At 37.9% G+C, this 144,179-nt stretch overlaps 1 protein-coding gene across 1 annotated transcript; it reads left to right on the top strand.

Moving 5' to 3' along the window:
- Positions 1-39,759: 39,759 nt before the first annotated feature.
- On the top strand, positions 39,760-141,613 carry DEUP1 (deuterosome assembly protein 1; the record flags this gene model as incomplete). The annotated part of the gene is given in 14 exon segments (XM_082661245.1): positions 39,760-39,788; positions 67,436-67,607; positions 69,008-69,103; positions 76,101-76,235; positions 81,136-81,249; positions 83,254-83,496; positions 89,428-89,573; positions 92,974-93,079; positions 97,973-98,170; positions 99,874-99,960; positions 117,362-117,385; positions 120,570-120,764; positions 126,196-126,309; positions 141,437-141,613. Coding segments are annotated over 14 exon segments (1,836 nt in total).
- Between the last annotated feature and the right edge of the window lie 2,566 nt (positions 141,614-144,179).

Below are 144,179 nucleotides of genomic sequence, written 5' to 3'. Positions count from 1 at the left end.
GGTGATGATTGCACAACATTGTGAAAATACTTAATACCACTAAACTGTACGTACACTTAAAAATGGTTAAGATGGTAAATTTTATGTTATATATATTTTACTACATTGAAAAACATTCTAGGAGGAGGATTGGCCCAAAGAAACTTGCTGATTATTACTAGAAATGGAAGTTGGGCGCTAACATTTATACTTAATATCTACTCTGTGCCAAGGATGATATCATGTGTTTTACATTATTACTTCACATAGTTAGTAATAATTTAAGTAAGAGCTACTTGTCTATTTGTCTTTGGTTTTGTTTTTGCGGTACGCAGGCCTCTTACTCTTGTGGCCTCTCTCGTTGCGGAGCACAGGCTCCGGACGCGCAGGCTCAGCGGCCATGGCTCACAGGCCCAGCCGCTCTGCGGCATGTGGGATCTTCCCGGACTGGGGCACGAACCCGTGTCCCCTGCATCGGCAGGCGGACTCCCAACCACTGCGCCACCAGGGAAGCCCTACTTGTCTATTTGGCAAGCAGTCACTGAGCACTTATTTTGTAGGCGTTGAGCTAGGTTTTAGAGATTCAACAGCAAACAGCACTAGTGCAGCCCATGGCTGGAAGGGCTAAGAGTCTCAGGTTCTAGTGCAGGATGCAGACCCCTTACAGCACAAGATGGGAAGAACAGAAGAGGAGCATCTACCCCTGGCTCCTATGTTCCAGGTCCTGCTATACATCTACATACATTATCTCATCGAATCCCCCAGCAAGTCTAAGAGTTAGGAAGTATTATCCCCATTTTAAAAAGGATGACCTTGAATTTCAGATCTAACATACCTAAGATTATACAACTGCTTAAGTAAGTGGTAGAGCTGAAATGCCAAGACCAAGTTTGTTATCCAAGGCCTGTGTCCTCTATACACAAGGGTTTCCAAAATTGTTCTGTCAATCAAGCTGCCTCAAGGCAGAGTTTCCCCATGAATAAAGAAAAGAAAACAGTAAGGACAATACAGTGAGTTTTCTATTTAAAAGAACACTTTATTCCATTAATAGGCTATTCTATATACTGTAATTTGTCCCCTTTTACAGTTTAGAACTAAATGTTTTTTTTTCTCATATGAACTGATGGGGATAATAAATGGTAGTTGTTACTCTTTTTTAGGATCCTGATGTCCAAACTCTATTCCTATATTTGGAAAATTCTGCACTTTATAAATCTCATTGGGAAGCCCTGCCTACCTCCAGCCCTGGAAGCTCAGTTTCCTATCTTCCTTGCAGTGAGGACACAAGCCCCTGAGCTATGCTCCACTAATGGTAAGTTCATACCAGTCTTTGAACCGAAAACGGCACTGTGAAGCAAAGACTGCCCAGCAACCATTCTGGGGAGGGACGGTGGCAGCAGCAGTGGCTATATCTACTTCCAAGGGCCACGTGTCAGTTCTCAGAGCCATCCAGTGGCAGCATTGGTGATCTTAGTGATTAACCTATGGTGTCGACTGCTTAATGGCACTGGCAGTGGCTGTGCGATCTTCATCACATCAAAGATTTGGACAGTGTTCTTGATAGCTTGGCCCTAAGTCTCCAGCCCTCCTGGTGATTCTGTGAGCCACAAAAAACTCTCATCATAAATTCTTTCCTACTTAAATCTGACAGAATTTAGTTTCTATCGCTTGCAGCTAAGAACCCTCGCTCTGAGAGTAGTTACTTGATTGTTTGTTCTAATACCCATTCTTGACAAACTAAAGGGGGTCACATTAAGCAGTTCCCTTAGTTTTTGAAAAGAAAATTGGTTTACGGAATAAAAAATATTTAGGAACCACGGTTATATACTATAAAATCCTAAGTTGTGCATTCAAAGCTCTATTTAATGAGCAATGAAAATGACCTAAACAGAACTGGTATTATCTTGAACTAGTACAGTGACTAAACATAACTCTGGATAACCACATGGTCTATATTATTCAGTTGTTAATATAGCCAAATTAACCAGACTGACTTAACAAACAAACCAGATTGACTATATGTCTACGTAATTGCTTTCTCAGCTGCTGTGAGATGTTTGATCCAGTTAACAATATAGATCAGCTCCTCTTTTTAAAAGGTTAAAGCAGCATGTAATTAACTAATTACTGTATTGATTTATTATATTTACTTACTGAGTAGAGCTATAGGTTTTCACCAAGCCAGATGCCTGGCATGCACAAAAGACATGAAGCTTATGATCTCAATTATCAACCATTCTTTCCATCTCCCCTGCCACCACCATTAGTGGCCAACCACTATGACTTTTCGTCTGGGCTTTTGTAATTGCTCCCTAGCTAATTTCCTTTTTTTCTACTCGTGCTCTTCAGCAATCCATTTTCCATTGAGGAACTAGGGTATCTTCTAAAACATTAATTGGGTCATATTACTGCTCTGCTATAAATCCTTCAAAAATGTTTCCAGTATCCTTAGCTTTAAGTCCAAAGTGCCTAACACAACCAGGAAGGACCCACATAATCAGGTTATATTTCTAAACTTTTCTCACTGCTGCCACCTGCCCCTTGCCACAATGTCCCAAATGTACTGTCCTCTCCATTCCTAAAATGCTTTCATCTCTTCCTGACTCAAGGCCTTTAATGATTCCTTCTTCCTGGCATGTTTTTGCTCCCCCTGTTCATCTGGCTAGCCCCTACTTAGACCTCCTGTTTTAGATTTCACTTCCTAAGGGACACCTTCTTTGACCACTCGAGACAGACCACTGATTGACTCTCTCAACACATCTGAAAGTTTTCTTTCATAGCTCTGATTGCAATCTGTAATTCTACATTTACATGCTGTTTACTTGTTTAATGTCTGTTTCCTCTATAATAGTCTGTAAGCTTTAAGAAGACAGGGACCAGGCCTTTACCACCTGACGTTCAACAAAGCACCTTGTATGGGCTCCTTAAACATTTGTTGAATGAATGAATTAGCAGACGAATCCAAGGCTTATATAATCCCATGTCAAAATGTTGTTCTGGACAGGAAGTGTTCTGGACAGGAAGAAAAAGAGGGAACTCAGAGGAGCCTGGAAAGCCAAGGAAAGGCTCCTGGGGCCGGGGGCCCTTCAGGGAGACCCCAAAGGGTGGGTAAGATGTGAACAGGCTCTGAAGAGACCTGTGGGGAGAAGCTTCATTGCTAAGGAAAGGGAGGAGCCAGGAGAAAGGTGGCCAGTTGGCAGGAGAGAGTGAGAGAGGTCACACCTGGATGTCACCTGGATCTGGAGCTTGCTCTTGGGTGCCGGTGAGTAGATGGCTTCCAAGTGTACAGTAAGGCCATGAAGCAATTTCTTATTAATCCTGTCTCTTGAGTAGACACATTCATGCAGTGAAACTACTCAGGATGTAGACCACCAGGTGTGTGGTGTGGGCATTACGGCAGACACTGCAGGCTGGCTCCCTCCATCCCATGCCAGCCCCTGACAGGGGTGTGCTTGCTTCGTGCTGGAGCCTGCAAAGTTAAGATTACATGCCCAGACTCCCTTCAGCTTGATCTAGAGTCTGTCAGGCAGATAGACCCGTGCCACATTTGGGAGGAAGTGACATCATGCATAAGAGGCCACGCTTCTGCTGCTTTTTGCAAGCACAGTTGTCAAAGCACTTGCTTTTTTGCGGCAGCTGTAGCAGAGGTCTGAGAGTCAGTCACTAGCTTCCTGGATATTGAAGGCAAGGCACAGAGTATCCCTTTTGCTCATGCAGATCATGGCCACGGGAAAGTGATTCCAGGGTGAAAACTCTTGGAGAGCATATGATTTATGGATCTCTCTTAACTAATACAAGATTCAAAAGTCACTTTAGAATACAAAGACAGTGTCAATTCAATAATTTAAAATGCTCTCTGAACTTGATTTAAATTTAAAATCAACAAAACCAGGTCCTGCTATAGACTGGCCACCTGCAGGGCATTCTAGGGTGTGGTCCTTCTTTCTTTCCTCGTTCTTTATCCAGCTTGTTTTCCAGCATATGATCCCTTGGGGAGTGGATATCAGAGAGGTTGGAAGGGAAAGGAGAGTTTCTCATTTGACTGGTACTTTGTAATATGGCTTCACACTTTCTGGGTCTGGCAGATGTTTAAAGTTACTCACTTTTAGAGGTTCTCTAGAGACCTTGATACCATAGTGGTCTTTCACCTGCAGTTTCTCTGATCTGGGCGAACACATGCTATGCCTGCAATTCCTTCCTCTACAAGCTCTAGGGAATGGGTGATCCAGCTCAGTATCATTTCTGTTGAGGTCTCTTTGTTTCTACGATGATCCTAATGGAAAGGATTAAAGATGGTTCTCCCACTGGCTCTCAAGTTCACACATATAGCCCACATCCCGGCCACAGGAAACATTCCCACATTCCTTGTCCCCAAAACTCTGTGAGTGCAGGTCCATCATAGCATAGCAGCAACCCTCCGTCACTCTGCCACCAAAACAGCTTGCCAACCCATCTCCAGCCTGTAGATTTTGAGGAGAGGAGTCAAGCCACATCCATGCTGATTCTGTAACTGCAGGGGAAACAGCAAGCTACCCAAATGATTCCCTTTCGGCCCCTCTTACTCAGTTTGTGTTAGGTGTTGACTGAAAAAAACCCCACACAACGTAAAAGTTGCAAGTTATGTTTTATCCTGAGACCTTACTGAAGATTATAGCCCAGGAGATAAGCTCTCAGATAGCTCCAAGGAACTGTTCCAAGGAGGTAAGGGAGAAGCCATGAAATATAAGAGTTTTTGCTCAGAAACAAAAACAAACATTTAGTTGACCATCAAAAGATTACTGCTAATCCCAAGAAACAGACATATCAAGTTAATGATTTTAGTGCTTTTCTAAGTGTGAGAAGATCCAAGAGTCTGGGCTCATTGGAATTATACTTTTGATATGCATCTTAACTATCTATGGCCAAAATATGTTTTTCTCCATTGGAATTCCCCCCAGGGCACACCATGGGCGGGGTGGAGGGGGGCATGGCTGCAATGGCTGATGGCTTGATGGCGGGCGACATTCTTTGTTAACTGAAGTGCAGGTGACATTCTTTGCCCCCATAGGAGTAGACACTCTTCCCCCTTAGGATGGGGGCTTGAGACTCATAGCACACCAGCATCTCTTTCTTTAAAAAATTTTCACACCTAATCCTCTCTCTCTACCCTCTACTATTTTAAGTCCTTGATAGGATTAACTCATCTAATCAGTTCCCTGCCATCTCTTACACCTACTTTGACATTTCTGCAGAGTAATCTATTTTGCAACTCACTGATCATATTGTTGCTACATGTATACATGTATTCTTAACATTTTTTTACATCATCTCTCCCCACCTCTAATTTCTGCCTTTCTAAGAGAACATTGCTTTGGGGGGATATTCATCCCATCTCTAGCCCCTAGCACGGATCCTGACTAGTATAATCCAATCATAGTACTTTTACCCCTCTTACCAATGATTGAATCAGGAATTAAGGTTTAAGCTAATCAGGAAAGTATTCTCCTGGTCTGTTATTATCTCAGGTTGAGCTTATGTCCTAAATTAGCCCAGTTATATCAAAAGGCAAGAGGTTCCTTCTCTATTTCACCTGCTTGGTATAAGAAAGGAAGTGTGTTGTGGTAGTTGCTACTGGCAGCCTTCTTGTGATCATGAGGAAAACTATCCTGAGGACAATACCAAACTATGGAGGAGACAAAGCTGAGACCTGGAAAGCTTTTTTTTTTTTTAAAGGTCAGCAGATTTTTTTTTTAATAAACTTATTTTATTTATTTTTGGCTGCGTTGGGTCTTCATTGCTGCACACGGGCTTTCTCTAGTTGTGGCGAGCAGGGGCTACTCTTCGTTGCAGTGCGCTGGCTTCTCATTGTGGTGGCGTCTCTTGTTGTGGAGCAAGGGCTCTTTGCGGGCTCAGTAGTTGTGGCTCACAGGCTCAGTAGTTGTGACACGCAGGCTCTAGAGCGCAGGCTCAGTAGTTGTGGCACACGGGCTTAGTTGCTCTGCGTCATGTGGGATCTTCCCGGACCAGGGCTTGACCCGTGTCCCCTGCATTGGCAGGCAGATTCTTAACCACTGCGCCACCAGGAAAGCCCCTGGAAAGCTTATTATGGTATGGCTGGGATTGTTCTACTTTTAGACTTCTTGTTGTAAGAGGAAATAAAAGTCTTTATTATTTTAGCCAATCTGAGTCAGAGTTTTTGTTATTAACAAGGAAAAGCCAGTGATCTTCCATAGATTCCCTGTCAGATCATGAGTCCTGAACCATTCCCCGTGGAAATGGAAACATTCAGTGATGGAAAACAATTAGTATAGCATAGGTCACTTGTTTCTTCCAAGTGACTTTCAAGAACCAAAGGACTGCCCCACAATTTGGGGAAGAGGAAGAGGTAAAAGAAATGCCAGAGAGGCAAACAGCCCACTGAGACTAATAGGCAAAAGCTTTTTAAAGTAACTTCTGAAATAATTCTCTATTATGGCTGCAGTTTTAATGTCCCAGTTGCCTGGGCCCTGTTAGCAGCACCTGGGCAATTAATGTTATTTGAGATAATTACTTCACATGCATTGTAGAAGCCCACTATGCTTATTTCCTTCCAAGTGAAATCTTTAACCTAAATTTTATTAGTTTTTGAGGCTAGTAGGTATTTTGAAAAATGCAAATGTATTTTATAGAAAGATACCCCACCAACACATGAACTTATGAACTTCATTTTCAATGAAATAAATGTCTTTATGGGAAATTGCTGTTTCCAGCCAACAAGGCTCTTCAGTTAACCATTTTGTTTTTATTCTATTAGAGTATTTAATTCTATCAGTTTGGTAAATTACCTATGTACTCTGTCTATTTCTGGGAAGCTCAAGATCTCTTTGTGAGTATGTTGATGTGTTTGATGTGAAGAAATATAATCATGCTACAAGCAATGCCAGTTTGTCTGGCTACCTATAGCATCAATGATAAAAATAGACAGAATGAGAGACTTAGGATGGCATCATCTGTATTACGGTTGGAGGAATGATCAATAATCTCTGAATGTTATTTGTATCTTCCCCCTCCACCACTTTAGTTCAGACTCTCATTATCTTGCTAGATAACTACAAAGCCACTGAAGTGGTATCTTTTTAATCTCCTGTCTTCCCCCTCTCTGGTCCAGTCTTCACACAGTTTCCAGATACATGTTACAGGCACACAGCTCCCATCACATCACTGTCTCACTCAAGAGCCTTTAGGGACCCTCTACTGCCAGCCAAAATCAATGGCATTCAGGGCCCTGGTATTTAAGGGCTTTCTAATGTGACCCAAACACACTTTTCAAACGTGTCTCCCAATCATTCCCTGCATGCACTGTATGATTTAAACCACTAGACTGTTTGCTGTTCCCCAAATATCTTTCCTGCTCACACTTCTCTGAGCCTTGCCTGTAATCTTTCTCCTATGATGATTGTTGTCTTATTCTGTTTGGGCTGCTGTAACAAAAAAATCATAGACTGAGTGCCTTAAACAACAAACATTTATTTCTCACAGTTCTGAAGTCTGAGAAGTCTGAGATCAAGGCACTGGCAGATTTGGTGTCTGGTGAGGGTCCGCTTCCTGTTATAGACAGCTGTCTCCTCGCTGTGTCCTCACATGGGTAGCACTTGGATGAAGTGTGTGAGAAGGGAAGTCCATCACTGCTGGAGAAAGTCCAGAAGTTACAATGTGGGGGCAACCATCTAGGAGGAAAAGAGCAAGAGACCTCACAGGAGAGGAGGATAGGAGAGGGTGATAAGTCTCTGGGTCAGAGAGCTCGGAAGGACCATAGCAGCTTGGGATCTCATAACCACAGGGCTCTACCTTATCAGGACATGACAGGTATCATGACAACCTTGGGAAAGGTTTCACAGGGTATACAAAGCAGTTGGGCTCTAAATGGCTAAAAATCTGCTTATTGGGGCTATTTTTAAAAGAATTGGATGTGTACAATTTTGAGCATGATGCCAGTAGACTTTTGAACGAATAGATCTCAACATGCGGTGAAGTGATAAACAACCCACGGGTCAATAGACCAAGATCATCTTTTATAACATGTTTGTATAACTCATTTATATAATGTATTGGGCGATAACTAGCAGTCAGTGCCACAGCAACCATTTAAAAATTAAATTAAGTATTAAATATGCACATTTTAGGAAGTATCCAGCAAGGGACAATACATATTTTTTACTTATTTATTTATTTATTTTTTATTTATTTATTTATTATTATTTTTTTTTTGCTGTACGCGGGCCTCTCACTGTTGTGGCCTCTCCCGTTGTGGAGCACAGGCTCTGGACGCGCAGGCTCAGCGGCCATGGCTCACGGGCCCAGCCGCTCCGCGGCATGTGGGATCTTCCCAGACTGGGGCACGAACCTGTGTCCCCTGCATCGGCAGACGGACTCTCAACCACTGTGCCACCAGGGAAGCCCTGTTTATTTATTTTTTAAATTTATATTTATTTATTTATTTCTGGCTGCATTGTGTCTTCGTTGCTGTGCGCGGGCTTTCTCTAGTTGCAGTGAGCGGAGGCTACTCTTTTGTTGCAGTATGCTTCTCTTGTTGCACTTCTTTTGTTGTGGAGCACGGGCTCTAGGCATACGGGCTTCAGTAGTTGTGGCACGCAGGCTCAGTAGTTGTGGCTCGTGGGCTCTAGAGCGCAGGCTCAGTAGTTGTGGCGCATGGGCTTAGTTGCTCCGCGGCATGTGGGATCTTCCTGGACCAGGGCTCGAACCCGTGTCCCCTGCATTGGCAGGTGGATTCTTAACCACTGTGCCACCAGGGAAGCCCAATACATAGTTTTTAGAATGATAAACTAGGAAAGAATGAAACCGATTTGATTAGTGATGGCAGTACTTGGGAATGGAGAATGGGGAGAATAAAGTGAGCCTGAGATGTCCTACTGTATTTTTACTTAGAGGGAACTCATCACTCACTCTCCCTCTTTTCTCCCAAATAAACCCATGGGAACTCTAATCAGAGTTCAACCCAAGATACCCACGTTAAGGTGTTGTTCAGTATGATGGGGAACAGAGGTTCCCCAATGCTACGATCACACTAATGATGCCCCCTGATGGCTGCTGTGTAAGATGTTTTCATGAAAGGACTTCCCTTCCCAATGAAACAGGTGAAAATGTTGGTTAGAATGTATTATTCTTCCATGGGGTGATGTCCTATTAGAATTGTCTATGTAATCACAATTTAAAATGTCCCACAATTTATATTATTCCCCTAAAGAGTAAATCTTTTTTGGGAGGGTTGTTTTAATACAGAAAGCTCCTACAGTTTGGACTCGTTTTCTACAGTTACGAGTAGATAAATACCTCAATTATTTGTTAGCATATAAGTCCAGAAGCACACACAACGATTCTTTACAAAATGAGAGGTTAGCATATTAGAAATTCACAAGTCCCTTAAGAAGTTTCTGGGACATGAGTCAAAATATAAGATTTTAATTATTGCTTAAAACTCCCTGGGATGTTTCCTAAGTTAGTTTGAAGAGGTAGTTTTAATCGTGTGACCCTTGAATCTATTTTTTGTTCACAAATATTTATTGAGTACTTGCTATGTGCCGAGCACTGGGCCAGAAAATGGGGACATGGCAATGAACAAGTTCAATGTGATTGCTGCTCTAATAGTATGGGGAATGATGCGGTGGTCATAAAGGTGCCCAAAACATTTGCCCCTGAAATTGAAGATTCTGACAAGGTAAGACAAAAATCAGTATTTTTACTGTTTTATTTTCTTCTGATCTGGGCTCCCCTGAGGCTGGAACTGATTGATTCCAGTCGTAAATCCTGTTGGAGACAAAGTGGGTGTTATTACCAAACATAAAATAGATAGCTAGTGGGAAGCAGCCGCATAGCTCAGGGAGATCAGCTCAGTGCTTTGTGACCACCTAGAGGAGTGAGATAGGGAGGGTGGGAGGGAGGGAGACGCAAGAGGGAAGAGGTATGGGGACATATGTATATGTATAACTGATTCACTTTGTTATAAAGCAGAAACTAACACACCACTGTAAAGGAATTATACTCCAATAAAGATGTTAAAAAATAATAATAATACAAACAAATGAATATGTCAAAACAGACACAGACTCACAGATATAGAAAACAAACTAATGGTTACCAAAGGGGAGAGGGAAGGGGGGGAGGGACAAATTAGGGGCATGGGATTAAGAGATACAAACCACAATGTATAAAATAGATAAGCAACAAGGATATATTGTATAGCACAGGGAATTATAGCCATTATCTTGTAATAAGCTATAATGGATTATAATCTGTAAAAATACTGAATCACTGTACTGTACACCTGAAACTAATATAGTATTTTAAATCAACTATACTTCAATAAAAAAGTACATAAAGTAAAAAAAAAAAAAGGTGGGGGGGAATTGATAGCTGTGTAAGCGTATTAGTGGTTTGGGGACTTGAGGTGAAGCTCCAATTTGCTTCATTCAAGGTCCCTGATCTACCTCAAGGAGCCCACGTCACAGAATCCCACACTCTGACTTATCAAAATATTCATTTGACCTTGAAAACATTCTTGTGGATGTCATGCAGCTAGCAAACAATAAAGTATTTGAACAAAATGTTTGCATCAGTGACTCCAAATTGACACAAACTGTAGATTGCCTAGGATGAGAAACCTCTCAAAGGCTCATTTTATTTAGTGCCTGCAGGGTTTTGTTATTCTCTGTGCTAAAGATGACAAGCAGCATGTTAATTAAAGAACTGACATCCTTCAGTTTACTCTTTTCTCACTAGTTGCAATATTCCTCTTTCTCCCCCAGCTCCCATCCACACTCCTGCCATTCCCAAAAAAAGTGCAAATGAAAGGTTTCACAGTCCTCATGTGAATAATCTGGGGGCAGATACAGTTCTCCTCATCAACCACTTTACAGCAAAGTCAAATCGTGTGCCCTGTTATGTTAAATTTTGATCTTTTTAACACAGGAAAAAATCATTTTGATAAAGGTCAATGCCTCCTTGATATTTATACACTTGAACCATATTGAAAATGCATTTTGAAATTCTGAAATCTTGAATTAATATGACAACGTGCAAAGACTGTGTGACACCATTTGTAATTCATTAGCACATACTTTACAATATATTAGCATCAAATGTGGAAGGCTCTGTCATGGTCCTGGGAAGCCTGGGAGTTTCATCCTGCTTTAGTCTCTAGCACCTTAAGGTTTTGACATGGATGACCAGAGACAATTCCAAATGATTCTTGCAGATCAGGAATAAATTAATTTATCCAGAAACCTGCTAGGTATAATATATGAGCCTGAGAAACATGCAGCCATCCAGCATATGTTTGTCTAGTTTCAAGCAGATTTTGAATACCAGACTGCCATAATGGGAATGAATTGTGACATGAACCTGGTAAATTGGGGACTGCATCTGCTGTCCTGCACCTGGCATGTGGCGTCCTCACATAGTGACTCTGCAAATGATTAAAGATCCCTACAGTTCACATCATTTTGAAATAGTGCCTGGGTAACCTCACATGTATCGTCAACAGCTCCTGGAACAGATGGAAATCTAACAGTGTCATAGATTTCGTAAGTTGTTCTTTGCTGATGCTAAAACCCACTGGACTATTTATTTTAAGGACTTATTGTCTTGGGAATTGGAAAACCAGTCTCTGATTTACAGATACTCACAGTGTCTAAAACAGTGATTTAATGACTATACTTAGTTTGACTATTACCTAAAATATTTAAATTTTAGCTCTTAAAAATTCCCAAATCCCCCCAAATCCTTTGACATCATAAAATATTCAGAATTCCCCTGAACTTGAAAACTTTTGTAAGGAATACAGCCTAGGAGTTTATGTTTAAAAATATTTATAAGGCTGTTTCTGGTTTTGCCATTATTAAAAAGAAAGCTGAATCCTCTGGATTTTGGAATTGACAGGGCTGCTTCATGTTTATTATTAATCTCTGTGACCAACCTACTTGGAATTGTAGTGCAACATTTTTGATCTGTTGTATAGTGTGTGCGTGTACGTGTATGTGCATGTGCATATATGCACACACATGTATAAGTGTTCAGATCTTTATGGAGCAAAACAAATGCACTAGTGCATGCATGAATGTGGGCTTATCCTTGTGATCATTGTTGCCTGAACAAGCCAGCTTGTTCTTTTTTGTTTGTTTGTGTTTTTGTTTTGTTTTTTTGATAAGCCAATTTTTATTGTTTTTATTTTTTAACATCTTTATTAGAGTATAATTGCTTTACAATGGTGTGTCAGTTTCTGCTTTATAACAAAGTGAATCAGCAATACATATACATATGTCCCCATATCTCTTCCCTCTTGCATCTCCCTTCGTCCCACCCTCCCTATCCCACCCCTCTAGGTGGTCACAAAGCACTGAGCTGATCTCCCTGTGCTATGCGGCTGCTTCCCACTAGCTATCTATTTTATGTTTGGGAGTGTATATATGTCCATGCCACTCTCTCACTTTGTCACAGCTTACCCTTCCCCCTCCCCATATCCTCAAATCCATTCTCTACTAGGTCTGCATCTTTATTCCCATCTTGCCCCTAGGTTCTTCTGACCATTTTCTTTTTTTTTTAGATTCCCTATATATGTGTTAGCATACGGTATTTGTTTTTCTCTTTCTAACTTACTTCACTCTGTATGACAGTCTCTGGGTCCATCCACCTCACTACAAATAACTCAGTTTCATTCCTTTTTATGGCTGAGTAATATTCCACTGTATATATATGCCACATCTTCTTTATCCATTCATCTGTTGATGGACATTTAGGTTGTTTACAGTTCTTGGCTATTGTACATAGTGCTGCTATGCACATTGGGGTGCACGTATCTTTTTGAATTAGAGTTTTTGTATTTTCTGGATATATGCCCAGTAGTGGGATTGCTGGGTCATATGGTAATTCTATTTTTAGTTTTTTAAGAAGCCTCCATACTGTTCTCCATAGTGGCTGTATCAATTTACATTCCCACCAACAGTGCAAGAGGGTTCCCTTTTCTCCACACCCTCTCCAGCATTTATTGTTTGTAGATTTTTTGATGATGGCCATTCTGACTGGTGTGAGAGGATATCTCATTATAGTTTTCATTTGCATTTCTCTAATTATTAATGATGTTGAGCATTCTTTCATGTGTTTGTTGACAATCTGTATATCTTCTTCGGAGAAATGTCTATTTAGGTCTTCTGCCCATTTTTGAATTGGGTTGTTTGTTTTCTTGATATTGAGCTGCATGAGATGCCTGAATGTTTTGGAGATTAATCCTTTGTCAGTTGCTTCATTTGCAAATATTTTCTCCCATTCTGAGGGTTCTCTTTTGGTCTTGTTTATGGTTTCCTTTGCTGTGCAAAAGCTTTTAAGTTTCATTAGGTCCCATTTGTTTATTTTTGTTTTTATTTCCATTTCTCTAGGAGGTGGGTCAAAAAGGATTTTGCTGTGATTTATGTCATAGAGTGTTCTGCCTATGTTTTCCTCTAAGACTTTGATGGTGTCTGGCCTTACATTTAAGTCTTTAATCCACTTTGAGTTTATTTTTGTGTATGGTGTTAGGGAGTGTTCTAATTGCATTCTTTTACATGTAGCTGTCCAGTTTTCCCAGCACCACTTATTGAAGAGACTGTCTTTCTCCACTGTATATTCTTCTTCCTTTATCAAAGATAAGGTGACCATATGTGTGTGGGTTTATCTCTGGGCTTTCTATCCTGTTCCATTGATCTATATTTCTGTTTTGGTGCCAGTACCATACTGTCTTGATTACTGTAGCTTTGTAGTATAGTCTGAAGTCAGGGAGCCTGATTTCTCCAGCTCCATTTTTCTTTCTCAAGATTGCTTTGGCTATTTGGGGTCTTTTGTGTTTCCATGCAAATTGTGAAATGTTTTATTCTAGTTCTGTGAAAAATGCCAGTGGTAGTTTGATAGGGATTGCATTGAATTCGTAGGTTGCTTTGGGTAGCAGAGTCATTTTCACAATGTTGATTCTTCCAATCCAAGAACATGGTATATCTCTCCATCTATTTGTATCATCTTTAATTTCTTTCATCAGTGTCATACAATTTTCTGCATACAGGTCTTTTGTCTCCTTAGGTAGGTTTATTCCTAGATATTTTATTCTTTTTGTTGCAGTGGTAAATGGGAGTGTTTTCTTAATTTCACTTTCAGATTTTTCATCATTAATGTATAGGAATGCAAGAGATTTCTGTGCATTAATTTTGTATGCTGCTGCTTTACCAAAATCATTGGTTAGCTCTAGTAGTTTTCTGGTAGCATCTTTAGGATTCTCTATGTATAGTATCATGTCATCTGCAAACAGTGACAGCTTTACTTCTTCTTTTCCGATTTGGATTCCTTTTATTTCTTTTTCTTCTTGGATTGCTGTGGCTAAAAATTCCAAAACTATGTTGAATAATAGTGGTGAGAGTGAGCAGCCTTGTCTTGTTCCTGCTCTTAGTGGAAATGGTTTCAGTTTTTCACCATTGAGGATGATGTTGGCTGTGGGTTTGTCATATATAGCCTTTATTATATTGAGGAAAGATCCCTCTATGCCTACTTTCTGGAGGGTTTTTATCATAAATGGTTGTTGAATTTTGTCAGAAGCTTTCTCTGCATCTATTGAGATGATCATATGGATTTTCTCCTTCAATTTGTTAGTATGGAGTATCACGTTGATTGATTTGCTTATAGTGATTCTTATCCTTGCATTCCTGGGATAAACCCCACTTGATCATAGTGTATGATCCTTTTAATGTGCTTTTGGATTCTGTTTGCTAGTATTTTGTTGAGGATTTTTGCATCTATGTTCATCAGTGATATTGGCCTGTAGTTTTCTTTCTTTGTGACGTCTTTATCTGGTTTTGGTATCAGAGTGATTGTAGCCTTGTAGAATGAGTTTGGGAGTGTTCCTCCCTCTGCTATATTTTGGAAGAGTTTGAGAAGGATAGGTGTTAGCTCTTCTCTAAATGTTCGGTAGAATTCGCCTGTGAAGCCATCTGGTCCTTGGCTTTTGTTTGTTGGAAGTTTTTTAATCACAGTTTCAATTTCAGTGCTTGTGACTGGTCTGTTCATATTTTCTATTTCTTCCTGGTTCAGTCTGGGAAGGTTGTGCATTTCTAAGAATTTGTCCATTTCTTCCAGGTTGTCCCTTTTACTGGCATATAGTTGCTTGTAGTAATCTCTTATGATCCTTTGTATTTCTGCAGTATCAGTTGTTACTTCTTTTTCATTTCTAATTCTATTGATTTGAGTCTTCTCCCTTTTTTCTTCATAAGTCTGGCTAATGGTTTATCAATTTTGTTTATCTTCTCAAAGAACCAGCTTTTAGTTTTATTGATCTTTGCTATCGTTTCCTTCATTTCTTTTTCATTTATTTCTGATCTGATCTTTATGATTTCTTTCCTCCTGCTAACTTTGGGGTTTTTTTGTTCTTCTTTCTTTAATTGCTTTAGGTGTAAGGTTAGGTTGTTTATTTGAGATGTTTCTTGTTTCTTAAGATAGGCTTGTATAGCTATAAACTTCCATCTTAGAACTGCTTTTGCTGCATCCCATAGGTTTTGGGTCATTGTGTTTTCATTGTCATTTGTTTCTAGATATTTTTTGATTTCCTCTTTGATTTCTTCAGTGATCTCTTGGTTATTAAGTAGTGTGTTGTTTAGCTTCCATGTGTTTGTATTTCTTACAGATTTTTTCCTGTAATTGATATCTAGTCTCATAGCATTGTGGTCAGAAAAGATACTTGATATGATTTCAATTTTCTTAAATTGACCAAGGCTTGATTTGTGACCCAAGATATGATCTGTCCTGGAGAATGTTCCATGAGCACTTGAGAAGAATGTGTATTCTGTTGTTTTTGGATGGAATGTTGTATAAATATCCATTAAGTCCATCTTGTTTAATGTGTCACTTAAAGCTTGTGTTTCCTTATTTATTTTCATTTTGGATTATCTGTCCATTGGTGAAAGTGGGGTGTTAAAGTTCCCTACTATGATTTTGTTACTGTCGTTTCCCCTTTTATGGCTGCTAGTATTTGCCTTATGTATTGAGGTGCTCATATGTTGGGTGCATAAATATTTACAATTGTTACATCTTCTTGTTGGATTGACCCCTTGATCATTATGTAGTGTCCTTCTTTATCTCTTGTAATAGTCTTTGTTTTAAAGTCTATTTTGTCTGATATGAGAATTGCTACTCCAGCTTCCTTCTGATTTCCATTTGCATGGAATATCTTTTTCCGTCCCCTCACTTACAGTCTGTATGTGTCCCTAGGTCTGAAGTGGGTCTCTTGTAGACAGCATATGTACCGGTCTTGTTTTTGTATTCATTCAGCCAGTCTATGTCTTTTGGTGGGAGCATTTAATCAATTTACATTTAAGGTATGTATGTTCCTGTTACCATTTTCTTAATTGTTTTGGGTTTATTATTGTAGGTCTTTTCTTTCTGTTGTGTTTCCTGCCTAGAGAAGTTCCTTTAGCATTTGTTGTAAAGCTGCTTTGGTGGTGCTGAATTCTCTTAGCTTTTGCTTGTCTGTAAAGCTTTTAATTTCTCCATCAAATCTGAATGAGATCCTTGCTGGGTAGAGTAATCTTCGTTGTAGGTTTTTCTCTTTCATCACTTTAAATCTGTGCTGCCACTCCCTTCTGGATTGCAGAGTTTCTGCTGAAAGATCAGCTGTTAAACTTTTTGGGATTCCCTTATGTGTTACTTGTTGTTTTTCCCTTCTGCTTTTAATATTTGTTCCTTGTATTTAATTTTTGATAGTTTGACTAATATGTGTCTTGGCATGTTTCTGCTTGGATTTATCCTGTATGGGACTCTCTGTGCTTCCTGGACTTGATTAACTATTTCCTTTCCCATATTAGGGAAGTTTTCAACTACAATCTCTTCAAATATTTTCTCAGTCCCTTTCTTTTTCTCTTCTTCTTCTGGGACCCCTATAATTCAAATGTTGGTGCATTTACTGTTGTCCCAGAGGTCTCTGAGACTGTCCTCAATATTTTTCATTCTTTTTTCTTTTTTCTGCTCTATTCTGCAGTAGTTATTTCCACTATTTTATCTTCCAGGTCACTTATCCGTTCTTCTGCCTCAGTTATTCTGCTATTAATCCCTTCTAGAATATATTTAATTTCATTTATTGTGTTGTTTATCATTGTTTTTTTGCTCTTTCATTCTTCTAGGTCCTGGTTAAACTTTTGTTGTATTTTCTCCATTCTATTTCCAAGATTTTGGATCATCTTTACTATCATTATTCTGAATTCTTTTTCAGGTAGACTGCCTATTTCCTCTTCATTTGTTAGGTCTGATAGGTTTTTGCCTTGCTCCTTCATCTGCTGTGTGTTTCTCTGTCTTCTCATTTTGCTTAACTTACTGTGTTTGGGGTTCCTTTTTGCAGGCTGCAGGTTCATAGTTTCTGCTGTTTTTGGTGTCTGTCCCCAGGGGCTAAGGTTGTTTCAGTGGGCTGTGTAGGCTTCCTGGTGGAGGGGACTAGTGCCTGTGTTCTGGTGGATGACGCTGGATCTTGTCTTTCTGGTGGGCAGGTCCACATCTGGTGTTGTGTTTTGGGGTGTCTGTGGCCTTATGATTTTAGGCAGCCTCTCTTTTATTTTTTTAAAAAAACATATCAACATTTTATACTATACTGTTTTAAATTTTTATATTTTACCTTCTTTGTCTTGAACCTTCTTAGGGTAAAAAATGGCATAAAAGTATAAATAAGTACATGTTAGCTTTAATTACTTATCATAATGGCCACCACCTGTTTAGCATCTTACTGTGGCAACTTGTCCCTGCCAAGCCCTGTGGTATGTGCTTTCCATGCTTTGTTCTATTTAATTTTTGCCATAACTCCATGAGATAAGTATTATGTTCAGATTCTTTTAGTTGTAAATGATAGGAACACAAGTGAAACTAGTTTAAGCAAAACGAATTTACTGGCTCAATTAGCCAAAGGATCTGGGGTAGTGGTTCAGCTGCATCCAGGGCTCAAACAGTGCTATTAAGGTACTATCTGTATCCCTACCTCTAACCCTACCCTCATCCCCGTCCCTACCTCTAGCTCCACCCTCGTCCCTATCCCTACTTCCAACTCTATCTCTATGCCTATCTCTAACTGTATTCCTATTCCTATCCCTAACTCTACTCCTCTCCTCAGCTCTATCTCTATCCTCTCCTCTGTCTCGAGCTCCATCTATATCCCTTTCCTTATCCCCATCTCTATCTCGCCAAAATCTCTCTTCCTATAGCAATCATGGTGGGCGTCAATAGACTCAAACTTATATTCTACCCCCTTAGTAACCCAAACAAAAGGGAAGCATCTTCTCTACAGTCTGGGAGTAAAATCCCAGGGAATTGTCTGATTGGCTCCCTTGGGCGTTCTGCCTCTCCCTGAAGTTGAGATTGATTAGGGAGGTGGGCAATGTGGTTGACCAGGCCCAGGTCATATCCAACCATGCGAATAGAACAGAGCTCAACCCCTACTGAGCTAAGCACGTGGAGTGAGTGTCCCTATGGGAAGATAGAAAAATGCCTGGCAGGCAAAAATGGAAGATTTCTGTTCTCTCCTCGCAGATGAGAAAACTGAGCTCAAAGAGATTACTTCATTTTCCCAAGGACACATGAGAGGTAAGTCATGGGGCTGGGATTCAACTCCAGTTCTGTCTGACTCTACAGTCTTTGTCCCCTAACACTCTGCTGAATTACCTTCCTTTATACAGTACTAAAAAGTAAACAGTAAACCTTCAAAGTTTAAAAGATGATGAACCAGAAATAAAGAAAAATAATTACTTTGCCCAAATTTGTGAGATAGGGCTAAGGCTGTGATCTGAATTGCCCCCACCCCCCATATCCTACCCAACCAAGTTAAGTATCCTTACCAAAAAAGTATACTATTCCTTTTTATACATTGTTCAAAAACAAACAACTAAAAACATATGTGAGTCACTTTATGCCTTTAGGGAGTTTACGTTTCATTTTTCTTGAAGCTTTGTTCTTTACATAGATAGTTCCTATAAAGATATTTTATACTCAGCTTCTTAATACCTTTTTCTAACTAGACATAATCATAGCAACCTTAAACTACTCAAATGGATTCCTACGTGAACTCTACTTGTCTTGGCACTGCTTTAACACTGGTCATGTTTTTTGGTTAAAAAAACCTCTACCCTAAGAGAATACAGGCTACCCTTCCTACATACTTTCTATGTTTAACACTCATCCATAGGAATTCTAAAAGGTTAAGACATGCCACATCAATATTAAGGGACTGGGTGCAGGGAAGGATCTTAGAGATGATTAAACCCAATCATCTCATTTCACAGATGAGAGAAATGAGATTCAGAGGTTAAGTGGCTTACCCAAAGTCGCTCCACTGCTTTGGCAGAATTTGGGAACCTAGTTTTTCTGATGCTTTGTCTAACACTGTGTCATTACCCACATTGCCCCATATCTCATTTACCATGCCCTGCTGGGTCTTCCTCTCCAGGACCTGAGACGCAACCTCCTCTGAGACTTTGTGGGCCAGAAAATTCAAGCTATAAACATGTGCCCTTGCACATTAGCCATGTGATTAAAATAAAGACGAGACAGACACAATCAAATTCCAAGGAATAGGAAAGTGTGACTGAAAAATGCCAGGGTAAAGGTGTGGAGGTGGTTCAAGATGGCAGAGTAGGAAGATCCTGAGCTCACCTCCTCCCATGGACACACCAAATTTACAACTACATATGGGGAAACTATCTCTGAGAACAGCCTGAAGACTAGCAAAAAAGAGGGCTACAACTAAAGATAAAGGGTAGGGACTTCTCTGGCGGTCCAGTGGTTAAGACTCCACACTTCCACTGCAGGGGGCACAGGTTCCATCCCCAGTAGGGGAACTAAGATACCTCATGCCACGTGGTGGCCAAAAAATAAATAAGTAAAAAGGTAAAGGGTAAAAGCCACATTGAGATGAATAGGAGGGGTGGAGACATGGTCTGGCTGGGATCCACATCCCACAGGCAGAAGGGAAATCACAGCCTCAGAGGTTCCCCCTGAGGAGCAAGGGCTCCAAATCCCACATTGGGGTCCCCAGCCCGGGGCACCCACACAGGGAAGATGAGCCCTCATGACATCCGGCTTTGAAAACAAGTGGGACTTATATCCAAGTGGGCCAGAGGGCTGTAGGAAACTGAGAATCCACACTTAAGGGGCACGCACAAAAACTCCAAGGCCCAGCACAGAAGCAGCAGTATGAAAGGCACCTAGAGATTCATTGACCAAGTTTAGGGTATGTGCCTGAGGGCAGGGATCTGATGGAACTTTTTCTTATAAAGGAGCTGGTGGATGCCAGTTTTGTTGTTTGGTTGGTTGGGTTTTTTTCTTTCTAGCTCACCCTCTACCTAGCTGGCCCAGTGCTGGCAGGTGCCATTACTGAGTCTCCCCATGCAACCAATTAACCCTGGATTCACCCATGAACCCAACAGCACGGTGCTCTTCCAAAGCAGCCCCCACACTTCACCAGGCCTGGCAGGTGCCCTTGGCTGGCATTGGAGCCAGGCAACCGAAACAAAAGGAAAAATAAACAAATGGGACTATATCAAACTAAAAAAGCTTTTACACCGAGAAGAAAAATATCAACTAAATATAAAGGCAGCCTACCAAATGGGAAAAATATTTGCAAAAATGTCTGATAAGAGGTTAATATCCAAAATATATGAATAACTCATACAACTCAATATTTTTCTTTAAAAAACCCAGCAATCCACTTAAAAAATGGGTGGATGTTCTGAATAGACATTTTTCCAAAGAAGACATACAGATGGCCAACAGGTACATGAAAAGATGCTCAACATCACGAATCATCAGGGAAATGCAAATCAAAACCACAGTGAGATACCACCTCACACCTGTTAAGATGGTAGTTATCAAGTACACAATAAATAACAAGTGTTGGCAAGTAGGCAGAGAAAGGGAACCCTTGTGCACTGCTGGTGAGAATGTGAATTGGTGCAGCCACTATGGAAAACACTGTGGAGGTTCTGCAAAACATTAAAAACAGAACTACCATATGATCCAGCAATCCCACTTCTGGGTATTTACCTTAAGAAAACAAATTTTCACTAATTTGAAAGGATATATGCACCCTTATATTCACTGCAGCATTATTTACAAAAGCCAAGATATGGAAGCAACCTGAATGCTCATGGATAGATGAGTGGACAAAGAAGATGTAACACACACACACACACACACACACACACACACACACACACACACACACTGGAATATTACTCAGCCATAAAAAAGAATAAAATTTTGCCATTTGTGACAGCATGGATGCACCTAGAGGTATTATGCTAAGTGAAATGAGTCGGATAAGGACAAATATTGTATAATTTCACTTATATGTGGAATCTAAACAAAACAAATGAGCAAACAAAACAGAAATGGATTCATTGATACAAAGAACAAACAGGCGATTGCCGGGGAGGAGGAGGCAGAGTTTGGCAAAATAGGTGAACGGGATTAAGAGGTACAAACTTCCAGTTATAAAATAAATGAGTCACAAGATGTAATAGACAACATAAGGAATATAGTCAATAATACTGTAATAATTTTGTATGTAACGAATGATTACTAGAATTATTGTGTTGATCATTTTGTCATGTATTTGATTGTCAAATCACTATGTTGAACACTTGAATCTAATATAATACTTTACATCAACTGTACTTCAATTTGAGAAAAAAAAGTGAGAGAGCAGGAAGAATCAAAGACAGTGCAGATGTGTCCTGCTTGAGGAATAGCACAGATGCCATGGCTGTGTCAGGAAACTCTGAGGGAACCCACTAGCTCCTGTTCTACACATGTCACATAAGGCTTTCATCTCGTAGCTAACGTCTTTCTGTACCTTTACAATGAAGACAGTAGACTCAGAGAAAAATGTATTCCTTCTATTCAATTTCATGTCTACCCTAAAGCTGTTTAGAAAGTGATTTTTTGATATACCTCTCTCTACATAAAGCAATGGTCCAACCTGTAGAAATAGTAGAGAGGGTTATTAGATCTCTAATTAGTTCTCAATTGTTCTGCATTTCATAAAAAGGTTGGAAATAAATCCAGTTAAACATTTTCTTTAATGCCAGGAGATTTTAACAGATGCTGTATTTGATGAATTTAAGTATGCTTCTTGAATCTTGTGCAGAAACTCGTTTTCATTATAGAACAAATAATTCTACCACTGTGTCACAGAAATGAAAAAAGAAAGAAAGAACACCAAGATAAAAGAGTGCCAATAAGTCCTTGCAAATGACTGCTAAAAATTGTCCAGATAATTCTGGTATTCTATTTTTCTATCCCAAAGCATTTCTGTTCTCTTCCTTTTAATAATTCCTTTTCCAAAGGTGTTCAAACCACAATAAATTGTCATGTTGTCATAGTAGCCTCATCTCCATATGTGAATTAATTATATGTTGACTTGAAGGAACATGATTTTCTTATAAAATGCTAGGCCGATACTGCTAGTGAAGAGATTAAGCTACTTTGAAAACTCTGAGGTAATAAAATTCTATTAATCATAGTGCTGTAAAGCTTCAAAGTATATCTTCATGTTAATGTTCAGAAACCTAAATGACTTCTTTCAACTGTAGCAGTTTCACTGGAATAACAGAGTTCTATAGTACTGACGTACATCCTTTAATAAAGGTATTTCTCAGAATTAGGATATATGTTCTAATTCTGAATACCGTGAAACATATTCTGGGCTTTCTTTCACTTAAGTTCAGAAATGCAAGGCCAGGCCTACACAAGACTGAGCATTTCCTCTTAGGCCAAGAATGGCAAAGAGTTTTCAACTGAAGACTGAACTCCAATATACCTAAAAATAAGTGTTGGGAACGACTGTGAGTGAGATTCCAGCCTCTGTAGGGAATGAGAGCTTTATCGGTTGGTGATGTCTCCCACAGACAAAAAAAGGAGATGCAGCACTCTGTGGTGCATTTATACTCTCCAAAAGATAGTTCTTATTGTCTCTTTGTTTTCTTTTGTTTCAGTTTTAATTTTTATCAAACTTATATATGTACATAGCTAGAAAGTCAAATAGTCATGGTTAGAAAGCCCAAGAGAAAGACAAAAATCAGTAGTTTCCTGATCAACCTCTTCCCACCCTTGATTTTCACTCCCAGAGGTAACCATTTCAAGTTCTTTAGCTATTCTTTTCGTATTTGCCTCTGTAGTTCTGAGAGTTGTTAGGTACTTGGAAACAACAGACTGACTCTAGACATGGGGTAGCTCATGGGGATGCTAAGCTTCCAAGAACAGTGATTAAACCATACAGCAGACTCCCCTGAAAAAAGACACATTCTACCACCACGTGCCCCATGGATGTCAATTCTGCTCTGGAACTCAACCTTGTGGCCGCCCTCCAAAGCTGAATTGCTCTGCTATAGCCCTCACCAGCCAAATGCTTTCCATATGGGATCACCTTCCTCAAGTTGCTCACTTCTAGATCAGAATCTCACGGGAGTGAGTCTGCTGGCAGAGCCCAGGTCACATGGGTCTGTGCTAGCTGAAAAGGACACTGGAACAGAATTTGGGAGTTTATTTTGGGGATACAGGATTCATATGGCAGTAAATTCCCCAAATATAACAGTATGTTGTTCAAAAGGAGTTAGACAGCCTGAAAAGAAATGACAAATACCTACCACAGCTTTCTAATGAGCAAGTTTATTCTACTATTTATTAATTTTGTATTTTAGAGATTTTCTAGGCTCTCCCCACTGTTGGAGATACATCATGACACCCCTGGACACCACACAGACTCCTCCTTCATCTACCCACACATTTATCTATATCATATTTTTAAATAGATCACTATTTGAGTTTGCATTATTTTGTCTATGTGAACATTATTTTTATCTTAGCTAAGTACTGTATTATATTCTTTTCTTTTATAATGTTATGTTTTCCCTAGAATTAATAGTTAACTTTTTTCATTTGATAACTTTCTATATACCTATCATTAATGCATCCTAAACTTTATTCCAGAATTGTAATTTCTTGTATCATATTTTAAAATTTCTAAGGTCTATTTGGTTTTCTAAATGTTCTTTTTATAACTTTTGTGTGCATGTGTCATGGATGTAATGGAGGGATGTAATCATCCGTGAAGATGATTATAGTTTTTTGTTTTTGTTTTTTCTGCTTCCTATGTTGTTTCATCTGTGCTAACTTTTTCTATTTGTTTTGGTCTGTCTGCTGTTAAAAGTTTCCCCAAATCTCTTGTTATTCTTATTTTGCTCATATTTAAGAAAGAGGACTTAAAATTGTGAGAAGAGAGAATAGGGCCTATTAAAGACTTGGCTTCACTGAAGGATAATGAGTAGAACACAGCTATTTCATCAGGGGTCTCCCAAGTGCAAGTAGTTTATTTTGTTTTTCTCATTTTCCTCTTTGGCTGATCACTTTCCTCAGAGAGGAATCCTCTAATCTCCTGCCTTTAAATATGACTGCCAGCATTCTAAGAGCTGAGCCATGGAAGAGGTTGTTTAGAATAGAGGCTTTCATTCAGTTCCCCTGTTTTTGGTATGGTACTCCGTCCTCCTCTCTGCTGAATGCCCTAAGTCTGGAGACCTCTGGTTTGACATCTCCAGAGAGTAAACCTCTAGTTTTCTGCCAGATTCAAGAAGAGGCAGTTATCCAGCTGGGGAATGGTATAGAGGGAAGGATCTGGGTACACCCTATGTAGATGTTCAATCAACACTCTGTTTTCTTCCCTACCTGTTCCCCAATATTTTGAAGTACTTGGTGGATTCAATTCCTGAGCTTTCTTTTCTGGAAATCCCTGGCATGAGTTGACGTACTTCAGCTCTTGTAGGCTTAGATTTCAGCTTCCCCTGGTCTAAGGAGTCAGTCACCACTAATCCATCAGCTTTCCAGCTGCCAAAATTACACCACTGTCTTCCTTCCTGTTCTTTCTCTTCCTGTTCCCTTCCCTTTCTCTCTCCTCCTTCTCTCTCTCATTCTCTCTCTCTCTCTCCCTCTCTCTTTCTCTATCAGTATCTACCTCCCTCTCCCCTCTTCTTCTATTTCTGTGTGTGTGTGTGTGTGTGTGTGTGTGTGTGTGTGTGTGTGTGTGTCTATCTCATCTTCTATTGACATTGTAGTGGAATTTCAGGAGAGGAGAGTAGGGAAGGTATGTTTCAATCTTCTGTATTAATCAGAAATCCTTTGTTATATATTCTTTCTTAAAATCTTGTCAACACCCTGTCGTCCAACAGATAGAATTGAAATTATGTTTTTCACAATTTACAGGGCTGATTTTATCCACTTTCAACAAATCAGGTCTTCAGTACTAACAAACTGGTGTTCCTGTTGGGCTTTTGATCATTATGTTGAGATCTGGGTAAGGTCTCATCTCCATTCTCTTCCAATCTCAATCCAATGTTTATAGCTAAAAGTTAAATCTCTCCCTGTTATGCACACTTGCTACCTTCTAATTATATAAGCAATACATGTTTATTTTAGCAAGTTTGGAATCACAGAAAGACACAAAGAAGGAGTAAAAAATTACTTGTAATTATTCCTCTTTTTCAATGTAATGTGTAAAACTCCTCTGCAGTCCACTAGGTTCATTTCCAACCACCTACCATACCTCTGTAAATACTATCAACATTTTCATCTGTAAGCTTCTAGAAACTTTTATGCTTACACCTACATATGTAAGATTTGGTTGCAAAATAAAAAAATCACGCTATATATAAAATAAAATAAAATAAAAAAATCACGCTATATATATAAATATATAAAAAATAAAATAAAATAAAAAATCACGCTATATATATCATTGCTTGCTCTGTTCTTTTTAATTAATGATATATCAACAATGCTTTTCTAAGTTAGTATTTTTTAACATACCTCATTATTTTTAATGGGTATCGATATGGTTTTAAAATACATTCACAAAGTAAAAGAAGTCCATTAATTCTTGATACTCCTTTCCAAAAGGTGGAGCCTAATTCCCCTCCCCTGAGTGTGGACTGAACTTAGTGACTCGCTTCTAATGAATAGAATGTGGTGGAAGTGACATTATGTGACTTCTGAGACTAGATCATAAAAGGCATAGCAGCTTCCCCTTTTCTCTTTCTCTCTCAGATCACTCATTCTGAGAGAAGCCAGTTTTTTGTCATGAGGACACTCAAGAAGCCCTGAAGAAAGACCTATATGGCCAGGAACTAAGGTCCCATGCCAACAGCCAGTGAGGAACAGTGGCCCTCTGACAGTACACATTCAAGTGAACCATCTTGGCAGTGGATTCTCCAGCCCCACTGAAGCCTTTAAAAGAATGCCACGGGAAGAGTTTGGGATTAACATATATACACTATTGTATATAAAATAGATAAACAGCAAGGACCTACTGTATAGCACAGGGAACTGTACTCAATATCTTGTAATACCTATAATGGAACTATAATGGAAAATAATCTGAGAAAGATTATATATATATATATATATATATATAACTGAGTCACTTCGCTGTACACTTGAAACTAACACAACTTTGTAAATTAACTATACTTCAATTTACAAAAGTGAAAACAGCCCCACTGACATCTTGACTATAATCTCATGAGAGACCCTGAGCCAAAGCCACCCAGTTAAGTTGCTTCCTGATTCTTGACCCACAGCAATTGTGATATAATAAATGGTTGTTATAAGCTGCTATGTTTTGGAGTAATTTGTTACACAGCAGTAGATAATGATACTGATTTTGATACCTGGAAGTTGGGTGCTATCCTAATAAGTACCTAAAAATGTGGAAGTGGCTTTGGAACTGGGTAGTGGGCAAAGGCTGTAAAGGCTTTGAGGAGAGTGTCAGAAAGTGTTAATAGAGGCCTGGTTGCCATAGGGAGACTCTGGTGAGAGCTTACAGGAAAGTGAGGAACAGCTTTAGGGAAACTGGAGAAAAGGGGATCCTTGTTACATAGTGGCAGAAAGTTTAGTAAGACTGTCCCCTGTGGTAATGTGGAAAGTAGAAAATGTACATGATGTGCCAGGTGATCTAGTTAAGGACATTTCCAGGTAAAATGCTGAAGGTGCCACCTGGTTTCTTCTTGCTGATTGTAATGAAATATGAGAGGAAAGAGAGAAACCAAAGGAAGGATTGTCAAACACAAAGAAGCCAGAACTGGATGGTTTTTAAAAATTCTGTCTTTGCAGATGGCAAACAAAACTAAAATGAAGAAATGGGTTTGCAGCAAAGATCAATTCCAGGCCACTGCCAAGAAAGCCTAGTTTAGAGATGAGGCTAAGAGTATAGCTTTAAAATACTTTGCTTATGACCTCAGGAAGATCTAAGATGGTGCCTCAGAGAACTGTTCAAACAACAGAGCTTTGAAGAAGCTAAAGGATACTGTCCTTCCATAGTTCAGCAGAAGTTCAAGGTAGAGAAGAATTTACCTTGAAGAGATTTGTGGGTGTGGCTTTTGTCTAATGAAGTAAACCCTGATAAGATTCATGGCAGGCCCACAGAGTTTCTAAAAATAATTATAATTACAGAAATAACACCAGCTTAGACTGAAGGAGATAGTACACAATGAAAACAGGCATTTGGAACTCCAAAATTTTACTGAGAAAACTACACAGCTCCAAAATAGGCTAACTTTCAAGGAATGAATCAGGAAAGTAGAAAATGTACCTGATGTACCAGGTGACCTTCAGAGGTTCTTGAAGCCAAGAGCCATGAACAATCATTCCTGGTCAGGAGTAGGAATGAGTTTGAATCAAGAACTTCTAACATGTAGCTGAGTGGATTTCAGAATTGCTATGGAACAGTGACTGCTTTGGACATCTCATTTTTTCTCTTTTTGAACAAGAATGTCCAGAGTGGTTATCCTGTGCCTGTCCCGTATATATATAGGATGAGTTATCCCCTCATGTATGTATTTATGTATGTGTATATGGATGTATATATATATGGATAACTTGTCTCTTTAGTTCACAGGGCTTGAGATCTAAGGAACCATACTCAAGGAGTTTCACTTAAGGAATGACACCTGACAAGCCGAAGCCTCACCTGGATCTGATTAAGTTGACATGTTTCTGGACTTTAAACCGATGCAATAAATTGTTGAAACAGGGTTGGTTGGGGGGTGTTGGAAGGGGATGAGTATATTTTCTATGTGAGAATAATTTTAATCTGTGGCCAGAGGACAAGTTAAAGAGTTTTAAAATACATCCATAAATCATTCAACACCCTTTCCTCCCAAAATGGAGCCTAATTCACTTTCCCTTGAGCTTAGACTGGATTTGGTGACTTGGTGCTAATGAATAGAATATTATAGAAATGATAATGTGTGATCTCCAAGACTAGTTCATAAAAGGCATTGCAGCTTCCTTCTCGCTGTCTTTTAGATCATTTTTCCTGAGAGAAGCCAGCTGCCATGTCATGAGGATGCTCAAGAAGCTCCATGGAAAGGTTCACACGGTCCATGTAGAGAGGGACTGAGGTCCTCTGCCAACAGACAGGAGTGGGCCATCTTGGAAGCAGATCCTTCAGTCCCAGTCAAGTCTTCAAAGCCTCCAGTCCTGTTCAACATTCTGACTGTAATCTCATGAGAGACTCTGAGCCGGAAGCACCCAGCTAAGCCAAAACCAAATTCATGACCCTTAAAGAAATAAGGTAATAGATATTTGTTGTTTTCAACTGATAATTTTTGGGGTAATTTGTTACACAGCAATACATAGCTAATACAGGTGTACACTATTCTGTTGCTCTCCTCCTTCCTTTTTTGCTATTATAAACAATGCTGCAACAAAACCTCTTTGTATGTTTATCTTTATGTCCTCAAGAAATTATTTCTATAGGATAAATTCTTAAAATTGGAATTTTAGGCTTGCACATTTTAAATTTAGGTAGATATTGTTAAATTGCCTCCCCCGAATAATTGTAACAATTTATACTCTCCCAAACAGTAGATGAGAATGTCTCTCTCTCTTTGCCAATTTTAAATGTTATTAGTCTTTCTAATTTTTCTCAATCCTATTTGATACTTTTATTAATTTGTATTCTTTATTGGTGAGGATGAGCATTTTTTTATATATTTATGATTTGAAAAAAGCACCTTGCTTATCATATGAATTTCTCTTTGCATGCTCCTACCCCTTGATCTTTCCTCTCCCACAATGCCTAGCATATAGTTCACATTACATAAATGTGCTATTTTTGAATGGATGAATAATGGAATAGTAAATGAAATTTCAACACACAGAAAGTCTTTATTTAACCCCATGGGATTAACTTTTAATTGGGAAAAATACCTTAGCAACCAATTAATTTAATTACCTTTCCCTTTCCCTTTATCAATATTTAATTATCATTCAGGTGTTCTCTGAATAAGCTCTTTATTTTAACTTGTCCAGGCTAATTTGCTTCTAAAAGTTTTTCTCTCTGAATATATAAAACACAGCAGAATAGTTATATAACAAATAATAACACTACAATAGAAACAACCATGTAGTGATGCTAATTCCAACTATTCTTAGGTACCTACTGAGTGACAAGCACAGCACATTAAATACATCATTGACCTAATTTAATATTTACTACAGCCCTGTAACTACTGTTATTTCCCACTATGGAACGAGGAAACTAATATTCAGTGAAATTCAATAAATTAGCCAGTCATATGGCTGTTAAATAACAGAGTTGGGATTCAAACTCTTATCTGTCTGAATTCAAAGCCCATCTTCTTTCTGTATTGCTCAGCTGAATTTCTCAGAAATAAATCACTTGTATAGTTGTATTTTAATATTGTATATTCAAAGGAAAAGAAGGGTTCAAGATAAGAATTCCACAATGTTAAATGATGAACATTGAAATTATATATTTTTTCCTGCTTGGAGGGCACTGTCTACTGCTATTGATTCTTTTTTCAGAAGAATGAGTTTCCTTTCCTTCATTGTTAACAAACCTAATTCAGCCATCGACAGGTAAGTGACTTAGCCCCAGTTAAAGTGAGAAATGCAATTGAAACATTTAACAATGAAAAGAGAAAAAAAAAAAGAAAATGTGGTTTCTTCTCACAATGATCATCAGTCTCTACCATCTAAGGATCTATGTCAAGCTGAGAAAATTCTCCCAGTCAGTTCAGATATAGGACTGCATAATGAATTTCAGCACAACCCCATGATAATGAGACTGATGCCTTCTTTACAAAGCAATTTACAAACTTTCAGAGATAATTTTGGTTTCTGGATGTTGAGGTTACCATAAACTGAAGGCAAGTATACTTTTCAGGTGACACTCCACAATGTTCCATCAGAATGATGTAAATTTATTTTTTAGAGATGATCAATCCCTAAATTGTCAAAAGTTGTTTTCTAACAAGTTTTCTGTAGAATCAAGCACTGTAGAATGCAAGCAGGTGGGGAGTAAGTGGCACTATATGTAAGGGCACTGGGAACTAGATTTCATGGTACATATTTCTCTGCTTCCTTTTCTGAGACATATCTAAGAGATTTCATCATTTTTGTCCAGGAAAAGGAAAAGAGAAAAATGTTCTGGTTTTCTTTTTTCCTATTGAATGTGGCAAACTCATGTTCCCTCAACACTGAACTCAGATGCCTCCTGGAATAACGTTTTATTATAGGCATAACAACTCATATTAGGTAGCAACAGGGACAGTGCTAACATGCTTTATACCAGGAACAAAAAGAGGCATAATGGTGGCAACATGATGAGTAGTCTTGCAACACAAACCTAAGAAACAAAGGTACTAGGAGTCACTTTCCTTCAACCTTCATGTTGTTTCATATGCTCATTGAAGGGTGACACTAAAATGGATAAAACACTGATATCTCTCTAAAACAGGAGCTGCAGTCTCTCGTGGTGATAGAATGTTTATCCATTGAAATTTGTTTCTTCATGTATCTCTAATTCAGTTTTACTCAGCCACCTGCACATTAACCACTGCTTATAGGATAACTAGGAAACATGACACTCAGAGATACACAGAAAGTAATTCTCAATTCATAGAAGTCATTTCAATAAAATTAAATAACAATAAAATAATGATAGTTAGATTTCCTAATATAAAATCTGTGTTCTAAATATATTTTAAAGCCATATTCTCTTACTCTACACATTGCTATAGTCTGTTCTCTAATCTCTCACTAACAACACCATCTATAGCAGATGGGGGCTGATCTTGAAGCATTATTTATTTAACTCATTCATAATTTTTACTGTTGCTGTTTCTAAAAATAAAGAGCTGAGGAAACTTAAAGAACATTTATATATAATATGATACGAAAAAATTTTAAATAATGTAGAAAAGACTTCCATTTCTGGCAGCATGTTTGATTAGGTATACTGAACAACCCTCCTTATCAAAACAAATAAAATATAAAATATAAATATATTGCTGAGTTGGAAAGAAAGAACGGAACCGATAGATTTATAAACCCAAGTAAAAGCAAGACCTCTAACAAGGGAGTGAATGCTAACAGCAGCTTTGCCCTGAGTGTTTCTTCTTACACTGTGATGACTATGGGCAGAAGGGCAATGGATATAAAGCCCAGGACCAGCCCAGGTGAGGATTCCAATAGAAGACCCCTGCAAAAAACTGGGATCCCCGAAGTCTACTCTCACTATAAAAGTAAATGACAGACAAAGAGTAAACTTTAATGCATACAAATTTATAAAAAGTGATTTAGGGGGTTGAAGGATCCCAGGATGGAATGCAAAATGTGACATTCTAACTGTATTATAAATGTATGAAAGAGGTAAGGGGAAAAGGTACTGATCTAAGTAACTTTGGGTATGAATAGAATCTGTAAAAAAAGGCAAAATTAACTGTACATAAGTACTGTACTCTAATTGATAAAGTTGTTTTTCAGAGGATACAGGTTAACGCTTCCAATACTGCGATACCTGTATACTTATGCAGTTGAGTAATTAAGTAAATAGATGGTGGATGGTGGGAGCCAGTTTTTTCCTGTTGGAGTAGGAGTTTACACATAAGCAAGGAGAGGAGGTTAGAATGATCCACATAATAGGTTAGTTGGAGATTACAATGGGAACTCATGTTTAGCCTAATAAAGAAACAAATGGTTACATACAGAAGCATTCATAGATACTTGTAGATATAGACATTTATAGATATAGATGAGCCTGGAACATCTTATAATGCCAGAAAGTCATGAAGTGCTTCAAAAAAACCCAAAACTAAACTAAACTAAAACCCACAATGATGAGAGTATGTCAAAGGGACATAGAAGTTAACTGAAAGAATTCCCAATGGCCAAAGCTGGAACAATTTGAGAAACAAACTAAATAAAAAGGCTTTGAATTATAATTCAAAGTATACAATAAATATCCATGAGTCCATACAGATATAAATAAATGATAGAGATGAGACAAAACTTCCATGCAGAGGAATTTCAAATAATTTATATAGAGACCCTACCCTTAAGGAGGTGATGGAGCAAAACTCCTTACTCCTTAAGTGTGGGCTCTACCTAATAACTTCCATCCAAAGAGCACAGAGTGGAAAGGGAGGGGAGAGTAACTTTACAGTGGGGAGACCTGACAAACACTATCTCAATCAGGTGACCAAGATCAACACCCACAGTCATAAACCATGTTGACAGTAGGTACCCTTGATACAACGTGATGAAAATGGCAGTTTACTTCTGTGATCTTCTTCCCCCAAACCCATAATCCCAGTCTAATCATGAGAAAAACACAAGACAAATTCCAATTGAAGGACATTCTACAAAATACCTGACCAGCACTTCTCAAAACTGTCAAGATCATCAAAAACAAGGAAATTCTTAGAAGCTGTCACAGCCAAGAGATGCCTAAGCAGACATGATAACTAAAGGTAATGTGTTATCCTGGGTGGGATCTTGCAACAGAAAAAAGGATGTTAGGTAAAAACTAAGGAAATCTGAGTAAAGTACAAACTGTAGTTAATAATAATACATCAGCATTTGTTTATTAATTGTAACAAATGGACCATACTAATAAAAGATGTCAATAATAAGGGCTATTGGATGTGGGGTATATGGGAACTCTCTGTATTATCTTCATAATTTTTCTGTAAATCTAAAACTATTCTAAAATAAAAGACACTTATTTTTGGTCACAAAAATGGAACAGCAGAACACATACCTATCTTAACTTTGACCCTAAGTGAAGGAAAATTCTTTCTCTGGAAATTTATTTCATAAGTTGTCCCTACACTTATTTTTCATTCATTCATATTACCTGTGTTGTCTTAAAAATCTCCTGTCAGGGGCTTCTCTGGTGGCGCAGTGGTTGAGAGTCTGCCTGCCGATGCAGGGGACACGGGTTCGTGCCCCAGTCTGGGAAGATCCCACATGCCGTGGAGCGGCTAGGCCTGTGAGCCATGGCCACTGAGCCTGCGCATCCAGAGCCTGTGCTCCGCAATGGGAGAGGCCACAACAGTGAGAGGCCCGTGTACCACAAAAAAAAAAAAAAAAAATCTCCCGTCAAAAATTTAATATAAAATAATTTGGGGTTGGTTATGCCGTAAGGCAACTCTCAAAAGCAAATGCAAATCCTCTGGAAGAATTTAACCTCAATTCTAGCCTCAAAGATGTCCCAGAAATAAATCCCCCCCCAAATTATCTTATAGTCAAAACTCATAAAACATACAAGAAAATAAGATAACATGATAAGAAATAGCAGTAATAGATCCCAACATTTCAGAGATTGGAATTATAAGACACAGAATAGAAAATGACTATGATTAATACGTTTAAAAATTAAAAGAGAAACCTGAATACTTTGACAAAGAAATGGAACTTATAAAAAGTGACAAAGATGATTTGTGAAATAACCAAATTTCAAATTCAACAAATACTTCTTGAGTACCCACTAAATGCAAGGGCATGTACTAGATACTTTCATATATAGTATCTATTTTTATTTTCATAACAACAAATAATTCTATTAATAAGTACTAAAGTTGTAAACCTTCATCTTAAAATATTTTCCAATATTTTGTCTTTTCCCTACAATCTGGAAAATTTCTTCTGATCTATTTTCCAGTTCACAAATTCTCTCTGTACCTGTATCAAATCTACTATTACACGCATCTGCTGTGTTCTTAATTTTTTTAGCTTTAGAATTTCTATTTGGTTCCTTTTCAAATACACCAAGTTGCTTTTTATATTTAGCACTCCTTACAGATTTTTCAATCTTATTTTTATTTCTTTAATCATATTATCCATATTTTTATAATCTTTGTCTGATTCCAATTATAAATCTTCTGTGGTTCTGTTTCTGTGGTCTGTACTTTCTACCAGTTTTCCCTGATGGTATCTTGTTTCCTGGTCCTAGATTATATTTGCGTCTGTTCTGCTATTTGAGAAATTATTCTTAGGAAGAATTTGAGGCCTAGAATGATTTTAATCTTCACCAGAGAATATTTTTGCTAACTTTCTCCAGGTGTTTTAATCTACCAGTCCAACACTGCCTTATCCATGCTCAGAGATTGAGATTGTCCTGAATTACTTAGGTGATCCAAAGCTGGGCTGCAGGTTAGTGAGAGGACTGATTTATTTCCACTTCCCATTTTCCTGAGGGCAAAGCTCTTTGGGATTCCAGCTTAAAGGCAGAGGGTATTTATTGACTCCTTATCTGGGGTGAGCCCAGGCTTTGTCTTTTGGCCGCTTTGCTTCCCAAGACTACCAGAACTGCTGCTCAGTTTTGTGGTTATTCCTTCCAGAACATCGAATGCCTTCCAGGCAAAAGCAGCATTGAGCTCTGGGCTCACTTCTCTAGGTTCTTGCCTTTCTTCGATTTTGACCCAATAATTTCTCACTGTCATATTAGCTCGAGACCTGAAAGGTTTTAACAGAGATGAGCTTTTGGAAAGAGTTGACCCCTGGCTCCAAATTTGTCTTCCCCGTTGGGAACCTTTCACTTCAGTATTAACCCTGCCATACCTGATTCCAGGAAATAAGCTATTCCACCCATGAAACTTTAGCTCAAGACTGTAAAAAATCTTTGGTTCCCTTTAATATCCAAGAGAGGGTTACATTTTCAAAACCACAAAGCAAAACACTAAGGACCTCTAAGAAGGAAAACTATAGGAAAAAATCATGGTAGCCATTTTCCAAAAAATTTAGTTTTGTTTTCTGAACCTAAAATGAGATCCGGTGTTCCTAATTCCCATCAGGAGGACGTGCTTCTGTGGCACCTGGGCCCCTGGCCAGCCCACACAAAGAGGCCCTCCCATCAAACCTGAATTGTCTGAATTCTCTTTGGAGAAGCAGCCCTGTTGAGGAGAATTGACAGGACTGTGAGTCATGATGCAGTGAAAGGCCTCACCCTGCTTTGCTCCAATCCCTCTCCCAATGCAGAGAAGGTTAATGAGGATTTTGAGGGAGGAGACTTTCATAGTCCCTCTCAAATCACACCCAAATTACTTAGAATCTCTCTCATTGTATGACCCTTCACACTTAACAAAGGGCTTTAGTACATTGACCAGGCACCCGTATTCCAGGGATATGCTGTCCAATGTGGTAGCCACCAGTCATGTGTGGCTATTGAGCACTTGAATATGGCTCTAGGAACTGATCGTGCTGGAAGTAAAAACTACACACCAGATTTTGAAGACTAAGTATAGAAAAAAAGAATGTAAAATATCTCAATTTTTTATACTGACTCTATGTTGAAAACATATTTTGGATATGTTGGGTTAAATAAATATGCTTTTCAAATTAACTTCACCTGTTTCTTTTTACTTTTTAAGTTTGACTACTAGAATATTTTAAATTACATGGGTGGATAGGTGGTATGCATTATATTTCTATGGGCCAGCGCTGTCTCTAGGGTGGCCTTGGTTCTAAAGACCGAATCTCCTTTTCCTGAATGGCTATTTTCTCAACTGGAATATGCATTGAAGCATCTCCAGAAAACTCCCTCAACCTGCTTCCACTTATAGAAGTGGCAAGATACCATAAGGAAAAAACCTGGACTCTAATCTCTATTTTTGTCATTAACTAGAAATAAAACTAGTCAAATCATTTTAATTCTTTGGGTCTGAGTTTCTTTATATAAAATGAAGGGTTGGACTAGGTGCCCTTAATGAATTCTTCCAATTCTATGGTTATTTCATAATTATTATTATTAAAATTTTTTTCTAAAATATTTTCCATGCATAAGGTAGTCATAACTTTTCATTGTAATATATATATATATAATTTTTTAGCCTTCTTTTGAAAATGATATAAAAATAAATATTCCCATGTTGATAAAAAGACAGACATAAAGATAATTTATATAACCTTCCATATATTAAAGTTGTATGTTTGTTTTCTGTACTACTATTATAAATTTTGGCATGAAAACTGTTTTGTTAATGAAGGTTTTTCAATGTTTAAGGTTCAGTCTATAATGATTATTAGGTATTCTACATAATTCATCCCTTAGTTTTTCTTCCAAACACCATCCTCGATCCTCTCCTCATCCCTTTCCAAACAATTTCACCTGAAAAGATCTAATAATAGGTACATTTCTGGGTAAATTCAAGGCTTTGCAGTTCTTACTTGATGGCGGGGAGTCATGGAGCAGTGAGGAGGGGGGGAGGGTAGGTCTTTGCATTTTAAGTTTTAAGTCTCACCCTGAAATGAAACCTTTATTCCTATTAAATTGAATGGGGTATTTCTATTCTGTATTGAAATTTTCTTTAAATCTGTCATAGTATGTGAACTCTCACATACCTATGCTTTGCAAGCCCTGCTCACATTCATTCTTTCTTGTGAAAATATGGCTTTAAATACATCTACAGTTACCTGTGCAAGATTCTGACTGCTAAAGAAACCTGCTCAACCTTAATTTTAGGACAGAGTTTGAAGAGCACTGGATTTGAAGTAAGATGATCTTGGTTCATATCTTAGCTGCACTTGAACTAGATGAATCCTCTTGGACAAAATTTTTTTATTCTCCCTAAACCTTAGGTTCCTAACATGCTAAAAAGAGCTACAATAACACCTGTCACACTTGTGTTGCATGGTACATTTTGAGCATATAAGGAACTAATGAACATAAAAGTACTTACCAATGGTAAAGAGCTACACAGCAAGAGTGATGTTGGGCATCCTGAAACTTCATTAAATTTCATTCCTAGTTCCATTTTCCCTTCCTGGGGTCAGAATAAATACATTGATCCATTCAGTTTAGACAAGAATAAAGAATATGACTAAGGTTTACAGAATAATGGAAGGTCTCAAGTTAAGATAAAATGATCACTTTCTTCATTCAAACATAATGAGAACTATGAAACACTTATTAGCACTAATGACCTGAGTTACTTGACACAATTCATCTATGAAACTCAATTTGTCGAGAAACAGCAAATGTTATTTTGGAATTTGGATGGAGGAATTGAGGTCAGTATTAAATTGATAGCCATATTAAAGTAGCAAATTAATGTTAATATTATGAAAGTGGAGTGCAAATAAAAGATTTTAAGAATTAGGAATTAATCGACTGAATGTATTGCAAGGAATTCTGTCCCTAAAATAGATGCTAGAATATTTTCCAAACACAAAATCTAAGTGCTTAAAATATCACTCGTGGTATCAGTAGAAAAAAAATGGGTATATATATATGTGTGTGTGTGTGTGTGTGTGTGTGTGTGTGTGTGTGTACGTACAAGTATTTATGCATATATTCTTTCCTATCATTTCTTTGAAATCAGAACCATGAAACAGAGCTTCTGTCATCAGTTATACTTGGAATTTGGTGAAAAAAAGAAAGAATTTGGAATCAATCACTCTGAGTTCCGTCCGTGTTCCCCCACTTAGGAGGTATTTCTTTCTCCCTAAAAGGGAAGCAACACTATCTGCTCCGTCTAACTCGCAGAGTTGCTCTAAGGACCCAATGCGCTGGATGGGAAAGACAGGTACAGTTGCTGCTGAAAGTAAAGCTCTTCCTAGCTGGGGCCACTTTGGTGACTCGAAAGGCAGCTCTCTTTGCCGTAAGTCTATTTCTTTTTCGTATCATTTCAAATGTGGGTAAGAGGAGGGGGAAGCCAGGGGGATTTAAGGAACCTGGATGCAGAACCCTCCCTCCCCCCAGCTGTTTACACTTTGTTCCCTCGTTATTTCGTTCATTCATTCGACAAATATTTCTCGGATCCCCGTCGAGTGCCGGACACTCTGCTAAGCGGTGGGAGCCACAAAGTGGACAGCACCCAGAATGTGGTCTCGGGGAGCCCTCCGTCTGCTGAGCAGACCCCACACGCAGAACTGCAGGGCGGCGAGGTCCCGGGTAGCCCGGCAAGGCGCGGCAGCCGCGGCCTCCCGCGGGTCAGCCCGCCGCGCCGCCGAGCCCATCCCCCGCCTCACCCCCCGCAGCAGCGAGTTCGGCCGCGTCCCCATGGCAGCCAGCGGCGGCTCTGTGGAGGCGGCGGGCCGGGAGCGAGAGGCCATAACGGCCTCGGAGGCCGCGCGGCGGGCTGGCGGGCCCGGGCGGCGGGCGGCGGGGCCCCTCGGGGCGGGCCGGGCTGGCGGTGGCCCCGGCGTTCCTACTCTCGGGGCTTCAGACCTCTCGGGAGAGCGCGGCGCGGCGCAGGTAACCCTCCTCGGACCCTCGACCTTTAGCCCAGCTTGCCCAAGAGGGGCGGGGGACCCCCAACAGACAGGCTGTTCCGCGGAGGCTGGCCTTGAACCCTCCCGGGGGGCGCGGGCTGTGGGACGGGTGGAGAGAGGCTCGGACTGACCCTGTAGAATTCAGAACAGAGATTCTCCCTAAACTGGAAGGTCTGTGTTCTAGTTGTGTGGCTTTGGGCAAGTCACTTGGCTCGTCTGTGCCTCAGTTTCCCTGATGTTAAAGTGAAGGATTTGAGAACCTACAAAATGAAATTATTCATCTGAACGTACTGGTCAAGTTTTCATTGCCCATTCCTGCTCCTCGCCCTTCTGCTCCACTCGCAATTCCAGGGTCTCTCTTTAATCCCTTTGATTTGAGAGGGACTTGAGCCTGCCTGTCTTCCTCCTCTTTCTACCATCTTGAATGCTGTTTAACTTTTATTCAGAGGAGTCAAAGTCCTTTTCAATATTTGTCCATTTATCCTCATAGATTTTTTTCTTTTTAATTAAAACTACGTTGCTGGGAAAACCTTTTTTTTTTTTACTTTAGGAAGTACTAACATCCCTATATTGTCAAAAGGGTGAGCAGGTGCCCACAGAGCCACTGAGGAATTGTTAAGATTTCTATTTTTCTATTTTTATTTTCTTTTTCTATTTTTATTTTCTATTTCTATTTTTCTATTTTTAGGCAAGTTTACGTTTTTTGTCCTAAATCTCGTGGTATATTCATTCTAACTAAATCCAGACAGGACCAAAGAAAGAATCTACTCAAATAAAGGCAGACCTTTAGGGGAACCACCAGGAAGGAAAGTTTGAGTCCCTTCAGCTGGGACCCATCTGGAGTAGGAATTCTGTTTTACTCATCTCATGTGTTGGCACTTTGCAAAGTACCTGGCACCAAGCTGTTGTTCATTAGATAGTGAATGAATGTTCACTTCAGTCAGTAGCATCTATTTCAACTCATCACTAAGCCAGTAAATGCATGGGGCACACACACACATGCAAGTTTCTACGTTTTGTGGAACCAAGAGTACTACACTCAGAAAAACTCATATAACAGCATGGTTTGCCAGTAGCAAAATTTTCTTGTTTTATAGGTTAATAAAGGTAAGCATTTTAGGAATCTAGATCATTTTTTTCCTCCTCACAGATTAAAAATCAAGAAATACAAACCAGATGCAGCAGTTTCTTGACATGGAGAACCAAGCCCATAATACAGTGGAGTAAGTGCTGAGACATTGCTTTTTAATGACGTTGGTACTTAATTATGCCAAAATCTCCCTGATGATATGTGAATTTTGAAATTTAGTATTAATAGAGGATGTACCAATTATTTTTGGTGAAGAGGTTGGGAGAAACTCAAGTGACTTTAATTAAGAATCTATAGTTTGAGTCTTTCCAGTTTTGACTATGAATCTGTAGTCAAAAATCACCATTTTCCAACTTTTAGTGAAATTTTCCAGTTTTCTAGGGTGATGGATGCCCACATAGGCCTCATGTGCTCTTGGGTTTCCACAGTGCAGCAGCTCCTGGCCAGCTTGCTCCTTTCCTGCTGCATTGAGTGTCCAAGCATCCCTCCAGGCTTACCCTTAAGGCTGAACTCAAAACGTAAACATAGCCTCAAAACAGACTTAGCTCCTCAAAACTGCAGCAAGAACTGGATATTTTACCAAACATTTCAGGAAGAGATAAGGAATAGAGTTTGTATGGCATTTGCCATTGTAAAAAATTAAATTCTTTTTGACAAATGTCTGTCCTGCCCTGCCACCAGCACCATAAAGGTTTCTCTTCCTACTGTTTCATTAGCCAACTGGCCACTGGCTGACCCTAGAACTTAGGGAGTTGAGAGGGAGTGGAGAAAAGTGGGAGAGGGATTGGGGATAGGGGTGATACTATAGTGCCTGATCTTGACTGTGACTCACTTTGGCACTAGTCAAACACTCCAGATATCTTACTTTCAGTTATTCTGCTCAGACTGTGACTTTGACAGCAGGCTAAAAGCTGCACAATTCTTAAACTTCTACTGCATACTCCTCCTTAGAACAGCCCTGCTAGGTATCATTCTCATTTTACAACTAACAAAATGGAGCATATTAGTTAGAGTATAGTCTAAGCTCTTGTGACAAAGAGACCCCCAAATACAGAGGTTTAAAAAAGATTGAAGTGTATTTCTGTTTCGTCCACAAGACCAGAGATGAGCAGACCAGGGCTGGTAGGGCAGCTCCGCCATTCTCACTACATGATTTCCAGCTCTGGGCCTGAAGTGATTACTTTAGCTCCCACCGTCATGACTGTGCTCCTGCCAGAGGGAAGGGGGAAGGGCAAGAGGAGAGAGTAAGACCGGTTCCTCTTAGGAGTACGACCTGGAAGTGACAAGCCTTGCTTCTGTTCACTCCGCATTGGCCCGAACTTAGCCCCAGGGCAAGAGAAGGCTGCAAGGAAGGCTGAGAAATGCAGTCTCTAACTGGGCAGCCATATGGCCAGTTAAAGCTTAAAGGTACTATAATAAAAGGAAAAAGAATGGATATTGGTGAACAACTAGCAGCCTCTGTCACACTGAGTTCAGAAAGGTAGAAAGAAAGAGAAATAAAGCAGGAACTTGGCCCAGAATACACAGCTGGTTTCTGGAGAAGGTAGGCTTTGAATTCAGCAGATATGTCTGGCTCCAATCCCAGCATTTTGCTACATTAGAAATGGATGGCAAAAAGATGTGGGGAGCATCCTGCCTGGAACCCATAGCAGAGCCAGGGTAGGGTTCTGAATTGAGCAGGTGGTAAGTCCCTGGTGTGAAGATGGCACTAAGGGCTATGATGCAGATTGAAGGTCTTGAAGCTAAGGTTGGGTACCAGATATCACTTCACTCCTGCAAATCTGAGGCATGGAGACTGCTGTTTCTCTTCATTCTTTTGGAAAAAAGTATGGAGGACTGACTGTATGCCAGGCACAACACTAAGCTCTCTGACTCATACAAAGACCGTTAAGGAACAAACCTTAAAGAACTTAGTATTTAGTAGGGAGCCATAGAGCTCATTTGGGTACAATGTAATTACAAACCAGAAGTGAATGAGAATTACTGGAGGTTTCCATGAGAAAGCCACCACTTACAACAGCAGACATGGGACCAGACCTTGTCAACCTTGGTCTCCAAAGAATGGAGAGCCGGGTTGGCTTTGCCTCTGTCCCATGCACTATTGAGAAATACGTAAAAATTTAGATCATGAAGATGATAAAACCTCACTCATCACGGATTTGTTATATGCTTATCAAACTATGTCACCTATATACACAGTAATGATTTGTGGAGCAACCTTCATTTGACAAAGATTTCATTTATCTAAAGTCTACAATGAGCCATTCATTGGTCTAAGCGCCAGGAAGACAGCAGTGAACACACCAGGAAGACAGCAGTGAACACACTAGAGCCCGCTCCTCCAAGGGATTTTTACATTAGTGGGAGAGACAGTGGGAGATATCAACATGTTTCATATGTGATATGAAGAAGAATAAAGCAGACTGAGGATGAAAATGGGGTGGTCAAGCAAAGATTCCTGGTAAGGCAGCATTTGAGCAGAGCTTATGTCTGGGAGAAGACGGTTCCAGACACGAAGAACAGAAAACACAAAGGCCTGAGGTGGGACCTTTTACACAGAACATTTATGATGTGGGTGAGTCATGATTCTCTGACATCTAGGTTATAACAGGGTTTGATTTTTATTTATCCAAGATTTCTCCCAATTATAGGTGTTTGTGCCATGATTATCAACCTAAACTTCTAAATGAAACATTTATTTATTTTTGTCATGGGGTTTTTTGTTGTTGTTTTTTATACATCTTTATTGGAGTATAACTGCTTCACAATGCTGTGCTAGTTTCTGTTGTACAACAAAGTGAATCAGACAAGTTTGTCCTTTTTCTTTTCAGAGTGTATGCCCAGAACATAAATAACTATAGAATGAATAAATAATCTACTTTTATTGGACTTTTTAAGAGAACCATGTCTACATTTTACTTTGTTTTTGTTTTATTCATGAATTACTGCTCTTTGTCCTTTTATGTCTTATTTTACTTATCCTGTTCTGATTTTTGAGTTGAAAAATATGATTCAGTTATTTTCGTGATTTCTGGATTTCATGATTTCTTTAAATAATACAAGCATTTAAAGCTAAAGTTCCTCTTGAGCTCAACTTTGCTGCAGGCCATAGAATTAGTGTTCCCACTCTCATTTTCTAAATTGTCTATTATTTCAGCTTTGATTTCCTCTTTGACTCAAGAGATATTTGGGAGATGTAACTTCTGGGGGCGGGGTTTAATTATCTTTTTATTATTACTTTCTAATCCACCTACATCCATGGTCATAGAATATGACCTATATGATAGTTCAGTTTCATTAAGATTATTCTTATGCTTTGTTACATGATCAACTTTTATTAATGTCCTTTAGGCATTGAAAACAAATGTATATTCTCTTTTGCTTAAGAAAAAAGGTTAAAAAGTTATACATATATAGCCAAACTGTTTAATTGTTATTATTATTATGTTTAAATTATGCTTTTCAAATCCATTATTACCTTTTTGTCTATTTGATCTGTCACATTTTAAGACAGATCTTTACTATAATTGTAATTTTTATCCAATTCTTCTTTTATTTCAGGCAGTTTTAATTTTCTATGTCCAGTGTTCTGTTGCTCAATATATTGAGGTTCATGGATGTTATATCTTCATGGTATATTATATGGTTTAGCTTCATAGAATGTCTCACAAGTATAAGTGAGTGATTTTTATTTGAATTCTACTTTGCCTGATATTGATATTGCCATCTCTGCTTTCTTCTTAATTTGCATTAGTCTGTAATAGCCTTCTTCATCCCTTTTATAAAGGAAAAAATTCAGTCTTCTCATTCCTTTGTAGGGAAAAACCCATTTCTTCCCTACTGTGTCTTTCTTCCCTGTGTGTCTCCTTTACCTTCACAGAGAACACTTCACTTCTGGTCACCAAATGTGTGGAGGTTTTTTCCCCCACCAAGCAATTCTCCGGGACACCAGCTGGGTGTCCTGCAATTCAACTCAGTTCTGACACTGTCTACCTAGAGACAGCACCAGATCCCACGGGTTGAGGGCTTAGTCCCACAAGACTGCTCGCCACCCTCTTCAGCTCCAGTTGCAAGCCCAGGTTGTCACCCGTGCTTCTGACCAACCAGTTACAGATCAGAGGTTCCAATAACCCCTCCTTGGATTTGATTAATTTGCTAGAGTAGCTCACAGACTAGGGAAAACACTTACCTTTAAACTCTTACTTTCATCCAGCTTGTTAAAGGATACAGGTGAGCGTCCAGATGGAAAGGATGCATAGTGCAAGGTATATGGGAAGCGGCATGCCACTCTCCCAGCACCTCCACCTGGTCACCAGCCCAGAAGCTCTCCAAACCCCATACTTTGGGGATTTTTATGGAGGCTTCATCACGTAGGCATGATTGATCACTAACTCCATTTTCAGACCATCTCCCTACACAAGGGAATGGAGGGGGGAGAGGCGGGGCTGAAAATTCCAAGTTTCTAATCATGACTTGGTCTTTCTGGTGACCAGCCCTCATCCAGGAGTCATCTAGGAACCTGCCCAAAGTTGCCTCATTAGAACAAAAGACACTCCTATCGCCCAGGAAATTACTAAGGTTTCAGGAACCAAGGTCTAAGACCAATATTAGAGCAAGAGATGCCCCTAGAGTTCTTATCACTTAGGAAATTACAAGGTTTTAGGAACTTTGTGCCAAGAACGGGGGGCAGAGACCAATACATATTTTCTATTCTCTCATACCCTTGTTTGCAATATTTTTTTAGTATCATATTGTGTCTCTTATAAGTAGCATATGGTTAGATTAATGTATATATATACCTCAATTGGAATGTCTTTGCCACTAAAAAGAGGATTTTATGATCATTAATATATTAACATTTGACCCTTTTTGCTTTGCCAGCATTTGCTAGTCTTATCTAGTTTTCTTTTTTTCTTAGAAGTTCTACATCCTATTTTATAAGTTTTTAATTTACATTTTTTACAATTTTTTTTTTTTTTTGCGGTACGCGGGCCTCTCACTGTTGTGGCCTCACCCACTGCGGAGCACAGGCTCCGGATGCGCAGGCCCAGCGGCCATGGCTCACAGGACCAGCCGCTCCACGGCATGTGGGATCTTCCCGGACCAGGGCACGAACCCGCGTCCCCTGCATCGGCAGGCGGACCCTCAACCACTGCGCCACCAGGGAAGCCCAACAAATATTTAAAATTTGGATTTCTAGTCTGGCTTCCCGAATTTTTAGTGTAACTTTGACCTCCCTCAATCCTATGTAAGACTTCACCTTTAGTACTGTTTTTGCTTCCGCATTCCCTTACTTCACCTCCAAGAAATAATTTGGATTTCTAGTCCTGATTTCTATTAATTTATATATAAATGATTATATATAGGATAATGTTATCTATTTTATTCCTCTTTTAAGAATCCTCTTTAACAGCTGTAAATTTTATTGCATCGCTTATTACTATTATATAAAATTTTCCCTGTTCTTAATTTAATTTATTTAAAATTCATTTTTAATTTGACTGAAGTACTGCCTTAGGTAATCTTTTCATAAAAATGAACATAGGTAGTGTACTTCTTAACTTTTTTCATGTCCAAATGTCTTATTTTTACCCTTACACAGGAACTCTGTAACAGTCATTACTCCCATGGTCTTGAAGTGTAGTGTTGAAGATGGAAAGTCCAATGCCAGTCTCATTCTCTCCTCCAGGTTTTGTTATCCCTTTCTTTTTTTTTTTTTCATATCTGGAGGCTTATGGGATTTCTTTTTATCCTTGAAATTTACAAATTTACCAAGATAACTTTCTAGGTATAGATCCTTTCTCAATAATCCTTCACAGCATTTGGTGAACACTTTTATTACTGAAGATTCAAATCTCTTCAGCTCAGTGAAATTTTCTTCTATTCCTTTGATTAGTAATTTTCCACCATCTTGTTTCAATCTACTAGAATGCCTACATCTTTTTCTTTTTTTCTCGTAATTTCCATCATTGTCTTTTTTGTTCTGTGTTCTGGAGGAATTCCTTGCATTTTGTCATTTTTATTTCAGCAATGATTACATTCTGGTTTTTTATTGCTTCTCTTGAGATCTTTAGTATTGACAACCATGTTTTTATTTCCAATACTTCTTTTTTGTATGTTTATTTCATTGTTCCTTTTACATAGTAAATTGCTTTTCTTTATCAATGCAATACACCCTTTGACTCATTAAAAATATGAATAAGAAATGTTTGAAATTATCTCTTGCTTCTTATATTAACTCCTTTACAGTCAGTCATTCTGTGGGTGTGGCTCTGGCATATTTCTCCACATCCTTCAATTTGTGCCTCTTTCCAAACCCCAACAATTACTCCACGGCGCTGCCTTTCTCCCAGCCTCTGCTACTCTAGAAGAGAAATCAATTACGTTTCCAGAGAAATCATTCCACCAACTACAGTGCAGCTACAGCTCCCTAAGGGCTCAGTATAACCACCATCCAATGTGCTGTGCAGTCTCATATATTTAAGATTATTAAAGCTTATGTTTAATAAACTTATCTCTGAAGGTCATTTCTAAATAGGAATTCCACAAATGCACTGAGCAATGCTAAGGTCAATAAAACACAGAGAGTCCCAAAATTTCTGAATTCTGGAGTGATGTTTTGAAAAATGTCATTTTCCTTGTACAATATAAGTGGATGCACATATGATGGATTTTTTTCTTTAAAATATCTTTTCTAACTGAAAAACAATATTTATCCAGATTTTCCTTTACTTAGTTACTCATGTATGTAATTTAAAAAGTCATTTGGTTCTTTGTCCCTGTTACCAAAAAACAGCAATCTCCTATTCCTGCTCCAGTTTTCCACTCCCGAAAGGCAACCACTTTCATTTCTTTTGGCTAATCCTTTGATATTTATCTCCATATCTCTAAAGAACATGCTTACATTGCTACTTCTTGATTTTTCAGTTTTGGTCACCTCGTCATCCCTGCTACACACACACACACACACACACACACACACACACACACACACACACACACACACACACACACACACACACACACACACACACACCATTCCTCCGTTCTCTCAATACACTATAATTTTGGTTGGATCAATATTCTGTTTGCCTTGTTATGACTTTATAAATACCTCTACCTTTATAAATACTCTTCACCTCTGAGCCATATAGTATACTGTGATTACTCTTCTTTTCCTGCATGTTTTGTTTTTCCTGGCGCTAATACCTCTAGTATCTTAATCATAAATTTTTTGACGTTTTCTTCTTTCTGCATAATTTTCTTCAAACAATGTCTTTCTGTGTGTATTTGACCTCGCTGTGTGAACTGCTTCCCTCAGATGTCTGTGATCTCTGACTGCTTGCTCCTATTTAAGAGTAATGGCATTGGAAGCTGATGGGAGGATCCAGTGTACAGGGGTAGGGCTTGTTAATAGTGGTCTTCACTGTCTGATTATCAGGGTAGTCTCTTTCCTTTGTCTCAGGCTGATCAGTTTCCAGAGAACGTGATTCGAAATCCTCCTGCTTACAGGGTATAAGTTGGGCAGCCAGCGTTCACCTCCTACTTCCAGAAATATCTAGTGGGTTGCTTCTTGGCTTTTTCCAATACCAGCTCCCATTTTTTTTGTCCTGTAGGTTTAACCTTGTAGGTTAAAAATATTCCTTTGCTTTATTTTAGTAGGATTTGGGAAGGGAGCAAAATTTGTATGTTCATCCACCTTCAACCAAAAGTCTCATTTTCTCTACTGAATCATTTACTCTTTATTCTGTGACTTATATCTGAGTCATTGATCTCATTCATAGAATCTTGTAAAATCCTTCCTAAAATCAAGGTACTGCTACATGATCTACCAAAATGTTTTTATCTGCTGTGAAAGTCATATTTTCAAAGACCAAGACAGATGAATATTAAAGCACATTCTCACATCTGAATTCAGAAAACTCCTTTAAAGGAGTACCCTTCTATGTATACAACTTTCTTTTTTTTTAAACATTTTTATTGGTGTATAATTACTTTACAATGGTGTGTTAGTTTCTGCTTTATAACGAAGTGAATCAGTTATATATATATACATATATTCCCATATCTCTTCCCTCTTGCATCTCCCTCCCTCCAACCTCCCTATCCCACCCTTCTAGCTGGTCACAAAGCACCAAGCTGATCTCCTTGTGCTATGCGACTATTTTACATTTGATAGTGTGTATATGTCTATATATACACTACCACTCTCTCACTTTGTCCCAGCTTACCCTTCCCCCTCCCTGTGTCCTCAAGTCCGTTCTCTAGTAGGTCTGCGTCTTTATTCCCATCTTGCCCCTAGGTTCTTCATGACCATTTATTTATTTAGATTCCATATATATATGTTAGCATACGGTATTTGTTTTTCTCTTCCTGACTTATTTCACTCTGTATGACAGACTCTAGGTCCATCCACCTCACTACAAATAACTCAATTTCGTTCCTTTTTATGGTTGAGTAGTATTCCATTGTATATATGTTCCACATCTTCTTTTTCCATTCATCTGTCGATGGACACTTGGGTTGCTTCCATGTCCTGGCTATTGAAAATAGAGCTGCAATGAACATTGGGGTACATGACTCTTTTTGAATTATGGTTTTCTCAGGGTATATACCAAGTAGTGGAATTGCTGGGTCGTATGGTAGTTCTATTTTTAGTTTTTTAAGGAACCTCCATGCTGTTCTCCATAGTGGCTGTATCAGTTTACATTCCTACCAACAGTGCAAGAGGGTTCCCTTTTCTCCACACCCTCTCCAGCATTTATTGTTTGTAGATTTTTTTTTTTTTTTTTTTTTTTTTTTGCGGTAAGCAGGCCCCTCACTGTTGTGGCCTCTCCTGTTGCAGAGCACAGGCTCTGGATGCGCAGGCTCAGCGGCCATGGCTCACGGGCTTAGCTGCTCCGTGGCATGTGGCATCTTCCCAGACCGGGGCACGAACCCGTGTCCCCTGCATCTGCAGGCGAACTCTTAACCACTGCGCCACCAGGGAAGCCCTGTTTGTAGATTTTTGATGATGGCCATTCTGACCGGTGTGAGATGATATCGCATTGTAGTTTTGACTTGCATTTCTCTAATTATTAATGATGTTGAGCATTCTTTCATGTGTTTGTTGGCAATCTATATATCTTCTCTAGTGAAATGTCTATTTAGGTCTTCTGCCCATTTTTGGATTGGGTTGTTTGTTTTTTTGATATTGAGCTGTGTGAGCTGCTTGTAAATTTTGGAGATTAATCCTTTGTCAGTTGCTTCATTTGCAAATATTTTCTCCCATTCTGAGGGTTGTCTTTTCATCTTGTTTATGGTTTCCTTTGCTGTGCAATTTTTTTTTAAGTTTCATTAGGTCCCTTTTGTTTATTTTTGCTTTTACTTTCATTTCCCTAGGAGGTGAGTCAAAAAGGATCTTGCTGTGATTTATGTCATAGAGTGTTCTGCCTATGTTTTCCTCTAAGAGTTTTATAGTGTCTGGCCTTACATTTAGGTCTTTAATCCACTTTGAGTTTATGTTTGTGTATGGTGTTAGGGAGTGTTCTAATTTCATTCTTTTACATGTACCTGTCCAGTTTTCCCAGCACCACTTACTGAAGAGGCTGTCTTTTCTCCATTGTATATTCTTGCCTCCTTTATCAAAGATAAGGTGACCATATGTGCATGGGTTTATCTCTGGGCTTTCTATCCTGTTCCATTGATCTATATTTCTGTTTTTGTGCCAGTACTGTATTGTCTTGATTACTGTAGCTTTGTAGTATAGTCTGAAGTCTAGGACCCTGATTCCTCCAGAATCCAACAGCACATTAAAAGGATCGTACACCATGATCAAGTGGGGTTTATCCCAGGAATGCAAGTATTCTTCAATATACGCAAATCAATCAGTGTGATACACCATATTAACAAATTGAAGGAGAAAAACCATATGGTCATCTCAATAGATGCAGAGAAAGATTTCAACAAAATTCAACACCCATTTATGATAAAAACCCTCCAGAAAGTAGGCATAGAGGGAACTTTCCTCAACATAATAGAGGCCATATATGACAAACCCACAGCCAACATAGTCCTCAATGGTGAAAAACTGAAACCATTTCCACTAAGATCAGGAACAAGACAAGGCTGCCCACTCTCACCACTCTTATTCAACATAGTTTCGGAAGTTTTAGCCACAGCAATCAGAGAAGAAAAAGAAATAAAAGGAATCCAAATCGGAAAAGAAGAAGTAAAGCTGTCACTGTTTGCAGATGACATGATACTATACATAGAGAATCCTAAAGATGCCACCAGAAAACTACTAATCAATGAATTAGTTGAAGTTGCAGGATACAAAATTAATGCACAGAAATCTCTTGCATTCTTATACACTAATGATGAAAAATCTGAAAGTGAAATCAAGAAAACACTCCCATTTACCACTGCAACAAAAAGAATAAAATACCTAGGAATAAACCTACCTAAGGAGACAAAAGACCTGTATTCAGAAAATTATAAGACACTAATGAAAGAAATTAAAGATGATACAAATAGATGGAGAGATATACCATGTTCTTGGATTGGAAGAATCTACATTGTGAAAATGACTGTACTAACCAAAGCAATCTACAGATTCAGTGCAATCCTATCAAATTACCACTGGCATTTTTCACAGAACTAGAACAAAAATTTCACAATTTGGGCTTTCCTGGTGGCGCAGTGGTTGAGAGTCCGCCTGCTGATGCAGGGGACACGGGTTCATGCCCTGGTCCGGGAAGATCCCACATGCCGTGGAGCAGCTAGGCCCGTGAGCCATGAGCGCTCAGCCTGCGCGTCCGGAATGGGAGAGGCCACAACAGTGAGAGTTCGCGTACCACAAAAAAAAAAAAAAAAAAAATTCACTGTTTTTATGGAAAGACAAAAGACCCCGAGTATACAACTTTCTTAACCTTTAGAGTGTCCTTTTCCTCTGAGGCCTATTCATAATCACAACTTTATTTACCTGTTTCTTATGAGTTAAATACAGTTTTAATTATAATTTGTAAATAATTCTAATATAAGTCAATATATATTTGTAGTTTAATAAATTGTCATGTATTATTTTTGCACATTGAAAATTATTTTTAATTTGATTGATTCTCGTATCTGAGTGGCCCAGACTATACCCCATTATTCTCCCTCCCTCATAATTTATCCCCCACAAAATACACTTTTTCCTCTCCAGAGTAATCAAATTTAACAAGTTCTAGTTTCTTGTTTCTCTGAAGAAGCAAAGTGAAGTGGACCTAGGGTAGAATTCTGATCTCTCAGACTTTGAAGTTAGACCCTGAAGTGTTAGCACAATGCTAAGTGGTTGTAGGCATTCACTGAGTGACTTTGAAAGGAGGGAAAGACACATAGGAAGAAAGGGGAGGGAGTGAGATAGAGGGGAGGAGGGAGTGAGGGAAGAAAGAAGGGAAGAGAAAGATTCCTTTGAAAGACTCGTTAAGCTGCTATTAAGTTAAGGCAAAGATTAAAGATTACCTCTGTGTAGGATAAATTTGCACGTAATTTTTACAGGACAATGTTTACAAAAGGTTGGTTGTATTAGTTACAAGTTACATTTTTTAAAAAATGAAAAAGAAATAAGCCATGATATGTGTAAACCTAGGCATGTACATCAGGATCCAGGCACACTCACCCTGACCTGACATTGCAGATGCTCCATGGTCTGGCACCTTGGAAGCACTTGGAGCAGTTGCAAGCCTCTTGTCAGAGCACTGGTGAAACAGAGAGGTGTTGAAACATGAAAATGATAGAAACAGGAGGAGCTCGTTAGTTCTCTCCCCTGCGGCAGAAAAAGCAGTTTCACTGGACCGTAGCTCATGTAAAAGCTATGTACAAAAAGAGCATAACAGAGCCAGGTGCACTATAGAATCATGCAGTGAAATGGCTTCCAAATTTTCTCTAAAAAAGAGAAAAGCAGAAATGCAAATATCTTGTGATAATCTTATTTTCAAATTATGAAAATACTTTTAAAAAGTTCAAGAATAGGAAAAAATGGGTGGATCAGCAAAACAGCTGACTCATGAAGGACAGCTGGTCAGAGTACAGATGAAGTCAGTACCATTCATATAAGAAACTGAAGTGGGATATGAGGCACATTTGGTGCTGTGGCCCAGGGACCCTGGAATACCCAAATCTTGCCTCAGATCACAGACAGTCTCAGGGAGATACATACATACTTACGATGGCAAAGAAAAACAGACACTTTGAGCAGTGAATGATAACGAGGCCACCCACTTCCCACAGTGTCCATGGGGGCCATGAGGACACCCCTGCCCCTCTCAGCCATGGTGCTATTGGCAAAGGACTAGTGGGGAGCCTGAACCCCTCCCCTGGCCACCCAGCAGTAATGAGGAGTCCCTTCTCCCAAGTAGCAACAGATGCTTAGTCAAGAACGTGGATTCCACCATGGCCTGGCAGGAGTGAGACAGCGCCCCATCTCTCTGATGGTGCATTCTCAGAAAAGGCCTGTTGAGCACAAATTTTATAAAGGATTCAGAGTCTCATAACACAGTACCCAAACAGATTAGGGTTTTTATTTTTCTGCAGGTTGGCAGTTCAGAGCTGACACTGGCTCTACCATACCATCAGGGATTCATGGAGCTTACAGTGCCGTGGGGCAAAAGATTTTAACAGATAAATGAGGGTATATTCTGTCAGAGGGATGGTAGTGACTGCTTTGAAGGAAAATTAATCAGGTTATGGTAGTAGAGAGTTACAAAGTACATCTGATAAGGTGACATCTGAAGAAAGACCTACAGAAAGTGAGGATTCTCTTCATATGTATTCATATATATGAATATATATATGAAATATATATATGAATATATATGAAAATATATAATTCATATATATATATATTCAATATGGCCTGGGGAATGGCATTCCAGGCAGAGGAGACAGCAAAAGCAAAGGTTCTGGGGCAGGAACATGCTTAGTATTTTCAAGGAACAAAAAAAAGGCCAGTGTGTTTAGAGAGGAGGAAGTTGGGAGGAAGGTGGTAGGTGGTGACCTCAGAGAGACAAATAGAACCAAGTCCTGTAGGGCCTTCCAGACCCTGGTAAAGACTTTAGGTTTCACTCTGTACAATGGGAAGTCACTGGAAGGCTTTGAGCAAAGCAGTGACATTTTCTGACCTAAAGTTTTGAAAGACTCATTTTGGTTGCTTTGTGAAGACTAGACCATAGCAAAGCAAGGGTAGAAAAGACAGACAAGCTGAACTCTAATTCAGTGGGAGATGGCAGTGGTTTGGATCAGGTTGGTAGAAATAGTGACAAATGGGGATGTTGTGACAGAAAAGCTGATAATATTTAGAAATCATAGATTGAATGTGGAGTGTGCAGGAAGGAGATGCGATGGTGGGCTTTTGTCCCACCAATTGGAAAGATAAGATTGTCATTTATTAAAATAAAGAAGACTGGAGAAAATGCAAGCTTGGTTTGAGATGCTGTTAGCCATCCAAGTAAAGATCAAATAATTAGATGTATATCCAAGTCTAGATGTATCTTTCTGCTTTATCACCCTCAGTGTGTGGCTTTATTGTTTGGCCCCAACTAATGATTGCAAGATGGCAGAACCATCTCCAGCATCGCATCTGCCTTCCAGGAAGGGAGCAGAGGAAGGGCAATGGGTAAAAACAAAAGAGAGCATGCCAGCATTTTATTTTGGGTTCCTAAAGAAGCCAAAGCCCTGAAACAAGGATTTGGATACAAGTAGTTTATTTGGGAGATGAAAGTATGGTCTATTAGTTTCCTATGACTGCTGTATAACAAACTCAGTGGCTTAAAACAACTAAAATGCATTTACTCACAGTTCTGTGGTCCGGAAGTCCAAAATCAGTGTCACTGGCCAAAATCAAGGTGTCAGCAGGGCTGCATTCCCTCCAGATGCTCTAGGGGAGAATCCGTTCCTTGCTTCTTCAGGCTTCTGGTGACTGCCAGCATTCCTTGGCTTGTGGCTACATCACTCTGATCCTTAAGGCCAGCATCTTCACATCTGTGTCTGATTCATCTTCATATCCCCTTTTCTTGTGTGTGTCAAATTTCCCTCTGCCTCTTTCTTAGGACCCACCCAGATAATGTAGGATAATCTCCCCATCTCAAGACACTTAATTTATACAAAGAACTTTCTTCCAAATAAAATAACATGAACAGGTTCTGGGGACTCAGACCTTACATCTTTGGCGGCCATTTTTCAGCCTATCACCTGTAGGGTTGGGGAAGTAAAACAAGGAAAGGCAGGTTATCAAACCAAGTACCATTGAGGGTGACTGGAGCAAAATCCTGATGGGGAAACTCTGGAACCCAGTATAAATCACACTCCTCAGAGTTCTTCCATCCAAGAAGCAAATGAATGTTTATACACCAGTAACCGACAGTTATTGGTTGAAGGTTGCTCCTGGGACGGCTTCAATTCCCTGTCACTGCTGGCCTATCACACAGGAGGCAAAGAGGACTCCAGTAGCAAGAGAAGACACTTAGGCAAAGAAATGCAGGTTCTGTCCACTGGAAGTCAGGCTGAGTGCCCTGAAGTGGTAAGTGTGAGAGATGTGAGGGACACCAACAGCAACTGCTGTGGCCTTCTTTTCAACAGCTTCACGGCAACTTCCGCTTACATTTCATAGGCCAGATTTTGTTACATGGCCATGCCTAGCTCCAGGGGAGACTGGGAAATGTAGTTGTTTTTTTCACTGGACACATTTCCACACTGAATAACATCAGAGCTGTGTTGGTATGGAAGAAAGGAAAGCTGGATGTTGAGTAGGCAACTAGCCACATAGGAGATAAGGATGGAAGCAGACAAGAGATAAGGATGACTCAGACTAGGGTTTTATCCCTGGATATGGTGAGAAGTAGTCAGAATTTAGTATACTGGAGGCAGTGCCAATAGGACTATGGTTCTGGGGTTTGAGGAAAACCCAAATCTAGAATCATGAAGAGTTTTTTATCTTGAGTAACTGTAACTATGGTGCCAATTAAAGAAAAGGAGTGGACTGGAGTGGGAGCAGGTTTGTGGCACAGGGAGTCTAGCATTCTGCTTTGAACTTGTGAAGATTGAGATGCCTATAGACGCCTATGGGAATGTCAGTGTTGAATAGGTAGTTGGTTAGAGAAGTCTGGAGCTCAGCAGCTCAGGCTGCAGATACAGATTTGGAAGTTATCAGAACAAGCTGGCATTAGAAGTTTCATTAGAAATTTCTGACATTTAGGGAAAAGTATATTTCTTAGTCTTCTAGCATTGGAAAAACAGATTTTATCAGTGTTTGCCTAATTCTTCACTGTTAGGATCCAGTGAAATAGACGGCTGTAGTTTTAAATAGAAAAAGGGTAAAGTGACTGTCCTCACATGTACTAACACTGCAGTCGCTCATCAGATAGACCTTTTGGCAGGAGGGAATTTTAATTGTCTTAAGAGATTGGCTTATAGAATCCATACTTATGGTTATTAGTTGAAGTCAATCATTAAATATTTAAATGCTTAAATAGTCAAAAAAATTACAAAGAGTAATTATAGATGTTGAAAATGGGATAGCAATATACATCAGATACAAATTTGCTTTTGGGTTCATACTTTTTCAGTGGCTTTATAATATGTCCAGATTTGCTTTAGTTTCAAACTCTCCCATAGGCTTAAGAAAAGAAATATAAAAAAACAAACAAAAAAATCTAAGCTAATGCGTGTGTAAATATTTATTTACTATTAATTGTATCCTATGTTTGTATGTATTAATATGGAATCATTTTTCAGATAATTATTTATGCTTCTAGATGATTGTAGAAATCACCCTGAAGAAAGAGGGTTAGTGCTTGCTAACATTTCACTGTCTCCTTACCTCATTCGATCTGTGAACCAAGATGTTACTCAGAATGTGAATAATTATCATAGAAAAGTTTCAAGAAAAAGTTTATCTGTAATGTAGATCTTTAAACAGAATTTCCATTCCCTTTAGAACATAAAAAAAATGAGATTTTAAATTTGGATGTACCTAGAATTCTTATAAAACATTGATAGAGACTTGAAAGCTATGACATTGCATTTTCTTTCTATAAACATCTTTTTTTGATGATTATAATGAAGGCTTTAGAATAAGGCCTTTATAAGTACAGTTAAGCATGCTTTATTGGAATAGTGGGATTTACACCTCCTCCACTTCCTAACATTCAGCTTATCACAAATGAGAGCAAAGAATGGACTGAATATGAGCCACCATCTCAAATATGCAATAAGAATAGGCATTGCGGGCTTCCCTGGTGGCGCAGTGGTTGAGAGTCCACCTGCCGATGCAGGGGACACGGGTTCGTGCCCTGGTCCAGGAAGATCCCACATGCCGCAGAGCGGCTAGGCCCATAAGCCATGGCCGCTGAGCCAGCATGTCCGGAGCCTGTGCTCCGCAACGAGAGAGGCCACGACAGTGAGAGGCCCACATAACGCAAAAAAAAAAAAAAAAAAAAAAAAAAAAAGAATAGGCATTGCAATGCTAGTATGTCAGCAAACACTCATGGTGACAGTAAATAACATTTTTTGGACAACAAAAAAAAGTGCTTGAGAAAAAGCTACTTTTAACTATAATTCAATAATTAATTTTGAACAAGGACAACCATGAAACTATGACCTAAAAATCATAAAGTGATAAATCTTTCATTTACTGTTTTAGGAGAGACAGTTGACTAAAGAGCAGGCTGACACCACAGACATGTCTACAAAAGTGAGTTCTAGGAGTTCTGCTGGAGTCTCTCTCATTTGGTTCTAATTATGTTTCAGGTGTAGTACAGAATGTGACGTGCAAATAGGATTTGTGAGCCACCACAGAAATGTTCAATTCTATTTATTTATTATTATTTTTGAAACTGAAAAAACAGTTTATCCATTTCTCCTACCTCCACCTCTTGCCTCTGGCCACCACCAATCTGTTACTTGTATCTATGAGTTTGGTTTATATATACATATATCTTATATATATATATATCTTAGACTCCACATATAAGAGAGTACATATGGTATTTGTCTTTCAGTGTCTGACTTATTTCACTTAGCATAATACCCTCAGGGTTCATCCATGTTGTTGCAAATGGCAAGATATCACTCTTTTATGTGGCTGAATAATATTCCATTGTGTGTGTGTGTGTCTATACACAAACACACACATATACATACATGTACCACATCTTCATCCATTTATCCATCAATGGACGTTTACTTTGTTTCCATAACTTGGCTATTGTTAAATAATGCTGTAATGAACATGGGGATGCATATATCTTTTCAAGTTAGTGTTTTCATTTTCTTCAGATAAATGCCCAGAGGTGTAATTGCTAGATCGTATGGTAGTTCTAGTTTTAATTTTTTGAGGAACCTTCATACTGTTTTCCATAAAAACTGTACCAATTTACATTCCCACCAACAGTGTACAAGTGTTCTCTCTTCTCCACATCCTTGCCAACACTATATATTTCTAGTCATTTTGATAATAGCCATTCTGACTGGTGTGAGGTGATATCTCATTGTGGGGTTTTTTTGCATTATGTTTAATGATTAGTGATGTAGATTAATGATAAAGAGCATTTTTCATGTGTCTTTTGGACATCTGTATGTCTTTTTTGGAAAAATGTTTATTCAGATCTGCTTTTTTTTTTTTTTTTTTTTTTTGCGGTATGGGGGCCTCTCACTGTTGTGGCCTCTCCCGTTGTGGAGCACAGGCTCCAGACGCACAGGCTCAGTGGCCATGGCTCACGGGCCCAGCCGCTCCGTGGCATGTGGGATCTTCCCGGACCAGGGCACGAAACCATGTCCCCTGCATCGGCAGGCGGACTCTCAACCACTGCACCACCAGGGAAGCCCCAGATCTGCTCATTTATTAATCATATTTTTTTGTATTGAGTTGTATTAGTTGTTTATATATTTTGGATATTTGCAAATGTTTTCTCCATTTTCATTTTGTCAATGATTTCCTTTGCTATGCAGAAACTTTTTAGTTTGATGTAGTCCCACTTGTTTATTTTTGCTTTTGTTCCTTGTACTTTTGGTGTGAGAATCAAAAAATCATCGTCAAGGCATAATGTCAAAGAGCTTTACCACCTGTTTTCTTCTAGGAATTTTATAATTTCGGGTCTTACACGCCAGTCTTTAATCCACTCTGAGTTAATATTTGTGTATAGTGTAAAAGTATTAGTCCAGTTTCAATCTTCTGCATGTGGCTGTCCAATTTTCCCAAAACCATTTATAGAAAAGACTGTCCTTTCCCCATTGTGTATTCTTGGCTTCTTTGTCATCAGTTATCTAGCCATATATGCTTGGGTTTATTTCTGGGCTCTTTATTTTGTTCCTTTGATCTGTGTGTCTGCTTTTCTCTGAATATCATACTGTTTAAATTACTATAGCTTGTAATGTAGTTTGAAATTAGAGAGTGTGATACCTTCAGCTTTGTTCTTTCTCAAGATTGCTTTGGCTATTTGGGGTCTTTTATGGTTTCATACAAATTTTAGGATTATTTGTTCTATTTCTGTGAAAAATTCCATTGGGATAGGGATTTTGATAGGGATTGCATTGAATCTGTAGATTGATTTGGGTGGTATGGACATTTTAACAATATTAATTCTTCCAATCCATGAGCATGGAATATCTGTCCATTTACTTGTATTGTTTTCAATTTCTTTAAGGTCTTGTAGTTTTCAATATACAGGTCTTCCAACTCCTTGGTTAAATTTATTGCTAGGTATTTTATTCTTTTTTGATGCAATTGTAAATGGGATTGTTTGCTTAATTTCTCTTTCTGATAATTCATTATTAGTTTATTTAAATACAACAGATTTTTGTATATTGATGTTGTATCCTACAATTTTACTGAATTTGTTTATTAGTTTTTTGATGGAGTCTTTATACTATATATATATATATATATATATATATATATACACACACATATATATATATATATATATATAGTGTCATCTTAATAGAGTGACAGTTTTACTTCTTCCTTTCCAATTTGGATGCCTTTTATTTCTTTTTCTTGCCCAATTATTCTGGCTAGGACTTCCAATGCTAAATTTAATAAAAGTGGTAAGAGTAGGTATCCTTTTCTTGTTCCTGATCTTAGAGGAAAAACTCAGCTTTTCACCATTGAGTATGATGTAGGCGTGTCACATATGGCCTTTATTATGTTGAAGTTCTTTTGTATGTCCCCTCTGTACCCACTTTATTGAGGGGTTTTGTCATAATGGATGTTGAATTTTGTCAAATGCTTTTTCTGCATCTATTGATATGATCATATGATTTTTATCCTTTATTTTGTCTATGTGACATATCACAGTGACTGATTTGTGGTTGTTGAATCATCCTTGCATCCCTAGAATAAATCCCACTTGATCGTAGTGTATGCCTGTTGAATTTGGTTTGCTAATATTTTGTTGAGGATTTTGCATTTGTGTTCACCAGGTAATTTTCTTTTCTTGTGACATTCTCGTCCGGTTTCAGTATCAAGGTAATGCTGGCCTCATAAAATGAGTTTGGAAGAGTTCCCTCCTCCTTTTTTTTGGAAGAGTTTGAAAAGGATTGGCATTAATTCTTTGAATGTTTGGTAAAATTCACCAGTGAAGCCATCTGGTTCTGGACTTTCGTTTGTTGAGAGGTTTTTGATTATTGATTCAATCTCTTTACTAGCAGTCAGTCTGTTTAGATTTTTTATTTCATTATGATTCAGTCTTGGTAGATTGTATATTTCTAGGAATTTATCCATTTCTTCCAGATTGTCCAATTTGTTAGTGTATAATTTTTCATAGTAGTCTCTTATGATCTGTTTATTTCTGTGGTATCAGTTATAATATCTCCTTTTTCATTTCTGATTTTGAGTCCTCTCTTTTTTTCTTGGTGAGTCTAGCTAGAGGTTTGTCAATTTTATTTATCTTTTTCACAGAACCAGCTTAGTTTCACTGATCTTTTTTTATTGTCTTTTTAATCTCTATTTCACTTACTTCTGCTCTAATCTTTTTATTTCCTTCCTTCTGCTAACTTTGGGTTTTGTTTGTTCTTTTTCTAGTTCCTTGAGGTGTAAAGTTAGATTGTTTATTTGAGACTTTTTTTTTCTTGAGGTAGGTATTTATAGCTAAAACTTCCCTCTTAGGACTACTTTTGCTGCATTCCATAAATTTTGTATGTTACATATCCATTTTCATTTGTCTCAAGGTATTTTTTACTATCTCTTTTTATTTCTTCTTTGAACCTTTGGTTATTCAGTAGCATGTTGTTTAATATCCACACATTTGTGAATTTTCCAGTTTCCTTGTATAATAAATTTATAGTTTCATAACACTGTGGTCAGAAAAGTTGCTTGATATGACTTCAGTCCTTTTAAATTTAGTAAGACTTGTTTTGTGACCTAACATATGATCCATGTACACTTGAGAAGACTGTGTTTTTGTTGCTTTTGGATAGAGTATTTTATAAATATCTATTAAGTCCATCTGGTCTAATGTGTTGTTTAAAGGCTGATGTTTTTTAATTGATTATCTGTCTGGATGATCTATCCATTAATGTAAGTGGAGTATTATAGTGTCCTGTTAGTGTATTGCTGTCTATTTCTCCCTTTAGGTCTGTTAATATTTGCTTTATATATTTAGGTGCTCCTACGTTGGGTGTGTAAATATTTACAAATGTTATATCTTCTTGTTGGATTGACTTCTTTATCATTATACAATGCCCTTTTTTGTCTCTGTTACAGTCTTTGTTTTAAAGTCTATTTTGTCTGATAAAAGTATAGCTACTCCAACTTTTTTTTCAGTTTCCATTTGTATGAGATATCTTTTTCCATCCCTTCACTTTCAGTCTATGTGTGTTCTTACATCCTAAATGAGTCTCTTGTAGGCAGCATATAGATGGGCCTTATTTTCTTATCTGTTCAGCCACTCTGTGTCTTTTGATTGGAGAATTTAGTCCATTTACATTTAAAGTAATTATTTTTTTTAATTTTAAAAATTATTTTTATTTATTATTTATTCATTTTGCCTGTGCTGGGTCTCAGTTGTGGCATGTGGACTTCTTAGCTGTGACATTCAGACTCTTAGTTATGGCATGAGGGCTTCTTAGTTGTGGCATGTGGACTTCTTAGTTGTGGTGTGCGGACTCTTAGTTGCAGCATGTGAACTCTTAGTTGTGGCATGCATGTGGGATCTAGTTCCCTGACCAGGGATGGAATCCAGGCCCCTGTGTTCGGAGTGTGGAGTCTTACCCACTGGACCACCAGGAAAGTCCCTAAAGTAATTATTAATAGCTGTGCACTTACTGCCATTTTGTTAATTGTTTTCTAGCTGTTTTTACAGTTCCTCTCTGTTCCTTTCTTCTTCTCTTGCTCTCTTCCTTTGTGATTTGATGACTTTTTTTAGTGGTATGCTTATATTCCTTTATCTTTTGGGTATTTACTATAGGTTGTTGCTTTGTGGTTACCATGAGGTTTACATGTAACAATTGCTATCTATAACAGTTGATATAAAGTTGATAATAACTTAAGTTTGATACCATTGTAAAGCTTAACATTCTTACTCTTTCCCTTGCTGCATTTAATGTTTTTGATGTCACATTTTACATCTTTTCATCTTGTATATCCCTTAATTGTTGTAATCATAGTTATTTTTACTACCTGTTTTTGAATCTTCTTACTAGCTTTATAAGTGATTAACTTACTACCTTTACTATATATTTATCTTTCCAGTGAGATTTATTCTTTCATATGTGTTCTTGTTATTAATCAGTGCCCTTTCTTTTCAGCTTCAAGAAGTTCCTTTAACATTTCCTGTCAGGCCAATTTAGTGGTGATGAACTCCTTTAGCTTTTGCTTTTCTGGAAAATTCTTTGTATCTTTTCTGAATGATAACTTTGCTGGTTAGAATAGTCTTGGTTGAAAATTTTTTTCTTTCACCACTTTGAATATATTGTGGCACTATACATTTAGTAGAACTAAATAATAGTAATATAACTAAGACAGATAGTATGTTAATACATTTTTAAAATGAGTTTTATTAGAATATTTTGAAAAAGGTAAGACCTGATAAGATTGCTCATCAGCCTTTTGGAAACTCATTTTCTTAGGCTTGTCCATGTTGCATGAAATAGTGTCCTCTTTATTTTTTCTCCCTGCTTCCCTTCCTCTCTCCCTCCCCTTTCTCCGTGATGACTTCTATATTTGTTTTTTAAGGCAGAGCCCCTCTTCTCTCTCCCAAGGTGAAGATCCATTTCTGTCAGACATCTCTCATGTCCTAAACTGAACTCACTCTTTTTTTTTTTTTAAATGGACCTGTTATCCGCTTCTGTTTTCCAGACTGGTGATGTATAGACTGACTCTACATTTCAGTTTGCCGAGAACAGCCACTGTTTATACCTGTTGTCCTGGAATAATTAATATTAGTGCCCCTTTCACTTTTAAAATTGTCCTGGGTTGGATAACAAATCATGTGGTCACCATAGTTATCTGTCTGATGAAGGTCTGCCTTTTAAGAATCAGCACCTGAGCTTCCCTGGTGATGCAGTGGTTGAGAGTCCGCCTGCCGATGCAGGGGACACGGGTTCGTGCCCCGGTCTGGGAAGATCCCACATGCCGCGGAGTGGCTGGGCCCGTGAGCCATGGCTACTGAGCCTGCGCGTCCGGAGCCTGTGCTCTGCAATGGGAGAGGCCACAACAGTGAGAGGCCTGTCTATCGCCAAAAAAAAAAAAAAAAAAAAAGAATCAGCACCTAAGCCCATTGTTAAAGGACTTTGGGGTGACATATATTACATGTACCTTACTCTAGCCCCTTTTACTCTGAATGGCTCTCTCCACATTCCATTCCCCTGCCCTTTCCCAACACACTTGCCACTACTGCCGCCATTTACATCACCAGCTTTCTAGTTTGCTCTCTCTTCATCTCCAAATAATGATGTCCTGATATTTTAACCCTAGGATCCCCAGACTGATATGTTACCCTGCAAGTCTCCATGTGCCCCCTCCTTTCTGGCTTAATGCATTCAGACTGCTGTCCTGACCTCAGGATCTTTCTCTTGTGAATTGCTCCCAAGGATAAACCCCATAGTTAGGGCGGGGGTTTACATGTCTTAAGTAGTGTTATCCAGCACAATCCAACCAGTCTCCAATGCTGAAAGATTCAGAGAATTTTTTTTTTCTTTTTTAGCTCCTCAGTCAACTTTTCTAAACTTGGAATAATAAGGTCTACTTTATGGGATGTTATGAGGATTCATGACAGGAAGTACAGGAAAGTAATTAGCATAGTGTTAGTCAGCATTTGACTAAAGGAAGAAATAAAAATATAAATGATGTACTGTCCAGTTATGGAGGAGGCTAAACTAAGCCTTTTGTATTTTATTTTAAAGTTCACTAGATTTTGGAACAGATATTGATACTGAGACAGCTGAACTGCTATTAATTATCCCTGAGAAACTGAAGACGGGAAAATATACTACAAGATTAGACAATTGACTTTCAAAAGGGAGTATTAACTATGACCCAAAGCTGAATTTGATGTAAAAGTGTGTTTGACTAAATCTTAGGTAAGACTCTGGAAAAGATTATCAGTGGTTTGTGAGCATCCAGAAGAGGAAGCAGTGGCCACCAGGATGCAGCGTGGATGCGCCTGGACCACTGCGTGCTAGACCAGCCTTGCTTCAAAGAGCAAATATGCTGGTACATCAGAGAACATATAGACAGAGATGTACTTGGGCTTTGGCATATTTTATAGGGCTTTTCACCACATATTTTGTGGGAAAAAAAGTAAGGTTAATTAAGTGGATTAACATCTGATTATAATAAAAGAAATAATCAACAGATCACTGTGACCCTGAAGGGCTTGATAATGGAAGGCCAGAGGGCTCTGTCCTGTCTCCTGTCCTTTATGACATTTAACAATCACTTGTATGAAAAAAAACTGTATATGTAAAACAAGTAATGCTGACACAAAATTGGGAGGTATAGTGAATATATTCTCTGACAGTACCAGGATCACAAAATATATGTTCAGGTGTTACCTCTTTTCAGGAAGGCTTCTGTGATAGTCCACGCTGTCCAATACCCAAGGGGTATTCGGGCCCCTCCCTTCTGTTCCCAAAAGAACTGTATGTATTCATCAATCTGTTACTGTACCTGCCTGCCTTGCAAGTCTTCCTATACACAGGCAGTTGGTCTTGTGTCTCTATCTTCCTAGTTCCTCTCACAGTGGGGAGAAGTCACCTGTGAATGTTTGCTTCCTTAAAGAATCAGTGATGACAACCTACATCGAGGCTGAAGCCGTAACACTGAAATGTAATGAAAATAAATACAAATCCCTGCCCTTGGAGCATCCCCAAAAATGAAACAATCACAAGATAGTGAGTAGGTGGCTCTACTCATAGCATTCATGAAAAGGAAAAAGCGTGTTTAGCAAGAAAAAACTCGCCTTAAAAGTCATATGATATCACTGCTTTACCCTTCCCCCTCCCAAATTCAAAGCTAAGGTGATCTTCATCTGCTTGAATGAAAGTATGTATCACCTAAAACAAAGGATGTGAGAGTCCCTCTCTGAGCTAATTAGACCATACCTTGGGTACCATGTTAAAGTTCTGAACAATACATTTCAAGGAGGAAATCGACAAACAGGAAGGAACTTGTTCAGAGGAGAGCTGCCAGGATTATGAAGGTTCTGAAAATCTTAAAATAGTCATTCATTTCTTCAACTAATACACAGTTCAACAACTGTATATTAAGCATGTAGTATTTCCTAGACAGTATACTAGGCAGTGAATGGTAGAGAAAAAAAATCTCTACAAGCAATTGAAGGAAATAAAGATAACTTGTGAAAATAAACAAAGACCACCCAATAAGAACAAATGAAGGCTATTTATTCAAAGATTTCTATAAAAAGGGAGTCAGCTATCACTTGCATTTGGCAGACTCAAAGACAGGCAGGAGAGTAGGAAGGCTTAACAGTGAAAAACCAGAAGGCTTCAGGTATGCCTCAGCCCTAGGCTGTCGACATGGGGAAGCTAGAGGCAGGATCGTTAGAAGCAGGGCCTCCTATGTGATTGGTTTGGGGAACATATTTGCCTTTCTCTGGTTGGTCCTGAGTTGGAAGTGGAGGCAAAATTGGGGAAGCTGTCAGTCATTGACCAAGTCTTGACCATTCTAGGACTGTTGCTGCAAAGGTTTTGGGTCAGAATCCATTACCGTATATTCTGCATTGTCTGTTAGTATGTTCAGTCTCAAATATTGAACATTGAGAAGACTCAGGGAGAATCTGGAGGTACACTGATAACTGTATTCAGCATATTGATAACTGTATTCAAGTATTTTATAGTCTACAGTGTTGAAAAGGCATTTGTTCTCAATGGTTACAATGGATCAAATTAGGACCAGTGGATGAAAATGTTCTTCGGTATAAGAAAGAACTTTTAAAAACCCACTTCTGTCTAGATGCAATCTCAGACAGTGGTTACCTGCTAAAGGAAAAGTTCAGACCTAGACTGGGTGACCTCTTGGCAGTGATATTACAAAACAGATCACAAACTTTGGCATGCACCAAGTGGCATGTACTTGATACCTTTGTTACTAATGCAGAATCTGGGCTCTGTCCTAGATTTGCTGAATCTGATCAGTGGGGTATGATAGATGATTCTCTCCAGAAACATTTGTGGAAGGTATGCAAACACTGAATGGGTAGTTGGACTAGATGACTTGTAAAAGCCCTTCCACCTTGAAGTCTAATATTCTGACTTTTGCATATCATAGTCATAACCAGGAAATAAACACTTTGTTCACTTATTTAACAATACCAATTGAGTAGCTCATATTATGCTACACTCTACTTTAGGCCTATATTTTAATTCTATTAGTATGGTACATTCCTATATGCCAAGGAGATAGTAATGGAAAAAACTCGTTTGTTGACTCTTCAGAGATTTATTGAGCATCTGCTATGTGCTGGAGCACTGTGCTAAGCCTTGGGGAGATGGTGATGAACAAGACTGATGTAGTCCTTTTTCTTTCAGAGCTTACACCAGCAGAAAAAAATAGACAAAATGTATTTACAGTAAAGGGTGATACATGTTGTTATGAAATAAAAATGGTGTGAAAACCATTCTTTTCGTTCTGTTTTTTTTTCCGCACATCAGAACTCCAACCAAAATCCAATCAAGTTTTTTATAGAGGAACTAGTATTTCCTTTCCTCAGACTTGTTTTAGGTTTTAAGTAAAAACTGAGAGCCTTTGGGCCTTAGCCCAGGAATGTTAGAAGACTTAAGAATGGCATTTTGTACTTAAAACCTCTGTGGTGTCAAAACTGGTGAATCTGCTGTTGAATAAGCCAATCAAAGGGACATCTCTTGTTCAGGATGATTCTGGGTACTTGAGAAAGGGATTCTGGAAATTCTGAGTTCTTTGAGTTCAAATACCTATTTCTAAACCTATTGCAACAGAACTAATTTGTACTACATTTTTCAAGCAAGTTCTTATGCAAAACACCATGTCTTTTGCTGTGTGGTATACAGGAAGGAGCTTAATTAAGATGGGAAGCAGCCGTCTAAGATCTAGTTCTGGCTCTTCCATTAATTAATGTGTGACCTTGATGTCGCTGGGCTTCAGTTTTTTAAAAATGCTAAATGATCCTTAATTAGCCCTAAAATTCTGATTTGGTGAAACTAAATGGAGGAAATGATGTCTTTTACACCTGCCTCTCCTGCCTTCCTCCCAGCTACGCAAATATATTGGAAGCCCTATCAGCACCATTGAATGGATACTGAAGTAACTTGCTTTTCTCATCTGGACATTTGTGTGTTCTTTAAGCTGAAGTCTGAGGCCTCAACATCTACCTGCTTATCCAGGCTGAATGACTGGATTTATACCAGGTCCTTGCGGAATGCTTCAGCTTCTATGAAGGAGAACCCTGCCCTGGGAGCACTTAGCAATCTCTCCAACTCTCGGTCTCTATAATTCTAGTTATCATCAAGCGTCTTGTTTCAAACACAGTAGACCTTCCTAGACTCAAAATATTACCACTTTTCTGACTAATAGTATCCCCATTGTCTAAAATCTTACATTACTCTGCCCACACCTGCCCACTTAGATTCCTTCCAAAGAGATACCACCAGCCAGATCACACCAAGTTTCTCTCCCGAAGGAGCAGCAGTGTAGCCCAGATAGCACATTTGAATCTGGTCCTACCTAGCCTGGGCTTGTTCCTCTCTCCCTGGCAGGCACAATTGAAGCCCCAGCTGACCTGCCGTCAAACCTCCTCAACTTATGATAAGCACATAGGTATATGTATATTTACATGTAAGAGCATGGAATCATTTTTCATAATTAGAATTTTCCTTCGAATTAGCCCACTCTAAAATTAATTAATTAATTTATTAATTTTAAACTAACTTTCTTTATTGTGACCTTATTTCTGATGTAATCCACACAATATTTTTTCATTTTAGGACTCCCTTGTCTAAGTCAAAACTTTTGGGTCAGGGAGATCCATGCATTACCACCAGTACATAAGAGAAATGCAGGCAGTGACTTTATCAATATATTGCATTATATTATGGCAGCAACTGTACTTTTTAAAATGCCTTTGAAAAGTATGTACACTGTTAGCTCTGAAATTAGCTTTTAGTTTTAATTTAAAACGGTAACCTCTGGTTTTCGGAATTCTTCCTATTTAAATAATTGAACAATTTGAGGAAATAATGATCAAGCTATTCAAAGCAAGACCATAATTTTTCTTGTTCTCACATTCCACTCTTTTTAAATGTATTTTACTTTTCTACAATTGCCAGAGTTTCTCCTTGTGAGGCTGAGCTTCAGGAATTAATGGAACAAATTGACATCATGGTAAACAACAAAAAACTGGATTGGGAAAGGAAGATGCGGGCTCTGGAGACACGATTAGATCTTCGGGATCAAGAGTTGGCAAGTGCACAAAGTTGTTTAGAACAGAAAGGTCAAGAGGTACTGCATAGATGTGTTAATAAATTGTTAATTCCTCAGACTGTTATAAATAGTATTTGTCCTGTCCAAATATATTTTTCATTACACATACTTTTTATCAGGCATCAGCAATAGCATTTATAGCTTGAAATTCTGTCACAGTGTGCTAAATGTATTCTATCAAATAAGCGGCAAGCAGAGCTTAAACCGGTAGTAATTTGCCAATGCAGACAGAAATAGAGTCTAGTCAATGTCATCTAGGAAAGTGAACAAACATTCAATATGTATGTGAAATAAATGCTGTTTGCAAGCAAAGATGTCCGTGCCTTTGCTGCTGTAGAAACAAAGTAGTCAACAAAGCTGTGCCTTTGGATGAGGCAGAGTTCAGGAGCATTTGCCTTTTCTCATCTGCTAGAAAAATCTTTCCTAAAAGAAGTAAAAGGTAAAGCCTTGATTGCAGAACAAGAGAGAAAACAGTTTGGTGAAGGGAGTGTGTGTGTACCTGGGCGCCCACTTGGGAGGAATGCCCTGGGCCCCGGTGAAGGTGCTTGTGGCCAAGCTGGTGATGGTAGAAGGAGGTCTGAGTGCTCTCGGGCCTGCAGAGGAGTTCAGGAAAGGCATACGCTTCACCTAATGTGGACTTTCATGTCTGTGAATTTTTCTTTGGGGTGAGGCCTAAGAAACATGTTTACTGATCACATGCTAATAACTAAAACATCAAGTCAACTTGTTCAGTGGCCGTTTTTCTACCTCTAATGGCCTCTCAATGGAACTTAGTTTTTTGTCATGGTTAACTAAGTTAATGTTTGGCCTAGTTAGTTATCAATAGAGGCAGGTCATAAGACCTGGCATACGGAAGGGACTATTTTCTCATTTTTGTACCTGTCACAATACAGATGTGCGAGCAGGGGCCTCGCCTACTTTTTAAGCGGAAAATTCTGTAAGCCAAATCCCTAAGGACTCCTCTTAGACATTTTTCTTTTTCTTTTTAATTTGTTAGTCCTTATAAAAATGTAACAATTATTCCACAACACCACTAAAACAGAGCTCCCATTGAAGGTAGTAGCACCTAAAATAAAGGCTGAAGTGTGTCTGCAGGGGTTCTGCCCCAGGAACGATGACATAAGCCTCCCAAAAAGATAATGCGAAGTAAATTTTAAATCTTGCTTTAGGATGTGCCAGTGAGAAGGATCTTTTGTCAAACATCCATACCATACTGTCTTAATGTGTACCCAGTGGAATAGTGCTAGCTACATTTGGTTTCTGTGAATTTAATTATTAATAACTATTCTAAGAACCACAGTACAAATATTTATTCTTGGTTTGGTACAGCAGTTTTATGTGAACTGTACTCCTCTTTTGTACATTTTCTGATTTTGTCAGGCAAAATTTAGAAAAATTAAATTTTATTCTTAATTCAGGTGGGGTTACTTAGACAGAAGTTGGACAGTTTGGAAAAATGTAACTTAGCAATGACTCAGAATTACGAAGGACAACTACAAACCCTAAAAGCTCAAGTAAGGAAACTTATTACAATTTAATATTATATGTTTTGGTATATGTTTTGACCTATAAAATTGTGTTAATTTTGTTAAAATGAATTATTTTTAGTACAAGCAAAAGTTCTAGTATTTCAACTACAGGTTATATGTTTGGCCCTGTGTTTCATTGTTTTGTGTGTATTGATTTTGTCTCTTTTATTAGATTGTCAGCTCTGTATCCCTTTAACTCTTAGCACAGTGCTAAACTAATGGCTTTCTATTTATCAAGTGATTAGTAGGTTAATTATATCATGATAATTAGCTTTGTGAACAACAACAACAAAGTATTATCTTTTGTAGTCACTACTTCCTAATAGGGGTGTCCTTTCTTCTATGGCAATTTAAAATATGGAGGTTTGCTATTATGAAATAGATGTTTGAAAGAACAAAACTGGTCTTTATTGCTTTATTACTGGTAGGGCTGTTTCATAAATGAGAGGGCTTCTGCATATATGATGAGAGGGATACTGATTTCTTTCTGATTTATCCCTATATTATACTCCCCACTGTGCTAGGAAGCAAAAAGTCTTCTCTTTCTTCCCACAGGTGACACATAGGGCAATAGCATCTGAGCATCTCAGGTCTCATAGGTACTGTATCCTCGCTTCACTTAGTAAATTAATCAATGGGAAATATGGTTTGATTATGAATTTTACTTTACAACCAGCTTTCTCTGGAGTGCAGAGATTTCACAGATGATAATATAGTTAAAAGAGCCCAAAGAAGTTAAAGTTCCTCCTTATGTACCTTTTTAGGGAGGTGATCAGCCATTACAATAGGAATATGAAGCATTTGATTCCACTTAATGGGTATGATCTTACAAGACTAGCTCTTAAGTCTACCTAGATATTTTGCCTGCAATTTAAATAGCTGCTGCTAGATGGTAGCTTGAATTATGAAACTTTATATGGGTTTTCCTAGTTAAGACTCTAAGCATTTAACACTTAAGTCAATCAACCTTACTTTTTCTATAAAGATGAAGCTCTAACATAGCAACATAAATATTGAATCACTATAATTTTTCAGTATAAACAAAGAGATCACAACCTGGAATAAGTTTGAAAAAATACAGAAATCTAGATACAAGTTAAGTACCATCTCTAAATTATATTTAACGAGTTCAGCCGTAGCTTACTAGATCTTTAATTTCTGGATTTTTTTTTCATGTCTGTTGTTAAAAAGTTTTGGGCTTGTTTACAGGCACTGAGCAGTCATTTAATATATGAATCCTTGCCATTTGATGCTTTGCAGCTCTATTTTATTACTCAGCTGCCAGCTAGCCAACAAATGTCTTTACGGCAATTTTCACAAAAATTTGTTCTGTGTACTAACACTGAGAGCTTAGGAAATGCTATTTACTCTTCCTCTTCTCCTGGACATTCACAGTGCATAGTAGCGTATTACAGGCTGTGAGAAGTCTTGCTTTAAAAACATCCATTTAGCCTTTTTAATCCATCATTTTTCAAACATATTTGACCATGGAACCCTTTTGTTTTTTAAACTAAAACCAACTAACACCATAGCACAGCTACAATGTAAACACCATAAACAGGTATTTCATAGAATACACTTTGGAAACACTACATTGTTGTTGAGAGAACAGCCATATGCTTCCGCTGCAGTTTTCTGCCTCTCTTTTCTTCTCTGGTTAAAAGAAAGGAAAGGAGAGAGTTGGGGGGGGAAGGCAGAAGAGAAGGAAGAGGAAAGGAGGGAAAAAGACAGAGAGAAAAAGAAAAGTACTATGTATTTGACTTGGTTTGCATAATAACTAGTAATATGTCATTTTTCTAACCAGAAAATGATATCTTGTGGCAAACATGCTTTTGTTGCTGCTGGCTCACTCTACTGCTTCTTTCTTTGAAATTCCTCATTTCTTTACAATCTTATTTTCCTAAAATTTCTTAAGGGTACATTTTACCACACTCTGCCTTAAAAAACTCAACTCTGTCAAAACTTTCGTGTAGAAATTGCTTCCTTTTATAAAATGGGATGTTTTCTTTTCCTTCTAACCATTATAAAACTATAATTATATATATATTTGAGATTTCTACTTCTGGAAAGATGGAGTCAATGTACTTTCCCCTATTCTTCCTGCTAAATGGAACTAGAAATCCTGGGCATTATTTATAAAACAATAAGAAGACTCTGAGAAGTGGAGAGGACAGACAGACCAACTAGGACCTTGGGACCCAAGGAACAACATGGTGGTGAGTTCCTGGAATTTCTTTTTACCTCTTATATCCCAGACTGGATAACAGAGAAGCCAGCAACCCAGACACTCCAGTGGGCACAATCAAACAAAAAGAGCCCCAAGGAAAGCCTGCTGCCTACAACTGAAAAACCAGAAGAACAGACAACCTACCAAGATTAAACACTTTTAGATAATAACTGCTTGACACTAGCCAAAGGCCACAGAATAAGACTATGGCTGCAAACCCACTTCACCAGCAGAGACTGAGTGGATAGCCTCGGTTCCACCCTTACTATCTATAATGAGGTAGCTCAGGCCCCAACCTGGATGGAGTCAGAGAAGACTGAGTGGAAATCCAGGAGTTTCATCGCCACGGGGTGTCAACAAGGCCCTCCCCAGCCCATGGAGTCAGTGGAGACCATGTGGAGAGCCTGGACTTCTCTGCCCACCTGGTGGTGATGAGGCAGCCCTCCTCCTCTTCTCTGGAATGGTATCCAAGGAAGCCTAATGAGGAGTCAGGACATTCACCACCTCTCCATAGTAACAGGGCTATGCCCCTCACTACAGCATCATTGAAGGCCGTATGAGAAGCAGTAACAAGGCACCTATGCCCCTCCAGTCAAAGTGTTGTCAGTGGAAAATGTGGGGAGGCTGAACTCTCACTCCCACTCAGCAGTAATGAGGAATACCTCCTCCCAGTTACCAGCTGAGGCCAAGTTAAGACCTGAACTTTCCCTGCCAGCTGACAGCAACGAGGCAGCATTCTATTTTTCCCTACTGGGATGTTGTCAGAAAAGGACTGCTAAAACACAATATTTAAATAAAATCTAGAGTCATGTAACACAATACCCAAAAATGGCCTCAGTTAAAAAATCGCTCATCACACCGAAGACAAGGAAAATCTCAACTTGAATGAGAATAGGCAATCAAGAGACACCAACACTGAGTTGATATAGGTGTTAGAATTATCTGACAAGGAGTTTAAAGCAGCTATTATAAAAATGCTTCAGTGAGCAATTACAAACATCCCTGAAACAAATTAAATTAGAACATTTTAGCAAAGAAATAAAACTAAAGAGCAAGCAGTTAGAAATTTTATAACTGAAAAATACAATAACCAAACTAAAAAAATTCAATGGATAGGCTCAAAAGCAGAATGGAGAGGACAGAGGACATAATCAGTGAACTTGAACATAGCAAAATAGAAATTACCCAATCTGAATAACAGAGAGAAAACAGACTAAAAGAAAATGAACCTCAAGGACCTGTAGTATTATTATAAAAGGTTGAAAAATTGTATCATCAGAGTCCCAGAAAAGAGGAGAAAAAAGGGTAGGACTGAAAAAGTATTCAAAGAAGTAATGACTGAAAAATTTCAAAACCTGGCAAAAGATGTAAATCTACAGATTCAAGAGACTGTGTGACACTCAAATATGATAAATCCAAACAAATCTACACCAAGACACATCATGGTCAAAGTTCTGAAAACTAAGACAAAGTCTTGGAAACAGGAAGAGAGAAATAACACTTTGCCTATATAGAAAAGCCAATTCAGGTAATGGATTTCTTATCAGAGACCACGGAGGCCAGAAGGAAGTGGAATGTTTTTCAATTACTGAAAGAGAAAAAGTGTCAACCCAGAATTCCATGTTCAGAGAAAATATCCTTAAGAATCAAGAGGAAATTGAGAAATTCTCAAATGAAGGAAAACTAAGAGATTTTGTCAGTAATAGGTCTGCCCTAAAAGGATAGCCAAAGGAAGTTCTCTTGGTAGAAAGGAAATGATAAAGACTTTTGAGACATCAGGAAGGAAGAAAAAAAATGGAAAAAGTGAGAACATGGGTAAATGCAACAGACTTTACTTCTCTTGAGTTTTCTATTGATAAATTGTTTGACAGCTGAAGCAAAAATTATAACAGTGTCTAAAGTGATTCTTAATGTATATTGAGAAATTTCTTAAAGACAATAATGTTAGAAATGGGTCATGGCAAAGGGACATAAAGAGAACTAAGATGCTGCACTTCACTTGAACTGGTAAAATGTTGACACCAGTAGATTGTAATAAGCTATGTATCTATAATATTACACCTAGAGCAATAACTAAAAATGCTATACAAAGAAATACATTCAAAAATACTATAGATAAATCAAAATGGAATTCTAAAAAATGTTCAAAGAACCCAGAGGAAGTCAGGAAAGCTAAAACAGAGAAAACAAAACCTGGGTAACAAACAGAAAACAAATAAATGTTAGGCTTAAACCCTAACATAATAATAATTACATTAAATGAAAATGGTCTAAATACACGTGTTAAAAGATAGAGATTTACAGAGTAAATTTTAAAAATGACCAAACTATATGCTGTGTTCCAGAAACTCACTTCAAATATAACTACATATGTAAATAGAAAGTAAAAAATAGAAACAACAAAAAAAGATAGAAAAATATATACCCTACAAATATTAATCAAAAGAGAGCAGAAGTGGTGCCAAAATAATTCAATGGAGAAAAACTAGTCTTTTCAACAGTGACAGGACAACTGGATATCCACATGAAAAAGAATTAAGTTCAACCCTTACCATAGACAAAAATTAACTCAAAATGGATCAAAGACCTAAATATAAAAACTAAATCTGTAAAACTCTTAGAAGAAAACATAGGAGTAAATCCTCATGATTTTGGATTAGGCAATAGTTTCTTAGATTTGGCACCAAAAGCACCAAAAGAAAAATTAGGTAAACTTGATTTCATGAAAATTTTAAAAACCTTTGTGCTTCAGAGCACACCAAAAGAAAGTGAAAAGACAACCGACAAAATGGGAGAAAACATTTGCAAATCATATATTTGATAAGGGACTAGTGTCCATAATTTAAAAAAAAAAAACTCTTACTAGTCAACAGTAAAAAGAAGACCAAATTTTAAAATGGGCATAGGTATAAATAGGCATTTCTCCAAAGGAGATATATAAATGACCAATAAGCACATGAAAAATTGCTGAACATCATTAGTCATTAGGGAAATGCAAATCAAAACCATAATGAGATACCCCTTCACACCTGCTAATAGCTATAACCAAATGATAGATAACAGCAAATGTTCGTGAGGATATGGAGAAATTGGAACCCTATACATTACCACTGGAAATGAAAAATGGTGCAGCCACTTTGGAAAACTGTTTGGCAGTTCCTTAAAAAGTTAAACTTAGAGTTTCCATGTGACCCAGCTATTCTACTCCTAGGTATATACCCAAGAGAAATTAAAACATATATCCACACAAAAACTTGTACACAGATGTTCATAGTAGCATTTTTCCATAATATCCAAAAAGTGGAAACAATCCAAGTGTCCATCAATTGATGAATGGATACACAAAATGTGGTATATCCATGCAATGAAATATTATTCAGCCATTAAAAGGAATGAAATATTGATACATGCTACAACATGGATGAACCTTGAAAACATTATGCTAAGTGAAAGAAACCAGACACAAAAGACTACATGTTGTATGACTCCATTAATATGAAATGATCAGAATAGGCAAATCTATAGAAACAGAAAGTAGATTAGTTGTTGCCAGGCCTTGGGGAAGGAGGAAATGTGTAGTCCCTGTTAACAGATATAGGGTTTCTAACGGAGGTGATGAAAATATTCTGAAATTAGATAGTGTGATAGTTATACAACTATGAATATACTAGAAACCAATGAAATATATACTCTAAAGGGTGAATTTTATAGTAGGTGAATTATATATCAATTTTAAAAACAATGTGAGAAGGAAAAAGGAAGCAGCAATGACTACATTACTGTCAGATAAAGTAGACACAATTGTTCACAGCTTTACTTATAATAGTCAAAAACTGGGAGCAACCAAAAACGTCTCAATACGTGAATGGTCAAACAAACTGTGGTTACATCCATACCATGGAATAATACTGAGCAATAAAAAGGAATGAACTATTGATACACTCATGCACATATTGTACTGACATCAATTTCCTGGGTTTGATACTGTACTATATAGTTCAATAAGGTGTAAATAATTGGGGAAACTGGATGAAGAGGACCCAGAACCTCTCTGTAATACCTTTGCAACTTCCTCTGAGTCTATACTTATTTCAAGATAAAAAATAAAAACAAAAAAACTTGTTAAGTTATTTAGAAATTTCCTATCAACAGATGTTGATAGACCATGACACTTATAATCAATTACTTGAAGGTAGAAGCAAGAAAAAAATAATACAGAGTCTAAGTTATAACAAGAATTACTGGTAAGAAAAAGATCATATCAAGCTTGATATTTAATTTTATTTAAACTTATATCAACATGAATAAGTGTATGTTGTTTGTATCTTTTAAATTAAGTCCTCAGTTTTCTTAAATGGAGTATAAGTTGGTTATTTTATAGATTGAGTTACTGAAATTAAAATCGTCAACACAAGATGTCACTAAATAAAAATAAGAAAAAAACTTGGTGGTTTTAAATTTTGAGCCTTGCTACATATGGTTAAGACAAAACTGAACAAAACATTTTATCAAGTGAATCGCTGTTTAACTGTGCAGTTAAAGAAGTTCCAAATTTACATGAAAGCTGAATTGCGTTCAGCTTCAATAATTTAGTTTTAATAACTAGTTCTATCTTCACTAATTGGAACATTTAAGCTTTACTGCATTTCCTAATCGTGACTTAAATTTTGAAAGAGGTACACAAGAAAAGAACTATCGTGAAATCGAGTTAGAAATAACCAATAGTAAAATGTTATCATTCTGTATTATTTACAGTTCTCCAAACTAACTAATAGCTTTGAAAAACTGAGATTACACCAGATGAAACAAAATAAATTTCAACAAAAAGAAGTACCACACGTCAAAGAAGAAATACCCTTTGAACTGAACAATTTGAACCAGAAATTAGAGGTGAGCTATATTTTCTTAGTTTCTCCCTGTGTATTGAGATTGGTTTTTGTTGTTGCTGTTGAGGGCTATTTGTCTCTAGTGTACACAATGACATGTACCGCTGTGGTAACAAACTCCATTAGAAATCAACTTCTCATTGAATATATTTTCTTAGTGCACCTTCCCTTCAGGCACTTAGTGAATTAAAACATCACTTCGATTTATACATCTTTTATGTGTATCAGCATTTTTGGAGAGCAAAAAAAAAGTTCAAAGGAACTGCAGATGTTGAGTGAAATTGAAGGACATCCCTGGGGTCACTTAAAGCGAGTGTCTAGTAAATCTTTTAATGGCTGTTTAACTATTAGGTACTTAAATCCCAAAGAAGCCTCATAGCAGTTTTCAGAACAGAGCTTGTAGTTTCAGGATCTTTTCTTTGAAGAGGTAGTGCCACTCCAATATAGCTACCCCATGTTACCCGGAACTTCTAAAATCTCAGTCCCTATAAAGGTTTACTATGGCATAGATACACTTATTTTAATGCCCTTAACTTCCCAACCTTGGAAAAAATAAACCAGCTATTTTTCTTCCCTGTGCCCTTGAGCATTCCTGCTACTGGTCACATAACAGCAAATAGATTCTAGTATGAATCCCTGTTCTCTAACCTTAGCTAAATTCCCAGTGCTGCTCAATCATTGTTTTTTAATTGACCTCAAGTTGACCCTTATCATGTTATCCCAGTCATTTTTTTTTTCACTGTTCTCAAGCCCTAAACCCCAGCTTCTCCCACCGTCAGCCAATGATTTCAGTTTCTTCTACTTTGTTAATAGGTAATGGTTCTGTACTTCCCAATCACCCAGGTAGAAACCTCTTAGGAATCTTTGATCTGTTCCTTTCTCTTACTCTCATATTCCAGCCCAGATTTGCCCCTTTCCTTTGTCTAATGCCTCTTATCTCTGTCTTTCTCCTATCTAATTGTCCTCGCCCTGTTTCATACTTCTTCATCTTTATCATGACTCTTCAATTAAGTCCTTCTCAAACTTTTCCTCCAAAATATTTTTAAGAGCAGGAAAAAACAAAAATCTGGAATCACAGTCCTAAAACCAGCCTATTGCAAGAACTTTGTTGGAAGTCTTTGGTTTTAGTTTTTAAATTCCTGCAAATTTTATATTGTACTGAATAATAAATGTACCTTCTTTTAAATACAAAATTACTACCACTGAGTAAGGTTGACCCTCTAGGAAAATGCACTGTGTATAACTCGCTGGCTCTTGCAATGGTGTAACTCGACTGGCTTCTGAAATATTCTGGTCTCATAGAAGATGCCCAAAGATTGCGACATAATATACACGAGCTTTCACTGAAAATGCAGTTAAGTCACTGATGTTCCATTTGATTGACTTCTCATGGGGATTAGTGGGAGAATTACATTCATATAAATTGTTTGGACAAAGAAAAAGCCTTACATTAAGTACTTTGTGTGTATACATTTTACATTTAGGGAGCTAAATATTTATATAAAATGTATCTCATGAAATTATAGTGGAAATTAGTAGCAAAGTATGACTTGATATGTTTGTACTTATACAAACATTTTTAAGCACACTATGTAGATACAGTTTAATCTACTTTATTACAGAAATGCTTCATGTACCTGTTTTTGCTTAGAAGCATCTGAAAAATTAATGTGTAGGAGATGGGCTGTTCCAGTTTTAGTCTACATCTAAGCATGTTTCTCCTTGGGGACAAACATTTATACACTGGTACAGCGATCGAGCAATGGGAAGCAGCTTGCTATAGTGGAAGAACCTGACAGTTTACAACTTAAAATAGGACCTGACTGACTCATTTATTTGCCCTGTGACCTTTAGACAAGCTGTTAACTTCACAGAGATTACAGTTTTCACCAATAAATGGGGGCTAAAAATATAAGTGACATTGTGGTTATGGAAGAAAAAAATATATGTGTGTGTATGTGTGTCTAGATGCACACTCAAGCATTTGGGGGTAAAAATACATGAAGTCTGGAAGTTGCCTTAAAATACTCCAACAAGAATGGGTGGAGCGATAGATGAAATATAGATGGACTGAGTTGACAGTAGTTAAGCTGGGGGAAGGGTATATGGGAGTTTGTTTTACTCTCTACTTTTATGTAAGTATGGACATTTTCATACTAAAAAGTTAAAACTATCTTGCAAGTGGAGGTTTGTAGAGTCCCTGACATACAGTAATCACTAAAGAAATGGTTATTCTACCTCTCAAGATTTAGTAGAGGGATTAAAAAGTATATATAATAATATAGCTTCTGCTAGAAACTTTGATTTTAATGCCTCTGATCCACTCTCAAACTTAAAGACCCAGAAAAGGTTTCTAGCTGTGGAAAACGTACTCTAGAGGTTTAAGCAAGTGTACAGAGCCTCTGGAGCTGGAGCCTGGGCCGACACCTCCAGTCTCTACAAAATCCTCATAAAGCTTTTCTCTGTCTTTGCACGGCCCCATGACTGCTGGAGATATTGTGCTTACTTGTTTGCTGATCTTGATTTGTTTTCTTTTTTTTTTTTTTTTTTTGCGTTATGTGGGCCTCTCACTGTTGTGGCCTCTCCCGTTGCGGAGCACAGGCTCCAGACGCACAGGCTTAGCAGCCATGGCTCACGGGCCCAGCCGCTCCGCGGCATGTGGGATCTTCCTGGACCAGGGCACGAACCCATGTCCCCTGCATCGGCAGGCGGACTCTCAACCACTGCGCCACCAGGGAAGCCCTGTTTGCTGATCTTGAAATCAGTACATCTGTAAGACCGAGGAAGCCAAGACTGTTATAAGGACCAGCCTATATGTTTGTGACACACATTTTTAGCCTTGTTTGGCCTCATTCTTGGCCTCATTTCTACCTGTTGTAGAATTTGTAAGGAAGTGAGGTTGATGTTCCTGCCTCCTCCTAAAGCATGCTGGGAAATATTTATTGTCAAGATTGAGATTGTTGGGTGTTAAGTATTAATATCATTGAAAGATATGAACTGTGCAAGTCAACCTTGCCCACATTTTGACTTCTGACTCCAAATACTCCTTTCTAAATTAAACAGCAATTTTTTAATCCACCTTGTACTGATTTGAAGTGTACCTAGTTTTGTAAATTTGTCACTATTTCTGAAGACCCTGTTTTCATGTACCTAATTTTAAATTGTCAAATGTCAGAATCAAAATCAATAACTTTAAATGAACTGTCTCCATTTATCTTAATAAATATGGTCTATTTATCAGGGTATTATTATATATTTAAAACAGGGTCTATCTATATTTCTCCATCTTTCTTACCACCACACAATTTCAGGTCACCTTTAATTACTATAAAAGCCTCCCAATTTATAGCCTTCTTTCACTGATTATTTTGGGACTTTTGGATTTATAAAATGAAGATTTCCCCAAATATTCTTTAAAATCATTTCTCTATAGAAAATATGAAATGCCATATTCTCATTTTAAGCAAGTTGTAGCTTTCATTCTCTAAATTAATATATTTATTTTCCAGCTAGCCAATCCAGTCATTTCAACCATCTTCAAAACATCGCCAATCTCTCTAGCCAAATGAACTCTTTTCCAATTGACATATTATTAGGGATGGCTAAGATAATCATGGCATCATCTGCATGGCTTTTATGTGGCACTATTATTGTACTAATAATTTACAATTATTTACATGTACATTTCCCTACTTTATTTTATATATAAATTGATTCTTTCTTTCAAAAATTTGTTTCTTTTAATCATGAAATATTTCCAAATTCTCCTCTCTCCACAGTACCTGCTGGACACTAATACTACTAATACTACAATTAATACTACTGAGCTGATAATTGGAAACATCAATGCATTCATGCCATGTATCTACATTCAGTAATATATCGCTATGGACTAAGTAGCTATAGAGTTTGTTTCCAACCACATTGTTTTCTTTGCAAAATTTAGTGAGAAATGTTTACATTTTTAGAAATATTAATACCATGCTTTTGTTTGTACATCCCTGTACGTGGTGCCTGGCACTTTGTCATGCACTGTGAACAATACAAAAGTAATGAAATACATAGTCCTTACCCTTAAGTTGCTTACAGCCTGGACAGAAAGATGAGATATGATGGCCAGCCCTAGGCAAAATTGAGAAGCAGTGAAGTTTTCTCTGGGATTCCCAAAGCCACATTCTTTCCTCTTATAAATCTGTGAACAGATAACCAGGCTCCGTGAAGACACTACTTGAGCAAAACCGTGAAGAACTGAGAGCATGCTGTATCAAGTAGTTCTACCACTTCTTCCCCAGCTTAGCCCAGTTGGTACTGCCTAAAGGAGGCCTGAGATGGTTGTTGTGTCTGTTCTCAAGAATGGGTCAATCTTGGCTTCACCTGGGATAACAGTTTTGAAAGCCACAGGGGACAAAGTCACTAAATCAGTCCAAGCCCCACCCCCTCAAAAACAAGAGAGCAGGTTTGGTGACTGAGTGTAAAGAATGAAAGAAGGGAAAAAAACTTCTGGTGTCAGCTCAGGAAATAGAAAGGAAGTACTGGTTGATGCAAAAAATTGTTTGAAACTCCGCTCTTTGTTATCAGTATTTGTTATAAAAATTTTTTTATATTTTTAACAAACAAAAATCCTTATTTTTAAAAAGATGCAGTAAAGGAACTATACTCCAATAAAATTAAAAATAAAAATAAAGTAGCGGATTCAATTCCATACTTTCCTAGCAAAAATTAGAAGATATATCTATTACTAAATCCAAGATGAGTGATTTGATACTTTTTTGTTTTCCTAATGGGGAAAGAATGGATTTACTTTTTTTCTCAGAAGAAAGATGTACAAATGAAAGAAGCCCTATTCATTGTGCTTTAAAATGAATAATTTTTTCAATTTATATTTCTCTCTCCACTTTTTAAAGGAATTTAGAGCAAAGTCAAGAGAATGGGACAAACAGGAGATACTATATCAGACTCATCTGGTTTCTTTAGATGCTCAACAAAAAGTATTATCTGAGAAGTGTAATCCATTTCAGGTACATTATCTAATACTATCCTCTAAATCAGAATAAATTAGAAGTTAAATACTATTACTCTCTTTACCATTCAGCATGTAATCCTTCTACAGATACAAATGCCAACTAAGGGAAAATAACCAGAGTAGGTCCAACACTGGGTAGAGTTACAAGTGCGTGAAATATCTGTAATGGTGACTTTAGTCTGTATGTCTCAGAAGGTGGTGCTATTAAAAGTCTCCATTGTTATTATGTCATTAAATAACATGTTTTTGCATGCCTATGAGCAAGTCATTTAGAAAGTCTTAAGATTGCTTGATCCTGGCACTCTAGAACCTTACAGCCTAGACACAGATAATACATGTACAGGTTTACAGATAATTAATGACAAGTGAATGAAAAGGATACAAATCCTTTTGGAGGTCGAAGGAGTACGAGAAAAATTTGGACTGACATAGTCAGGAAACATCCTCCAGCAGGGGTGGGACTAGGCCTGGGCCTAGAAGAAGAATGGCTATATTTTGAGACAAGAGAGAATGTATTCCAGGTGGTGGAAATAACATGAACAAAGTCACTGAGGCAAGAGAGCAAAAGGCAAATTCAGGGAATGGAAAGTGGGCCAATTGGCTGGAAGTCCATGTGGGAGGTGAAGGGGCAGTAGGCGGGAGGGAAGGCTGGCGAGTTGGATATTAGATTGTAATAAGCCTTAAAGGCTTACCTAAGGAATTTTGAATTTTTATTAAAGCTGGTAAGAAACATTTTTGTTTGATATATACTTATTTTTCATTCTTTCTTTAAGTTACTTGAATTATATGTTATACATGTTCCCTGAATTCAACAATACAAAATAATGTGATGTAAAACTGATAGCCTCATCCTCTATTTCATTCTTATCCATTTAATATAAACACTGTTAACAATTAGGTGTTTATCTTCACATACATTTTCTTTTGTTTGTGCAAATATGTAAATATATGCTTGTGTGGAAATTGTATATTTTTCTTTTTTAAATTTTGCTTTTTTACTTAATAAGCCATGAAGAGCCTTTTGAGTCACTACTTAATTAAAATATTTCAAAGTATATAGTGTATATATATCATATATACCATAGTATATCGCAGATGTACCATAATTCTTTCAATCATTTCCTTATTAACTAACACTCAGGTTGTTTCCAGTTTTCTGCTATTACAGTAGTGTAACAAATACCCTTGTATGTACATCTTTAAATACGAATACTTTCGTTTTGTTAAATAAAAATCCTAGAAATGATCGCTGAGCCAAAGGGTTTGTTCATTCAAAATTTTAATAAATATTAGCAGATCCCTTTCTTAAAAATGATAGTAATTTATAATTCATGAACAGGCAACAAGACTACCCCTACTCTCACCAGCATGGACTATCAGTCTTGATTTTTACTAACTTGATGGACTAATAGTAACCTTGACTTCATTTGTTTTACGTTTCTCTGACTACTTGTAAGGTTGAGCATCTCTTCTTGTGTTTTTCAGCCTTTTTCATTTCCTCTTCTGTGAATTGCCTGTGCATAAACTTTGCCCACTTTTCTTTTGTGTTGTTTGTCTTTTTCTTATTGATGTGTAGAAGTTTTTGTACATCAGAAATTACCCTTGTTATACATGTTGACAACTTCTTTGTACAATCCAGATTTTTTTTATTTTGTTTATTTTTTGTCATAGAGACATTTTCAGCTATTATGTAATTGAATCCATGCTTTTTTTCATATCTTCTATATTTTCTTTTTTGCTGAATAAGAATTCCCTAGCAAAAGCCATCTACTCTACTCTGCATCTATGCTCTGAGGTTATACAGATATATTTTCTCTTTATGCCACCTGAAATTCAGGTTTTAGAATAAACACAAGACTGAATTATGAAGGACAAAGCTTCACTATCTAATAATATATTTAAAGATGTTTTTACTAATTCTTTTCTATCATTCTTGAACTTTATGTAAGCTTAAATACGATACTCTTCACTTAACTGACACAATTTTCATATTTCTCAGAAACAGGAGCAAAGTTACCAAACTCCACTAAGTAGTAAAAAACAGGACATAGAAGAAGACAGCAGCTCTGAAATTCCTTGGATATGCGAACCAGATACCAATTGTGAAACCAATGAAAGAGATGAGTTCATTATTGAAAAATTAAAATCAGCTGTGAGTGAAATAGCGCTAAGCAGGAATAAGTTACAAGATGAAAATCAGAAGCTCTTACAAGAACTAAAAATGTACCAAAGACAGTGCCAGGTAAGGATTTATTTGTTTTTCAACTGTTATAGCCCATGAGTTGTACAAATGATGACTCAACAGGCATGTGGATTAGAAAGCTAATTTTTTATTACATATGTAAATTCAGCTCATATTTCCTCTTAATAAGTAATTCTTACTTGATGAGTAAGTTCAGTATTCCCGTGGGTACTTTTCCCCACTAGGTGCACTCGGGTTCTGCAGCGACGTGATAATAAATATTACCAGTGCAGTAGAACAGTGGTCTCTCACAGACCTCTCTTCCTAAAAACCATGGCCCTTTAGCCACACCACACCCTCTGTCTCCAGTGTTCATTCTCTCTGACACTGTGCCTCTTTGCCTCTCAGGAGTCCTGGGCTGGAGACCCAGGAAATGATTAAGGGTTTGACAATCTAATCACCTCCCTGAGAGGCATGAGGGTCACTCCCTGTGATTTATCGCCATTAACCTTATCATAATCATTTACCAAATAGGAGGTAACTCCACCTTGGTAGATGTGATGGATGGTTTTTCCAAGGATTAATTTTTTTCTTAACTCAAAAATCTTTTTTTTGTCTCTCTCTTGGAACCGCTAAGAAGGTTATGCAGCATTCATCAAAATTGATCATTACCAATTTCTCGACTAAATGTGTATTTCTTATTCATGGCTCTCCCAGTTACTTGAGACATTCTGTGGTTTTCTCTCCCATTCTAGGTCTTATCTCCCACCAGCAAACATTCAGCCTCTTTCTACTGATTCCTCTGTGTCAGTTGGCCCATTTCTTAGTCCCACTCTATTCCCTCCTCAGGCTGAGGTCACCTTTCCAGGTCACTGCCTGAGCAGACTCCCACTTCTCTAAGATATTCCACCTCAGGTTCTTCTTCCCAGGGTCACTTCTTAGTGTTGGGCCGACTTCTCCTTCCCTCCTTCTGCCACATTGTATGTGGGATTACGTGTGGGATTCATCCTTTCACTTCTTTCTCTGCCAGCATCTATCTTCTGTGTTCCCCTGTCCCCACGTTGGCAAGGGGACAGAGCACAGGCTCCCAGCTTCTCCTATCCTGTGGCATTTCTACGAGAAGTACAGCTTCCCACCCCAAACTCCAGCTTTGTTTGGGGAGGGGGTGTTATTCCAATACAAATGAGAAAGCAGATGTACACAAACCAGGCTAAACCACAAATGCTAAACACTGAGAAAGTCATACATCTTCTAGAAACAGAAAAGTTATTGATGATGTTTTCTCTGGATTCACTAGAATGTAAGTGAGACGAGCCCCTCCCCTTCTGCTCTAGAGCTTGTCCAGGTGCTTTCTAGTGTTTAGCTCGCCATCAGCCCACCAGTCCTGGTGGAGCTGGGTTTGCGTGACTGCTAGTTCTGACAGGCTCCCCTTCCTCCCAGGGGCTGCTTCCCCTTCATCCCCCTGGACAGGGGCCACGGGTCACACCTCTGGCCCTGATTTAAAGACGACTTAAATTTACATTTTGCAGCTGTCTTTATACTGCTAGAGGCTGCACCAGGATCACAAGGGTTCACTTGCAGAAAAAAAAAAGCAAATTATTCTGGAGTATGGTTCACACACACACACACAAAATATATTATAGTTCTAATGAAAAGATTTTTGAGAAGTAATTTGCTTCAAAAACTTCAAGGTGTCTAAAAGCTAAGATTTCTACTTCCAGGAAAACACTAATTAATTTTGATGCAACTAGAAAAAAATGCTGCTTTTGTTTGGCCTTTTCCCTGTTTTACTTCCAAATTTTACTTACATTTCATTCTTTTGCTTTAGAATAAGTATCAATTATTTACTGCTTGATAGCTGATTGAGGGTTCAAACTCACTGCTTCTCTCAAACCATTAAGCAAATTTCTAACTAAACAGATGGGCCTCAAACTAGTTTTACAAAATTTATATTTTACCAAATGGGAATAATTAGAAGTGAATAATCACTGTAACCAGTGCATGTATTTAGAAAGAAGTTTCTCTTCTCTTTTTGCAAAACTGTCATATGATGGTGTTCCACGTCTTGCACATGAATTTAAAAAGACAACCATTTCAGTCTGAATTACTGTCACTTATTGTATATAAAATTCTCTTTAGTTTACAACACACTTTAATGCCAGCTGCATCTGAATTTTCACACGAATCACACCTTCTCACTTGTCTTTCCACAACCTTGAAATGTGTCAGCATAGCTATTAATTCCATTGCATATGTTTATTTACTGTGCTGCATTACTCACGTTTTGAAAGTGTACAATATTCCCCATTGGCAGTTAATGACAGAAATAAATTGTTCTGCATTTTTTCTAATATCTATGCCCAAAAAATGGACCTTTTTTGTTTGCTTGTTAATGTGTCATTAAGGTACTAGAGCAGCACTGCCCAATAGAAATATAATGCAAACCACAAATGTAATTTAAACTTTTCTAGTAGCCACATTAAAAGAAGTAATATGAAATGGGTGAAATTAATAGATAATTGTAATAAACTTTATGTAACACAGCATATATCCAAAGAGTTATCATTTCAACATATAATCAATGTAAAAAATTATTAATGAGATATTTTACATTTCTTTTCATACTAAGTCTTCAAAATCTGGTGTGTATGTTACACTTACACATCTCAATTTGGATGTTTAGTATTCACCGGAAGTTCCCAATCTGTATTAAGATTTCATAAAATTTACAGTTAAAAAGGTAGAGATTTACATACCCAAGTTGTTCCAAGCAAACTTGAAAGTGTTCCAGTAACTGAATCAAGTACCAAAGAATCATTTTTCCTGAATATTTGCATCCACACTGACAAATAATTGATTTGACTTTTATACAAAAGCATGCTAATTTTAAATCACCTAATCTAAGTTAAATCACCAATTCTTGTGTCAACTCAGTATTATTAACATTGAATTCAAAGGGATATTACACAAGTCAAAAAACAACTCAATTTATCAATATCAACAAAGCTTATTTTTTTGCACTTTCTAATCAATTTTACATAATGCTGTCAATTATAATTAAAAACTTTCACATATTCCTTCATGTTAGAAAAACCTGTCAAATCATTATTATTGTAAAAGTTTCAATTCTAACATAAATTCTTCTACCTGTGCAGCTAGATCACAAAGAAGCTTTTTTTCCCTTAATGATATCTCCAAATGTCACTTTTTTTTTTTTTTTTTTTTTTGCGGTACGCGGGCCTCTCACTGTTGTGGCCTCTCCCATTGCGGAGCACAGGCTCCGGACGCGCAGGCTCAGCGGCCATGGCTCACGGGCCCAGCCGCTCCGCGGCGCGTGAGATCCTCCCGGACCGGGGCACGAACCCGTGTCCCCAGCATCGGCAGGCGGACTCTCAACCACTGCGCCACCAGGGAAGCCCCAAATGTCTCTCTTTTAGGTATTATTTTCTAATGACAGTACACAAATAGACTCCATTATTATCACATTTTACAGAATTCCATGGTGACACTACATTTCATTGTCCTGGAGTTAGAGCCCTTTTGTACCCCACCCCTTCCCCAAGTGAAGGCAGGCCCACTCTTCTACATGCAGGTTCATGTTAGATTGCTCCCTGGTAGTAAATCTGCAATGCAGGGAGCCGGGAGAGTGCCTTCCTCAATTGGGTAAAGTAATCGATGAAATTCACATCGTTAATTTGTCTTTCTATTTGCTAATCTATTGTTTCACATTTCTTTTGTTTATTTTGGAATTTTAACCTCATCTGAAAAATCCCCACTGTTTGAGACAAGGACTTTATCCAAACAAGTCTGTTAGGTCACCTATTTGAATATATTTTCATTCTTATTTCCAAATCAGCCAGGAATTTCTGGGGCTAAAGTATTGCAGCTAGGTCTTTTACTGAGCCCAGGTCTCTAGGTCTCCTGGAAAATAATACATTATATTTAAGACTTTGGTAAAAAAAAAAAAGAAAGTTTATCTGGGAACCCATATGTCCTATACTGTCTACATGATTGTAATTCTAAGCTGTGAATTTTTGCGTAAGAATTAATGAATAAGAAAACGTATGTTCACGTAAAAGCTTATACATGAATTTCATAACAGCATTATTCATAATAGCTAAAAAAAAAGGAAATACCCAAATGTTCATCAATTGATGAATAAATAAAATGGTATATCTATACAATTAAATATTATTAATAAAAAGGAATGAAGTACTGATACATGCTACAACATGGATGAACCTTGGAAGCATTATGCCCAGAGAAAGAAACCAATCACAAAAGGCCACATGTCATATGATTCCATTTGTATGAATTGTGCAGAATAGGTAATTCCATAGAGACACAACATACGGTAGTGGTTGCCAGGGGTTGGAAGGAAGGGAAAATGAGGAGTGGTTGCTCATGGGTATGTGGTTTATTTTAGGAGTGATGAAACTGTTCTGGAATTAGATAGTGGTGATGCTTGCACAACTTTGTGAATATTCTCAAATCCCCCGAACTGTACACTTTAAGTGGGTGCATTTTATGGTATATGGATTATATTTGAATGAATCTATTATTGATATATAAAGCATTATTGAACAAATGATTTTTTGAAAATATCAACAGTGTTTTTTTACAGCCTTTATTAGCAGTGCCCTCAGAACAACACCCCCCCCCCCAACTTTACCGATAAGCTACAGGTCTGCTTTACTTATTTTGCACGAAACAATTATTTTTGCGTCTTGAATGTTCTAACTGAACTAGTAGACAAAAGATCTGGATTTTTGCATTCCAGAATCTGCAACTTATGAGCTATGTAACTTTGGACCAAGTCTGGCCCTCAATTTCCTCATCTATAAAAATGGCGATGGATTTGACGACTTGGGTCATCAAATATATTAATATGTTAATATGTTAATATTAATTACATTAATAAATATTCATTTCTCTGTGTAATTGAGTGGAGGAGACCTGTTGATATGAAAGGACTCTTCCATTCCTCTCTCCCAGAGAACAGCCAAGTTCTGCTGGAGAAAATCACTCAACAGGTCATGGGCACAAACCTCAAATGAGTATCAACATTGCCAGGAGTCCTACTGTGTTGCTCCAAACAACTAACTCTCCCATGCCCATTGAAGGCCATCTCAAACCTTCTCCACTCTCAAAAACCCCTCCCCCACCCCCACCTCCACCTCTCCTTCCACTGACCTGACATTGCCTTTTTCCTTCACAAGGAAAATAAAAGCCAACAGGTAGCCCCTCTCCTAGCTCCCCATTTCCAAATGCATATACGTGTCTCCATTCCATCTTCCTTCCTTCTTTCCTACTGCAGGAGCAGAGGGACTCTTTTGCTTTAGGCAGTTCTTTCACTTGTGCTTTGGGACCCACCCCACCTACCTTCTCAGGAACCTGACACTGTTAGTATTACCCCTTCTCTCTCCCAACTAGATCCTTCCCAACAGCTTCTAAACTTGCTCAAGTCCCTGCTATTAGCCAAATAAAACACTGGGCTCACAGGATTGCTGGTATTTCTAGTTACCAGCTGAAGTAGGGCTACTATTGGGCAATAGTGGAACCGTAAACCATGGTTTATAATTCACTTTGTTGGCCAGCTTTGAAATTAGATTTTTCTTGGCTATTATCTTATTTAAATTAGGAATTATTTGCATTCATTCAAATTTTATGCATTGATATTTTATTCATACTTTTATGTTTCCCTCTTTCATACAGTATGGCCATATTTGGATGCTTCTTTGTCTTTATCACTAGACTGTAAGCTCATGAGGACAGATCCTGTGTCTGTATCCTCAGTGCTGAGCACAGAGTAAGAGCTCAGTAAATATTTGTTGAATAAATGAATGAAATTCTGTAAGACAGAGCCAGCAAAGGATTATATATCAGTTCATTTGAAATTAGGCTGCTTCATAGATGTTAAATATTTTTAAAAGTATTATACATCATGATATCCAAATGTGAGGATTGAAATTTTTTGATGTTTTTATTTAGGCCATGGCAGCAGGACTCTCAGAGGTGAAAAGTGAGTTACAATCACGTGATGATCTCTTGAGAATTATAGAAATGGAACGATTGCAGTTGTACAGAGAATTATTAAAACTAGGAGAGTGCCAAAGTGCTCCAGAAAATAAAAAAAGGTATATTTTTATATTCAGCAGCCTGAGAAAAACTATTCAAAACATCATGTTTGAATATTTTTAAGAGTTTTATATTTGAAACTAGAATTAAAAGTCAGTTTTGTATTAACATGCTGTTAATTATTAGGTAATATTAGATATTAAAAATAAAGTTAGTGGGGGCTTCCCTGGTGGCGCAGTGGTTGAGAGTCCGCCTGCCGATGCAGGGGACATGGGTTCGTGCCCCGGTCCGGGAAGATCCCACATGCCGCGGAGCGGCTGGGCACGTGAGCCATGGCCGCCGAGCCTGCGCGTCCGGAGCCTGTGCTCCGCAACGGGAGAGGCCACAACAGTGAGAGGCCCGAGTACCGCAAAAAAAAAAAAAAAGTTAGTGATTATTTATCTTCAAAATCAGTATCTTTACTCACCTAGAAAATTATATCATGCTCTGATATGTGGATATTTATGTGTCATAATGAAGTCAGAGACTTTCTTAGAACTTTATTCTTCAGAATATCGTAAAAACAATAGAATAGAGCTGGTATTTAATTATCAGTGTTGGTAAATAAGATTTATTCCATATTTTTCAAATATTTTTATTTTGTTGGCCTTAAACCTGTTACTAACTTTTCACTCATAAATGTTGTATTTATTTTGGCCTCCACACTCACCACCGTGTCAGTTCCATCAAGGGTTTTGTTAGACCAGACTTTTTTTCCCTTTTTTAAAATCAGACAGATATTGTGTACTACCTAACCACAAAGGAAATGGAACTTGGCAGAGGATTATTAAATGTTTATGTTTGTGAATAGACAGTTTGAATGTTCTAACTATTCACTGATGTTCTAATTCTCATTAGAACTTGAATCCTTCATACATCTGAAGGCGAATGCCAGACCAATGATAGGATTTTAGAAACTGAATAGCCAAATGGTAAGGGATATTTTATTGAAGGATAATTACATTGTTTTAAAGGCAATAATTATTTCTTCAAAGTTGTGGGATCTGCTAGCATTTCTTTGAGGTCTACGCTTAACAACAAATGGCAAATTAAGATCCGTAAAAATGACCTACTGTGCATCTAACCAGGGATGGTAGAATGCCTGTTAGCCAGTTAGCATTATAGAGTGCTCAGATATATAAGCTATATGTCATCACCACTGATCATTAATAAATCCATTGGAAATATATTATGTGCAAGGCACTGTCCCAGTGTGGTGAGTTGGTGAGAAATGTCTTTGCGCAAGGAATATATATGCCTAAAAACGTAAGAAGTTTCCTACAAGAGCAAACCATTCAACCCATGTCTAGCTCTGGTTTGTGAAGAGCATTGTAGATATTTTCTCTGGAACTTCCTCACAAGGCCAATGCTGAATTCCAGACATTGCCAACTGTCCTTCAATACATGATTTAATCTAAAATCTTGCCGTTATTCACATATTTGGCTAATACGACTCTTCTGGTATGCCTGCTTGCCATCTTCTATTTAAGTTGGTATATATTTTGGTCTCCAAGCTACATCTTTCTAATTTGGAGGATATTCTTCAGTTCTAGTATTCTGAGATTTGATGAAAAGATAGATATTTAACTTTTCACAGCTTCCATTGTATTTCAGACTTTGGGCAGAGTCTTCTCAGCCTTCATCTTTCCCACTGAAAGTTTCTAATTCTTTTAGTTTGTGCTCATATGAGCATGATTCTATCCTCTTTATTGTTTTGGGTTTTTTTTTTAATTTAGACTCTGTTTTGTCTTTACAGCTGTATTAAGGTGAAGCAGCCATGGCTACTGAGTGTAGACACACAATGGCTTTATAATAGTAGCATTATAATGTCTTCATTCATTTTCAGAACCTTTCTCCATAATGCTAAGATTTTGTTAGCTTTTTCTTGTCTTACTTATAGAAACACCTTGGGCTGATACGTTCTGAGAGTTATAAAAATAATTTCTACATTCCCTTCTTACAAGATAAATGATAGTTCCTTTATATCTTTATATTAGCATGATTATTGTTTTCTTCTTTAAACTTGTCCACATTAAAGCTTGATGTTTGTTCCCTTCACTTACTGAAATTTATAAGGTCATTATGAGGTTTTACCATTCAGTTCAGCATTCCACTCCCTGAATTGCTTAGGAAGAATTAAAAAATTAGGAAATTTCATTTTTCACCTTTTTAAAATCATAGCAAATAAGAGAAATTTAAGATTGATCCTGAAATAATGTTTTAGGAGAATATTGGATAAAATACAATATATTACTGAGTGGGAAACAAAAGGAGACTGAAAAATAATGTGTTCAGTACATTCTAATTGTACAGGAAACATGTATGTTTCCATACACAGGCAAAAAAGACAATTAATGTACACAAAAATGCTGACAACAGTTTTTCCTAGATGATAATTTATCGCAGTATATACTCTGATAAACTGTTTTCTACACTTAACATGTATATTTGATAATCAGAATAAAAGCAGTCCAGTCCAGACATGTGTACCTCAGGGATATCACTATTAATTTATACCTTTTAAAAGAGCCCTTTATTTTCCATCTTTACATTAGTTATTTCTCTATCATTACTCAGATTTTGTTGTGTTTGAATGTGTGGCTTAAGTTTTCGATTTGTGGAACTTTTTAAAAAGCTCTTCGGAAATCTAAAATTATGCTCACTTATAGGTGGGTACATTCCTCAAAACCCCAGACTCTACCAGGTTGGTCCAGCAATAGTGGAAAGCATGTTTCTTTTCTTGCCTGGTTATCTTTATTTTTCTGTTTTAATGTTTTTTTAATTTTACCAACCTCCCTGATGTGGAAGTGAACATTACCTGTTTCTAGTTCTCCAACCTTCCTATGGAAATGGTACTTTTTATACTAGTTTCTGCCTTTCCTCTCTAGTGTCCATATATGGTTGCTATTCCATTTTATAAATTGAGCAGCCAAAAAATAGACATATTTGCACTCTCTCTGGGTAGCCTGTCAGATTTAATCATTTTGAATCACTTTTACAGAGTAGCGGCTCCCCTCGGACATCTCCTGACATAGTTCCTTTCCACGATGTAGAAGCAGGTCAGGTGTATTTTCTTTTTTAAACTGGCTCCCAAGCTATTTTATTATACCAAACAGTCTTTTCTTCTTATCCAAAAATCTTATCTACATATGCAAATCCAGTATTCAGCCAATTTTTAATGTATAATTGAAATTCCATATTAATAACTAGGTTTTATTTTTTTCACTAAGACTATTTGCACTCAGTTAAATATGCAAATACTTATGGGACCTGAATGTATTAGAACTTGCCATTTCTGTAACTAGAAATGTTTCCAGCGGACTAATAATCTATCTCTGCATCCTATGATGGCCTAAATTAACAATATAATCACAACAATTTATCAAGTTAAGCTTAATTTTTACTCATTATAATTTGTAGACTTGAATCATCTTATTCACCATCTATTAAAGAATCAGAAAAACAACGGAAAGAGCTGTTTGCAGTGACCCCAGATCAACCAAATCATGAAAAAGAATTGAACAAGGTATGGCAAATAATGAGCTTTGTTCTTCCAGGCAGATCTGAAGTCTCTGAATACAAAGGGGGAAAAACATCTTCCCTCTCACTCCGTTCTTTTTTTTTTGCAGTACGCGGGCCCCTCACTGTTGTGGCATAGGCTCAGCGGCCATGGCTCACGGGCCCAGCCGATCCACGGCATGTGGGATCATCCCGGATCAGGGCACGAACCTGTGTCCCCTGCATCGGCAGGCGGACTCTCAACCACTGCGCCACCAGGGAAGCCCCCACACTCCCTTCTTTTTCCTTCTGTGTTTTCTCCTAAGATAATAACCTACCAAGCTGCTAATTCTGACACTCCTCTGTGTGATGCTACAAGAAAGACAAACCTTAGGTCATCACTCTGCTGCTGGGAGACTGCCCAGGAAACACAGAGGGCCTGTGGCTCAGTGCAGGGTAGCTGAGCGCAGGAAGTGTGAAAGCAGAGGCCTGCACTCAACCACACGCTAGGTGAGTGAGCTTTGGGAAGTTGCCTATGCGAGCTGCTTGTGTTTCTCATTTCTAGGATGGGGGTGGGATAATTCGCCCTACCTCATAAGGTTGTGATGAGGATTAAACAAGCTTAAACAATGCTTGCCATGTGCCAGAAGCTGTTCTAAGGGCTTAACAAATCCTAATTCATGTACTCCTCACAACCATCTTATAAGGTAGGTACTAATACTACCCTCTTTTACATTTAAGGAAACTAAGGCACAGAGAAGATCAGCAATTTCCACCAATATTATATAACTAGTAAGTAGCAGGGGCCGGATTTGAATCCAGGCAATCTGGCTCCAGGATTCATACTCTTCCTTTAAGAGTATGAATTCATACTCTTCCATTAAATCCATAGAATAATGCAAGTAAAGTGCTTAAAACGGGGCCTACCTAGCTCAGAGGAAGCACCTAATAGATGTTGGCTGCTCTTGTTATTGGTGACATCCACATTTTGTCTTTGAGCACCTAACATGTGCCAAGTACTCTGCCAGGAGCTAGGCAGCTACAAAAACTGTCTTCTCTTCTTCCTCTAGTCAAATTCAGTAGTGGCTTTCCCATGAGTTTCTCACGGCTGCTACCCACTTCTCTGGTCTTTCAGTTTAAGGATTACACAGAATATTCAATGCTATATAGTCTAAACAATTGTTAAAAGCAGGAAAATACTGGGTGTGCCTTTGAATTATCATCCGGTGCCCAGCAAAGTGCCTGACACACAATGAGAAAATAAATATTTAGAGAACAAATTAATTAATATTAAGGCTGAAGTCTCCCATAATTGTATAGGGTCATAAATTCAGTTGTTTGTATAAATTAAACAAACATTTATTGAGTATCTAGTAGGACTGTTGCTGTACTGCTTATTTCTGTAGGAAATATAATAATGTAAAAGCCAAATCCCATCTCCTGAAGAATTGACTGTCAGGCAACTATTAAGTGTAGAAAAGGTGTTATGAATTACTGATCATTTTCCTTATATTTTTCACATAATCCCATGAAACTTATTTTACTGATATTTTAAAATATAACTTTAAAAACTGTTCTTGACTGGAGTCCCCAGTGAATACATTATGATAAAAGGTTGATTAAATCCTCCTAAAGTATAGTTACACCGTTCTTAACCTCATAGATTTAGGTAGAGTAATAAAACTTAGAAGGAATCTACTGATTTTGCACAGTTTTGATGTGGAGGGAGAGACTGCAAGACACAAATCTCTTTACAGACTCTGGGAGACCTCTAGATAATGCATTGCTGTGCAGAAAAGGTAACAAATGAATTGTGTATAAATAGCTATAGTTTCTGGGAAGTGTTTGTAGAGAGCATTTTCATTCTCTTGTAATAAAACCAACAAGAGCCATGTACTATGAATCTTGCAAGTGTTTTATTTCTTTCTCTTTTGTCAATATAGAATGATTTTTAGTAACTTATTTTGTGATAAAATTGACATTTTTAATAAAGCCAAAAGTCATTTACAGCTAGGTAAATTAATCTCATTTAAAAAGAAATTTTGCAGTATAGCATGTTTTAATATCTAAATGTTGTAAAAATAATGAAAATAGTTTACTCCTCCTTCATGATAATATATTCATTTTTTTCCCACATTTAAAAAATACCATTTTAAGAGAACATGTTAAAATACCATTTTAAGAGAACATGCATGTTAACTACAGCATGGGGATGCAATCAGCAAAATCCAAATTGGGGCAAATGATAGAACAACCCCATTGTTCATCAAATAAATTGTAAGAGAAAAAAATTGGAGAGAGAAGATGGGAGATGAAAGGAGATGTGTAATATTGTCCTGGGGTAAGGGTATTTGTACTTCAGTCTCCTAGTCTACGCTTCTGTTCTTAGGAGCTGGATAACTTAGACCCAGTCAGTTCCTTTCCCTATGAGCCTTTGTTTTTCCATTTTTTTAATGATGGAGTTAGGCCATGTGATTTCTAAGGTTATGTCCAACTCTGAAATTCTAAAAATTTTGGTAAAAAGAATAGACTCAGATGAGAGATTGATGGTATAAAGCCTGAGGCTGGACCATGGTTGCCTTACTGACCTGAGAACTTTCCATGTTAGGTCATCCCACTCTGGCTTTTTTCCAATGTGGGAACCACGTTCTAGGGCTATGCTCACAGAGGTTACATAGAACAATGGGTAAGGACCTGGAATCAGACTGCCTGTCACCAAGAATGTGACTGTGAACAGTTATGTATCTTAATTTTCTGATCTGGAATATAGAGATTGTGGTGATTAAATAAGACGATCTATGCAGAGTACTCAGAACACACACATACACGTGCACACGCACATGCATGCACAAAGAGAGGCTTTAAAAAGATAGGTGCCAGGGGCTTCCCTGGTGGCGCAGTGGTTGAGAGTCTGCCTGCCGATGCAGGGGACACGGATTCGTGCCCCGGTCCGGGAGGATCCCGCATGCCGCGGAGCGGCTGGGGCCGTGAGCCATGACCGCTGAGCCTGCGCGTCCGGAGCCTGTGCTCCGCAATGGGAGAGGCCACAACAGTGAGAGGCCCGCGTACTGCAAAAAAAAAAAAAAAAAAAAAAAAAAAAGATAGGTGCCAGTCGCAATGTGTGGACCATATTTAGATCTCAATTCAAATAAGCAAACCTGCAAACCATTCATTACACTTCGGATACAATTTTAAATTTGATAGTGCCTGGATATTGTATGATATTGAGGAATTGTTGTTAATATTTTTAAGACATTATAATGGTATTCTGGTTATGTTAGAAAAGAGAGAGAGCACACCGCTATTCTTTTAGAGATATATCCTGAAATGTTTAAAGATGAAATGAAAAAAAAGTTTTTGAAGTTTGAAGGGGTAAATTCATATAAATCTCTTTGTGAATGGCCCCCTCCTTAACTCTCCAGCCTTACTTCTCACAACGCGCCAAGTCTCAGCCACTCCAAGCTCCTTTGGGTTCACTGAGTGTGCCTTCTCCATCTGACCCCGCTCCTTCACTGCATTCGTTGCCTGGGAGCTCACCTCCATCTCTCTCTTCCATCTGGCTTCCATTCATCCTTCAGTATTCCGTGCGATGTCCCTTCCTCTGGGAATCCTATCCTGGCATCCCCAGGCTGGAGTAAGCACTACTCCACTACATACTGCTGATATCAGTTGCTACACTGTGTTCTAACTGTTTATTTTCCTGTTTCCCCCAATGGACTGTGATTTTTTTTTTTTGAGACCAGTAATTACATACTTTATCTCTGATCCTCAAGAATTAGAGAGAGTGAAAGATTTCTAGAAAGACGGGAGGAGGCTGGACTAAGACAGTGGTAGTAGGAATGGAAAGCAGAGGTGAGATTTAAGAGAGGTTGAAATAGAAGGGACAGAATTTGCTACCTGACTTGATTTGGGAGGATGAGGGAGGGGAGGAGTCCAAGGTGATCCAGAGGTTTCTACCGTGGAAGGTTTAGCTAAAGTTAAGAATATGAGACTCCACCGGCTTAAGAAGTGTAGGCGATGCTTTTTGATGGACACCTTAAGTTTGAAATTTATTGTAACAAGATTCTTAAAAACATAGTGTTCAGTCACAAATAGTACAGCATGATTTAGTCCAAAAAAGCACTGAATTTAGATCCAACAGTCCTAAGTTCTAGACCTAGCTCTGCCAGTTAATAGCTTTATGAATTTGAGCAGGTCACTTAACCTCTGTAAGCCAATTTTTTTCTCCCTAAAAAATGGTTCATCAGCCTCTGGGCTGTGGGTCCAGTGCTCTTCCATGGCACCAAATCCGGAGTGGTGGTTTAATGGGTATCAAGTAAGTTACACGAGATGAGTGAGTTCCACAGTCTGCTGCACAACACAGTGCAACAGTGAACAGTAAGGTATTGTGCACTTAAAAATTTGTTAAGAAGGTAGAGCTTGAGTTAAGTATTCTTACCACACGTACACAAAATTAAAAAAACAAAGGGACACAAAGAAACTTTTAGGGGTAATTGTCATGTTTATTTTCTTGATTTTGGTGATAGTAACACAAGTGTATGTCCAAACTCACCAAATTTTATCCATGAACTATGTGCAGTTTTTGTATAGCAAGTATACGTCAATGAAGCTGGGGGAAAAGTGCTTGATAATACTTTCCCCACCTTCCTGTCAAAGTCGTCATTAAAGTGGTATCAGTAGTTGGTGATGACTTACATACAATAGAAAATAGAAGTGAAAAAAAAATTTTGAAATTGGAAGGAAAAAGTCAATGAATCATTATTGTAAGTATCTTTTTCATTTAGCTTTGATCAGAAAAGGAGGGTAAAGTGAGGTCTGGCAAAGTTTTAAGATAGGATGGGAAGACCGAACATGGCCAATAAAACCTTTCAGCTGCTGTATAAAGGATTTGTTACTATTTTCTGGAAAATATCTGCTGCAGATAAGAAGCCAACTCTATCAGGAGGAAGAGTACCATAGCTCTGAGCAGGAAAGAATGAGGAATGAAATCTCTGACCTAACCGAGGAGCTTCATCAGAAGGAAATCACTATAGCAACTATCATGAAGAAAGCTGCCTTTCTGGAAAGACAGTTAAAAATGGAGTTAGAAATAAAAGAGAAAATGTTGGCGAAACAACAGGTATGCAAGCGGCAGGAAGCACCTGTCCAGGTCACTCTTGCTTAGTGCAAATAGTCGCCTTCCTTATTGATTAATAAAAGGGTTGTATTTCTTGTATTGTTTCTGAGACTAACAGCACAGAAATGCTTTGTGGAGTCACATAAAACCTTGGTGAGATAATGCAAAGTGTCATCAAACAAGAACCAGGGAAACAAGTGACAGCACAAGAAAATTTCTTTAAATCTCATGCTAACATTTTCTAGTGACCCATATTCTGATCACCTCCCACAGCATGCTCTGGTCAAAGATTTCTTCCTGAATTTGTTTTCCATAGTTCTCTTCTATTAACATTTGTATCTTAAAAAAAGCTTCTACTCCAGCTTTTCTTGGGCACTTCCCACTCCCACTTCATACCTTTGTTTTAGAGTTTTAAAAAATGGACATGAAACACGAAGATTACTTCATATTTACTGAACATTCACTCAATGCATAGCTTGGTTCATGGGGGAAAACAGCCATTATAACGTTCTACTGTTAAAATACCGCAAGTGACTTCTAAGTCTTCCCTTCCTCCCTCCCCTCCTATTCGTTTTGAAATTCCCTCAGTCCCATACTCATCATCAAACTGGTGGCCTGCTACTGAAAGTATAGGGTTTCTCAGTGTTTTTACCCCAAATATAGAGGGATTTTTAAATTTTATTTATTCATTTTTATACAGCAAGTTCTTATTTGTTAGCTATTTTATACATATCAGTGTATATATGTCAATCCCAATCTCCCAATTCATCTCACCACCAAATAGGGTTTTTGAGAGCACCATTCAATAATTTTCTAGGCATATGAGGGTTACTTCATAAATAACAGGGCTATTTCAATCCTGAGTATTGTAAAAACAAGAAAAGATTCTGCCTTTGCCCAAATATAAGCTTTAAACTGTGATTAATTTGTATAATATACAGGAAAACAGCATAGATAGGACAATAGCATTGGTTGCACCTGTAAAGGAAATGATATTTTTACAGGTGTTAACAGTGATCTGGGTAGTTGGATCATGAATGATTTTTAGTTTCACCTTTATATTCTTCTATATTTTTAGATTTTTGTCAAGGAGAATATATTTTGTAATTTACAAAAGTAAACCTTTTTAAGGGAAGTGTTTTATATGGAAATGAGCCCTAGATAAATAAAAGGGCAAATGCTGTCTAAGTGCTCTTAAGTAGAAGAAATTAGGGAAAAAAATAAATGAGGAGACAAAATGAAGTTGTCACAAAAAAGAAGGAAATTTGGCAGAAGTATCAAGAAGAACAAAATTAAACATGAAATCATATTTGCGTATTGTAAAAATTAATCAGGTCATGAACAAATTTAACGGACACTATTATTCAAGCATGTTTTTAAAACTGTAATTTTTCTGATGGTAATTTGCATACCATAAAAAAATAGAAGTGAGAAATGGAATTTTGGAATAGAAAAGTATAATGAATCATTATTGTAAGTATCTATTTTTAATTTAGCACCAATCAGAAAAGGAGGGTAAAATGGGGCCTGCTGAAGACCTGAGAACTGAATGAAAATACCTGATTTATGATGATCCTGCCTAAGAAGTGTTTCCCTTCACTACACTTTGAAAATATTTACATTAACAAAATAAAATTAATTTTCATAGAATTGTGAACTTTTATTATGAATTTTACATTCACTTTTAACTACTAATCTCCTTTCAGGTCTCAGATAAGAGAGAGAAAGCTGTCAGAATTGAAAACACACACCTGAAAGGCATGATGGGAGATTTAGACCCTGGATGGTACATGGTAATATGCTGAAATCATTCAGTAACTTGAACAGAGAGATTACTTAGTTGGTCAGGATTTACCCAGACATTCTTTACTGAATGCTTCCCACACATGGCCTGACTCATGTGTCAACTTTCCCCTTGATGAAGCTGCTCCTGAAACTCCAGTCAGAATAAATCATTCCATCTACACTTGGTTTGTATTTTGGGTCCAACTTGTTTCATAGCTTATCACTTCCCCACTGGATGGTAAACAAAGACTGTGCCTCACTAATGTGTGTATCAAGAGTACCTCCCAGTGTCAGGAGTATAGACAGTGTTCAGTGAATGCTGGTTGAATAAAAAGGATGGATCAGTGAATGACTGAGGACTGACCGTGTGGTTTCAAGCAGTGTCTTTACAGGTTTACACAAGGCAACTTAAACAGGTTCTGTGCCTTTCATTTCAAATGTTTAATATAACAGTTGAGGGTTGGTTTTTTACATGTAAAATAGAAGAATTTTTATTTATTGAACTAATGAAATACCATTGTTACTTGTCTACCATTTATTTGCTCTGAGTGAAAATTCTGAGATAAAATAATTTTCTGCCATGCAGGGAATGAAGGGAGTACGGCAGGTGCTTAACCTGGCCTCACGTTCCTCAGCTGTAAAGTGAGGAAGTTGGATCGGGCATTTTCCAAGGTCCTTTCTTAAGCCAGGATACTGTATTTCTTTTTTTGTCAGTATTTTATTTTTGCTTTTTTAATTGAAGTATAGTTGATTTACAATATTATATAAGTTACAGGTATACTACATAGTGACTCACAATTTTAAAGGTTATACACTATTTATAGTTATTATAAAATATTGGCTATATTCCCTGTGTTATACAATATATCCTCATAGTTTATTTTATACATGATAGTTTGTACCTCTTAATCCCCTACCCCTATCTCTATATCTGTGAATCTCTTTCTTTTTTGTTATGTTCACCAGTTTGTTGTATTTTTTAGATTATACATATAAGTGATATCATACAGTATTTGTCTTTCTCTGACTTGTTTCACTTAGCATAATACCCTCCAAGTCCATCCATGTTGTTGCACATGGCAAAATTTCATTCTTTTTTATGGCTGAGTAGTATTCCATTGTGTGTGTGTGTGTGTGTGTGTGTGTGTGTGTGTGTGTGTGTGTGTGTGTGTGTGTACCACATCATCTTTATCCATTCATCTGTTGGTGGACGCTTAGGTTGCTTCTGTATCTTGGCAATTGTAAATAATGCTGCTGTGAACATTGGGGTGCATATATCTTTTTGAATCAGTGTTTTTTGTTTTTCTCAGTTACATACCCGTGAATGAAATTGCTGGGTCATATGGCAATTTTTATTTCTATTTTTAGTTTTCTGAAAAACCTCCATACTGTTTTCCACAGTGACTGCACCAATTTACATTCCCATCAACAGTGTGTGACAGTTCCCTTTTCTCCACATTCTCAACAACATTTGTTATTTGTGTTCTTTTTGATGAGAGCCATTCCGACAGGTGTGAGGTGTTATCTCATTGTGGTTTTAATTTGCATTTCTCTGATGATTAAGAATGTTGAGCATTTTTTCATGTGACTGTTGGCCATCTGAATGTCCTCGTTGGAAAAATGTCTATTCAGTTCTTCTGCCTATTTTTTGATCGGGTTGTTTGTTTTTTTGATGTTGAGTGTATGAGCTGTTTTTGATATTAACCCTTATTGGTCATATCATTTGCAAATATTTTCTCCCATTCAGTAGGTTGTCTTCTCATTTTGTTGATGGTTTCCTTTGTTATGAAAAAGCTTTTAAGTTTAATTAGGTCTCATTTGGGGTTTTTTTTTGCTTTTATTTCCTTTGCTTTAGGAGACAGATCCAAAAAAATATTGCTACAGTTTATGTCAAAGCGTGTTCTGCCTATGATGATACTATATTTCTGTGATAGTATGTGCTTGTTCTCCTAATAGTCTGTATTCTAGCATCATAGAATAGAAGCATTCTGCATTCTTCTTTGGGCCTTGTTATGGGTCCTGTGATTGGAGTATAAATGGATAAAAAGTAAAGTATGTGTGATTTCCCTGTCTGTTACAGAAAATTTGTGTAACACAAGGACTTTTTTTTCTAAACTGGACACACGAAAACGTTATTTAGGATCCTGCCCTCATCTATGTCTTTTTCTCTCTCAAATAAATGGTTTTTATGTTAATTTTTTACATTTCAATCTGGATTTTTTTTTTTTTTTTTTTGGCGGTACACGGGCCTCTCACTGTTGTGGCCTCTCCCGTTGCTGAGCACAGGCTCCGGACGCGCAGGCTCAGCGGCCATGGCTCACGGGCCTAGCCGCTCTGCGGCATGTGGGATCTTCCCGGACCGGGGCCCAAACCCGTGTTCCCTGCATCGGCAGGTGGACTCTCAACCACTGCGCCACCAGGGAAGCCCCCAATCTGGATGTTTTTCGTTGTGTATTCTGCTTCGTCACAGCCCCCACTAAGCCTGCTTCACTCTGGCTCCTGTAGGCATTTGGCTTTGTTCATTTATTGGTTTTCATTTTTTCAAGAAATAAAACACGTGAAGATGTGTAAAGAAGAAGCTAATTATCTCTGCTCCTATCCCCAATCCCAGTTTGGACTCCAGAGGTATTCAGTGCTAACCAGCTAGTGTGTAGCATTCTATAACTTTTTCCTTGCTTGTGTACACACTTAGGAGGGATGAGCTGAGTGTTGTTTTACAGAAATACATGTGTAATATATACATTATTCTAAACTGGCTTTTGACTATGTGTCACGGACAACTCTACAAGTCAGTAGAGAAACACCTTTTTATTTTTCTTAATTTCTTAGAAAAAATAAATGTATATATACTCATGTAAGGTATATACAAATTTTAATGAATTGAAGAGTAACTTACACACTAGTGATTTTAGTGCAGTCTCTCTTTTTCTCTTGCTTCTCCCCTTCCCCTTTCCTCCATTTCTCTAGCAACCTCCTAACCCATCCACCAGATAACACGTTAACTATTCACTATGTATCATTTTGTGTTTTTTCATACATGTTTGTGTGTGTGTGTAGTCATATACCTATTTAGGGGTTTTAATTTTTTTTTTTTTAATGGATTAGATTTTACACACTTCTCTGTGTCTTGTATCCTTTGCAGATCCTATGTCAACAAGTTTAGGTCTTATTTGATTGTACAGAGTAGCTTAATAATATCCCATGATATGAATGATCAAAAGTTATTCAGCTATTTTTTCAGAATTATGGTTGACCCTTGAATAACGCAGGGGTCAGGGGCGCTAACTCCATGCAGTCAAAAGTCTGTACATAACTTTACAGTCAGCCCTCCTCCATATCTGAGGATTCAACCAACTCTGGGTCTTGTAGTACTGTGGTATGTATTTAGGGAAAAAAATCCATGTATAGTGGGCCCACACAGTTCAAACCCCTGTTGTTCAAGGGTCAACTGTAATTCATTCATAATTAATAACTGTTTCTAGATTTTTACACAGATACACAATACTGTCAAAAACATCCTTGTACATACATCTTGGAATAGCTTTCTGAGAATGGAATTGCCGATTCAAAATATGTTTTAATTTTAAAATATTTGTTGTCGAATCATATTTCTGCCGTCTCTGTATGAGAGTACCCTTTTCTTTCATCCTTAGTGGAAATAATAGGTGTTATTGCTCTTTTATATTTTTGTCGGTCTGATGGGTGTAAAGTGATCTCTCAATAGTAGTGTAATTTGCATTTCCCTGACTACAGTGAGCATATTTTTGCGTATTTATTGACAATGTACTATAAATTCATTATATTCTTTGCTCCTTTTTCTCAAGCAAAACTCAAACTCATTTTCTTTGGACAATTTTTTCTTGTCAGTTTATAACAGCATTTTTCTAAATTTGTTGTTTCTAATTTTATTTATGATATCTTTTTATCATACAAAAAATTTTAAACCTTTATTTGTCAAACATGTACATCCTTTTGTTTATAGCATCTGAATTTCCTTCCTTGAGTAACATGGTTCTTCCAACTTCTAGACAATACAAATAGTTTATTCAAAGATTTTTATATTCTTCATCTAAGTCTTTAATCCATTTGAATTACACTTTTGCATATGATATAAAACAGGAATCCAACTTAAATTTTTATATAAATATTAAACTCAATTAATCCAGTTTCTCCTGATAATTTCCTGTTGGATTCTATTTGGAATTGAATTAAGTTTATATATTATCTTTGAAAGAATTGGCATTTTTATAATAGTAAAATTTGCCATCCAAGAATATGGCATGGCTTTCCATTTCTTCATCTCTTATTTTATGCTCTTCAATAAGACCTTACAATCATCTTTGTATAAATTCTGTGCCTTTCTTTTTAAACTTATTCTCAAGCATTTTATAATTCTTGTCACTGTTGTAAGTGGAATATTTTCCTTTTTCCATATCTAAAAACTTACTGCTAATATAGAAAAAAGAGCCAAATTATCTTTTAATTTTAGTAGGCATTTTACTAGAGGTTCTTAAGTTTTTTGAGATATGCAGTTGTCTCAACAAAAATAGTTGTATCTCTTCCTTTCTCCTGTTCATATCAGTAATTTTTGTCATATTGAACTTGCTAGCACTTCCAAGAGAATATTAAATAATAATAGTGATTGTTGACAGATTTGTCTAATTGATGAAATTGTTTTAGAGTTTTACTGTTTAGGATAATATTTGTTCTTGACTTATGGTCTTTATTTTGTCTTTCTATTCCTAATTAGGGTTTTTAAGATTTGCCGCCGGTTTTATCAAATGCCTTTTCAGCATATGTGACATCATGTAGTTTTTGTCCATTAATTTGTTGATGTGTAATAGACTATGATTGACAGATTTGCTGATATTGATCCACCTTTGAATTCCTGGAATAAACCTTCTTGGTCATTGTATTCACTTTCTAGTGCTGTCATAACAAAGTACCACAAACTGGGTGGCTTAAAACAATAGAAACTGTTGTAGAGTTCTGGAAGCTAGAAGTCTAAAATCAAGGTGTCAACAGGGCCATGCTCCTTCTGAAACCTGTGTGGGAGGATTCATCCTTGCCTGTTTATAGCCTCTAGTGATTTGCCAACAATCTTTGGCAATCCTTGGACTGTAGATGCATCACTCCAATGCTTTGTCTTCACATGGCCATCTTCTTTCTGTTTCTTCATATCATCTTCCCTCTGTGCATGTCTTTCCCGGTGTCCACATGTCCCTTTTTTATAGAATACCTGTCATACTGGATTAGGGTCCACCCTAATGACCTCATTTTTTATTTGATTACCTCAGTAAAGATCCTGTTTACAAGTAAAGTCCCATTCTAAGGCATTAATAATGGTTAGGACTTCAACATATCACAGTCATACTCTAACAGTTTTGATATATTTCTGGATTCTATGTGGTAATATTTTATTTAGAAATTAAGATGTATGTGTATAAATGAGATTTGTATATAGTTCTCTTTTGTCTTCCTTGTTATACAGTTATGCTGGCTTTATAACATAAATTGGGGGCTTTCCGTATTTATGAGCAGTCTAGCATGGTTTAAATAATATTGGAATTACAGTTCTTTAAAGGTTAGAAGGAGCTTAGCTATGAAACTGTCTGGATGTTGAACCAGTGAAGATAAACCATAATGGAAAAGAATATAAAGAAGAATGTATATATATGTAACTGAAGTTTCAGCGAAGTAGATTTTCAATTACCTTTCTATTCTCTTTCAGGGTACCTGGTATATTCAAATTTCACTTCTTCTTAGGTTGTTTGTGGTCATTTTTATTTTTCTAGGAAATCTTTACCCATTCCAGTATGTTTCCTTGTTACCAAAGGGAGTGATATCCTAAAGTTCTTTGCATCTCTTCTATATTCTGTATTTGTTTCCTTTCTTAATTCTAAGTTTGTATAGTTTAACTCTCTCTCTTTTTTAAGTCTGGCACACAGAATCATTGCTTATTTTATTAGTATTAAAAGTATTGACTTTGGATTTGTTATTATTTATTCTTCCTAATTTCATTATTACTGTCTTCTATTAATTTCCTCTTCCTGATTTGTTTTGTTGTACTTTGTCTAATATCTTAAGATAAATACTGAATTTCTTAATTTTATATCTTTTTCTTTAATCGTAAGGGTTTTTAAAGCTCTCTGTGTTCCTCTGGATATAGCTTTTGCTGCATCCCATCAATTTTGCTGTGAAATGTTTTCCTATATGTTTCTCTTCAAATGCACTCTGCCAGTCATAGAGTGGGCTTGGTCTCTGAGAACTGGACGATCAGGCACACCCAAGAGGGCTAATATAACCCAGCCAAGCCCCTCCTGGGTTACGTGGCCCTGCTTGCTCTGAGGGAGGGAAGGAGTCTTCACCAGCTTTCCCTGACAGGAGCCTCGCTCACTTGGCTCAGGAGCAAAAGGTTAGAAATAAACATGGTACAGGGGAGATGCAGCAAGATGCCAACTTCCAAGTCTCCCTCACTCCTCAAAACAAGAATATTAGAAAGTATATATCCCACAGAGAAGTTAGCACTCAAGTTTTAATGAAGTTAGTCAGTTTCACATTGGTTTCTTAAAGCTTTCTTTTGTTCCCCCCTAGATTTATTAAGGTATAATTGACAAGTAAAATTGTTTATATTTGAAGTATACAATGTGATGATTTGATATATATATACATTGTGAAATGATTACCACAAATTATTTAACACATCCTTCACTCACATAGTTACCATTTGTGTGTGTACGTGGTAAGAACACTTAAGATCTACTCTCTTTGCTAATTCCCAATGTACAATACAGTGTTATTAACTATAGTCATTATGCTGTACATTGGATCTCCTGAAGTTTTTCACCTTATAAATGAAAGTTTGTATTCTTTGATTCAACATCTGCTCATTCCACCCCCGCCCCAGATAGCCCCTGGCAACCACCATTCTACTCTCTGCTTCTATCAGTTTGACTTTTTAAAGAATTTCCACATATAACTGCAATCATACAGCATTTGTTTTTCTCTGTCTGGATCATGTCACTTAGCATAATGTCCTCCAGATTCACCCATGTTGTCACAAATGGCAGGATTTCCTTCTTTTTATGGCTGAATAATATTCCATTATGTGGAATTTTCTGTGTCCATTCATCCATTCATAGACACTTAGGTTGTTTCCATATTTTAGCTATTGTGAACAATGCTGCAATGAACATGGGAGTGCAGATATCTCTTCAAAATACTGATTTCATTTCCTTTAGATATATACCCAGATGTGGGATTGCTGGGTCACATGTTACTTCTATTTTTAATTTTTTCAGGAACCTCCGACCAGTTTTCCAGAGTGGCTTCTCCACTTTACATTCCCATCAGCAGTGTACAAGAGTTCTCTTTGCTCCACATTCTCACCAACACTTGTTATCTTTTGCCATTTTGATACTAGCCATCCTAACAGGTGTGAGGTGATATCTCATTGCGGTTTCGATTTGCATTTCCTTGATGATTAGTGATGTTAATAACTTTTCATGTGTCTCTTGCCATTTGTATGTCTTCTTTAGAAAAATGTCTATTCAGGCCCTTTGCCCAATTTTTATTGTTCGTATTTTTGCTGTTAAGTTGAATGAGTTTGTTATATATTGTGGAAATTAACCCCTTTTCAGATAAATGGTTGGCAAATATTTTCTCCCATTCCATAGGTTGCCTCTTCACTCTGTCGATTGTTTCCTTTGCTGTGCAGGAAGCTTTTCAGTTTGGTGTAGTCCCACTTGTATATTTTTGCTTTTGTTGCCTGTGCTTTTGGTGTTATATCCAAAATATCATTGCCAGGGCCCATGTTAAACAGCTATTTCCCTTGTGTTTTCTTCTAGGAGTTTTACAGCTTCAGGTCTTACATTTAAGTCTTTAATCTATTTTGAGTTAGTTTTTGTGAGTAGTCTACGATAGAGGTCTAGTTTCATTTGTTTGCTTGTGAACGTCTAGTTTTCCCAACAACACTTATTGAAAAGACCATCCTTTCCCCATTGTGTGTTCTTGGTGCCCTTGTCAAAGATTAGTTGACTGTACATGTACGGGTTTATTTCTGGGTTCTCTATTCTGTTCTGTATTTATCGCATGCCACAGTCACCACAGAATGTTTTCATTCATTCTATAAATACTTATTGAATGTCTGCTATGTGTCAGGCAGTATGTTAGGATTGTAAGTCAGACTACATCCTTGAATTCATGGAGCTTAATATTAGTGGAAGGAGACATACATTAGTGGATACAGACAATTAACTAGATAGTTATGCTAAAGAGTGATAGGAAATTGCAGAGTGCAGGGGGCTGTATAGGGATTACCTAACCCAGTATTGGGAGTCAGAAAAGGCATCTGAGGAATAATTAGCCAGACAGAGTGGTGGGAATGAGTCATGATAAGGTAATATAATGTACAGAGACTAGAGATAAAAAGTCAGGGAGACTGGTAGAACTGTATAACAACAAAGAGTTGCTGTTCATTGGGTGTTTACTACATGCCTTGCCCTCTGCTGAATACTTTACGTACATTAGTGTCTACATTCTTATACCGTGTGTGTATGGTAGGTATTATTATCCCCATTTCATTTCAAAAAGAAATCTTTAAGTTTTTAAGTAATTTGCCCGAGATCACATAGCTTGTAAGTAATTTGCCCAAGATCACATAGCTTGATAACTCCAAGTGCATGATATTAACTGTTATTATATCCCGTGGTTCTGTTTCTTCTGTTTTCTTCACTGGCTCCTCACCCTTCTTCCTCTACTCATCCTTCAAATTTGGCCTTGGCCCTCTGCTTCTCTGGCTGTGTACTTTCTCTTAAAGGATAGAGATAATGTCAGTTATCTCTTCTGGATCATAGAATGGCTTCCAAGTTGGGCACTTCTCAGACCAGATATGCTTTCTTTACATAAGCTTTCCTTGTAGAACATGTGCTCAATTTCCCATAGGAAGTCAGAACTCTTCACATTCCACAGCTTCCTTAATCTGGCTCACCCACTTTGTTTCCCTGTAGTGACTTACACAAAGCCTCCACTATAGCTAGAGTAGCTTATTCTCATCTGTGTGTGTAATGCTCATTTCTCATGTTCTTTCTTATTACCAGGCCTTTGCACATGCTTTTCCTTCTCCCTAAAAATCCCCTTTCCCTACTTCACATGGCCATGCCCTATTAATGTTTCAAGTCTCTCCACATAAATTTTACGTGTTATACGAAATCTTCCCCGATTTTCCTCTGTTAAGAGTCCCTCCTCGAAGCCATCATAGCATCCTTTACTTAACACCTATCATACCGCAATATTAAAATTACCTGTTCCTTGTCAGCTACCCATCCCCTTACCAGTAGGCTCACTGAGGGCAGTTATGGTCCTAGTTTACCATTGTACCTCAGCACTTACTATAGTGCCTGAATATAGGAGGCACTGAAAAAATCTTCTGTTGGATGAGTGAATGAATAAATGAATGAGTGAATGATGAATTAATTAACATATTATATGTCCTCCACCTTTCCTTTACTTTACGAGAGTAAAGACATACCCTTTTCTTTATTAAATCCTACCAGTCCCGGGCTTCCCTGGTGGCGCAGTGGTTGAGAGTCCGCCTGCCGATGCAGGGGACACGGGTTCGTGCCCCGGTACGGGAGGATCCCACATGCCGCGGAGCAGCTGGGCCCGTGAGCCATGGCTGCTGAGCCTGTGCGTCCGGAGCCTGTGCTCCGCAACGGGAGAGGCCACAGCAGTGAGAGGCCCGCGTACCGCAAAAAAAAAAAAAATCCTACCAGTCCCTTAAGGGACTAGATTAAATTTTATTTCCTCCATGAATTCATCTCCCATTACTCTAGGGCCCATTTAGTTCTCCTGTCTTTGACTTTCTTTAGCACTTAGTTATAACAGTTTAGCACTAAGTTTAGAATTGTCTACTTTTATTTTTTTAATTGTTTAGTATGGGTATGTTTTGTCTCATCAGTCATAGACTTCTTGAGGGAAGCAGTGGACTATGTTTTATACTTTTTCTTCATATAGGGTTTGGTATAGTGTAGGGCTCAATGAATACTTGCGGATTTATGGGACTCACCTGTAGTCTAAGAAGCATGAATAAGTTATCATGAAAATCATTTCTAATATCATTAAAAAGATCACTGAAGCCTTGTCTTATCTCACTTTCTGAATGATCTCAATCCCAATAATTGTTGACATTCATTGATTCAGAAAACATTTGAGTTCCTACTTGGTGCAACATAATTTAACACATAATTATACCATATCTATATTATTTACTATTTTTTCATACATGTTACTTTAGCCTACTCAATTTTATTATATTTTCTATAAAGGCAGAGTCACTTTTTGATATTTGATTACATCTGGAGAACTTAGCACATATATATATATATATACACACACATATAATATATATGTCTAAAGATTTGTTAATGGGCTATCATAAAATGGAATGCCATTGATGTATAGCCTTCAATGTGATCTTATTAAAATAGCATTTAATCATATATATTTTATGTAACATTTTACTTCATATAGGAAGGTTATTTTAATTGAAATGTACTTGACATAAAATATGTTGGTTTCAGGTGTGCCTCATAGTGATTTAACATTTGCATATATTATGAAATGACCACAATAGTCTAGTAACCATCTGTCCCATATAAAGTTATTTCAGTATTATTGACCATATTCCATATGCTGTTTAGTACATCCCATTGCTTATTTATTTTATACCTGGAGATTTGTACCTCTTAATCCCCTTCACTTATTTCACCCATCCACCCTTACGCCCTCCACTCTGGCAACCATCAGTTTGTTCTGTGTATCCTTGAGTCTGTTTTATTTTGTTTTTTAGATTCCACGTATAAGTGAGATTATATGGTATTTGTGCTTCTCAGTCTGACTTATTTCACTTAGTATAATAGCCTCTAGATCCATCCATTAGATCCACTTGTTGTCCCAAATAGCAAGATTTCATTTTTTAAAAATTATGGCTGAATAATATTCCATTGTATATATACACCACATCTTCTTTATCCATGTGTCTATTGATGGACATTTAGGTTGCTTCCATATCTTAGCTATTGAGTTAGTGTTTTTGTTTTCTTTAGGTAAATACCCAGATGTGAAATTGCTGGATCATATGACAGTTCTGTTTTTAATTTTTTGAGGAACCTCCATATTTTTTTCCTTAGAGGCTGTACCAATTTATATTCCCACCAGTAGGGCACGAACATTGCTTTTCTCCACATCCTCACCAACACTTGTTATTTTCTGTCTTTTTTATGATAGCCTTTCTAACAGGTGTTAACAGATAATCACATTGTGGTTTTGATTTGCATTTCCTTGATGATTAGTGATGTTGAGCATCTTTTCATGTCTTTTAGTCATCTGTATGTCTATTGACATCCACATTTTTTAATCAGTTTTATTTTTTGATGTTGAGTTGTATCAGTTCTTTATATATTTTGGATATTAACCCCTTATCAGATGTATCATTTACAAATATCTTCTCCCATTTGTTAAGCTGCCTTTTCATTTTGTTTATAGTTTCCTTCCCTGTGCAAAAGCTTTTTAGTTTGATGTAAACTCACTTGTTTATTTTTGCTTTTGTTTCCCTTGCCTGAGGAGACAGATCCAAAAACTATATTACTAAGACCAGTGTAAACGAGTATACTGCCTATGTTTCCTTCTAGGAGTTCTTTGGTTTCAGGTCTTACATTTAAATCTTTAATCCATTCTGTGTTTATTTTGTGAATGGTGTGAGAGTAGTCCAGTTTGATTCTTCTGCATGTAGCTGTCCAGTTTTCCCAACACCATTTATTGAAGAGACTTTTTCCCATTGTATATTCTTGCCTCCTTTGTTGTAGATTAATGACCATATAAGTGTGGATTTATTTCTGGGCTCTCTAGTCTGTTCCATTGATCAATGTACTATTTTTGTGCCAGTGCCATACTATTTTGATTACAGTAGCTTTGTGATATAGTCTAAAGTCAGGGAGCATGATATATCCAGCTTTGTTCTCCATTCTCAAGATTTTTTTTTTGGTTATTCAAGGTCTTTTGCATTTCTAAACAAGTTTTAGAATTATTTCTGCTAGTACTGTGAAAAATACGGTTGGTATTTTGAAAGGGATTGCATTGAATCTGTAGATTGCCTTGGGGAAAAGGGTCATTTTAACAATATTAATTCTTTCAACTTATGGGCACAGTATATCTTTCCATTTGTTTCAGTCATCTTCAATTTCTTTCATCAGTGTCTTATAGTTTTCCAGGTATAGGTCTTTCACCTCCTTAGGTCGATTTATTCCTAGGTATTTTATTTTTTTAATGTGATTATAAATGGGAATGTTTTTTTAATTTCTCTTTCTGATAGTTCATTATTAGTGTATAGGAATGCAAAGGATTTCTGTATATTAATTTTGTATCCTGAAACTTATTGAATTCATTTATTACATCTAATAGTTTTTTGGTGGCATCTTGAGGGTTTTCTATATATCGTTTCGTGTCATCTACAAACAGTGACAGTTTTACTTCTTCTTTTCCAATTTGAAATCCTTTTATTTGTTTTTCTTGTCTCATTACTGTGGCTAGGACTTCCAGTACTATGTTAAATAAGTGGCAAGAGTGGGTATCCTTGTCTTGGTATTGATCTTAGAGGAATTGCTTTCAGCTTTTCACTGTTGAGTATGATGTTAACTGTGGGTTTGTCATATAGGGCCTCTATTATGTTGAGGTACGTTCCCTCTATGCCCACTTTCTGGAGAGCTTTTATCATAAATGGATGTTGAATTTTGTCAAAAGCTTTATCTGTATCTATTGCGATGATCACATGACTTTTATTCTTCAATTTGTTACTGTGGTGTATCAAATTGATTGATTTCCAGATATTGAACCATCCATGCATCCCTGGGATAAATCCCACTTGATCATGGTGTACGATCTTTTTAAAGTGTTGTTGAGCTAGATTTGCTGGTATTTTGTTGAGGACTTTTGCATCTATGTTCAGCAGTGATATTAGCCTGTGGAGTGTGTGTGTGTGTGTGTGTGTGTGTGTGTGTGTGTATGGTGTCTTTGTTTGGTTTCAGCATCAATCTGATGCTGGCCTCACAGAATGAGTTCAGAAGCATTCCTTCCCCCTCAATATTTTGGAATAGTTTAAAAAGGATCAGCATTAACTCTTCTTTAAATGTTTGGTAGAATTAACCCGTGAAGTTGTCTGATCCTTAACTTTTATTTATCGGGAGTTTTTTGATTACTGCTTCAATTTCATGACTGGTAATGTCTGTTCATATTTTCTACTTCTTGATTCAGTTTTGGAAGATTGTACATTTCTAAAAATTTATCCATTTCCTCTTGGTTGTCCATTTTATTGGTGTATAATTATTCATAATAATCTTTTACAATGCTTGGTGTTTCTGTGGTGTCAGTTGTAATTTCTCCATTTTCATTTCTGATTTTATTTATTTGGGCTGTATTTCTTTTTTTTCTTTATGAGTCTGACTCATTTTAAAAGTTTATCAATTTTTTATCTTTTAAAAAGTTTATCAATTTTTTATCTTTTAAAAGGAGCAGCTCTTAGTGTCATTAATGTTTTCTATTTTTTTAGCTTCTAATTCATCTATTTATGCTCTGATCTTATGATTTCTTTCCTTCTGCTAAGTGTGGGTTTTGTTTATTCTTCTTTTTCTAGTTTCTTTAGGTGCAAGGTTAGATTGTTTGAGATTTTTATTGTTTCCTGAGGTAGGCTGGTATCACTATAAACTTCTCTCTTGGAACTGCTTTTGCTTCATTCCCATAGATTTCGAATTGTGTTTCCATTTTCATTTGTCTCCAGATATTTGTATTTTCTCTTTATTTCTTCAGTGACCAATTTGTTGTTTAACAGCATGTTTTGTTTTGTTTTGTTTTGTTTTTACAATTTTCCGTTTAGTTATTTCTAGTCTTATAGTATTGTAGTCGAAAAAGATGCTTGATATAATTTCAATTTTCTTAAATGTATTGAGACTTGTTTCTGGCCTAGCATGTGATCTATTCTAGAGAATTTTCCATGTGCACTTGAAAAGAATGTGTATTCTGCTGGCTTGGGATGAAATGTTTTGTATGTATCTATTAATTCTAACTGCTCTAGTGTGTCATTTATGGGCAGTATTTCCTTATTGATTTTCTATCTGGATGATGAGTCCATTGATGTAAGTAGGTTGTTATAGTCCCCTACTATTATTGTATTACTTTCACTTTCTCCTTTTATGTTTGTTAATATTTGCTTATGTATTTAGGTGCTCCCATGTTGGGTGCATATATATTTATAATTGTTATATCTTTTTCTTGAATTGATCCCTTTGTCATTATGCTATGTCCTTCTTTGGCTCGTTATAGTCTTCGTTTTAAAGTCTATTTTGTCTGATAGTATTGCTACCCCAACTTTCTTTTCATTTCCATTTGCATAGAATACCTTTTTCCATCCCCTCACTTTCAGTCTGTTTGTGTCTTTAGATCTAAGTGTGTCTCTTGTAGGCAGCATATATATGGGTCTTGTTTTTTAATCTGTTCAGCCACTCTGTGTCTTTTGATTGGAGTGTTTGGGCCACTTATATTTAAAGTAATTATTAATAATTATGTGCTTACTGCCATCTTGTTCATTGTTTTCATAGTTCTTTTTTGTTCTTTTCTTCTTTTGCTGTTTTCCTTGTGATTTGATGACTATGTTTATGATGATTTCTTAAGTTCAGATGCATTTTGACAACTCTACATTTTTACTCCCCACTCACGTTTAATGTTTTTGAGGTCATGTTTTATATCTCTTTGTTTTGTGTATTCCTTAACTATTTACTATAGATATAGATGATTTTAATACTTTTGTCTTTTAACCTTCTACTAGCTTTACATATGTAAAGCTGTACATCTTTACATATAGATGATTTTAATACTTTTGTCTTTTAACCTTCTACTAGCTTTACTACCTTCTGTATGTTTGCCTTTACCAATGAGAGTTTTTCCTTTCCTAATTTTCATATTTCTAGTAGTGACCTTTTCTTTTCTGCTTAAGGAAGTCCCTGTAACATTTCCTGTAAATCCGGTTTAGTGGTGCTGAACACTTATAGCTTTTGCTAAAAGCTTTGTCTCTCCTTCAAATCTTAATAATAGCCTTACTGGGTAGAGTATTCTTGGTTGTAGGCTTTTGCCTTTCATCACTTTAAATATATCATGCCATCCTCTGATGGACTGCAAAGTTTCTGCTGAAAAGTCAGCTGACAGTCTTTCGGAGTTCCCTTGTATGTAACTAGTTGCTTTCTCTTACTGCTTTTAAGATTCTCTTTACCTTAATTTTTTTCCATTTTAATTATAATGTGTCTTGGTGAAGGCCTCTTTGGGTTCATCTTATTTGGGACTCTCTATGCTTCCTGGACCTAGATGTCTGTTTCCTTCCCCAGGTTAGGGAGATTTACAGCTATTATTTCCTCCAGTAAGTTCTCTGCTCCTTTCCCTCTCCCATCTCCTTCTGCGACCCCTATAATGTGAATATTAGTATCCTTGATGTTGTCCCAAAGGTATCTTAAACTGTCCTCATTTTTTTAAATTATTTTTTCTTTTTTCTGTTCAGGTTGGGTGATTTCCACTACTGTCTTCCAGTTCACTGGCCCATTCCTCTCTATCATCTAATCTCCTATTGATCCCTTCTAGTGTATTTTTTCAGTTATTGTATTCTTCAGCTCTTTTTGGTTCTTCTTTGTATTTTCTAACTCTTTGTTAAACTTATCACTGTGTTCATCCATTCTTCTCCTGAGCTCGTTGAGCATCTTTAAAATCATTGCCTTGAACTCTTTATTGGGTAGATTGCTTATCTCCCTTCACCTACCTCTTCTACATATGGAATATATATCTCTCTCCCCTCATTTTGCCTAATTTTCTGTTTTTATTTCTTCATAGTAGGTAGGTTGATTATGATTCCTGATTTTGGAGAAGTGGCTTTATGTAAGAGATGTCCTATGGGGCCCAGCAGAACACTCCCCTCTATTCACCAGAGTTGTGTGCTCTTGGGATGCCTCATATGTGGGCTGCATGAACCCTTCTCTTATGGCATGGCTAACTACTGTGGGCACACTGGTTGGCAGGGCTGGGCCCTTGCGAGGGTGGCTGCCAGGCTTTGCCTCATGTGGTGAATGCTGGCCCACAGGTGGGTGGAGTTGGGCCCCAGCATAGCTGACCATGGGGCCTGTGGGGCCTGAGGCTGGTTCCAGACCTCTGATAGGTGGGGCCATGTCCTGGCACAGCTGGATGTGCAGCCCATGAAGTCCTGGGACTGATGCCATCCAGCTGGTGGGCAGGTAACCCCTGGCACTAAGAGGCTAGAGGGAGATCTCCAAAATGGCGCTTGCCAGTGCTGGTATCCATGTGGTAGAACGAGCTCCCAAGAATGGCTGCCACCTGTATCATCATCCCCAGGGGAGTCCTAGTTGCCTCCTGCCGCTCCAGGAGGCTCTCCAAGATTAGCAAGTTTATCTGATCCCGGATCCTTTCAAACTCTGCCTCTGTGCTGAGACTTGGAGCATGAGAAATTTTGTGTGTTTTCTTGAAGAGCAGAGTCTCTGTTCCCTACAGCCCTCTGGCTTAACATAAGTCCTGCTGGTATTCAAAGCCAGACATCCTAGGGGCTCATCTTCCTGGTACAGGACCCCCAGTCTGGGGAGCCTGATGTGGGGCTCAGATCCCTTGCTCCTTGGGGAGGACTTCTGCAATTATGATATTCTTCCAATTTGAAAGTTGCTGATCCAGGAATGTGGGTCCTGACCATACTGTGTCTCCACCCCTTCTACCCGTCTCGTTGTGGTTCTTTCTTTGTAACTTTAGTCATGGAAAATCTTCTCTGCTAGTCTTCAGGTTTTTCTCATAGGTAGTTGCTCTATAAGTAGTTGTAATTTTGGTGTGCCCCTGGGACAAGGTGAGTTCAGGATCTTCCTACTATGCCATCTTGAACACATTCCCCTCATAGGAAGTTGACTTTATAATTGCTCTCCATTTTTTATATATGAAGATTTGGAATTGACTTTGATAATTGAAATAGTCAAGCCACTGCCCAAAGAGAAAAATCTTGTGTCTATTGAATAATAAAAAAGAATTCAATATGACTCGGCTCTTTAAGCCTTTATAATCTATTGTCACCTATTTAGCACTTATCTGTTTAAAGATTAAATAAAGAAAACTCATATCTGCTATATGTTAAAATCCCATAATTAGATAGTTAATTTGCTCTGAAATCACTAAAATTAATAAGTAAACATACAATTAAATAATTTGTGCTGAAACTTTACCTCACGCAATAAGAAACATAATATTTACATCATTATTTTTAGATCTTCTAAAATATGTAGTATTTGTATAATATTAAAATAACAATTATTTTTTCCTTCCTAGACAAATGGAATTACTGATATAAAGGTAGGTCATTTCTGAATAACTAGAGCTTTGAGAACTTTTCTGCTTAATTAATTGTGAAACTCCCTGATTATTTACACTTAGGGGAAAAAAAGGTTGAAAAATGACACCCACCCAGTGGTAGGACCTACCCAGGTAGGAACAGCAGCCCTGCACTCAGTTCTAACCTATTGCATACCTGGGGCTGTGACCACCCCCATTTTCCTCTGGAGAATTTACTGTTGGGACTATCCACCTGGTATGTAAGTTGTCCTCCGGTCTCAGTGAGACACTTAGAATAGGAACAGTACTAGCAAGAGGTTTTTTGTGCAAAAACTTGACTGTATGGAGAAAAGTGAGGGGTTTATCTTTATTCTGCTCCTGGGTAAATTATGAAGAATCAATTTTATCATGATAGATTTTTGTGATTCCATATTTATTTAGACCTATATTTGTATTTGTTAAATTTTCTTTTATTTAATGAAGGTGTAATCCAGTTAGATTTAATCAGAACTCAGAATTTATGGTAATTTTTAAGACTAATTTGCCTTTCACTATCCATAAAGTTTGCTAAACAAAATAACAGCATAAAAAATTAGTACCCTCATAAGCATCTAAAAATCCATTTATATACTAAAAATTAATATAGTAACCTTAAATTAACATGATTAAAGCCAGTCCTTCTGTAGAAGTACTTTGTTAGCCTAATTACTATTGTAGAATACACATGAATTTAAGAGAAAAAGTGCACATACAAAGTACTATCATTCAGACGGTTCAGCACCTCAACTGGCCTTGAGCCGGTGAGTTCAAGTAAACAGGCACCAGCAGGTTTTTCCATTTCAAGAAAAAAAGTCGAAAGAAAAAAACTATGAAACTGTAAAATTTGGGAGGAAAAAAACAAGAAATTGAGATAATGGGCCTGTAAAAGAACTGATCAGCAGTACAGAGGTAAAGTTTAATCAATGCATGATAACCATCTAGTTGAGGATATATTTCTGAAATCCCTAGAAAAGTATTTCGGAAAAAAATAAAACGAGAGAGCCCCAAAATGTTGTCCAGGAAACTGGAAAACACTTTTAAATACAAATCGTGTAGATACATTACCTGTGTAATTCTTTCAGGTCATGCTCACACCACATTTAATTTTGGTGCATTTAGAAAATTCTGAGTTTTTAAAAAAATCATTACTATCATTCTTAATTACTTTAAACCAACACTGGGCCAAAGAGTCACAGATGAAATCTAATTTTATAGAAAATTTTTGAATAAAATTGTAACAGAGCAGCAGAACATCAAGAATTATATATTTTGACCAGTAGATGTCTTTTTAGGAGTAAAATTTTGAATCTTTTCCAAGATCTTTTTCAAACAGATCTGTGCGTATGAGTATTCTCCTTATGAGTACAAATTTTATAAGATCTGCCTTCTTTATGTTTATCACAAATCTGCTCTAATTTTAGAATAAACAATCCTTTCTCTTTTAAAGCAGATTATAGATTACTCTTTTATATGCACCAGTGTACCTCAAATGAGCAAAGTTGAGATATACTAAAGGCAAGGGCCTAACAAGCAGAGAAATACCTTGAATGGCCCTTCTTTCCCAAAGGGCATCTTGGTCAATAGACATATAAGCATATAACCCTTGCTGTACTGTTTTGAGGACACTTGATCTCCTGGAGCACTTTTTTTTTTCATTCAAAAGTAAGATCTTTCTAAAATTCATAAACTTCTATAATACATTAGGCAGTAAACAAAAATTTTAATAAACAGACTTTGCCTGTGAAGCAAAAAATAAAACAAATAGGTAAACATTTTAAATGACTAATATATATTTCTATACTTATCAATGTTGATACTAATATGATAGTATATGAATAATTTTAAATGTGCAATTAGTCAAAAATTTTTGAATGACTTTATGGCATGGCAGCCCATATGAAATGGCACTCAAAGCCTTAAATTTAGAAACTTACAAATGAAAGTTCTAAGCCATAATCAACTATAGTCTTACGAGCTTTGAAACATAGACATTTGTAGCTTCAAAAGATATTTTACTCATGTCATGCTTTTTGTGCTAAAATATTATCCTTCTGAAAGCAGAGAGCTATTGTTTAATCAGCAACTACATAATTCATGGGTATTCAAATCATAACACTATAAAGGACTACATGGGGTCATTTAAAGCATTTTCATGAGTTTTCATGTGAGTATATATCCTGTTTTTTAAAATTTTGTGAGAAAAAAGTTTAGGGCTTCCCTGGTGGCGCAGTGGTTGAGAGTCCGCCTGCCGATGCAGGGGACATGGGTTCGTGCCCCGGTCCGGGAAGATCCCACATGCCGCGGAGCGGCTGGGGCCGTGAGCCATGGCCGCTGAGCCTGCACGTCCGGAGCCTGTTGCTCCACAACGGGAGAGGCCACAACAGTGAGAGGCCCGCGTACCGCAAAAAAAAAAAAAAAAAAAGTTTAGACTCTCCCTAAGAAACTTCTTACAGCATTTAATTAAAACAGCATCAGGAATCTTTCTTCTTGCTCTAAACCTCTCATTTTGTGATTTAAATATGCTGCTTATTCTTTTATGAAGACATTAAAATTGGGTTGCCCGTACTAGAGAGTAAAACTTTATCATGTAGCTACATTGCTCAAAACTGTGTGGTATTGGCACGCTCTCAACCAGGATCTAATGATCTTGGTATAGAATGGTCCAGAATCATATCCCAGTCTACATGGATTTAGTATATAATTTGTTGCATCACCCAACAGTGGGGAATTGATGTGTGATTTTCTATAATGACACGTATTGTTTTAATAAGAAAAAAATCTTTTAAAATTGAAAGCTATGTTAATTCTGGTTCCATTATTAATCAGCACTAGAAGGCATACCCTATAAACACAAAAACTCCTTTATCTAGCCAATTTCTTCTAGCTGCAGAGAACGGTAATGCGTGGAGTGAGCCTTTTCTGTACTGGAGCGTGGGCAGTAGTGTGTGCACCCCTTTTACTGGGATGTGTTCAGTGGCAGCTGTCCCTGAGTACCTGTGTTGTGAGAAGGCGGGGGTGAGAAGAGGCATTTAGGAGGCACACAGGAGTAGAGCGACATCACTTGACTCAAATTAAAGGGTCTTTCCAACGTGTGTCCAAACGCACAGAAAACATGCGTCACTTGTAAGTAACAATTTTTTCAATGATAGTTTATTTTATTCTCTAGAGTATGGACTTCACTAACAGGGAACATGCAAGGCATACATCTATTAACAAACTGGAATATGAGAATGAAAGGCTCCGAAATGATCTTGCAAAACTTCATGCCATTGGAAAATCAGCATGGGCTAACCAAAATACCTACAAAGAAATAGGAAGGTATGCCTATCAGAGCCAAAAAAATAAGGGAAAAAATGAAGATTGGTATGCTGACACCATTACATAAGGACATAAATGTACAGACATTTAAGTGACATTTATTTTTAAACAATTCAAATTATAATTTTATATACTTTCTCTTCAGTTGTTTAACATTTATTTTATGGTGATAATTCAATAGTCTAGATATACCGTTTTTTATATGAAATTCTGTGTTGCCAATAGCTTTCAAAGTATAACAGTGAAATGGGTAGAGTGTTAAAATGAGTTTTCGTCACTTCACATCCTTCTTAGAACCTGATGTGGTATACAAAATATACAAATAAGTAATCTTATTTTTTACGTCAAAATATAGGAAGATAGCATGTCTGACTTAACTTCAAATATATATACACTTTATATTGACACTCCGGCAGTGGTGAAAAACTGTGGTCATTTCATAGGAAAGAATCTATGAATGTGTAAGAGAGGTCTTTTCTGTGTGAAAAGAAGAGTGTGGAAAATCACTATCTGCTGCCCTCATTATCCCCAGGCTCTTTAAAATGTCTTAGTTGAAAATTTAAGTAAATACATCAGCCATAAAATTGGCTAATTTCTTCAACTTTAGTAAAGTATTTATGGAGTCAGAGCTGTCTCCGGAGTTCTTTCACCATTTTCCCATACTTGGAAAATGCTCAGCAAGACAAACAAGTTTCTTTTCTACAGGATTTCTCAAAGTCATTAATATTGCTAATTACATTGTGAGTTTCCAGGAACAGGTGTGATGTGCAACATTCCCCAAACTTATTTGATTTATTAACATTCCATGGTGCTTAGAAACGGCAAATTAGTAAGTCCAGACCCAACTTCAATACAACTTTTGCTTTGAAGCTCATAATACTTAGCATGAAAACTTTACATATTGTTTTCATAAAATATAATTAATATTTGCAACTTCGGGAAATTCACTTAACCTTTGTTTTCCCATCTGACAGATACAGATAATAGTTATAGGGGTTTTCTGAGGATTATAGGAGAAAACATAGTTCCATGTAAAATATATAGTCCCCTAAATGTTAGCCATTATCATTGATGTTATTATTACCAACAAAATTGTTAGTATTTATAATAATGTTAATACTGCTCCAACAACTCACAGTACCTAAAAAGTATATTATTTTGGTGGATAAACAAATGGCTGAATCTGACATTTCCTCAAAAGGTAGTCCTGTTGGGGAGGAGTGATGCCGGGCTTATCTTTGTAACTAAGCGGTCCAGTTCTACAGGTAGATAAATCCATAAATCCAGGGGCCGTACTAAAAATGTCTGCTCAGCATTCTTGCGGGTGTAGTACAGCTCTCTCCCACTTTCACCGCCCCAGCCCTGTACGTATTAGAGGGATATATTCTAAACTGATGTAAGAAACAGAAAGCATTCAGAAGTGCTAAAGTAATAACTCCTCTTCAGGTGGTTAGGGAAGGGAATAAGGGAAGACTGGCTGCTACCCAAAACAAGCACTGTGCGTGGGGTGCTGTGATGGGGTGGGAGCAGCAGCACAAAAGCAGTGTGGGGAGGATGAAAGCGGGCACTGCGCCACCAGGGCCCGGTACTCTGGTGAGCGTGCCCACGTTGACCGGCCAGTATAACTGAAAATCTGTCCAAAGGGGCCTAATCTTGATTTGAGGGTAAGAATGTATTTTCTAATATAGAATGAACACTTTACAAAGTGCTTCCCTACACTATGGATTCATTTCTCCATGGGTCAACTCACCACCCCATCTGTATAGTTTCTCATTGTAGGAGAAAGCAGGCCTCTGTGTTACAAAGGATCTTCCAGTGTATCTTAGTCACTGGTCTGTGTTGAGTGCCCATTAGATGCATAACACTGTTTCCTATTCTTGCTTGTTGGGAATAACTTTGAAAGCCTTGGATGAAGGTACTAGGTGTTGTTATTTAAACAGAAAGACAGCTACTCTGCTTTTTACTATTTTTAAAGAGTGTTTTTATTGTTTGGATTGCTCCCTTTTCTCTTTGCCAGGCAGTAGGGAATGTGTTAAACATGCCTAACGAAAACAAGACAGTAGGGGACACAGAGAGCAGCATAAGAGGTAAAATGCTCAGCAGGAGACTATCTTAATAAGCAGTTTGGGTGACTATTCCTGCTGCAAAGCCTTGTGTCCTGCCAGTCTGATTTGTTGAAAGTTTCATTAAATTTGTTTTAATGGCTTGTCTGATTTCAGTGTTCTCCAGTGACCTGATTTTTTTAAAAGAAACAGCATTTCAAATGTTCTGAATAAATTATTACCATGTAAAACCCACTATGGGGAAAGAGTTGTTGAGAGGCAAGGACACTGTGAACTCACCAGTGGAGAACAGTAAAGCACATATCTATTAATTTTAGCAAGTGAAAAAGGCAATGTGCTTTCCTTCCCTCACAGCACGGCTCAGTGAAGTCAAATAGTGAAAGCTGTGTGTACTGATTAGGCAGAAAATAATTTTAAAAAATACATAGTCATATTTACATATCAATGGTTAATGCAATAAGGTCATATTAAGCTATTTTAGAAAGGAAAAGGCTTTTAGGTAAAGGTATATAAAGATAACGTTCGTTCCACAAAATTTTTAAGTCTGTAGTCTAATTTTTAGCCACTTCTTGCTTTTACCTGAGGAAGATTTGTATACTGTATTATTAAAATAATCTTTTATCCACTTGGAGGTGACTCAGTTTTTGTTGTTGTTTTTCACTCCTGTTAGAAGTGATAAGAAAATTTTCATGCTCATCCACTTAAAATGTGAAGCCTTTTAGGATATTCCAGAGGATTTACTTTCCAATAAGAAAGTTATTCAGCACTTAAAAAAAAATTAATGAATGAGATGAAATTAAATTTGGTGAGGATGTATTAAATGTTTTAAAAGTTTTTTAAGTTAGAGTTTTGAAGTTTAAGGATCATTTACATTCTCACTTAGAGTAGTGGTATCCAGAGCTATTAATATACAACTAATTTTAATGGCAAATCAGTTTTATAATAAATGGAGCTTTATCTCTATATACGATTCATACTTAAAACTGAATATACGGCTTTAAAAATTATATCCTGTACTGGAAAGGTTTTGGTAATCACAAGCAAATCTAGTCAATAAATTAAAAGTTTGTAATACTAAAAAACCACAAAGTCAGGTTTGTCTTAATCACTCTACAGGATCCCTTGTCAAGGAATGAATAGCTGGTTAGAAGCAAAAAAGTAAGTTGAGTAAGTTTTGGCACCATGGTGTTGCTTAATCAGGAGAAAAACACAGCAGGCGAAAGAGTTCTAGGCCAGGAAATAATGAGTCGTTCATAGAATAAGGGAGCGTTATGTGGAGTGTTAGAAGGCAAGGCTGGAAGCAGGTAAATTAGCATAGTTTGTGCAGGGATCCTGTTCCATGCTGAGGACATTATGCGACAGCCCAAGGAGGGTTATAAAATTAATGGAGGGCCAGGATTGGATGTACAGTCGGACAACTCTGCAAACTGTGCAGAGTTGACTGAGGTCTCAAGCTGACTCCCGTTGGATAGAGTTCTGCTCCCCAACAAAGCAGCCAGGTCCTGCACTCCTGGCAAAGCAGGCAGAGGCCTTAGAATGGGGCCTGTGGAAAAGCTAATTGAACAGACCGGCTTGTGAGAGTGTATTAAAAGCCTTCTGAAATAATTTTTAAGATAGCTTTTAAATTGATATTCTTAGCGTGTTTTTGCAAGGTGGTTTTATGAAGTATTTGAATAGCTGTATTCTAGAAGAACAACTTAGATATAAAGATGATTTAAAGCAAAAGTACTTTACTTCATAATGTAGTCTTTCCTTTCAATTTCTACATTTTATTGATCTTACAATAAAGAGAATGTTCCTACATAAATTTTAGTAGTTAAGACCGTAAAATTGTATCTATACATCCAAAGCCAAATGGATAATTGAGATAATTATTTAGATAATTTAAGACAAATAATACTTTCCCTGAATTCTCTGTATAATTGAGATTATAGAGAGACGTATATTTCTTGAACCACTTCTATAATTATCTTATTTTTTCCCCACTGTGCTTTGAAGTATAGATGGTAGCCTCACTCAAATTAAAAGGTTCAGCTGAAGATTCTATGCAGATGTACTAGGCAATTGTTGTAATTCTATTTGAATTGTGGGAGGTTTCATTTTATTGTGCACATCATAAACCATGTTATTTCAGTTTAATTTGCTGTTCTGTTTCCATGGTAATTATGGTTTGGAAGAATGGATTTTAAAAAAAGATCTATTTCAAGATAAGTAAAAATGTAAAGCATGTTGTGTTTGTTTTTTATGTACCAATTTACAGACGCCTCACTTACCTTTTATTGCTATTTGTATGCATAGCTTTGAAAATGTTTGCATAATAAAAAACAAGTTTATATAGCTAGTCTTTGGATAAGAACAGAGGAAAAGAATGTAACTTTTTTGAACGGTGTGAAGTTAAAATATGAAGACTTTGAAAATGGTTAATCAATACCTGTGGAGAATTTGAATTATTAGTAAAAATAAATAATTTTAAATTCAAGGGGTTTTTATGTTTTCATGGTCTTTGATGATTTTGATTAAATTTAAACCCCATTTTCATGAATTAAGGTTCAGAAAAAATATTTATCTAGCTCCAAACAGCCCCTACTGTTAGGACCTTTTTGTGTAAAATTTTAGGGTATGTTGGTTTGTTTCTTTGTTTCATTATTCATTTGTTTAGTCAGCATACCAAAATTTAAAATCTCACTGGTATTTTGTTCAGTCTCATCTTCTACCCCATATCTTAGCACAAACAGCAAATTCTATACTGCGCCTTTCATCAAATTGTGGAGTTCAATTCTCATAACAACCTTTTTTTATAAATGAAAAAATTAAGGTCACAGAAAGATATAGTCACCTGCTCAAGGTCATACAACTAAGGGTGGAGGAGTTCAGGAGATGATGTAAATTGAAAACATCTATAAATTATTAAGCTCCTTAGAAATTGAATTATTATTATACAGAGACGTATTAGCATCAAAAAAAAAAAAGGAATAACTCTGCTAAGAAAGCCAGTGAGGTTAAGTGAAATAGAAAATTAAAAAAAAAAAAAGAGTACCTATTTAGAACTGTCAAAGGCAGCCGTGTTAACTGTTTTGAAATTTTTCTCAAACTGTTTTAATATTATTTAATTAAATGGCCAAGAGATAAAACAGTAAAACACAGAAAGGGAAAAAACGTAGGCAATAAGAATGGCAGAATATTTTTTAACAATTATAAAAGTTTTCTGCTTCATTATTAATTGTTCTAAGTCTTTTAAGTGGAATAGAAATTATCAGCAAAATTATTTTCCAAGAAAGAGCCAGATAACAAGCACAAACGTTTTATTGTGTTTTCCTCACAGTTAGATATCAGAGAAATTTAAATCCTTAGCCCCATAAATAAGCAGGTGTCCTTGGGAGCAATAACGACAACCAGTCCTTCTCTTTTAGATTTTGCCACGATCGTGAGCCAAACAGAAGTGCAACACCTTCGTTGCCACCTTCGCCATTTCAAACCAAAGAAATGACAAGTCCTTTGGTTAGTGATGATGAAGTATTCCCAATGGTGAGTTGCTGATTATTGGTTATTGTTTTTTTTCCTTTATAGGGTGATTACTCTTACACTGATACTGACATACTGATGTGTACATAGTGGTTAAAAAAAAAACATTGCTCCTTGAATAGGACTCCAAGATGGGTCTTGTGAATCATCTGGCCATGACTACCTATAGAAGGAAAGGATTCATAATGTTTCATGAAGTATTTCACTTCTAGAACAGGCCAGAATTACTGGTGACTTTTTTAAAAAAAAAATGCAAGTCACCTCTGCACATTCTAAGACCCCTCAAAGATCTGTATATTTTAAAGAGCTACAAGTGATTTTTTGTGCCTGTTTTTTTTTTTTTAAAAAAAACTCTTTTATTGACTCTGACATACATACAGAAACATGTGCAAATCAGAATTGGACAGCTTGGTGAATTATTGAAAAGGGAACCCAGCAGTGTAACTACCACCCAAGTAATAAAAAGAGCATTAGTTGTACTCCAGAGGCTCCCTTCTGTGCCCTTCCAGTCACTCTGATTCGCTCCCAAGATAACCACTGTCTTGACCTTTAACATCGTAAATTAGTTGTGGCCATTTGTAAATTTTATATAAATGGTATTACACTATATGTGTTCTTTTGTATAGCTTCCCTTGCTCAACATTGTTTCAACATTGTTTGATGAGAGTCATCACCCATATTGTTGGCTGTGGTTTATCCCTTTTTGTTTCTCTATAGTATTACATTGTATATAAATACTATATGTAATGATAGTGTTTTATAATGATACTGATACAATTTATCCATTCTACTATTGACAGATATTTGAATTATTGCTGTTTGGGGCAATTACAAATACTGCTTCTAAAAACATTCTTGCAAGTGTCCTTTGGTGCACATGTGTACATATTTCCATTGGCTCTATATCTAAGAGTGGAATCGCTAGGTTATAGAATATGCATAAGGTCAGCTTTAGCAGGTACTGTCAAGCTGTTTTCCTAACTGTTTGAGTCAGTTCATATCCCTACAAGTAGTGTGTGAGTATTCTCCTTTTCTATATTCTAACAGTTGGTGTTATTGGTCTTAATTTTAACTTTTATGGTCAGCGTGTAGCAACATCTTATTGTGATTTTAATTCTTGTTTCCTGGTGACTAATGAGGTGAGCACCTTTTCATAAATTTATTGGCTATTTTGATATCCTCCTTTGTAAAGTATCTGTTTGATTTTCTTGCCTAGTTTTCTATTGGATTCTCTTTATTCTTCTTGATTTATAGGAGTTCTTGGTATATTCTAGATATAAGCCCTTTGTTGAGTATATGTATAGCAAGTATCTTCTCCCACTCTTGCTTGCCTCTTCCCTTAATGGAATGTTTTGATAACCAGAAGTTCCTAATTTTAATACATTCGTACTTATGAATCTTTTCCTTTATGCTTCATATTTTTGGTGTCCTATTTAAAGCTTTTGCCTGTCCCAAAGTTATAAAAGATATTATCCTATGTTATCTTCCGGAAGCTTTGACTCTTTATTTTTTACTTAAGTATACACCTGGAATTAATTTTTTGCATATAGTGCAAGGTATGACCTCAGTCCCTTTTCCCATGGAAATATTCAATTGAATTTATGCATGTTTTCCAGTTCTGTAGATTCTTTGAATTTTCTATATTCAGAATCAAAATAATGATAGTTAGACTTCCTACTTTCAAATCTTTATACCTTTCTTTTCTTCTTCTTGCCTTATTGTACACTAGGACCTCTAGTAAATGTTCAGTAGTAAAAGTGGTATTGCCAGCATCTTTCTCTTATTTTCAATTGCAAAGGGAAAGCATTCAATGTCATCATTGTACATAATATTTGCTATATATATTTTGTAGGTTCCTTTTAAAAGATTAAGAACGTTCCTTTTATTCCTAGGTTGCTAACTTTGTTTTCACGAGTTGATATTGAATTTATCAAATGCTTTTACCACTGCTATTGAAATGACCATATAATTTCTCCTTTGTTCTGTTAATGTGGTGTTTTTTTCTTGACGTTAGATTGTTAACCCAACTTTGAATTCTTAGAATAAACACACTTGATTACTGGCTTTGGTCTGTTAGTATTGGTTTAGAATTTTTGCTTTATGTTCATGAGAAAAATTAGTCTGTAATGTTTCTTTGTTGTCTTTGTCAAGCATTGGTATCATATTTTGCCGACCTCATAAAACAGGTGGGAAGGGTTTTAAATTTCATATTTCTTTGTTCTTTGTTTTCCCTGACTCTCTGTGTTGGTTTCTCTGCATAAGATAAAGAGCCACCTCTCCCAGCCTTGACCTCTCCCAGCCTTGAGGAAGTGGTCTCATGTAGGTTAATTTCAGTTTTATTATTTTTCTGTTCTTGGATTTTCATTTGATTTTTCTTTTTAGTTTCCAGTTCTTTGCTGAAATTTTCTACCTTGTGATTTGATTTACTGAACATAATCACATATTTTTAAAAGATATGTAGGTTTTTCACCTCAGAAACTAGTAGTACTCTTAGCAGTTACCTTTGCTTATATTCAAAGTGTATTATGTAATTTTTCAGTGCCTCTCCATGATATACCACTATTAGATACAAATTATAAAAACAAACAATAACAAAAAAACCCAGAAAATGTTTAAACTGGTTAGGCATCCCATGAGTACTTTTCTGCTTTTCTGGAATCTATCACCTTCTTTGGGAGAGACTGGTAGTAAGATTTAAGCTGTTGTGGAAGAAGAAGACATAAATCCATTAACTTTGGATGTTTTAGAGATCTCTATAGCCCTGAAACGCTCTTTTGTTTCATCTCAACATAAAATGCCAAAATTATTTGAACAGAACAAAATTCCATAACAATAAAGTAAAGTAAATAAATTTCCTCATTTAAGCTAAGGGAACATCTAAGGGGACTTAGCAAATTTTGATCAACAAAACTTTGATCTTTAAGTACTCCAAAGTAAGCACATACTCTAGTCCAGCAAGAGAAAAAAAAGGGATAAACTGCTAAATCCTTCATTGTTCTAATATCAGATGATTTTAGGATTTTAGGATGATTTGTCTCTGCTCAAATATCACCTCATCAGAAACACCTGCACAGCTACCCTACAGTAGCACCTGCCTTGTAGACTCCCTGTCCCCTCATCCTATTTTTTGTTTTTCCATAGCACTTTACCATAAGATATTTTGTTTGTTTGCCTCCCTCTTCTAGAACTTAAGCTCCATTAAAGTAGGATTTTTTTTTTCTATTTTTGTTTACTGTTTTAACCCCAACACCTAAAACAGTGCCTGGCACTAGCAGGCACAAAAAGCATTCAAGAGTGTTGTATAACTTAACACGGGGTTTCTTTCCACCTCTAAAATTCTACATTATTCCTTTGAGGAGTTCATAACTACAGAGTCAACCAGGAAAGAAAATTCTCTACTGTTGTAGGTCTGGGCACAGGGAACTTAAGATGTGATAGTGGCCCTAGAATTTCCTGAAAGACATAGCCCAACCCACTGTTCTGGGTCCAGTGATTTCCATCCACTGCTGCATTTTTACTTCTACACCAATACTGTTCCTACTCAGACCACCAGTGACATCTTAGTTGTTAATTGAATACACAGTTTAAAGAACTCATCTTCCTTAATCCTTTTCTCTTGATACTCTTATGTTCTCTGACTTCTAAGATGCTGTTCTCCACTGATTCCCCTACTGCCTTTCTGGTTACTCTTTCCCAGTCTGCTTCCAAGGTTCTCCCTCCTATACATGTCCCTTAAATACTAGAGTTCATCATTCACTCAGTCACTGGCACTCACTCTATGGCAAGTTCTGTTCTAAACACATCTTTGATGAGACAGACAAGTCTATAGACTGGTGAAAAATGAGGAGAACTCCATCAATGGGTGAATGGATAAACAAAGAGTGGTATGTATACATGGCGCGATACTGTTCAGTCACAAAAAGGAGTAAAGTACTGATATATGCTATAATGTGGATGAACCTGGATAATATTATGCTACGTGAAGGAAGCCAGACACAAAAGGTCATATATTATATGATTCCATTTATACAAAATGCCCAGAATAGGTAAATACATAGAAACAGAATGAAGGTTGGTGGTTACCAGGAGTAAAGGGGGAGGGAGGATTAGGGAGCAGTGGCTTTATGGCTATAGAGTTTCCTTTTGGGACGATGAAAATATTTTGGAACTAGGTAGAGGTGTTGTTCATTTTGAAATGGTTAATCTTATTTTATGTGCATTTTATCTCAAAAAAGAGGGAACAGTTAATGACTAGAAACAAATGAACAAGTAAGAAAATATCAAAAAGTTATAAATCCTATAAAAAACGATGAAAAGAAAGCAGACGATGTGATAGGAAGTGATGAGAGTATGGGGGATGACTTTAGGTTGAGTGGCCAGGAAAATGATTACTGAGGAGGGGACGTTTAGGATGAGACCTAAGTAACGAAAAAAGATCCAGCCTTGCAAAGGTCTGGAAGTAGAGCACTTCGGGCAGAGGGAACCACTGGTGCAAATCTGTATGGCAGGAAGAAGTTTGGTAAGTTTGAGAAGCGGAAAAAAGGAAGGGGGTGGTCTGGAGCTTAGAAGGACAGAGAGAGAATGTAATGAAATGGGGACAGAGAAATAGGCAGGGGAAGTCCAGGTATGTAGAGACTGTAGGCCATGGGAAGGAATTTGGATTTTATTTTAAAGCAATGGGAAGCCATGGGAAAGTTGCAAGTGGGGGAGTATATGATCTGTTTAAAAATTTTTAAGAGATCCATTTGACTGCCAAATAAAGAATAAACTATAAATTATAGATGGGCAAAGGTAGAAGTGGGGAGAACAATTGTCAGCCTATTTCAGTAGTCGAAGCAAGGGATGATGCTGCTGGCTTGGGAACGGTGGAGGTGGAACCACATGTTAGATCCAGGAAATGTTTTGGAGAGATCAGACTTGACAGTGGATTGGCTATGGGAGTGAGGGAAAGAGAGGACTCAAAGATGACTCCTAGGATCTCAGCCTGAGCTCAGGTAGATGCTCATACCACTCTCTGACATGGAAGGCTAGGAAGGAGCCAGGGTTAGAGGAGAAAATCATGATTTCTAGGTTAGACATCTAAATTTAAAGTGTTTATTAAACATTCAAATGGAGATATTAAATAGGCAATAGATATGTGAACCTGTTAATCAAGGAAGAGATCAGAGCTGGAAATAAAATATGGGAGTAATCAGCATAAGGCGGATACTTAAATCTATCAGACTGGTTGATAATACTTAAAAGAGTATAAATGGAAAAGTTGTCCCAAGACAGAGCCTTAGACCATAACATTTAGTGGTCCAATGGGCATCTTCAAGGAGAGGAGGAAAGTTTGATGGTGAAAGAGGTGGGGTGGGACCCAGGGAGGGATGAGGTTCATTTGTAGAAGCAAAGTCATTAAGCAGGTAAGAAGGAATAGAATCCACAGTGTAGGTAGAAGGAAGACTCTGAAACAGAGTATGGCCTAAAATATGGCTCCAGGTGCAAGTGGTGTGGAGAGATGAAGGAGTTTCCACCTGAGAAAGAGGCAAGGCCACAATGCCATGAGTGAGAAAGTGAACATACTAGGGAAGTGCAGTAGAATGGCCAGGCAGTGCTAACTAACCATTTGAATTTGTGGTCATGAATTTCAAGTCCCTACAGTAATGTAATTTCTCCTCCATCCACCTGCCCAGCATTCAGTTGCTCAGGTACAGGCATGGTGCAGGCAGTTTAATTAGGCCTGGGTTTTACCAAATACCTAAGATAGAGCCAGGATATAGGGAGGGACAAGTTGCTGAATGGTTATCATAATGGATATGGAATATGAGCAGAGTTAGAAAAGAAGGAAGATATGAGAAAGTGGGAATACTAGACTAAGTCAGGTGGAAGGGTAATAGGTGGGTTGCATAAAATCTTTATTAGTAAGTAATGCAGTTATCACTGATGACAATGTCAAGAATATGACCACGGGAGTGGGTGCCTGAAATGAAGTGTTCCCCTACGTTTTCCTCTAGGAGTTTTATAGTATCTGGTCCTACATTTTGGCCTTTAAACCATTTTGAGTTTATTTTTGTATATGGTGTTAGAGAATCTTCTAATTTCATTCTTTTACCTGTAGCTGTCCACTTTTCCCAGCACCACTTATTGAAGAGATGGTTTTTTCTCCATCATATATTATTGCCTCCTTTCTCATAGAGTAATTGACCATAAGTGCATGGGTTTATTTCTGGGCTTTCTGTCCTGTTCCATTGATTTATGTGTCTGTTTTTGTGCTAGTACCATACTGTTTTAATTACAGTAGCTTTGTAGTACAGTTTGAAGTTAGGGATTATGAGTCCTCCAGCTCCGTTCTTCTTTCTCAAGATTGTTTTGGCTATTTGGGGACTTTTGTGTTTCCATACAAATTTAAAAATCCTTTGTTCTAGTTCTGTGAAAAATGCCACTAGTAATTTGATAGGGGTTGCATTGAATCTGTAGATTGCCATGAGTAGTACGGTCATTTTTAACAATATTGATTCTTCCAATCCAAGAACATGGTATATCTTTCCATCTGTTTGTGTGGTCTTCAATTTCTTTCATTAGTGTCTTATAGCTTTTGGAGTACAGGTCTTTTGCATCCTTATGTAGGTTTATTCCTAGGTATTTTATTCTTTTTGATGCGATGGTAAATGGAATTGTTTCCTTAATTTTCTTTCTGATATTTTCTTGTTAATGTATAGAACTGCAACAGATTTCTGTATATTAATTTTGTATCCTACAACTTTACCAAATTCATTGATGAGCTCCAGTCATTTTCTGGTAGCGTCTTTAGGACTTTCTATGTATAGCATCATGTCATCTGCAAACAGTCACAGTTTTACTTCTTTCCAATTTGAATTCCTTTTATTTCTTTTTCTTCTCTGATTGCTGTGGCTAGAACTTCTAAAACTATGTTGAATAAAAGTGGCAAGAGTGGACATCCTTATCTTGTTCCTGATCTTAGAGGGAATGCTTTCAGCTTTTCACCATTGAGTATGATGTTAGCTGGGGGTTTGTCTGTATGGCCTTTATTAATATTGAGGTATGTTCCCTCTATGCCCACTTTCTGGAGAGTTTTTATCATAAATGAATGTTGAATTTTATTTAAAGCTTTTACTGCATCTATTGAGATGATCATATGGTTTTTCTCCTTCAATTTCTTAATATGGTGTATCACACTGATTGATTTGTATATATTGAAGAATCCTTGCATCCCTGGGATAAATCCCACTTGATCCTTTTAATGTGTTGTTGGATTCTGTTTGCTAGTATTTTGTTGAGAATTTTTGCTTCTATGTTCATCAGTGATATTGGTCTGTAATTTTCTTTTTTTGTGATATCTTTTTCTGGTTTTGGTATCAGTGTGATGGCCTCACAGAATGAGTTCAGAAGTGTTCCTTCCTCTGCAGTTGTTTGGAATAGTTTCAGAAGGATAGGTCTTAACTCTTCTCTAAATGTTTGATAGAATTCACCTGTGAAGCCATTTGGTCCTGGACTTTTTTTGTTGGAAGTTTTAAAATTACTGATTTAATGTCAGTACTGGTAATTGGTCTGTTCATATTTTCTATTTCTCAGTGTTGGGAGATTGTATCAATACCTTTCTAAGAATTTGTCCATTTCTAGGTTGTCCATTTTATTGGTACATAGTTGCTCATAGTAGTCTCTTATGATCTTTTGTCTTTATGTTGTGTTGGTTGCATTGTAACTTCTGCTTTTTCATTTCTAAGATTTGGGTCCTCTCTTTTTTCTTGATGAGTCTGGCTAAAAAAATGTATCAATTTTATTTATCTTTTCAAAGACCCAGCTTTTAATTTAATTGATCTTTTCTATTTTCTTTAGTCTCTATTTCATTTATTTCTGCTTTGATCTTTATGATTTCTTTCCTTCTACTAACTTTTTGCTTTGTTTGTTCTTCTTTCTCTAGTTGCTTTAGGTGTAAGGTTAGGTTGTTTATTTGGGATCTTTCTTGTTTCCTGAGGTAGGATTGTATTGCTATAAACTTCCCTCTTAGAACTGCTATTGCTGCATCCCAGAGGTGTTGGATTGCTGTGCTTTCCTTTTCATTTGTCTCTAGATATTTTTTTATTTCCTCGTTGATTTCTTCAGTGATCCATTGGTTGTTCAGTAGCATATTGTTTAGCCTCCACGTTTGTGCTTTTTGCAATTCTTTTTCTTGTAGTTGATTTCTAGTCTTATAACGTTGTGATCAGAAAAGATGCATGATTTGATTTCAGTTTTCTTAAATTTACCAAGGTTTGTTTTGTGGCCTAGCATGCGATCTATCCTGGAGAATGTTCCATGTGCACTTGAAGAGAATGTGTATTCTGCTGCTTTTGGGTGGAATGCTCTATAAATATCAATTAAGTCCATTTGGTCTAATGTGGTATTTAAGACCTGTGTTTCCTTATTGATTTTGTCTGGATGATCTATCCATTGATGTAAGCAGGGTGTTAAAGTCCCTCACTATTAGTGTATTACTGTAAATTTCTTTTATGTCTGTTAACATCTGCCATATATATTGAGGTGCTCCTATGTTGGGTGCATATATATTGACAATTGTTATATCTTATTCTTGGATTGATCCTTTGATCATTATGTAGTGTCCATCTTTGTCTCTTTAACAGCCTTTATTTTAAAGTCTATTTTGTCTGATATAAGTACTGCAACTCTGGCTTTCTTTTGATTTCCATTTGCATAGAATATCTTTTTCCATCCCCCCACTTTTAGCCTGTATGTGTCTCTAGAACTAAAGTGGGTAATTTGTAGGCAGCAAATATACAGGTCTTGTTTTGGTATCCATTCAGCCAGTGTGTGTATTTTAGTGGAGCATTTAATCCATTTACATTTAAGGTAATTATTGATATGTATGTGCTTATTGCCATTTTGTTAATCGTTTTTGTAGGGCTTTTTTTTTTTTCCTTTTCTTCGTTTGTTCTCTTCTTTTGTGATTTGATTACTATATTTAGTGTTATGTTTGGATTCCTTTTTCTTTTTTGTGTGTTTATCTATTATAGATTTTTCATTTGTAGGTACAATGAGGTTTTGGTATAGCAGTCTACATATATACATGATTGTTTTAAGTTGCTAATCTCTTAATTTCAGATGCATTTTAAATGCCTTGCATTGGTACTCTCCTTCCCTCATGATTACTGTTTGTTTGTTTTGTTGTTGTTGTTGTTGTTTGCGGTACGCAGGCCTCTCACTGTTGTGGCCTCTCCCGTTGCGGAGCACAGGCTCCGGATGCGCAGGCTCAGCGGCCATGGCTCACAGCACAGCCGCTCCGCGGCATGTGGGATCTTCCCGGACCGGGGCACGAACCCGTGCCCCCTGCATTGGCAGGGAGACTCTCAACTACTGCACCACCAGGGAAGCCCGATTACTGTTTTTGATATCATATTTTACATCTAATTGTTTTGTGTATCCCTTAACTGCTTATTGTGGATATAGACAATTTTACTACTTTTGTCTTTTAACCTCCCTACTAGCTTTGTGTGTGGATGATTTCCTAGGTTTTCCTTTACTGGTGAGGTTTTTCCTTCCATAATTTTCTTGTTTCTAGTTGTGGCCTTTCTTTTTTGCCTAGAGAAGTTCCTTTAATATTTGTTGTAAAGCTGGTTTGGTGGTACTGAATTCTTTTAGCGTTTGTTTGTCTATAAAGCTTTTGATCTCTCCATCCAATCTGAATGAGAGCCTTGCTGGGTAGAGTATTCTTGATTGTAGGTTTTTCCCTTTCATTATTTTAAATATATTGTGCCACTTCCTTCTGAACTGCAGAGTTTCTGCTGAAAAATCAGCTGATAGCCTTATGGGGATGCCCTTGTATGTTATTTGTTGCTTTTCCCTTGCTGCTTTTAGTATTCTCTCTTTAATTTTTTTTCATTTTGGTTACTGTGTGTCTTAGTGTACTCCTCTGTGGCTTAATCCTGTATGGGAGTCTCTGCATTTCCTGGACTTAGGTAACTATTTCCTTTCCCAGGTTAGGGAGGTTTTCAGCTATTACCTCTTCAGATATTTGCCTGGGCACTTTCTCTTCTCCTTCTGGGACCCCTATAATGTGAATATTAGTGCACCTGATGTTGTCCCAGAGGTCTCTTAAACTGTCCTCATTTCTTTTCATTCTTTTTTCTGTTCGGCAACAGTGATGTCTACTACTCTGTCTTCCAGCTCACTGATCCATTCTTCTGAATCATTTATTCTATTATTGATTCCTTCTAGTGTATTTTTCATTTGAGTTATTGTATTCTTCATCTCCGTTTGGTTGTTCTTTATGTTTTCTAACTCTTAGTTAAAAAATTCTAACTTCTTGCTCTGTGCATCCATTCTCCTCCTGAGTTCTTTGATCATCTTTATGATCATTACTCTGAACTCTTTCTCGGGTAGATTGACTATCTCCATATCACTTAGTTCTTCTCCTAAAGATTTATCTTGTCTGGAACATACTCCTCTACCACCTCATTTTGTCTGAGTTGCTATTTGTATTTTTATGTATGTGGTTGGTAAGTTAACATTTCTCGACCTTGGAGAAGGCATCCTATGCATCCGAGCAGTGCACCCACGGTATATGCTCTAGGGGTTCCCCCTAAGAGGGCTGGGTGGGTCCTCCTCTTATGACAGGCTATGTGGGTGGTCTGGTAGGCTTGGTTGGCCCCTAGTCTGGTTGGTTGCCAGGCCCTGCCTTGTGCAGTTGCTGCTGTCTGCAGTTTAGTGGGGCCTGGTCATGAGGCGGCTGGTTGTGGAATCCTAGGGGGCCCTGGGGCTAGTGCTCACTGGTGGGTGGAATCAGGGTCCCAAAGACTGAGGCTGTCGCCAAATCACTGGCAGGTAAAGCCAGATCCTGGGGTTAGTGCTGGAATAGTGGCAGGGAGAGCTGGTTCCTAGAGTCTGGCTGCAGGGCCCTGGGATCCCAGAGCTCATTTCAGATCACTGCGGGGGGAGGCAGTTGACTATGGGGTCCAAGGTGTCTGGAAGGTTGCGTTGGCCTGCTACTGGGCACGGCCAGGGCCCAGCTAGTCCCAGGAGGCCTGCATTGTGGGATTGTAGTTTTCTTGCTTCTGGTGTCTGCTCTGTGGTGGGTGAGGCTTATCTAGAGGTTTGTGTAGGCTTCCTGGCAAGAGGGGCCAGTGCCTGCCCACTGGTAGGTAGAGTTGGGCCTTGGTCCTCTGGTGGGCTGGGCCCTGTCTAGGGGTGTGTCCACAGGCGGCTGTGGGCTCTTTAGTCTGTAGGCAGCCTGTCTGCTGATGGGTAGGGCTGTGTTCCTGCGCACTTAGTGGTTTGGCCTGAAGCACCCCAGCACTGGAGCCTGCAGGCTGTTGGGTGGGGCCTGGTCTTGGTGCTAATGATCCAAGATGTCAGTTGTCAGGACTGTTCCTGCAGTTGAATGTTTCCCGGTATGTCTGACACCAGTGTCTTTGTCCCCAGGGTTAGCCACAGCCACTCCTTACCTCTCCAGGAGACTCTCCAAGGTCAGCAGGTAGATCTGACCCAGGCTCTTATCAAATTACTACTTTTTCCCTGGGTCCTGGTGCATGTGAGATTTTGTGTGAGCCCTTTTAAGAGTGAAGTCTTTATTTCCCCTAGTCTTGTGGGGCTCCTGCAGTTAAGCCCGGCTGGCCTTCAAAGCCAAATGCTCTGGGGGCTCCTCTTCCCAGTGCTGGAACTCCAGGCTGGGGAGCCTGATGTGGGGCTCAGGACTCTCACACCTGTGGGAGAACCTCTGCAATATAATTATTCTCCCATTTGTGAGTCGCCCACCTGGGAGGGTATGGGATTTGATTATATCGCAAGTCCCATCTTGTTGTGGTTCCTTCTTTATGCCTTTCATTGTAGAAGATCTTTCCTGGAAGGTTCCAGTCTTTTTCTTCGATGGTTGTTCTGCAGACAGTTGTGATTGTGATGTGCCTGTGAGAGGAGGTGAGCTCAGGGCCTTTCTACTCTGCCTTCTTCTTGGCTGGTGTTCTGGGCCCTGTGTCAATCAGTCACTGCCTCTGAGAAGAGGGGGGAATAGTAACTTCCCAGGTGAGGCGGGAGGCTCCAGTTTAGCCACAGGCAGATCTCCAGAGAAGTGGCCAGCTCTGAGCTGTTAGCAGCCAAAACCCGCAGCAGCTGGAGAATAGATGCACCAGCCTGGTGAAGGGATCCAGGTAGAGCACCAGCGGCATCCACTGCGGTCCACTCCTTGAACCACTCAGAGCCATGTGCTTTTCATGTTGTTCATTCCATTCAGGCATAGCTTCTCCAAGATTCTGGCTGGTTATAATTTCTGGGAGAATTTACAGAGGAGGGTTGGTAGAGCAAACTACAGCCCTTGATGCTGTCTCAAGGGCTTAACTGATACTCATCATCTCCTCACCCACTCTAGGTTCCCGCCCCCCTCAACTGGCACTTCTGTTGGTCCAGGTGGCTTGCCTTGTGGGGTGAGCCCCTGGTTCCCGTGCCCTTCTCAGGATGTGGTTTGTCATCTACACTTAAATCTGGGCATGAGAGCACCAAAAGACCACCTCAGTGGATTACCCGAGTTCCAAACCTATTCCTCACTGCTTCCATTATGTAGTAGTAGCCTTACCTCTTCATGATGCTTGGGGTCAGTTCCCGCCGCCAGTATAGTACCTCTTTTCTGTGCCTCTGATCTGTCAGCATGAGGAGGCCAAAGTGAGTAGGTACAGCCAAAGCTTTAAGTTTAGGGAGACTCTTACAGTCTCACTTGGTGAGAGGCATTGCTCCTCTGAGACCAAAGACCTGTAGACCAACCAGACAGAGACAGAAGGAACAAATTCTCCAAGAGGGCCAACAGAAAGTGAAGCCATTCCTACATCCTCCCTTCTGTTCCCAGATCACTGTTACGAACACAGCAGCCTATAACAGCCATTGGTTTAAAGTCTCTACCATACGCTGAAGAATGGCATCCCATCCGCGCGGGGTATGATTTCCAAGCTAATTCCTCAGCTGTGCCTTCAAGAAGCCTATCAGGCTAGCATCCTCTGGAGACACTTCATGCTGTATGTGGTAGAACCAGTAGATACCTGGTCATGCCCTCACTGCCATACTCCTCTGCTGTAAAGTAGGCTCGTTTATTATTAATCAGGATCTCATGTCAGTAAATCAGTTACTCTGTGAGCCCTCGGATAGTGGTGCTGACCGAGGCCCTGCAGGCAGGAAAGGCAGGCTATAGGATACACATCAGTTCTGGTAAGGATAACACATTGCCCTTTCCAAAGTGTAAGGGACCTGATGTAATCTAATTGCCACCGAGAGGCTGGCTGATGTCTTTGAGGGACGGTGCCACATCAGAAGCTCAGCTTTGGCCTCTACTGCAAGCAGATCAGCCATTCAACAGGAACAGCAGCTAGATGAACCTGGGTAAAAGGGAGATGGTGCTGTTCGGCCCATGCATAATTTCCACTGGAGTGGCCAAGGACAGAAGCTAGAGCAAGTCATCCTGTCTACTTGGATGCTCTGTCTCAACCGGGGCACGCTAGCGTGACAGGAACTGTTCTGCAAATAGTATACAGTTTTCTGCAGCAGATGGCATGGCCTTGCTGCAGAATCTCAAGGGTTTGTAACACAACTCCCCACCGAACCTTGCCAAAGGCTCCACAGAGCACTTTTCTCTATGAGAAATTCCTCTAGTATGAGAGCTGCTAAGTCATTTCACCCAACTAGCAGGACTGCTTTTCCCCCCATTCCCAACTTACTGCAAAGCCCTTTCTTGCTCTGGGCCCTGCTCAAAAACAAACAAAACTGCCTCTGTGTCCACGTAATAAATGAGTCAGGTTATTCCTCCCAAGAGTGGAACATGCTGCCTTCCAAACCTGAAGAGACCTACCAAGCTTTATGCTTCTTTCACGGTGATAAGAAATGCAAGGTGCATTAATTTGTGCTTAAAAGGAGATGTCCTGACATGTTCCAGATCACCAGACACCTACAAACAAAGTGTCAAGCCTTGAATTGCTTCTGGGGTTTACCTTTCACTCTCTGGAGTACCTGTGTCTTTCCAACCTTCAACATGCTTGCCAATTCTTGCTCATCAGGGCTTAGCATGATGTTCATGTTACTGTATCATGTCCTATAGTCTGCAGTCCGTGGAACGTCCAGGTGGTCCAGGCTCCTTGAGAGTGTATTATGACAGCATCGTTAACATAAAACATCATGTTGGGGCAAGAACATGGATGTGTACTGTCTATCCCATGAGAATGCTAACTGCTTCTGATCTTCCTCCTTATTGAGTATTAAAAAGAATGCATTTTCCAGATCAACAGCAGCATACCATGTCCCCAAGACTGTGACATTCTACTTCAGTAAAGATGTGATACCTGGCACGGCAGCTACAGTTGGGGCTACTACTTGGATAAGCTGGCAGTACTCCACTGTCATCTGCCACAATCCCTACACTTCTGGCAGAGGCCAGACTTGTGAACTACATCCCCCTATGACAGAGTTCACCTGCATACAGATCGCTGACTCTCCAAACGCTTTATAAAAATCCCATTCTTCCCATAAAACAAAAGTTGAAGAAAAGTCTGGGGGGTGCCGCAGAACTAAAAAATTAAAGTACAGATTTCCCCAACTTATTTTTTTAAATTAACTGAACAAATTATTTTGAACGAAACACTGTAAAATTATGGTATCATTGCCCTTTATTCCTCAGCCACCCATTGTATGTGTGTGCGTGTGTGTGTGTAAATAAGCACTACACAGGTCACAGTTAACTGAGCACTTCCATACCACATGAAGGGTGGAAGCAGGCACTCATCACTGAAGTGTTCTCAACTGCAGCTGGACAAACAAGCTAGCCCAGCATTACGCACCCACCTCCACTATACATCATGCTTTTATCCCACCTCACCTGGCCACCTCCATGCAGCAGCGAGCCCCCTTGAAGCCCAGCCTTAAGTTTCTTTCCTCTATAAGCTTTCTTTGCCCGACTCGACTATACTCTTCACTTGCTGTTTTCGTTCCTTAAGGGTTTCATTAGCAGCAACTGTATTACACTGGTGTAGAGAGTTCAGCTCAAGACACATTATTTCATTAAGAGTTGCAGTGTTCTGTCAGGGGTGAAGCATACCAAGAAATAGGAAAACTTTTTGTAAAAGACCTTGTGTTCCTCATCTAACTTTTCTTTTTCTTTTTTCAGTCGCCCCCAGATATAGCCTTCCCCGCTTCTTTGGCCGCACAGCATTTCTTTCTGGAGGAGGAGAAGCGAGCAAAAGAACTTGAAAAACTTCTGAATACACATATTGATGAACTGCAAAGACACACAGAATTTACTCTTAATAAACACACCAAGCTAAAACAAAACAGACACATATGAGCTTTTAAACTTTTTTATTTGCTTCGCCCACCCCAAGGAAAAAAGCTCTGGCAAAATAGTTACAAAGCTGATTCGTGAAACTGAGAAATTTTGTTCTGTTTTCCTGAGTAAATCATTTCTGTAAGGCAGCTAGAAAATAGTATTTTGTTCAATAAAGCTGTTTGTATTTCTGCATTAACAAACAAATTGTTCAGCTACAGTTACTCTAAAATAAACATGACTTCTCCAAAAGAGATTTTTTTCTGCAGTCTGAGGAATAGTTTGGAATTAAATATGCAGTTTTTTCCCACCTGAATCATGTATACTGAAACCCATTTCCTCTGTAACAACACATGATGAGGGAAAGGGACACACTATATTCTAAATACAAACGGATCAAGTGCAGCTCCGTTGTACTAGGTTTGAAAACCCAATGATGTTTTGAAATGAATAGCTATGTAAACATCCTAACATTTCTTTTAGGAAAAAAAGATACAGCTTACTGTTTCTGCATTCATCTTTGTAATGTCTCTCTGGTTTTTGTTTGTTTGTTTGTTTTGTGGTACGCGGGCCTCTTACCGTTGTGGCCTCTCCCGTTGCAGAGCACAGGCTTCGGACGCGCAGGCTCAGTGGCCATGGCTCACGGGCCCAGCCGCTCCGCGGCATGTGGGATCTTCCCAGACCGGGGCATGAACCCGCGTCCCCTGTATCGTCAGGCGGACTCTCAACCACTGCGCTACGAGGGAAGCCCCCGGTCTCTCTGTTTTAACACAAAAGACCTGGAATGTGCTGTTTGCACACTTAAAACATATGTGCCAAATATTAATGTTTTCCTGTTAGTACTAATTATTACTTCATGGACATAAGATAAAGAAACTATAAAGCATTGCTGTTGTTACCTTCTCCTTTGTCATACCTCTGTTTTAAATACAATTAAAGAATGAGAAATTCTTTGGACTTAAAACATAAATGCCAAGTCTGTAAAGAACAGTAATAGCATGGTGGTGAACAAGGAAACTCAAGTTCCAGATATACAAGCATGATAATCCATTTTTCTTTCTTTAAAAATGACATTTATATAAAGATTACGAAAAATCCCCATGTCATTACTCCAGGTTAAGTCCTACAGTTTTTATAGTTTTCTTTTTCTCTTTGAAGAAACTAAATCTCCACATACGGAAAGATAAGTCACAATGTCCTTAGACAAGTGTCATTGCCACGGGAAATGCAGAGCCCTGTCCACTTCAGCTGAAACAACCACGTGGGTTTGTAGAGCTCTTGACATTTGCAAAAAGCCTTCAGAGAGCATTATTCATTTCAGCCCAAAACAAGCCTGTGCAGTCAGCAAGGCTAGTATCCTTGTTCCTGGGAATCAAGCTGTTAAGAACTTACTAGAATCACGGTGAGCAACAGTCAGAAACGCCAGCCTCTGATTCCCAGCTCTGGCTCTTACCACTTCCCAGCATTATGTCTTGTCAGCAAGCAGGTGGTGAGCAGTGCTCTATCCACAGAAGCCATGTTTCATGGCAAAACATCAGAGGGTACAATGACCCACATGAGGAAAATAACCCGTTACCATACCTTTAATTAGAAATTTAGTAATTTCTAGCCTGGACACAAAGAAAATAGAATACTTTTCAGTGTTATCTTTAGAAGATGGGAAGAAAAAGTACATTTAGGTAAAGGACAGTTCATAAACAAATTCTAAAACCTTTATATCCCTAATGCAAATGCAAACAATGCAAAAATTTAAAGGTACATATCTTTAAAATACACTACGTCTGCATGCTGGATCGAAGACTCTAGACTACAATGATTTTAAAACAACAAAGTCAAGAGAGCATGAACCTGGAATATGTCCAGGACTCACAGTGCATTTGCCCCTCCAGATTATTCTGTCAAGTCCACAAGCAAACTTCTTTTAAATCACTAGGTTCGGCATTCCTCTTCATACCCACTTTCTTAAAACAGTGGTTTTCAATAGTTTTTGCTTAACAGCAGGATTCAATGTTTGAAAGGAATCATATGCTGAAGCCCAACATATATACAGTCAAGATAAAAAGCAAGCAGCTCTGGTTGAATGTTGAAAGGAGAGGAGTGAGGCCTACCTTCTGCTCCTCCCTTCCCCTCCCCTCCCCCCTCCCCTCCCCCTCCCAGCCCCGCCCCTCTCCCTCCCCTCCCAACCCCTCCCCCCTCCTCCCCTCCCCTCCCCTCCCCGCCCCTCCCTCCTCTTCCCCCTCCCCTCCCCTCCCCTCCCTCCTCTTCCCCCTCCCCTCCCCTCCCCTCCCCCTCCCCCTCCCAGCTCCTCCCCTCCCCTCCCCTTCCCCTCCCCCCTTCCCCTCCCCCTCCCAGCCCCTCCCCTCCCCTCCTCTCCCTCCTCTTCCCCCTCCCCCTCCCAGCCCCTCCCCTCCCCTCCCCGGACCCAGGGAGTTGACAGAGCAGTTGCCCATGTGTTGCTGTGGGAGGGGTCGAAGGAGAGGCAGCTGTGCTGTTACTACCTCAGGACAGAATAGTTTCCTACAGAAACCATGCCATGAAGAGGGTTATAACCCCCTTCATATTACAAAAGTCAGCTTAGCCCATGATT

This window comes from Grampus griseus (assembly GCF_964374135.1).
Source record: "Grampus griseus genome assembly, chromosome: 8".
Taxonomy (NCBI): Eukaryota; Metazoa; Chordata; class Mammalia; order Artiodactyla; family Delphinidae; genus Grampus; species Grampus griseus.
Note: the sequence above shows the minus strand (reverse complement) of the source record. Positions and strands in the feature narration are given on the sequence as shown.